Below are 126,273 nucleotides of genomic sequence, written 5' to 3'. Positions count from 1 at the left end.
TATCTTTTTTAAAATTAATTTACGGGAAGTCAGGGGCTATCTCCAACACTCAGACATCATTTACAAATGAAGCTTGTGTGTTTAGTGAGTCCGCCAGATCAGAGGCAGTGAATTGGACCCTTTTCCTGTCCTGCTAAGCATTCAAAATGTAACAGGTACTTTTCGGTGTCAGAGAGTAAAACGTTCACTATATTCTTTAGGAATGTAGTGAAGTAAAAGTTATCAAAAATATAAATAGTAAATGAAGGTACAGATACCCCAAAAAACGACTTAAGTAGTACTTTAAAGTGTTTTTACCTAAGTACTTTACACCACTGTATAAATGTGATATTTCAGTATTTTTTTTATACATTTGCAAATATTTCTAAAAACCTGCTTTTGCTTTGTCATTATGGGGTATTTTGTGTAGATTGATGAGGGGGGGGGGGGACGATTTAATCAATTTTAGAATAAGGCTGTAACGTAACAAAATGTATAAATAGTCAAGGGGTCTGAATACTTTCCGAATGCACTCTAATGAGCGTTCTAAGATCAACTAGATCTCTGCCTGTGTTATTGTGAGTGCTGTGTTATTGTGAGTGCTGTGTTATTGTGAGTGCTGTGTTATTGTGAGTGCTGTGTTATTGTGAGTGCTCTGCCGTTTTATCACAACTTAGTCCACTACCGGATGCTTTTATTTTTTGGATGCCTGTCTTCGATGTTTAGCAGATTTAAAGTAGATTTAAAACCAAATACTTTTAGACTTTTACTCAAGTAGTATTTTACTGGGTGACTTTCACTTTTACCTGAGTAATTTTTTGTTAAGGTACTGTATCTTTACTTTTATGACAATTGGGTACTTTTTCCACCACTGTTTAAATGTGTATGTTCCAAAGGCGCACATCAGTAGCTTGTATGTGTGGAGACTTGGAGATGCTAAACGTGTTCATGTTAGTTAACATCAATTACCGTGAGACCTGCAGTCTTTCAAATGACAATAACCAGCTAACAAAATTTCATGACCCGCCACAGCCTTAGCCCTAACACATCTGGACAAGAGGAACACCTATGTGAGGATGCTGTTCATTGACTACAGTTCAGCACTATTGTTCCCTCCAAGCTCGACGCCAAGCTTAGAACCCTGGGTCTGGACACCACCCTCTGGAACTGGATCCTGGACTTCCTGACTGGCCAGGAGTAATTTAATTTGAGCCCGAGAAACTGTCCCTACGGGCAAGGAAAGTAAAATATGTTTACATTCCTTGCCTACAAGTGGTCCACGTGTTTCCAAAATACAATGCTTTTCCATGGTCGTTTTAACAGTTCCATTCAGTTCCCACTGTTGTGTCCCCTTCTAATGTGTCAATGTCTGCAGCTTCCCTGTGTGCGTGTGCATGTGTGTTTGTGAGCCCGCGCCCACAGGATGTCCCGGCCGTGGTATGACACCCCAATTTCAACCAGGATGTAGAGCGCCCTGCAGGTGTACTGTCATGATGGTGGTTTTCTGTGAAAGAGCAGATGTAGCAACACATGCATTCCATACCTGACCCAAGCTGTCACACATTCCAGATGGAAGAAATGGTATTTAACTCCAGAGAAAAAAGAATAGGGAGCTGCAGCACCCTCAGCACCCCTACTGTGTGTGTGTGTGTGTGTGTGTGTGTGTGTGTGTGTGTGTGTGTGTGTGTGTGTGTGTGTGTGTGTGTGTGTGTGTGTGTGTGTGTGTGTGTGTGTGTGTGTGTGTGTGTGTGTGTGTTTCATGTAACAAATGACCCACTGTAACTTAACTGTAGAGAAACAATGAAGCCACATAGATCATCAAACTAATTGCTCCACAATCCCTGCTAGGTCTAACAGGCCCAAACACATCCTACTGGGCACACACATCAATTCAACATCTATTCCACGTTAGTTCGACATATTTTCATTGAAATGACGTGGAAACAACATTGATTCAACCAGTGTGCCCAGCGGGATACTTTTTGCTTCATAAATAACATCCAAGACACTAGATTTGTACTTAGCAGAGTCATTTCCTTGGCTGACATTCAAAGCCACACTCTCCACCATGACTGAATTCCCTGGAAGTTTTCAACCGGGAATGGAATCAAGTCCGTGTTCAAGCAGTGTGTTGAACTAGGTCACAGAGGAAACAAGCTATCAGTCCTGCAAACTGTCACCCACTTTAACAACATTTTCAGGCACTAAATTCTAGTAGTCTGCTTGGAAGTATAGACCGCTTCATACTTTTAGTAAGACCACTCAACTATTATACCTGATATGGAGTGTGTTCTTGTGTGTGTGTGTGTGTGTGTGTGTGCCTGCTGCATGCGTGTGCCTGTTTTGTATGTCCTAAAAAGGAAGATATGCTCAGCAGTGTTTCCTGTTGTGTACTCAAAGAACACTAACCGTTTAACCACAGCCTTCTTAAATCCGTAGAAAGACCACGCATGTGCTTGAGTGGAAAGCATTGAGATTACTGCATCTTGAAATGACTGCATATTACGGGAAGCAATTAGGGTGCCTGTATAGCCTATTTAAAACAAGATGTTTTAGAATTTGATTCGAATTATTTGCTTTGCTTTATCAGTAATGAATGTGGGGGCGGCAGGTAGCCTAGTGGTTAGAGCGTTGCGCCACTATCCGAAAGTACCCGACCAAAAGTATGTGGACACCTGCTCGTCGAACATCTCATTCCAAAATCATGGTCATTAACATGGAGTTGGACCCCCCTTTGCTGCTATAACAGTCTCCACTCGTCTGGGAAGGCTATGCATTGGGGCATGTAGCGTTTTCCTGGCATCTGCTAAACCCAGATTCCCAGACTGCCAGATGGTGAAGCGTGATTCATCATTCCAGAGAATTCATTTCCACTACTTCAGAGTCCAATTGTGGCGAGCTTTACACCACTCCAGCTGATGCTTGGCATTGCGCATGGTTAGCTGGAAACCCATTTTATGAAGCTCCCGACAAACAGTTATTGTGCTGACGTTGCTTCCAGAGACAGTTTGGAACTCAGTAGTGAATGTTGCAACCGAGGAGAGATGATTTTTATGCGTTTCAGCACTCGGCAGTCCCATTCTGTGAGCTTGTGTGTCCTACCACTTCGCTTCTGAGCCATTGTTGCTCCTAAACGTTTCCATTTCACAATAACAGCACTTACAGTTGACTTGGGCACCTCTAGCAGGGTAGAACTTTGACTAGCTGACTTGTTGGAAAGGTGGCATCCTATGACGGTGCCACGTTAAAAGTCACTGACCTCTTCAGTAAGGCCATTCTAGGGCCAATGTTTGTCTATGGAGATTGCATAGCCGTGTGCTCGATTTTATACAACGGGTGTGGCTGAAATAGCTGAATCCACTAATTTGAAGGGGTGTCCACATATTTTTGTATATATAGTATATGTATATATACTGAACAAAAATATAAACGCAACATACAACAATTTCAACGATTTTACTAAGTTACGGTTCATATAAGGAAATCAGTCAATTGAAATATATTCATTAGGCCCTAATCTATGGATTTCACAGCACTGGGCAGGGGCGCAGCCATGGGTGGGCCTCGGAGGGCATAGGCCTACCCACTTGGGAGCTAGGCCCACCCACTGGGGAGGCAGGACCAGAATGAGTTTTTCCCCACAGAAGGGCTTTATTACAGACAGAAATACTTCTGAGTTTCATCAGCTGTCCGGGTGGGTGGTCTCAGGCGATCCTGCAGGTGAAGAAGACGAATATGGAGGTCCTGGGCTGGCGAGGTTACACGTGGTCTGCTGTTGTGAGGCTGGTTGGACGTACTACCAAATTCTATAAAACAACGTTGGAGGCGGCTTATGGTAGAGAAATGAACATCAAATTATCTGGCAACAGCTCTGGTGGACATTCCTGCAGTCAGCATTCCAATTGCACGCTCCCTCAAAACTTGAGACATTTGTGGCGTTGTGTTGTGTGACAAAACTTCACATTTTAGTGGCCTTTTATTGTCCCCAGCACAAGATGCACCTGTGTAATGATCATGCTGTTTAATAAGCTTCATGATATGCCACCTGTCAGGTGGATGGATTATCTTGGCAAAGGAGAAATGCTCACTAAGAGGGATATAATCAAATTTGTGCACAAAATTTTAGAGAAATAAACTTTTTGTATACGGAAAATATCTGTGATCTTTTATTTCAGTTCATGAAACATGGGACCAACACGTTGCATTTATATTTTTGTTCAGTATATTTCCACATTGAAGCCATGCAATTTGTTAATTCATCAAAACCCAGGCCTTTCGCGCTAGCATCTGAGCGGATAGTGGTTGTGAAAATAGCTCAAATATTTGACACCCCCCCCCCCCCCCCCCCCGAACCTATAGAGCTACCAGCAGTGCTTAGATTTACCATTGAGTTAGATCTGTTAAAATAGAGCCCTATGGTTTCATTTGTGAAATATATACAGAATATGGTTTTATGAACTAAATATTTAATATATTCACAGATTATAGTTTTATTTGTGAGTTATGTTGAATATACGCATGGATTGTGGTACACAGAATAAAGAAACTAACTTCTGCTATGTTGCAGAATAAAGCAAGGTGGTACAGATCTGTGTGAGCGAGCGAGCGCTTGTGTGAGAGAAGCCCCATTTATACCTGGTTCTAACATGTCCTTTGTCTTGATCTTGTCCACATTCATATCGTGTCCACATTTTTAGATGGGTGTGTAGACAATTAAGACTCCTTGTGATCTGATTGTGATCAAATCTTAAAAGTACAAACGGACATCAGGACAATATCCGCACGAAGGATGCATGTTAGAACTAGGTATAAATGGGGCGGGAGTGAACGTGTGTTTGTGTCTGTCCCTCTGAAACCTTATTCTCTCTCCCCTCTGTTGAAAGTTTTTTCTTCTTCTAATTATGCTGTCTTCCAACAGACTCTAGATCTGTTATAAATATAGCAAATCTTTATTTTACATAAGCTTGTTTATTAAAAAATGTATTTTCTTTGACAAAGTAACAATTTTGACCAAACACAAAAGAATGACAGAAGCATTTTTTTTAACGGCCAACGATTGATTCACCCTTCGCATTTAATTTTCAAAATCTCTGCATTGCTCAGAAATGACAAACAATCCAAGGGGGAAAAAAAGGTACGTTTGAATGGGTGTTTCGATTGGTTGAACACCATCAGTTAGATATATTGGCTGTGACCAGTGGGTTGTAATGCCCATCCCATGCATATGATACACACAAAAGAGAACAATGACAAGTTCTACTCTTGTTATGAGACATTAGCTGCAGACATTTGAATACTCTGTGCGTCACTGTTTGATATAAGCTAAATCGGTAAGGTAAGAGGCATTCCTTAACTTTTGCAGAAAAAAAAACATTCCTTATGTTTGACCATGGATGGGTATAGTTCTAAAGTGTAATACTTGGTTAATGACGAGACCCCAGAATGCAGTACACAGAACTACACCTTGAACAGAGGACTAATGTTTTGAGTGGAACAAGTAGTTATTGTACGTAGAGGAGCTGAACTAGTACCAATACTGAAAGAACAGAGACATTTAAATTCCGTCATACTGCTCTGACACATTAATAAACTGTAGGTGTTTTTCCTGTAGATAAATATAATATTACTTGGTTAGGTATAATCTGCTCCTTCCCATGGAAAACATTTATTTCAGTCCAAAAAATAGCTAATACACAGATAGTGGCAGCATGGTTATAGTAAGCAACATTAACCCCTATCCATAAAGTTTGGTTAGACAACTAATGCTCAAATAGTTTGTTACCAAATAGCGGGGTGCTCTTTTATGACAAACTAAACAAAACCCCTTTCTCTTCGGTTATGAACCTTTAACACCAAAACAACACAACATCGGCAAAAACAGAGGATTATTGCACAACAAATAGATTGAAATAAATAATTTTCTTTTTTCCCCCCACCGCCCTCAATGTATTCATAATTTCATTGGCTAATACATTCGTAGAGAGACCGCCTCCAATTTGTTTCATCCAATGGGAATCCTGTGGTGACAAGGGCGGTAGAGGTACACCCACCAACTTCATCTCCGTACGGACAGTGTCACCAGACCAGGGACACAAGTGTCACCACACATCTTTGCCTGACTGGGATGCAGCAACGGGCCGCAGGTTGGGGGGTTTGATCTTGAACACAAAGATGTGCAGGTGGGAGGCGATCTGGTTGCAGACGCTGACGCAGTAGCGCACCAGGTCAAAGATGGACAGGAACTAGAGAGAAACAAGACAGAGGATGGATGTCAAATAGTCAATTTAAGGCTCCCTATATACAAAACTGGTTGTGTTTTTTATTATATGGTCAATCATCTTTTGAATAAATTCCCCTTGAAAAGGTATTTCGTATTTTATTAGGATCCCATTAGCTGCTGCCAAGGCAGGCGCTACTCCTCCTGGGGTCCAAACAACAACAAAAACTTTTTTTTTTAAACGAAATGTCACAAATCTAAGCTAGGCATCTACATTGTACTGCAAAATAAGTAAAAAGGGTGAATCCTAACTTTCATTTAGGTTTCAATTGGCCTGGTACATGCACATGGATGAACCGATTGAGGTGTAGACTTACTAGTGCCACCCAGAGGACCAAGTACTCGTCTATGATGCTATTAAAATACTGGTCCAAGAAGAGCAGCCCTGGCCCCAGGTAAGCCAAGTCATGGAGAGACATCTCACTTTTGGTCATATGAGCCACCTGTAAAAAAAAAAAGATATATATATATATATATAAATACAATGGGGCAGTGTTAAGTTAAATAAGGAAAAACAATAGAGTCCAAAAACATTGGACTCGAGTTGGGATTCAATGCAAGGCGCGTTATAGCGCAGCACACTAACAGACTTTTAAAAAAAAAAGTAATTTACTCAAGCCGACAGCTGTATACCAAAACAAGCCAGGCTGCCAATTTGCTGAATAAGGAATCCCAGATTTTAGCTTTAACCCTAAGTTAACACAACTAAAACAGGGCACATTAGGCCAATGTTCCAACATCCACACCAACATACTATTTAGAATGAAGCAAAAGATTGGACATGTATTCCAAGTGGTATACTAGTGTGGATTTGGAAAGTAACCTGGCTCTTTCGGTGTTTAATGTTTCAGGCCATCTGCTTCCTCACCACTAGCTTGTTGGTGATCTTGGCCGACACAAACCCAAAGGCCAGGACGTAGAGACAGGGGTGCTTCTCAAACAGCTGGGACGCAGACTTCTTGTAGATCATAATAGCCAGAGTGATAACTGACCCTATGTGGAAGAACGGTGACAGGACACTCGTTCCCTGAGGAAGACGACGGGACATGGATGTCACAATCACTGTACCTAGCTGAAAATTCCACCATTCTTGTCCTTCTCTAAAGTGATCAATAAACTGCAAGGTAAAGTTCTGCAGAGCAGTCAGTGGCTTGGCTGAAACAAATGGAAAAAGTCTAGGCATGATAGGCATCCACTGTCACCATTTTATGGAGGCAAAGAAATGAAGAATGGTATTTAAAGAGCGAATGCCACTAGAAAGCAACATCTTGTTTTGAAAATGCCCTATGGGGCATCGATATGAGTCAGACAAATGTATTCTAGTGTCAAAAATGACTACAAAAGTGTAAATAGAATCATTTTGATCAAAGTCAGTCATCCAAATTTTGTTGAATTGAGTATTTATTAGGATTCCCAAATACTCTTCCTGGGCTCCAAACAGGAAACAAAACAATTAAAATACATCATATAATATACACAGACTGTACAAAACATTAGGAACACCTGCTCTTTCCATGACAGACTGACCAGCTGAATCCAGTTGAAAGCTATGATCCCTTATTGATGTCACCAGTTAAATTCCCACCAATATCCTGTTATTATTTGAGATATTGAAGTATTCTGTGTTTGAGTTGACAAACAAACATCATATCCCATTTACAACAACCGAAAAGGCTTGTATCCCGGTTATAAGAAACACAGGTAAGATGCCTGGGATATGCTGATCTAAAATGGGATACTGTGGCATGTTCACATCTTATGCTGTTTACTGTTGTTTTTGCGGTCTACGCAGGCAGTTTCTCATATCATGGGTGTTGTGTTTTGATCCGAAAACATGGATACCATGTGTTTGATAACATTCCACTTATTCTGCTCCAGCCATGACAATGAGCCAGTCCTCCCCAATTAAGGTACCACCAACCTCCTGTAACTGTCACCCATATCATATTACTACCTGTTGAAATAACCAATACAATGAGCAGCAGGACTGTAAACCTTCCTTCCTAGACTGTAACTAAGTCACCTTTTATCAGCCATACAATTCAACTGGATCCTCGTCAGCAAGGATGGATCACGTCTTACTTACCGCTATGGTGGATCCGTTCTTTCCTACACCTCCCGTGAATATGACCCGGAAGTAGTTGGTGCAGGAAAAGATGGCTCCTGCCACAGTGAGGATGGCTGGAATTATCTTAATCTGGATGTTCACCCCAGGGATCTGTGTGTGTTAGGGAGATTAGTAAGAGCCCTGTTCCAATACTTTCGAAATGCATCCTTCCTACCATCCTTTAAGTAAAGACAGATCAGAATTTGTTGGATTGGTGAAAGTAATAGGGCGGTAACCTGGCTTTCACCTATCCAATCACTTATTAGATTTGTGCTTACCTCCAGGAAAGAAGGAAAGGATGCATTTCTGAAGTATTCACACAATCATGAACCAGGACGTGAGTCTGAACACTTCAACCAACATGCCAGATCAAATGCATCAAACTACAATGCATGTAAATATTAGCATTAGTGTCATTTTTTCAATTCGAAGCAGTAGAAACAGGCCATAATTTGCTGAATCAAATGGGTTAAATGCATTACCAAGAACTGCCAAAAAGCTGATCCTCCGATGGCAGCCAGCAAATACATGATTATAATGAAGAACTGCACTTCAGTCACATCAATGCTGAACGGGCAGAGAGACAGAGGAATCATGAGCAACCATTAGTGATTTCACATAGCACTCATGAAAAACAACATGCACATAGCACCCCCTAGCAGGTCCTGCACAAACTGTACCCAATCCTCTTGGTTGTGAATGTGTGTGTGTGGAGTGTGGAGACCATTTCCCTTGAAAGGCTGAGAGGAACCTGATCTGTTAAAGTATTTTTTGTTTTTTTCTGTCTGACAACCTACTTAGCGCTTACTTACTCTGCTTACATCATATCAAATCATATTGTTAAATAAAATCAACCATACTCCAAGGACATTCATCCCTTGTCCTTGTGGTCGTTCCCGAAAGCCAATCGGATTAGCCGATGTTGATGTGAAGTTCCATCAAAATCTAAATCAGCTGCTAATGTCCTGGTGTCAACGTCAACACGGCTGCTGGTACAGAATGTACTAGGTGAACAAGCTGTCGTGACAGACCTATCATTGTTAAAAACGATCAGAATAAACATGTTTAGTTTGAGGCCGAAATATAGCCATTGATCTTAAAGCTTTGCACCAATGGTTGTGGTGGGCCCAAAATGTGTCGTAAATTATAACTGGCCCAAACATTTATGTGAATTCCATCATCTCTCCGCTTCCTAAAATGATTCCAGTGGTCAACAGAGATGAACGTAATCTAGGATAGCTCACATCTAATCAAATACCAAATTACAGTATCAAAGCGATGTGAGAACGAATGAAACAGGGTCTATAAGAAAGTTGTCCTATTGCATAGGGATTGTTGGTGTTGGCGATGGGGGCAGTCTGTGCAGGAAGTGGGGCCTGATTGCCTAATGGACACAAAGGTTATCTTCAACAGGGAAGTCACGCGGATTATGCTCTGGTTTTACCGTTAAGTTCCAGAACCCGGGCCCAAACGTGGCTGTGCACGTCTAACATAGCTACACGATCAGATACTCTGACATCAAATCTGCCCACCAGGGAAAAGACAAGGTAGCTCTGTGACATAGCTAGATAGACACTGGGCTTAAAACCTGGCTATGAAATAAACATCTCCCATCTACATGTAGGCCTATGACAAAACAGCATGTGGTTACTAAATGTTCCCATGGTTGCATACATACTAGACAAATACTAAAGAGTGCAATTACATAGCCATTTTATTCAAACATTTCAGGACCCGTGTTCATAAAGCGTCTCAGAGTACTGATATAGGATCAGTTTAGCCTTTTTGTTCAGAAAGAATAAGAAGGGGGACCTGATCCTAGATCAACACTGCGTCCCCCACTCACTCACATGCCAAAGCGCAGGGTGCCTGATACGTAGGTCTGCCAGTGGGCACAGTAGAACATGAACATGCCGGCAAAGCAGCAGAAGAACATCCAGTCGGGGTTAGTGCCAAGCTGGACGGCGATGCAGGTACCCAGGACCACAAACACTGAGGGAGGGGCAGAGAAGGAAGTCCGAGAGAGAAAATGAGTGAGTGAGAGAAAGATTCAAAAGAGGCAGGTATCCTCCAGCCTGAGTGTCTGTTTGTGCTATCATGCCAACTCCTTCTCACTCATTGTAATGGCACAAGTTTGGCTTGACAATGACAGCAATCAATGGGGTTGGCAAGTGCACAAATATATCTGGGACCAGGCTAGGTATCATCCTTACTGTGCTTAATTGCGTGTGGAAAGGAACATGGGTAAGAAAAATGTATTTTACTGTGGGTCAAGTACCAGTGACATCAATGGATGCAGAGAGGGAAAGAGAGAGAGTGACAGAGAGAGAAACAAGTTCAATTACACAAGAAAAAAATTATATAATACTACTGAACAAAAATATATAAAGTGTTGGTCCCATGTTTCATGAGCTGGAATAAAATATCCCAGAAATTTTGCAGATGCACAAAAAGCCTATTCTCTACAATTTTGTACACACATTTGTTTACATCCCTGTTTGTGAGCATTTCTTCTTTGCCAAGATAAATCATACACCTGATAGGTGTGTCATATCAAGAAGCTGATTAAACAGCATGATCATTACACAGGTGCACCTTATGCTGGGGACAATAAAAGGCCACTGAAATGTGCAGTTGTGTCACACAATGCCACAGATGTCAGTCAAGTTGAGGGAGTGTGCAATTGGCATGCTGACTGCAGGAATGTCCACCAGAGCTTTAATGTTAATTTAATGTTAATTTCTCTACCATAAGCTGCCTCCAACATCGTTTTAGAGAATTTCGTAGTACGTCCAACTGGCCTCACAGCAGTTTGCTGACGTCAATGTTGTGAACAGAGTGCCCCATGGTGGTAGTGGGGTTATGGTATGGGCAAACATAAGATATGGACAATGAACACAATTGCATTTTATCATTGGCAATTTGAATGCACAGAGATACCGTGACGAGATCCTGAGGCCAATTGTGAGGCTAATTTTTTTAAAGGTATCTGTGACCAACAGATGCATATCTGTATTCCCAGTCATGTGAAATCCATAGATTAGGGCCTAATTAATTTAATTTCAACTGACTGATTTCCTTATATGAACTGTAACTCAGTAAAATCATTGAAATTGCTGCATGTTGCATTTATATTTTTGTTCAGTATAATAATAAATGGGACTTATATAGCCCTTTTCAAGGACCCAAAAGTCACTTTACAATTGTAGAAATTAAACAAACAAAAAACAGTAGTCAAAACATCAGACTAAACAAAGAGAGGGGTGGGCTCAAGGAAGGGAACGAGTGTGATGTAACAGTGTATGGGGAGGGTAGGGTTGGGGTTTGTATACAAACCCAGATAGGGTAAGATACAAACATGTTTTAGGGTAATGGATAGGGTGAGGGTTTGGGTTAGGTGGTGCTCAATATGCTTTGCTTGTATGTGGTGGGGCTTTAGGAGGGACTGAAAAATGGCGATGGACTCGCCGAAGCTCTGGAGCTTCGACCTGAGGACGACAAGGTGAGTGCACGTGTGGGTTGCAGGGGAGAAGGTCTGAAAGGTGTTGGATTCTGGGTAAACTTTTAAAATTGAGATATTAAAGATATGACAGATCAGACGCCTTGTATATAAAGGAGTGAGATCTGTAGAAAGACAGAGTGGCTGTGGAATGTGCTGGGAGAGAGGGAGAGTGTCACGGGAGTGCGATAGGTGATACGAGAGGACATCTGTGGATTAGGCGAAGGAGGGGTTGAGATCAGGAGGTCAGGTCAGATCCCCTGAAGGGAGAAATAATGGTTTATTATCCTGTTACCCTCTTCCTGTCGAACCATACGATGTAAGGATTGGAGAGAAGGAGGGGTGTCTAAAGTGGAGTATATATACTGTACACACTTGTGATGGTGAGAACACATTTTGCCTGAATTACAGCTGTAACGACCCTTCGGGAAGAATTCAACTTGTTTAAGCTTCTCTAGTGTCCATGAGTTATTTACTCTGAAAAATGAGAACCTAACAGAGGTAGGGGGAGTAAGGTGGTGAAGGGCTTTGTAGGTTAGAAGGAGTATCTTGTAATCAATGCGTTGGAAGACAGGGAGACCGTGGAGTTCACGGATTACAAGGCTGATGTGCTGCACAGGACCCACAGTGTGGGTGAGAAGTCGGGCTGCAGAGTTTTGAACTATTTGCAGCTCATGGAGGGAGTTGATGCCGGAGAGTAGTGAGTTGCAATAGTTAAGACTGGAAGAGATGAATGCATGTATGAGGGTTTCAGCGGAGAGGACGGGAGAGATAGGACCTTAATTTGGCAATGTTGCGGAGGTGGAAGAATTTGGATTTGACAGTCTGTTTTATGTGGTGCTCAAAGGAGAGGGTGGATTCCAGAGTGATGCAGAGTTTGTTGGAAAGACAGTGGTGTCGTCAATGGTGAGGGTGCCAGCTTTGGTAAGGGTGGGTTTGGTGCCTATGAAAAGGAGTTCCGTTTTATCACTGAGCTTGAGGGAGTTTTGTTGTATCCATGATTTTATTGCAGAGAGGCAAGAATCAATAATATGGGTCAGAGGTGGGTTGAGGGATTTTGTGCCGAGGTAGATCTGTGTGTCATCAGCATAGCAGTGGAAGTCAAGGTTGCAGTGATGGAGGATCTGACCAAAGGGGAGGATGTAAATTATGAAGAGTAAGGGACCCAGCACAGAGCCCTGGGGGACACCCTGAGTAACCACAGCTGAGTCTGAGGTGTGGCCACTGACGGGAGATCTAGCATGTAAGTGGGACAGCAATAGTAAGTAGTTCAGATAGTTCAGACAGGAATGATTAATTAGCTTTAAGAAGACGGTACACAAGGATAGTGGTCATGGAGAAGGATGATTTGTACCCCAATTAGTATACTGGTCAATTGTTTGGTCGTTAGGATGTTGGTCGACCGAGATTGTTTTAGTCGAGCAGGAACAAATTACACACACACGGTCAAAAGTTTTAGAACACCTACTCATTCAAGAGTTTCTTTATTTTTACTAATTTCTACATTGCAGAATAATAGTGAAGACATCAAAACTATGAAATAACACATGGAATCATGTAGTAACCAAAAAGGTGTTAAACAAATCAAAATATATTTTATATTTGATATTCTTCAAATAGCCACCCTTTGCCTTGATTACAGCTTTGCACACTCTTGGCATTCTCTCAACCAGCTTCATGAGGTAGTCACCTGGAATGCATTTCAATTAACGGTCTGCCTTCTGAAAGTTCATTTGTATCATTTCTTTCCTTCTTAATGTGTTTGAGCCAATCAGTTGTGTTGTGACAAGGTAGAGGAGTATACAGAAGATAGCCCTGTTTGGTAAAAGACCAAGTCCATATTATGGCGAGAACATCTCAAATAAGCAATGAGAAATGACAGTCCATCATTACTTTAAGACATGAAGGTCAGTCAATACAGAACATTTCAAGGACTTTGACAGTTTCTTCAAGTGCAGTCGCAAAAACCATTAAGCGCTATGATGAAACTGGCTCTCATGAAGACTGCCACAGGAATGGAAGACCCAGAGCTACATCTGCTGCAGAGGATAAGTTCATTAGTTACCAGCCTCAGAAATTGCAGCCCAAATAAATGCTAACAGACACATGCAGCCCAAATAAAAGTAACAGACACATCTCAACATCAACTGTTCAGAGGAGACTGCGTGAATCAGGCCTTCATGGTCGAATTGCTGCAAAGAAAAGGGTACTAAAGGACACCAATAAGAAGAAGATACTTGCTTGGGCCTAGAAACATAAGCAATAGACATTAGACCGGTGGAAATGTGTCCTTTGGTTTGGAGTCCAAATTGGAGATTTTTGGTTCCAACCGCCGTGTCTTTGTGAGACGCGGTGTGGATGATCTCCGCATGTTTATTTCCCACCGTAAAGCATGGAGGAGGAGGTGTTATGGGGTGGGTGTGCTTTGCTGGTGACACGGTCTGTGATTTATTTAAAATTCAAGGCACACTTAACCAGCATGGCTACCATAACATTCTGCAGCGATAGGCCATCCCATCTGGTTTGGGCTTTGTCACACTATCATTTGTTTTTCAAAAGGACAATGACCCAACACACCATCAGGCTGTGTAAGGGCTATTTTACCAAGAAGGAGAGTGATGGAGTGCTGCATCAGATGACCTGGCCTCCACAATCCCCCGATCTCAACCAAATTGAGATGGCTGCTTTTGCGGTCTGGCTTTTGCGGTCTGATCCCAAACCAACAAGTGCTCAGCATATGTGGGAACTCCTTCAATAATGTTGGAAAAGCATTCCAGGTGAAGCTGGTTGAGAGAATACCAAGAGCGTGCAAAGCTGTCAAGGCAAAGGGTGGCTATTTGAAGAATCTCAAATATAAAATATATTTTGATTTGTTTAACACGTTTTTGGTTACTACATGATTCCATATGCGTCATTTCATAGTTTTGATGTCTTCACTATTATTCAACAATGTAGAAAATAGTAAAAATAAAGAAAAACCCTTGAATAAGTAGGTGTTCTAAAACTTTTGACCGGTAGTATGTAATGTAATATATAACACCTACTTATTCAAGGGTTTTTCTTTATTTTTTATATTTTCCACACACACACTACCAGTAAAAAGTTTGGACACAAGCTGTATAAACACAAAGTCACTTCCTTAACAACAGCTCTGCATTGCTCCGCGAAGCGCAAGAAGTATGAATGTCCTGACTTCTGCTGAGGCCATATCACCGTAAATGTTGCATGGACAACGCAGACGTCGGATTGACCATTCACCCAGATGCACAATGCTCTTCTCTCCAGAATGCGCTCTCTCCCACCAATTTGTGCACATTCATTGTTTCATAACTTCATTTTGTGAATTGTTTGCGTTTGATTGTTAGTGTATATCAATTCCACATGACATTTCACCAGTAGTACATGTACCGTTAATTCCTAATCTACAATGTTTTACTTTGGTTACGGTCATTTCTTTTAATGCATTCAATATTATTCCAGTCTTCTTGTTCTCATTGTCGGAGTGGACACATTGTTTGCAGAGTGCACAACCTATGCTACACTTTGAGAAAAAAAGTTGTGGTTAATTTAATTCCATTTACGAGTTCTGTCAAATTTAGCCATTGTCTTTGGTTTTGAGCGCTCCTGTCAATGTTGAGTAAGGACGTTATAAAATGTGCCCATTTGGGGATCTGATAGTATTTCTGATTGGCTTAACGCACCACCACTAATGACCCGTGGAGCATCTCAAAGTAATGTTGCTTTCTTCAAGAAAACAAAGTCTGTTTTTACATCCATTGAGAACTCCAATAGTTCCTCAATGTATTTGAAAAATCTTTCCAGCTCTCTCCTATTCAATAACCACGCAGCGTGAAAGGGAAAAATGTCATGCTCCGATACAGTGGATACGTCATAAAATAGGCTTCTTATCAGTGCTTGACTTGGACTGAAATGGGTTCTGGTACTCATTTTGAGTGCTGGTACGGTTTATATTTAGGTGCAGGAGCTCCACAATACTTTTGAGCTAATATTCTATAAGAGGAACGGGAGCTCAAGCAGGAGAACATTTGAGGTGCCGGTAGTCAGCTCCGGTGAGCTCCTGTTCAAGTCAAGCACTGCTTCTTATCCCTTGCGCAAATAGCCTACAGCTGTGTCTGTCCTGAGCTCACTGGTGCAGGAAACGGAGGGCACAGATTATTTTATACAATGTTGCAAGTTCGCTAGCACAAGCTTTGGGCCAGATCCAAGTTGACACAATGTTTCAAATTCAATGTAGACAGGCCATGTGTAGCCAAAGTGATTTATAGGATTTTTTATTTTATTTTTTAAATCTGGATATTTTCTACCTGCAAGCTGCATTGTTTTTATTTGTTGGCTTAATGTAGACTATTTTTACATAGTTGGCAATAAGTTACTTTTTACGTTTGTATAATTTTCCTTTAGATTTGGATATAATTTGTATTAACCACAACAATGACTTTGAGATATGAAGACATTATTATAAATTAAATGAAACTGTTGTTTCATGAAAATGTGCATATGAAAACTATAAAAGGGCATGCAGATTGGTAGAAATGGTAAGATAAATGGTCATTCCACATGAGAAAGGTTGCCGACTCCTCGTGTAGCCTATTAACAGCAACTTCAGGAAAGTAATGGCAGAATCTGTGAAAGCCAGCAGGAGGAGAATAGTTGGGTTAGGTTCAAGTTTTTTTCTTCTGGTTATCTAGATCTCTGGTGCCCTCGAGACATCAAACCGTAAGCTTAAAGCATCAAACAAGCTCATTGCACATAGTTGATTTTATTAAATCACATTAAATCTATATGGAAAAATAGACATTTAAAAATTGAGCAATCGATTGGTCAAAAGACCAGGCGACTTTCGGTCGAACAATATTTTTTTCCGGGGACAGCCCTAATGCAAATTATTCTGTTTATGAACGTACAGTTGAAGTCGGAAGTTTACATACACCTTAGCCAAATACATTTCAACTCAGTTTTTCACAATTGCTGACATTTAATCCTAGTAAAAATGCCCTGTCTTAGGTCAGTTAGGATCACCACTTTATTTTAAGAATGTGAAATGTCAGAATAATAGTAGAGAGAATTATTTATTTCAGCTTTTATTTATTTCGTCACGTTCCCAGTGGGTCAGAAGTTTACATACACTCAATTAGTATTTGGTAGCATTGCCTTTAAATTGTTTAACTTGGGTAAAACGTTTCCGGTAGCCTTAAACAAGCTTCCCACAATAAGTTGGGTGAATTTTGGCTCATTCCTCCTGACAAAGCTGGTGTAACTGAGTCAGGTTTGTAGGCCTCCTTGCTCGCACACACTTTTTTAGTTCTGCCCACAAATTTTTTATGGATTGAGGTCAGGGTTTTGCGATGGCCACTCCAATAGCTTGACTTTGTTGTCCTTAAGCCATTTTGCCACAACTTTGGAAGTATGCTTGGGGTCATTGTCCACTTGGAAGACCCATTTGCGACCAAGCTTTAACTTCCTGACTGATGTCTTGAGATGTTGCTTCAATATATCCACATAATTTTCCTCCCTCATGATGCCATCTATTTTGTGAAGTCCACCAGTCCCTCCCGCAACAAAAGCACCCCCACAACATGATGCTGCCACCCCTGTGCTTCACGGTTGGGAACGTCTTCTTCGGCTTGCAAGCCTCTTCCTTTTTCCTCCAAACATAACGATGGTCATTATGGCCAAACAGTTCTATTTTTGTTTCATTAGACCAGAGGAAATTTCTTCACAAAGTACGATCTTGGTCCCCATGTGCAGTTGCAAACCGTAGTCTGGCTTTTTTATGGCGGTTCCTTGCTGAGCGGCTTTTCAGGTTATGTCGATATAGGACTCGTTTTACTGTGGATATAGATACTTTTGTACCTGTTTCCTCCAGCATCTTCACAAGGTCCTTTGCTGTTGTTCTGGGATTGATTGCACTTTTCGCACGAAAGTACGTTCATCTCTAGGAGACAGAATGCATCTCCTTCCTGAGCGGTATGACGGCTGCATGGTCCCATGGTGTTTATACTTGCGTTGTTTTTTGTACAGTTTGTATTGTTTGTACAGATGAACGTGGTACCTTCGGGCCTTTGGAAATTGCTCCCAAGGATGAACCAGACTTGTGGAGGTCAACAATTTGTTTTTCTGAGGTCTTGGCTGATTTCTTTTGATTTTCCCATAATGTCAAGCAAAGAGGCACTGAGTTTGAAGGTAGGCCCTGAAATTCATCCACAGGTACACCTCCAATTGCCTCAAATGATGTCAATTAGCCTATCAGAAGCTTCTAAAGCCATAACATCATTTTCTGGAATTTTCCAAGCTGTTTAAAGGCACAGTCAACTTAGTGTATGTAAACTTCTGACCCACTGGAATTGTGATCGATTTCACTTATAATTCACTGTGTCTGTAAACAATTGTTGGAAAAATTACTTGTGTCATGATGCACAAAGTAGATGTCCTAACCGACTTGCCAAAACTGTAGTTTGTTAACAAGAAATTTGTGGAGTGGTTGAAAAACGAGTTTTAATGACTCCAACCTAAGTGTATGTAAACTTCCGACTTCAACTGTAAGTGTTTGTTGTTTATGTCTGCAAGTGTGTTATGTCTACATCTCCGCCTTAGAGCGCGTGTTTGTAGGAGTCTGAGTGCATTTTGTACTGTCCTTTGTAGTCTGAGTGTGTTGTGTATGTTTGTTTGAGACTGTATACACACACACCTGTCGAGAGGGAGTCACAACCATGGTCAAAGAGCTCTCCCAGCGGGGTGCTGTTATTGGTGCGCCGTGCCTGCTTCCCATCGATGGCGTCCAGTGATTGGTAGATGAAGAGGCCCACTGCACAAGACAGGTATGCCCACAGAGGTGCCTGAAAGGGAAAGGGCACAAACATTCAACATCATAAATGAGGCAGCTCTCAGTGGCATCAAAAACTGTCACAATAATATTATTAGTCTAGTACTCATCGACATTCACAGAAAAGCACGGGTTCGGCCTTCATGAACGTCATTTCCATGTTTGAGTAATACGGTTACATTTGGCATTTAGCAGATGCTCTTATCCAGAGTGACTTACATTCAATGCACTCAACTAAGGTAGGGAAGACAACCACATTTATTACAAGTAAAACACTTTCATTTAAAAAAAGGGAGCTATCAGCAAAATCAGTGCTAGTAAGAAAAGACAAGTATGTGGGGTTGCTATGGGTTCAACCAAGGTGCTCTTTGATGTCACTTAGTTGGCCTGTTTTCTTTAAAAAAGAGCACGGTTGGGTTGTTGGTGCTGGGTTATTGAGATACTGTATTACCCAGCGGGTCAGATCAAAAGACTGGAGGCGTAGTTTAGTAGCCACGTGGCTTTCAGATAGTTATTTTTAACCACTCACGAGAGTAAATGTCATTCCTGTTCTGTTGTATAGTTATCACAAGTTAAGTTTGAACAATTTCATTTTTGTTCCTTCAAATGAGGCTTAGAGTAGAGTATGAGTTCTCAAAACGCCTATGCAAAGCCCATTGTTGGGATAGATAACACCATATTATACTACATAATAAAGCATCTTAATATTCTAGAAGAATGTGTCAATTGCAAAACTTGCAGTATGTGGGTAATTCCACGGTAACATAATGACGCTGAAACTCTGATTTTTCACTTTAAAAGTATACCAAACAAAAAACATTGATTGCTAAGTTAAAACAAACCATACAATCTATGCACAAAGACAACTTTTAAGAATTTCCCATGTCAATTTGACAAAAACACATTTCAAACCAAAGAATGTAAAGATGTAAAGTTTGGTAACAGAATGATGTTAAAATCTCCCTCCGTTTATGTCACCATGTTTTCCAAAATCTTAAATATCTACTCTGAATTATTATTCAAATTGTCTGCAGAAAGAATGAGGTGTCAGCTATGATATGACACCTTGAGTTTGAAAACTACAGCAAGTGAAGTGGATTAACCTCTGGCAACAGAGTCATGGTAACAGAATGTCATCATGGTCCCTGATCTGTACTTTACAGAAATGCATAATTATGAATGCAATTCTCTTCATGGTGATGTATAATGAACAATAGATGCATTTTATATGGCGCTTTTCATACAGAATCTCAAAGTTGCTTTAAAACAAAAAAAATTAGGGAGCTGCTCTCTCCGTCCACTCAGACTGACCATCAGATGCAGGCCATCGGTCCAGTAAAAAAAAAAGAAGGAATTATTATGCTCACTCAGCTGTGCCTCACAATACAACAATTTACACTACATGACCAAAAGTATGTGAACACTTGCTCGTCGAGCATCTCATTCCAAAATCATGCGGGATCAACTCTATAGTAATGCCCCTTTGCTGCCATAACAGCCTCCATTCCTCTCGCAAGGCTTTCCACAAGATGTTGGAACATTGCTGCGGGGACATCAGCCACAAGAGCATTAGTGAGGTCGGGCACTGATGTTGGGCGATTAGGCCTGACTCGCAGTCGGCGTTCCAATTAATCCCAAAGGTATTCGATGGGGTTGAGGTCAGGGCTCTATGCAGGCCAGTCATGTTCTTCCACAGTGATCTCGACAAACCATTTCTTTATGGACCTCGCTTTGTGCATGGGGTCATTGTCATACTGAAACAGGAAAGAGCTTTCCCCAAACTGTTGCCACAAAGTAAGAAGCACAGAATCGTCTAGAATATCATTGTATGCTGTAGCGTTACAATTTCCCTTCACTGGAACTAAGGGGCCTAGCTCGAACCATGAAAAACATCCCCACACCATTATTCCTCCTCCACCAAACTTTACTGTTGGCACTAAGCATTGGGGTACGTAAAGTTCCCCTGGCATCCGCCAAACCCAGATTTGTCTGTCGGACTGCCAGATGGTGAAGCGTGATTCATCACTCCAGAGATAGCGTTTCAGAATTCACCGATTAGTTTTCCATGTGGACCAATTTAAGGCAAAGAAACCGTAAATGACTTGGTAATAGGAAATAAAAATCTATTTAGGATTGACAAATGTAGATATTTTCAAATATACGTAATATTGATTTGAAATCTTTTGGACATCAAAGCAATCTTTAGGGAATCCTATTTGAGTCAGAAAAGGATATTCATACGATAGGTAAGCTATACATACAGTTGAAGTCAGAAGTTTACATACACCTTAGCCAAATACATTTAAACTCAGTTTCACAATTCCTGACATTTAATCCTAGTAAAAATTCCCTGTCTTAGGTCAGTTAGGATCACCACTTTATTTTAAGAATGTGAAATGTCAGAATAATAGTAGAGAGAATGATTTATTTATTTCATCACATTCCCATTGGGTCAGAAGTTTACATAGCATTTACATAGCATTGGCATTAAATTGTTTAACTTGGGTCAAATATTTTGGGTAGCCTTCCACAAGCTTTCCACAATAAGTTGGGTGAATTTTGGCCCATTCCTCTTGACAGAGCTGGGGTAACTGAGTCAGGTTTGTAGGCCTCCTTGCTCGCACACGCTTTTTCAGTCTGCCCACACATTTTCTATAGGATTGAGGTCAGGGCTTTGTGATGGCCACGCCAATACCTTGACTTTGTTGTCCTTAAGCCATTATGCCACAACATGCTTGGGGTCATTGTCCATCTGGAAGACCCATTTGCGACCAACCTTTAACTTCCTGACTGATGTCTTGAGATGTTGCTTCAATATATCCACATAATTTTCCGTCATCATGATGCCATCTATTTTGTGAAGTGCACCAGTCCCTCCTGCAGCAAAGCACCCCCACAACATGTTGCTGCCAACCCCCGTGCTTCACGGTTGGGATGGTGTTTCTTTGGCTTGCAAGCCTCCCCCTTTTTCCTCCAAACATAACGATGGTCATTATGGCCAAACAGTTCTATTTTTGTTTCATCAACTTTGTCCCCATGTGCAGTTGCAAACCGTAGTCTGGCGTTTTGATGGCGGTTTTGGAGCGGTGCCTTCTTCCTTGCTGAGCGGCCTTTCAGGTTATGTTGATAAAGGACTTGTTTTACTGTGGATATAGATAATTTTGTACCCGTTTCCTCCAGCATCTTCACAAGGTCCTTTGCTGTTGTTCTGGGATTGATTTGCACTTGTCGCACCAAAGTACGTTCATCTCTAGGAGACAGAACGTGTCTCCTTCCTGAGCGCGGTATGACGCCTGCGTGGTCCCATGGTGTTTATACTTGCGTACAATTGTTTGTACAGATGAATGTGGTACCTTCAGGCGTTTAGAAATTGTTCCCAAGGATGAACCAGACTTGTGGAGGTCTTGGCTGATTTCTTTTGATTTTCCCATGATGTCAAGCAAAAAGGCACTGAGTTTGAAGGTGGGCCTTGAAATACATCCACAGGTACACCTCCAATTGACTCAGATGATGTCAATTAGCCTATCAGAAGCTTCTAAAGCCATGACATCATTTTCTGGAATTTTCCATGCTGTTTAAAGACAGTCAACTTAGTGTATGTAAACTTCTGACCCACTGGAATTGTGAGACAGTGAATTATGAGTGAAATAATCTGTCTGTAAAAATTACATGCCAAAACTATAGCTTGTTAACAGCACCTCTTCAACTCCAAGAGGCTGAAGAAATTTGTCTTGTCACCTAAAATACACAAACTTTTAGAGACTGAAAAACAGCTTCTATCTCAAAGCCATCAGACTGTTAAACAGACATCACTAACTCAGAGAGGCTGCTGTCAACATACTCAAATCTCTGGCCACTTTAATAAATTGACTTATTAAAAGGTATCACTAGTCACCTTAAATAACGCCACTTTATTAATGTTTACATATCCTACATTACTCATCTCTTATGTATATACTGTTCTATACCATCTATTGCATCTTGCCTATGCCGCACGGCCATCGCTCATCCATATATTTATATGTACATATTCTTATTCATACCTTACATTTGTGTGCATAAGGAAGTTGTTGTGAATTTGTTAGATTACTTGTTAGATGTTACTGCATTGTCGGAACTAGAAGCACAAGCATTTCGCTACACTCGCAATAAAATGTAATCTGCTAACCATGTGTATGTGACCAATTAAAGGAAAGGAAATTTCCTAAAGGAAATGTGGTACGCTTGCTTGCTTGTGAAATATCGATTGATAAGATGGGATAGTCTGAACATGTGAAAGTTGGTTTGGCAAACTCGAGCTTGAACAGTTCAAGAGTTACTGTTGGTGATTTATGCAAAAATGTATGCCAATTTAAAAAATATATATATTTCATAAAGGTTTTAGAGTATTTTAAGTTAGGCTCGGCTGAACGTTTTAAAGTTGATCTTGTAGCTTAATTGACCAAGGAGCAGGACCATTTATACTGAACAAAGATATTTTAAAAACACAACATGCAACAATTTCAACAATTTCAAAGACATCCGACAATTGATATAAATGAGGCCCTAATCTACGGATTTAACATGATTGGGCAGGGATGCAGCCATGGGTGGGCTTGTGGGGGCATAGACCCACCCACTTTGGAGCCAGACCACCCACAGGGGAGCCAGGCCCAGCCAATCAGAATGAGTTTTTCCACACAAAAGAGCTTTATTACAGAAATACTCCTCAGTTTCATCAGCTGTCTGGGTGGCTGGTCTCAGGTGATCCCGCAGGTGAAAAAGCCGGATGTGGAGGTCCTGGGCTTGTGTGGTTACACATGGTCTGTGGTTGTGAAGCCGGTTGGACGTACTGCCAAATTCTCTAAAATGCCGTTGGAAGCGGCTTATGGTACAGACATTTACATTACATTTTCTGGTAACAGCTCTGGTGGACATTACTTCAGTCAGAATGCCAATTGCACACTCCCTCAAAACTTGAGACATCTTTGGCATTGTGTTGTGTGACAAAACTGCACATTTTAGAGTGGCCTTTTATTGTCCTCAGCACAAGGTGCACCTGTGTAATGATCATTCTGTTTAATCAGCTTCATGATATGCCACACTTGTCAGGTGGATGGATTATCTTGGCAAAGGAGAAATTATCACTAACAGGAATGTATACAAATTTGTACTCAAAATTTGAGAGAAATAAGCTTTTTGTGTATGGAACATTTCTGGGATCTTTTATTTCAGCTCATGAAACATGGGACCAACACTTTAGATGTTGAGTTTATAGTTTTGTTTAGTATAGCATTGCAACGACTGTATTCCTATTCTTCTCATTCAAACCCATGTTAGACCTGACTGCAGTTCGGCATCGTAACCGACTTCAGTGGGCAAATATTCACCTTCCATTGCCACTGGCACATTGGAGAAGTGTTCTCTTCACGGATGATTCCCGGTTTCAACTGTACCGGGCAGATGGCGTGTATGGCATCGTGCAGGCGAGCGGTTTGCTGATGTCAACTTTGTGAACAAAGTGCCCTGTGGTGGTGGGGTTATGGTATGGGCAGGCATAAGATACGGACAACAAACACAATTGCATTTTAACGATGGCAATTTGAATGCATAGAGATTTCATGACCAGATCCTGAGGCCCATTGTTGTGCCATTCATCTGCCGCCATCACCTCATGTTTCAGCATGATAATGCACAGCCCCATGACGCATATTCCTGGAAATTGAAAATGTCCCAGTTCTTCCATGGCCTGCATGCTCAGACATGTCACCCATCGACGTGTACAACAGTGTGTTCCAGTTTCCGCCAATATCCAGCAACTTCGCACAGCCATTGAAGAGGAGTGGAACAGAATTCCACAGGCCACAATCAACAGCCTGATAAACTCTATGCTAAGGAGATGTCGTGCTGCATGAGGCAAATGGTGGTCACACCAGATACTGACTGGTTTTCAGATCCACACCCCTACCTATATATTTTTTTGGGTATCTGTATTCCCAGTCATGTTAAATCCATAGATTAGGGCCTAATGAATTTATTTAAAAATTGACTGACTTCCTTATATGAACTTTGAAAATGTTCCATTTATGTTTTGTTCGGTATAGCTAGTGACAAATTTTACGAGCTAGTGTCCAATCCTTGCCTCGTTTCCTAAAATTATTCTGAAATCGCATTGGAGTAGAGGATCTAAGGTCCCTCCCTTTGACCTCCTCCTCTAATGAGCTTTGAGAGAAATTGAGGAAACTAGGATGGAGTAAGGGAGGATTTGACAGCTAGTAACATTTTCAGACACAGCCAAGGGAGTGACATTTAAGTTACGGTTTGTGACATTCTGGTGTTTTACCGCAACAGTGTTCATCAAAGACTGTTACTGTAAACTGGTTTAGAATATGGTTATCACATACAGACCATGTGGATAGTATTAGGCTATGTAGCATACTTATCTAGAAAAAAGTGCAGTAAACATTGGAAAAACAATCATATCTAGACTTTGGCTCCAAATGGGTAGGCTATATCTGACAATCAATACTTTTCGATCAAGAAATTCTGAAGGCCCTCGTCTTTTCTCAATGTCCTGTCAGTAATGTACATTAGTCGTACAGATGTGACAACAAACATTGACCTACTATTCCATGGTTATTACTTAGTAGCAATAACTGTTCAATAATTAATATGTGGGTGCTCAGTGGGAGGGAGGGTCACGTGATAGACAGTGTGTGAAAGGGCCCCAACGTTAAATTCTTCCCCGTGGCCTAGAATTCCCAGCGGTGCCCCTGCACCTACCTGTTCAGTGGCAGTGGGGCAGTAGTACACCAAAACCAATGTGGTGAGGATGTTTGTGGCCAAGCCCACGATAGTGATGAGGTTGGGGGCTATCCATGCCGGCACACGCGCCACTAGCCACTCCCAGTAGTGCTGCATGAAGGGCTCCAGAAGGGAATGGCCTGCACTGCTATACCTGTGCTCCTCCAACTTCTTCAGCTGGTGGCGCGACAGCGGCGGAGCCGGCAGCTGGATCAGCTTACTCAGGACACAGGAGTTCCCTCCACCACTGCATGTTGTGGTTGGGCCTGCAGTGGTGGTTGGCCTGTAGGATGGGTCCATTCTCTGGTCCTGAGGGATCCATGTCGTTGTCCCCCCTGCCCCCTGGGCTTCCTTCGCCGCCCGGGTCCGTGGAGCTCTTTGACCAGCGTTGTTACTCATGGAGGAAGCCGAAACCACACTTCACGTGGCGCCCACTATGCCTACGACTGCCTCCACCCTGGTACTATTCAGGGAATCCACAGTGGGGTAACAACCGTTTTCCTGGGCTTGGCCCTTATGAGGAGAGAGTTATTTTTTACTTGACAGTATGTTTTGGTGAGCACAATTTGACTATGGAAACATGCTGGGCACAAGCTGCAGAGGGAGGGCTGGTAAAAAATAAACTCCTAAACCATACATGCATATCACAAGTTACCTGATAGATTGTGCTGATATTACAAACAGCAGTCAGTGAGACAGAGTAAATAAATGCAAGGCTTGCATTATAGCTAAAGCATTGAATTAGCATTGAAGGGTATATACTTAGAGCAGACATTTTTAAGTCTTCCTATAGTGAATAGTAACCAAATCATGTCTACAAAAAAAGCCATTCAAAAGCAATGTTAAATAGCTAGGAAGTTCATGTCATGTTGCCCTATGCAATCATAGTAGTTAGCAACAAAATCAACTGGTCAGCTAGCTAGCTAGCTTGCTGGCTATCAATATATGTAGCTAACTAAACATAATAGATTGTCAACACTATACAATCATGATCATGAAAAGCTGAGACATGTTGACAAGCAGTCGTCCTTCGGAAATCTCTTACCTTTATGCTTGATTCTATGCGGAAACGATGGCCTCTATCGTGGTCTGCCTGAGAGCTAGTGTGCTAATATAACTATGCGGCAACCTCGGACTCTTTTGTCAGTTTATATGTAACTAACAAGTGTATGGACTAGCCGCAGGAGTCTAATTCCCGCACAAATGAGTCTAGTTCCCAACGAGCTATGAGCTGTTTTTGTGGTTATAGCGGAGAGGTATTTAAGAAAAGCAGAGCGATATTTGACAGGGAATAGGGATATCCCACTTCCGTCGCACAATAGGCCTTTCCCTTGAAAACGTTTCACTAAGGGGAGTGGGGGGAATCTTAGCTACGGGTGCATCAAAAGCCTTATCCGGTCAAAATAAATATATATAAAATAATATATATATCAACGTCAATAACCAGGCTTACAATCGAAATTTTTATGCGAGTAAAGTACATGTCGAATGTTTTATGCGAGTAAAGTACGTCAGATAAAAAATGTCATGCCATATTGGAATAGATCATGCTAAACGAGGTTGGAATGTTCTTATATAAATTCAACAGAAGAGAATAATTTGTTAAAATCACCCTGGATGCATTAGAAATGCATTGGAGCATACTTATTTCACTGTACAGCCTTATGGATTGTGGATCAATGGCATGGGATGTCAGTGACACACAGAGAACATCAGTATCGTAGCTCTTATTTTTATTTAACTAGGCAAGTCAGTTAAGTTAAATTCTTATTCAGGGTAACTGCCTTGTTCAGGGGCTTGAACGACAGATTTAACCTTGTCAGCTCGGGGATTCGATCTTGCAACTTTACAGTTACAAATCCAACGCTCGTGAATGTTTTGGAGCCAGCTAACTCTTGAGGGCTTTGGGAAAAAATATCTTGGGTTCTGAGTAGGCTGATACCCCATTTCATTGTTCCCCAATCGTTATGTAAGGCTGTACAGTGCAATATGACTGTCAATATGCACAATAGGCTGACTGGGGAGATGATATCCCACAGTCAAAGTCCCACAATAAGAGCTACGACGCAAATATTTCCGTAAACTCTTCACAGTTCTCTGTGTGCCACCAAGTAGACTCATACCCCATTTCATTGCTTCACATTCCAACCTTGTTTAACATTATCTAGTCTAAATATGGCATGATTCCACCGATTGTAACCTTCTGCATCACTTTCAAATAGGTACTTTTATTTTGAAGGCAAACCGCAAATTCCACCATTGTGTCTAATCCTTATTGTGGCTACCTTCACAACACATAACCCGGTCCGATCGAGCGTCACTAACCAGATTAAGCTAGCTGGCTGCTTATAACGTTAGCATTGGGAAACAGGGTTATGTAGCTGGCTAGCTATTTATTTTCATGAACTGAAGTTCAATTTCAATAGGCGAACAACAAGTGGCTACTTAGCTAATACTTACTCACAAGGATTCCTAAATCATTGCTAAGAATAATGAAAATGACTGCAGTTTCTACTGGTCATTGTTTTCAGTTTGGTTGTATTGGTGCTAGCTAGCTAGATACCAAGCTAAAGCTAGCTTCCCCATAAATTTCGTTCAAACAAATAATGCTTTATTACCAACGCGGTATTGTAAACACATCGTTGTGACCGGTGTTTGCTCATTTGCAGACGTTTTTGTACAGCTTTGACAGTGCTATTGATAGTAGTGGTGGCGCTTGGCTTGCACATGCAATTTCAGAACACACAACATTCTGTAATATAACTGTTATTTGACGTGTCAAATTAAAAGCTTATTTAATGCGTCGAATAGTGTTATTTGACGTGTATATTTTTTGACATGCAAACACCCAAACGGCGTTCCATAGGATGGGATTTTTATGTGTTGATAAAATTAATAATCCGACAGATGTCGGTTGAAAAGCTTTTATGCGCTAATATGGATATAATAACCATCTTTTTAAAAATGTATTAAGAACAATTATAATACAATATACAAACATAACTTACAAATAAAATCTAAACACAGAAACTTTATACACTGGGGTATACACATTAAACAAAAATGCACAAGGCTTCACTTTAAGCAGCATTTTCAAATAAAATTAAAGTTCAACTTTAAAAAGTAAGAATTTCGGCTTTACTTTGGCCCACTTGCGTTTATGTATATAATATTTACCATATATGATGAGATTCATGATATACATAATGTTCTGATTAAAGTCCTTATCATGAAACAAAAGTAAAACATCTTTACCATCAAGACTAACCCTAGCACCAGTTGATCAAAAAAATGTAATGTTGTACATCCATCCAAAAGATGTGAGTACAAATACATTTAAAAAAGTCTTATAGTTTCATTTTCAATTTGACAAAACACAAACTTTTCATCGATATCAATTTTAAATCTTGTCAGTACCTGGATCTGGATCTGGATCATTACTGGATGTACTGAACAGTACTGGATCATTTTAAAACACTTCACAAACTGTTACAATACCTTCTACTTGAGTTCCGTACCGCTTTCCAATTAATATGTTAAAATTCAGAATTCCAGTATACTTTTGCAGGCGGAAAAGAAGGCTTGGTACTCACCGTCCTTAATGTAATTAATAGTGCACGTTTTATCCTTGATGCATACACCATCTAATAGAACACTGAAATTGAATTCCACATTCCTCTCAATAGCATAATTTCCCTGTAAAAGTCTTATAAGGCTGTAGGTATTGCATCAAAAAACTGGAATTCCATATCTATTCAAAAACTCAACTGAACATTTGTCCATTTTTGTTAAATAATTGTGCCACTAACAAAATAACTTTCTCAAACCATCTATGGAAAAATAATTCCAAATCAAACATCTATGAGGGGAGAAGCTATGTTTATATACAATTATATACCTTGTTTTATCCCTCTACTTATTTGAAATCTGGGGGTAGTTTCATTAGGTAATTTAATTGAGCCATTTCATTCCATTATACAATGTCTGAATATCTTGTTTAGAGTAATGACGAAAGCCAAAGAAATCCACTGTTTCAAAAATAAAATTAAGGTCTATTGTATCGAATGCTTTATAAAAATAGACAAATAAAATAAATCTGTCTTCATTTATAATGTCACTATAATCTATTAAATCTAAAACCAAACAAATATTATTACAAATGTGCCTCCCTCTCATGAATCCCAATTGATAATCATCAATAATTGTTTCAAGACACATCTTTAATCTTTCTGCAAAGATAACAATTTGTCTTCATTATTAATTCAAGTTAGAATAACCATCATATCGAAGTAAAGTTGGAGTCACACGATGACATGTTGTATGGTCCTCACACTACGACTCATCCGGAAAGCATGCAGTTTATTAGGCTACAGATGACACAAGACCTGGCCGTCCTACAATCTAAACTAGATGCCCTCAATCTCACACAAATTATCAATGAACCTACCAGGTACAACCCCAAATCCGAAAACACGGGCATCCTCATAGATATCATCCTAACCAACCTGCCCTCTAAATACACCTCTGCTGTCTTCAACCAGGATCTCAGCGATCACTGCCTCATTGCCTGCGTCCGTAATGGGTCTGCGGTCAAACGACCACCCCTCATCACTGTCAAACACTCCCTAAAACACTTCAGCGAGCAGGCCTTTCTAATCGACCTGGCACGGGTATCCTGGAAGGATATTGACATCATTCCGTCAGTAGAGGATGCCTGGTTATTCTTTAAAAGTGCTTTCCTCACAATCTTAAATAAGCATGCTGTCACGGCTGTCGTAAGAACGGGACCAAGGCGCAGCGGATGTTGAGTTCCACATATTTAATTCAAAGAGAAACTTAAACAAAATATATCAATAAACGAACAACTAAATGTGACTACGTGGTGCACATGCACAAACACAAAACAATATCCCACAAAACACAGGTGGGAAAAATAGCTACTTAAATATGATCCCCAATTAGAGACAACGATTACCAGCTGCCTCTAATTGGGAGTCATACAAAACACCAACATAGAAGTTATAAACTAAAATACCCCCTAGTCACGCCCCAGACCCCGGATTCTCTCTGATTGCTCATTTAACATGTTGATAGAAATTAGGTAGAACTGATTTAAGTTTCCCTGCATTAAAGTCTCCGGCCACTAGGAGCGCCGCCTCTGGGTGAGCGGTTTCCTGTTTGCTAATTTCTTTATACAGCTGACTGAGTGCGGTCTTAGTGCAAGCCTCTGTCTGCGGTGGTAAATAAACAGCCACGAAAAGTATAGGTGTGAACTCTCTTGGCAAATAGTGTGGTCTGCAGTTTATCATTAGATACTCTACTTCAGGCGAGCAAAATATAGAGACTTCCCTAGATTTTGTGCACCAGCTGTTGTTTACAAATATGCACAGACCGCCCCCCTTCTTCTTACCGGAGTGTGCTGTTCTATCTAGCCGGTGCAGCGTATATCCTGCTAGCTGAATATCCATGTCGTCATTCAGCCACGATTCTGTGAAACATAAGATGTTACAGTTTTTGATGTTCCGTTGGTAGGATATTCGTGATCGTACCTTGTCTAATTTATTGTTCAATGATTGCACGTTGGCGAGTAGTATTGACGGTAACGGCAGCTTTCCCACTCGCCTTATGCCCCTCCTTAAAGAGGCACCCCGCTCCATGTCCTCTGTACCTGTGTCTCTTCCTCTTGCCAATAACTGGGATGTAATCGCACAATTGGTTGGGCGCCCGTAAAACTGCTGCCATTTCTTCCGGCGCCAAGGTGATGAGCTTGATGCTCCTTTCCAATAAATATTGGAATCTTATTCTGGTGACATGATCATCGATGCTTGGCTGCTGTTTGACAAATATAAATAATCTCTTTTGTCCATAATAATCTCTTCATGTAGGCTGTTTGAGGGCTCTAGCCAGCACTTTGTGCACACTGTTGGCTAGAGCGCACGTGCCAATACTAGAGTGGGCAACATCTTTTGTGAGAAAACCATGAGTAGAGTTGAAAATGCAATGGAAACTCATTCAACTTGTATTTTTAATTTGGTACATGGGAATTTAATGCAAAATGTATTTTTCTGTGCAGTAAGTTATTACACACAGCCTTTTCTCTGCCACAAGTCAATTTGATGGATTCACATCTCTGGTGGGAAAATGCGCACATTGTTTTTATGCGGATTTTAGAATATTGGTTTGAAAATCTGTTGCCAATTGGATGGAAACCTAGCTAGTCTTTCTTCTCAACCAGGGATGGGCAACTTTGATTGGGTGGGGGCCACAAAAAATCTGAAATCATCATGAGGGCCCGCAGTTGCCCTGGTTTTTATACTGAACAAAAGTATAAACTAAACATGTAAAGTGTTGGTCCCATGTTTCATGATCTGAAATAAAAGATTCACGAAATTTTCCATACACAAAAAAATTCTTATTTCTCTCAAATGTTATGCACAAATTGGTTTACATGGCTGTTAGTGAACATTTCCCCTTAGTCAAGATAATCGATCCACCTGACAGGTGTGGCATATCAAGAAGCTGATTAAACAGCATGATCATTACACAGGTGCACCTTGTGCTGGGGACAATAAAAGGCCACTCTAAAATGTACAGTTTTCTAACACAGCACAATACCACACATTTCAAGTTTTGAGGGCGCATGCAATTGGCATGCTGGCTGCAGGAATATCCATCAGAGCTGTTGCCTGAATATTGAATGTTCATTGCTCTACCATAAGCCACTTCCAACGGCGTTTTAGAGGATTTGGTAGTATGTCTAACCGGCCTCACAACTACAGACCACGTCTAACCACTCCAGCCCAGGTCCTACACATCCGGCTTCTTCACCTGCGGGAACGTCTGAAAACAGTGCAAATCCACAGCTGATGAAGCTGTGGATTTGCACAACCAAAGAATTTCTGCACAAACTATCAGAAACCGTCTCAGGGAAGCTCATCTATGTGCTCATTGTCCTCACCAGGGTCTTGACCTGACTGCAGTTTGGCGTTGTAACCGACTTCAGTGGGCAAATGCTCACCTTCAATGGCAATTATCATGCTAGAGAAGTGTGCTCTTCACGGAGGAATCCCGAAGTGGCCGGTTTCAGCTGTATGGCAGACAGCGTGTATGGTGCCGTGCAGGCGAGCAGTTGGCTGATGTCAACGTTGTGAACAGAGTGCCCCATGGTGGTGGGGTTATGGTATGGGCAGGCATGAGCTACGGACAACGAACACAAGTTAATTTAATCGATGGCAATTTAAATGCACAGAGATACCGTGATGAGATCCTGAGGCCCATTGTAGTGCCATTCATCTGCCGCCATCACCTCATGTTTCAGCATGGTATTGCATGACCCCATGTCACAAGGATCTGTACACAATTCCTGGAAGCTGAAAAATGTCCCAGTTCTTCCATGGCCTGCATACTCACCAGACATGTCACCCATTGAGCATGTTTGGGATGCTCTGGATCTACGTATAGGACAGCGTCTTCCAGTTTCTGCCAATATTCAGCAACTCAGCACAGCCATTAATTAAAGAAGAGTTGGACAACATTCCATAGGCCACAATCAACAGCCTGATCAACTCTGTTGCGCTGCATGAGGCAAATGGTGGTCAGACCAGATACTGACTGGTTTTCTGGTCCAGTTTTCTGTATTCCCAGTCATGTGAAATCCATAGATAAGGGCCTAATTAATTTTTTTCTATCGACTGTTTTCCTTACATGAACTGTAACTGTAAAATCTTTGAAATTGTTGCATGTTGATATCTGATTTAGACTGACTAACAAAATCAATGGGGGTTCCCCGACCGGTAAATCGACCATGATTACTAAGTTTAGATAGTTAGAGTAATTTAGCAAACTAAAAATGTTAGCTGAGATAGGGGTAATTGAGTGACTATCAGTAGCTAGGTTTCCATCCAATTTGCGACAGATTTTCATGCAAATATTCTAAAATCTGCATAAAACAATATGTACATTTTCCCACCAGAGATACTGTATGTTTCAATCAAACTGAGATATTGTGGATGAAAGTCTGTGTGTGATGACGTAGTGCACGTAAAATAACTTTACGGTTAAATTCCTATGTACAGAATGAAAAATACACGTGAATGGGTTTCCATTGCATTTTAAATGCTGGATTTAGGGCTGGATTTAGGACCACGTGGACACCACAGAGCAGACTGACAGGCTGTGTGTAGGCAAAGCTTCTGGAAGGCTGGCTGGACCAGCACAGGAGAGTTGAGCATAGTTCAGTGTGTATGTTGTGTTCTTTCACCAAGTTGTAAAAGCAAGTAGAGCAGAAACTGGCTACTCTTTAGCTGACAAGGTAACTGCTGTTTAACTTAACAAGAAAAACGAAAGTAGTGTTTATTTGCAGTTCTGAGCTAGTATTGTAACTGACTTGTAACGTTAGCTAATGTTTCATTCCTCTTGACTGAGGTGAATGAATTAGCTACGCTAGCTAGTAGCTACCATAGCCAGGTCAGCTCTAGCCTCTAGCTATCTGTTAGATAGTAATAATATCCACCTCATATCGCTATCTAATAGCAGTTGTTTGTATGGAAATGTCTTGTAGCCTTTGTTTTGTCCTGTTTCATCAGAAGTAAATGAATTTGGCTAGCTTTTGCCAGTTGATGTACCATTAGAGAGAGAGCTGGCCAAAAGTTGGCTAACATTAGCTATTGTTTTTGCTTCAATCACACTAGACCTGAATCAAACGATGAAACCATCAGCCAAATGATTGAAGATTGATTTTCTGATGTTTTTTCAATGCAATGTGTGTTTGTATTAGTCAGTATGGCAATGTAATGTTATTGATCTGTCAGTTTCCCTAGCTAATTCCCACATTTTCACACTGACACAGTAATAAACAGCTCTAACTTCACAGGCTTCACTCTTATGGTGCACAGTAGAGGTCTGCCTTTTCTTCATTCCGCTCCCACCCCCATCCACAGCTTTTCATACCACTCTGGGCCCACACCCACTGGCTTTCTGTCTGACTCCCACCCTCTACCACAGGAACTGGTCCCAAACCCAACCACAGTCCCACGATGTTATTTTAGGCCATTCATGGTCACAGCAATTTTGTGCACTACAGGCTTAATCAAACGTGCAAAAATAACTTAAGAAATAGTTTAAATACCCAGAGATTGTCATATGGCCCTTGTGTTCGGCTATCTGTATTACTGGGCTATATCAGCCAATATGCTCGATGCAGTTTGAAGAGAGCAGAGTAGGAGAGACTTGCACTTTCTCTTTAGCTATTTTTATAGCCTACCTTTTAGGAGAGGAAATATTTTCAGACTGAGAAATATGGGTGATCAATATTTAGGCCTATTTCTAGGCAATGTAGTAAACTATTTAGGAAGTACATTTCCTTGGAAAGATAACTGCCCCATGCTTCTCCACTCATGTATAGGCTGTAGCCTACTCTATTTAATTGAGACCACACGCGTACCTGATGCACACCTGATCTCACAGGTATGGCTACTGAACTTGAAGCAGCAAAGAATGATGACAGCGACACTTGCTATGCTTTGCATAGGTCTATAAGATATAGCCTACCTTTTAGGTGGACGATTTGCATCGTCCTATAGGATATAGCCTACATTTTAGGAGGACGATTTGCAGGCAGAGAAAAATAAATGGGTAATCCATACTAAATGAAAATGAAAAGGCGCAACGCTCGCTCATACTGACCACACCGCCCGTGTTGCACAAGCGAACAAAATAAAATTACACATACATTTTATTCAATCATTTCATCAAAACTGCTCGCGAGCGTCTGTGTAGCCAGTTGCTAAAGTAGAACTTGGCTCTATTTTTTACGATTGACGCGCTGCAAGTCCCGCCTTTCCCATCTCCTCATTGGTTTTTAGCAGAATATACACCAGTGGGTGATTTAAAAGCTCAACTGAGGCCCACACCAGTCCTGTTGGTGATGGTAATGCACCTTAAGTTGGTTTCCATCCACCATATAAAGTCCACAGAAGAAGAAGAAGATGGAGACTGAAGGAGAAGAGATCACTAGAAACTAACTAGGTTTCCTCTTTAATCTGTGGATTAATTGTCGGAGTAGAGAACGCACAATTTTGTGTAACTCAAAATGGGTCAAACTTCTACAAAGATCCAGGAAAAAAAGGACCTTGTGCATTTCAGGTAAAATAACAACCCAATGTTTATATCCCAGGAAAAATTTGCTAGCAACAGCAAGCTAGCTAGCTAAATGTCCATGAATGTTTGTGTTTCGACCTGTCCCCAAATTAATATAGTTGGTTCAGAGTTAGTTTTGATATTTGAACCTGCGTGTCCTGATAGCATCTGGTGTTGATGGACAAAATCAACATGCGAGCGATGGCGCACGCAGACGCACACGTGTGCCTAGTCTAGTCAGCATGTAACCTATGTGCGCGTTGTGCCTTTTCCTTTTCAATGATGATTATATTTTTGATTGCACTTCGACTAGCGTTGGTTGACCGCGCTCTACTTTTTCCCATTAGGCTGTGTAACGGGTGTCGTCATCGGATAAGGAATAATCGGACCAAAGCGCAGCGTGGTAAGTGTTCATGCTTTTTATTACAACTGAACACTATAACAAAATAACAAAGAGAATGAACGAAACCGAAACAGTTCTGTCAGGTGCAGAAACACAAAACAGAAAACAACTACCCACAAAGCATCGGTGGGGAAAAGATACCTAAGTATGGTTCCCAATCAGAGACAACGATAGACAGCTGTCCCTGATTGAAAACCATACCCGGCCAAAACAAAGAAATGCAAATCATAGAAAAAGGAACATAGAATGCCCACCCAAATCACACCCTGACCAAACCAAATAGAGACATAAAAAGCTCTCTACGGTCAGGGCGTGACAGGCTGTTTATTTGCAGACACTGTAGTAAACTAGTCTATTCATATGTACAGTAAGTTAATTTCATATTTAAGTAGCTACAGGACAGCAGTTTAAAGCGAGTCAGGGATCTGGGAATAACGGTCATTTCAATTATTGAACAATTGATTCCATTCTAGGTTAATATAATGTATAAATGTACACCAAGGTCATTCTTTGTCATGCATCATCTTAGGAGGATCAGATGGTGACAGTGGTCTCAGCAGGGTCAAGCATCCAGGAAAGACCAGTCTGTGACAGAGTTGAGGTGAATTGTTGCAGATACAACACTTCATTCTCTCTGTGCAGCAAACACTGGACAAGCCAGATGCTATTTTAAGGCAGTCTGACAAACGTCGAAAGTTTATTTCCAAACTGTATCAAGGGTTGATAGTCTTTTCCCGATAACACAAAACATGTAAAAAAAAATGTGAGGAAGACCTGGGAGAAGCTATTGATGATGATGATGAATGGATACAGATATGTTTGCCCAGTCATGTTCATATCATCTCAGACATAAATTACTGCAGTTTAAGTCCATCCATAGAACATACTATTTGCCATGGAAATTGAAATACATGCGCTCAGAAATGTAAGTCCTCTGCTGGAGTTGTAAAAAACGCAAAAGGGGACATATTTTATGGTCTTGTGAAGTCTGCCTGAATTCTGGAAAAGAGTATGCTCTTTTATCTTGGCATGTCTACAGATTCTCCCTTCTCCCTGTTTTCGTTTGCTTGGAAATATTGATACTGGAGACTGTTATCTTAAGAAACTTTGTAACCAAGCATTTATAGTGGCTAAGAAATGCTTTGCCGTTATTTGGAAAGTTGGTTATACTCCCACAATGTCAAGGTATGTATCATTAGATTAGATTTATTACAAGATTAAGAGTATACTGGGCTACTTTCATAAGGTCTGGATTCCTTATATGGAATACAGTAGGAATAAAGGAGTCTGTATTGAAAATATGCACACGTCACGGAAGACACCTATTTAGGCAATCCCTAGCTGCTGGGCTGGCCCTGGGAGGTCTGCTGTCCTGTGGGTTGTAACTCTGGCCTTGGCCTAACACACCCTAAACCAATAAACGAATGTTTCACTAAGATCCTAAAGCTAAGTGGGGTGTGTTGGGGTGGGGTGCTGCAGGGCAGTGGACCCCTAGGGGCAGGATGGGGCAACCCAGCTATATTGTGGGAAAGTAAAAAGAGCAATAAGAGCGTGTCATCAGTCCGGTGAAACCTGTGCCGGCTCCACGCACCAGGCCTCCAGTGCGCCTTCCCAGCCTGGTACGTCCTGTGCCGGCTCCCCGCACTCGCCCTGAAGAGTGTGCCATCAGTCCGGTGAAACCTGTGCCGGCTCCACGCACCAGGCCTCCAGTGCGCCTTCCCAGCCTGGTACGTCCTGTGCCGGCTCCCCGCACTCGCCCTGAAGAGTGTGTCATCAGTCCGGTGAAACCTGTGCCGGCTCCACGCACCAGGCCTCCAGTGCGCCTTCCCAGCCTGGTACGTCCTGTGCCGGCTCCCCGCACTCGCCCTGAAGAGTGTGTCATCAGTCCGGTGAAACCTGTGCCGGCTCCACGCACCAGGCTTCCAGTGCGCCTTCCCAGCCCGGTACGTCCTGTGCCGGATCCCCGCACTCGCCCTGAAGAGTGTGTCACCAGCCCTGAGTCTTCAGCGATGGTTCACAGTCCAGAGCCTCCAGTGACGGTACACGGCCCGGAGCTTCCTGTGCCGGTGCCATGGCCGGAGCCTTCCTCTGCACCGGTGCCCAGTCCAGGCACGGCGTCCAGTCCCGCTCCATGACCAGAGCCTTCCACTGTGCCGGTGCCCAGTCCAGGCACGGCGTCCAGTCCCACTCCATGGACGGAGCCTTCCTCTGCGCCGGTGCCCAGTCCGGGCACGGCGTTCAGCCCGGCTCCATGGCCAGATCCGCGGTCTGAGCGGGTGCTACGTCCCGCACCGGAGCCACCACCAATGCTAGTTGCCCACCCGAACCCTCCCCATCTAGTTTCAGGTTTTGCGGTCAGAGTCTGCACCTTTGGGGGGGGTACTGTCACGCCCTGACCATAGAGAGCCCTCGGGGTTCTCTATGGTGTTTTAGGTCAAGGCGTGACTAGGGGAGTTTCTAGGTATCATATTTCTATGTTGGTGTGTGTGTAAGGTTCCCAATTAGAGGCAGCTGATAATCATTACCTCTATTTGGGGATCATACTTAGTGTGTCCTTTTTCCCACCTGCGATGTAGGATATTGTTTTGTGTCAGTGCCTATGTGCGCTACGTGTTTCACGTTCGTTATATCTTTGTTGTTTTTGGAAGTTTCACTATTATTAAAATGTCGAACTCTACTCACTTTGGTCCAATTATTCATACGACGGTCGTGACAATGTCTTAGTAAAGACAATCAAAAGTCTTTGTATTCTTTTCAAGAGTTGTTCCTTTGTTAGGCTATTGGTTAAAGGTACAACACAATGTTCATTATTTAATTACCTTTGATCTAGTTCAGTCTTATTGATCACTTAAACATATTTAATAATGATATTTTACCTAGCTTAATGACTGTGGGCATTTTTTCTTACTTTTAGTTCTAATTAGAGACGGCATATTGAATTGTGTAAAAATGCAGGAAATTAGCTTTAGATGCCCCAAAAACTTTCAGATCCCCCACCAAGTTATGTCCCCCCCAACCGAAGTGGCGCCCCTGCAAAAATGAAATGTTAATTAGCCGCTTATGTGTCTATCAAACCTCCACATTTCTCCATGCAAACTCTCATCGACAAGTAGCAAGTAACCTAGCAAGTAGATATTATAGCTGTTTTAGTTTCTTGTGTAAATAATTGATATTGTTTATTACTCGTGTGTATTGTTGTTTAGCATTTTTCAAATTACTCAAGTTTTTTACTCTTTTTAGCTAACTAGCTTAGCTTAGGGCTCTCCGTCGATCAGACCACTATTCTGATAAGCAAACGTGCATTTTTACCATTTTCTGACCTCTGTAAGTGAGAGCTATTTCAATGGAGCTGTGTAATAAGGTAAGCCCTGTTTGGTAGCTGCTAACAAGCTATTTTGATTAGGTCAAAGATCTATGGTTAGATAGGTGCTTATGAAAATTATCTAGATAACCACCGACTATAGTTACGTGTACAACGCACATTAACTTCCTTAACCAGTAAAAAGAAAACTAGCATAATAACTTCCTAGTCATAGACTGTTCTCTCTTCTACTGCACGGCAAGCGGTACCGGAGCGCCAAGTCTAGGTCCAAAATGGCGCCGGAAGAAATGGCAGCAGTTTTACGGGCGCCCAACCAATTGTGCTATAATGTGTTTGTTTTTTTTGCGTTATTTGTAACTTATTTTGTACATAATGTTTCTGCCACCGTGTCTTATGGCAAAAAAGAGCTTCTGGATATCAGGACAGCGATCACTCACCTTGGATTAGACAAAGATTTTTCTTCATCAAGCAGGATGCACAGGACATACTGCTAACACCGACAAGGCCAACATCCCCGGTATTGGCAAGAGAAAGAGATGCAGGTACAGAGGAAACAGAGCGGGGTGCCTCGTAAGGATCCACAGAAGGCGAGTGGGAAAGCTGCCGTTACCGTCAATATTACTCGCCAACGTGCAATCACTGGACAACAAATTAGACGAGGTACGATCACAAATATCCTACCAACGGAACATCAAAAACTGTAACATCTATTGTTTCACTGAATCGTGGCTGAATGATGACATGGATATTCAGCTAACAGGATATACGCTGCACCGGCTAGATAGAACAGCACACTCCGGTAAGAAGAAGGGGGACGGTCTGTGCATATTTGTAAACAACAGCTGGTGCACGAAATCTAAGGAAGTCTCTATATTTTGCTCGCCTGAAGTAGAGTATCTTATGCTGAACTGCAGACCACACTATTTGCCTAGAGAGTTCACACCTATACTTTTCATGGCTGTTTATTTACCACCACAGACAGAAGCTGGCACTAAGACCGCACTCAGTCAACTGTATAAGGAAATAAGCAAACAGGAAACCGTTCACCCAGAGGCGGCGCTCCTAGTGGCCGGAGACTTTAATGCAGGGAAACTTAAATCAGTTTTACCTGATCTCTATGTTAAATGTGCAACCAGAGGGAAACAATTCTAGATCACCTGTACTCCAAATACAGATATGCATACAAAGCCCTCCATCGCCCTCCATTTGGTAAATCTGACTAAAATTCTATCCAACTGATTCCAGCTTACTATTTTGCTATCACAGACTGGAACAGGTTCCAGGATTCTTCCGATTGCATTGAGGAGTACACCACATCAGTCACTGGCTTTATCAATAAGTGCTTCGAGGACGTCGTCTCGCACTGAGCTAAAGAGTAGAGCTGCCGCTTTCAAGGTGCGGGACTCTAACCCGGAAGCTTATAATAAATCCTGCTATGCCCTCCGACGAACCATAAACAGGCAAAGCACCAATACAGGGCTAAAATTGAATCATACTACACCGGCTCCGACGCAAGTCTTATGCGGCAGGGCTTGCCACATGGCAGGGCTTGCTATTACAGACTACAAAGGGAAGCACAGCCGCGAGCTGCCCAGTGACACGAGCCTACCAGATGAGCTAAATCACTTCTATGCTCGCTTCGAGGCAAGCAACACTGAGGCATGCATGAGAGCATCAGCTGTTCCAGACGACTGTGTGATCATGCTCTCCATAGCCGACGTGAGTAAGACCTTTAAACAGGTCAACATTCACAAGGCCGCTGGGCCAGACGGATTACCAGGACGTGTGCTCCTGGCATGTGCTGACCAACTGGCAGGTGTCTTCAGTGACCTTTACAACATTTTCAACATCTAATATGCTCTGAACACCTGTGTGTAATCATAACATTACAAAAATCAGAAACTTTTTGTTTAAAAATGATGCAGAAAAGCTAATTCATGCTTTTATCACTTAGTCTAATCTCAATTTCAATGCTTTGCTCCCTGGCTTTCCGGATAAAGCACTAAATAAACCTGCTAGACTCTTGACTAGACCCCCAAAATGTTATCATATTACTCCAGTGCTAGCCTCTCTACACTGGCTTCATGTTAAGGCTAGGGCTGATTTCAAGATTTTACTTCTAACCTACAAAGTATTACATGGACTTGCTACCTGTCTCTCAGATTTGGTCCTGCCGTACATACCTACACGTACGCTATGGTCGCGAGGTAGGCCTCCTTATTGTTCCTAGAATTTCTAAGCAAACAGTTGGAGGCAAGGCTTTCTTCTATAGAGATACATTTTTATGGAATGGTCTGCCAATCCATGTGAGAGATGCAGACTCGGTCTCGACCTTTAAGTCTTTACTGAAGACTCATCTCTTTACTAGGTCCTATGGACTGAGTGTAGTCTGGCCCAGAGGTGCAAAAGTGAACGACAAGACAATGGCGCGACGAACCACCCTTGCTGTCTCTGGCCGGCTCCCCTCTCTCCACTGGGATTCTCTGCCTCTGATCATATTACAGGGTCTGAGTCACTGGCTTACTAGTGCTCTTCCATGCCATCCCTAGGAGGGGTGCATCGCTTGAGTCATTGACGTGATCTTCCTGTCCGGTTTCTGCCCCCTCAGGCTTATGCGATGGAGATCTTTGTGGGCTATACTCAGCCTTGTCTCAGAGTAGTAAGTTGGTGGTCTATTGATATCCCTCTAGTGGTGTGGGGGCTGTGCTTTGGCAGGTGGGTGGGGTTATATCCTGCCTGGTTGGCCCTGTCCGGGGGTATCGTCGGAAGGGGCCACAGTGTCCCCCGACCCTCTCTGTCTCAGCTTCCTATGCTGCAGTAGTCTATGTGCCCAGGGGGCTGAGGTCAGTCTGTTATATCTGGTGTATTTCTCCTGTCTTATCTGGTGTCCTGTGTGAATTTAAGTATACTCCCTCTAATTCTCTCTCTCTTCCTTCCCTCCCAGAGGACCTGAGCGCTAGGACCATGCCTCAGGACTACCTGGCATGATGACTCCTGGCTGTCCCCAGTTCACCTGGTCATGCTGCTGCTCCAGTTTCAACGGTTCTGCCTGCGGCTATGGAACCCTGACCTGTTTACCGGATGCGATAGCAGGTGCGGGACAAGGTGTCTAGACCTCTCAATGCTCGGCTATGAAAAGCCAACTGACATTTACTCCTGATGTACTGACCTGTTGCACACTCTGCAACCACTGTGATTATTATTTGACCATGTTGGTCATCTATGAACATTTGAACATCTTGAAGAACAATCTGGAATCAATGGCCATGTACTCTTATAATCTCCACCCGGCACAGCCAGAAGAGGACTGGCCACCCCTCAGAGCCTTGTAACTCTCACTTTTTTCCTAGGTTCCTACCTTTTCTAGGAAGTTTTTCCTAGCCACCGTGCTTCTACATCTGTATTGCTTGCTGTTAAGGGTTTTAGGCTGGGATTCTGTATAAGCACTTTGTGACATCTACTGATGTAAAAAAGAGCTTTATAAATACATTTGATTTGATTTTGATTTGAGTTTATGGATCTGTGCAAAGGTCTAAATGTGATAAGTGATATTTTTTATTCGAACGATTATTTCTTGCTGATATGAAAGATGGGGCATATCAGCATATGTTTCTAAAACAGTTTCTAAACGTTCAAACCCAGCTTCAGAATTGCAGTTCACACGCAGCCAACCATCTGCTAACCGCTGAAAACCCTAGGAGCCTCAAACTCAACTCTGGACATCAAAGCCAGTTCCACTGCATGTTTTCATTGTTCCCTTCAAATCAGGAATTGATTTAGACCTGGGACACCAGGTGTGTGCAGTTAATTATCAGGTAGAAGAGAAAACCAGAAGGCTCCGGACCTCGTAGTGTAAGAGTTGAGTACCCATGTCCTAGGATAATGTGCTTTCAAAACAACTGGGAACTAGGAACTCTCAGATATCTGACTTTAGTGCTTGGGAACTCGGGAAAACTAGCTCAGACTGGGAAAAATCTTTTGAATGGTCATCCAACTCAGAATCCCATGTCGAAACTCAAGCTCCGAATTGCCGACCTGAAGATCAGTGACGTCACGATTTGACTTTTTACGAGTTCCCAGTTGTCTTGAAAGCAACATCAGAAGGGTTTTGAAGCACTAGTACAGGCTATGAACCTCAGCTAGCATAGTCGGTTGTACTGATTTTAAACACCATTTGTGTTCATAATTTAAAAAAGCTTTAATGACTATTTACCTGTGAATAAATTAATGAAATGGAGAATGAATTAAACTATTTACCGATTTAATAAGCAGACCTTCATACAAACTTGCTATTCACAACCGAACAAACAAACTGCTGCATAGCACGCCCACAAGCGAGCCACTCAAATCCCTAGACTCGTTTTAGTCAGAGTGAGGGTTTTGGATCAATGCTACTTCAAAAATCTGTTTAACATTTTAAAGAAAATCTGGAATGTGTTGGAGGAAAGAAGCATGTTTAAAGACTCAAAAAGATATCGAAGTGGAACGTTTCCTGTATGGATTTTCGTAGCCGGGCACCAATCAAGTGGGTTATTTCTGGGGTGGCGCAAGAAATAAAGACAGGATATTACTGAAGACATCGATGGAGTGGTTGGTGCACGTTGACTGACCTGTATAGTGGATGGAGGAAAGAAATTCACTTCATCCATGTTACTGTTCTTTGATGAAGAGTCTCTCCCTTCTCATATAAAGTTAAGATTCATGAGATACCCTGTAAGAGCTTTAGTGCACAAGCCCCTTCAGTGTCATACAGTAAATGTAGAAAATTTTGTCATGTGTCAAGTGTGTGCAGAAGGGAAGAGTGTCGTATGCCAGATGAAGTGAAATCTTGCAACTGTGGAGGTAAACATGCGCCTGAATTCCTTCACCTGTTAGGGTGAAGGAGAATGAGTTGGCAAGGGTAAGGAGTGTCCAGCTTATCTCTTATCTGGAGTCGGTGAGAAGATGGGATGGAACAAGTGGCGGGGAAGAAACAATGGTAGTAGAGCCACCACGGGATAGTGAAATACTACATGTTAAAAAGGTGGACTTTGTATTATTTTTGCAATGCCATAAACTGTACAGCACAAGCAGAGAAGAAGTCTAAGAAAATTGGAATCATTATGAATGCCGCTAAACGTTTTTTGGGTCTTCGTGATTTCACAGCCGAGGACGTGCAATAATTCTTGTCTGTGAATGTACCGCCATCACAGGCCCCTGAGCCTGTGTAGGGATGTATTTTGTATTATAAACTGGGCGGTTAGAGCCCTAAATGCTGATTGGCTGACAGCCGTGATATATCAGACCGTATACCACGGGTATGACAAAACATGTATTTTTAAAGCTCTAATTACGTTGATAACCAGTTTATAATAGCAATAAGGAACCTCAGGGGTTTATGGTATATGGCCAATAAAACACGGCTAAGGGCTGTGTCCAGGCACTCCGCAATGCATCGTGCATAAAGAACAGCCATTAGCCGTGGTATATTAGCCATATTCCACACCCCCTCGCGCCATATTGCTTAAGTGGACATTGATTGCAGAAGCGCGATGGGTTTTCTTAGTTGACGTGTTTTATTTTGTATGATGACGTTTTCCCCATTTCCCGCAATGTTTTTTTAGTTTCTTATTCAATACCCCGTCCAGCTGGTGGCGGTAATGCACCATTAACGTTGGATGCAAACCGCAGTTAAACCCCATCGAAGAAGAGCCACACACAGCGGAGCAGAGAGAGGTCGTTTCAGCGGAGGTAGTTATAACAAAATACCAAGTTGCCGAGAAATCGAAATGCTTATTTATTTTATTTTTTAAAGACTATTACATGTACCTACCTAGTTTAGTGAAATAAAATGTTATGGTTAACATGTTCCCTCTTATTTTGTAGTTGTCTCATGGGATCGTGCCAGCCAAGCATCGTTGGTTGGTTGGCTGGCTAGCTACAGTAACGTTAGCTAGCTAACTTTTCACGTTTAGCACAGCATGAGCTAGCTAAGCTAACTCGACTAAACCAAGTTGGCTGGCTAACTACTTTGTTGAAGCTATGTGGCTACATGTGGTTAGATTTTTTTTGAAACGCTTAAAACGTTTATTTGGTTCATAATTTAGTATATTTGAAAGTTAACATCATATCTAGCTAAGGTACTGAAGAGAGCTGATTGTGTTTTCCGAAATAACATAACGTTAGTCCCATTATCTTACCTGACAGTAAACAACTAGGCTAGCTAAGGTTTAGTTAAGCTAGCTAACAAGCTCTCTTGACTTTACCACAAGTAACACAGGCTACACAGCTAACGTTAGCTAGTTCGATACAAACGTGTGCAAAGATATTGGCTATTTTATGTGATGGTGGACTGGATGGACTCTTGATAAATTAGCTAACTAGTTTGACACGCTTGTGTAAACACGTTTTAAATTAGGTTGGCTAACGTTAGCTACTTGGCATTTTACTTTATAGTCATCTTTGATTTAGCTATCTAACGTTAAAGTGAAGGGGTTGGAACCGAAATAATTTTCCAATCGTTTTGTTCTGACCAGAACTACGTTCCGTTCCACTGTTCCGACCAGCAAAATAAAGTTCTTAACCGGTTCGATCCCCCGAAAGTACCCGTGTATGTTGTTATTTGTTTAACCTGTGAAATTAACCGTTTTTAGCTCATTAAAGTACTAAAGCAATCAGTGCGAATATAGCAGGCAAGCTAGTTGTTTATATGCCTGATGGACAAACAAGTGTACCCTATGGCGCAAGATGCGACTGAATTTTTGTGGGTCGGGAGATGTCTAGAGAGGGTTAAGGAAGCATCTTGTTATGACATGATTATTATGACATGATTATCTGAATAATGTCCACAGAATTATACATAGGAGGAGCGACTTCTATGAAGGAACATGGAATGTCTTTTGACCTAGCTAACAAGCGTGTGTGCAAAGCGGCACCAGAAATTACCCTCCTGTTGTGTTCGTTTCATGTTAATTAATTCTGTGTTCCCATTGTAAAATGACCGCCCCATTATAGCTGACTATAAATCCATAATAATACATATATTATCACCTAATGTTGTGTTAGATCTTTTTATCAACTTAAGTTCTTGTGAACGTTACACGTTTTTAACTTCTATTTGCTATTTATGGCCTGTAGGCCTCATTGACCTGAACTCATACAACTAGTTTTTGAGTACAAAAATGCATAATGTATTGATTATTTGGACTATAACAAATACTCAGATAACGTATTGTGCTATTTATCATAGACTACTTTGTGTCAAAGTTTAACAAGGTCTCTCCTCACCAGTGTCATGATCAAAGATATGATCAAGAGCCTCACATACAGTATATCATTTGGTCATTGTGCTGCCACAGAATGAATTGTGAGTAAGGCCTCAAAAAAGCTTTATATACCAGGAGAAAAGTTCTATATATTATTGAAACAATGTTGCGATTGTTTGTGAGAATGACAACAGGTGTGGTTCCCGTGGGGGAAAGATTCTATTGGGGAAAGGTTCCCGTGGGGGTTGCCATGGAAGCCAAGAAGGGGAGTGAGGTGTGTGTGTGCTCAAAGACACATGCATGTGGGGGTCTGGGAGAGGAAGTGTGTCCATCTGATGAATTGGCATGTGCCTGAACTCAATTTTATACACTAACTGTAGTCTCACCCATTCTTTTCTAATGACCGGTCACTTTTGACCGGGAACACCCCAGGTGTACAAAGTTAAATAAAAACCCAAAATGTAATGAAAATCATCAAAATGTATTTTGTGTGTTCAGATGCCCTGTGTGGACAAAGTCATGGAACCTTACGACAATCAGATTAAATTAACTACATTTTTCAGAGAGAACTTGTAAATCGGTCCAATTTGACCGGAACACAGCAGGAGGGTTAAAAAAACAGTTTTGTAGTTAATAAATACAATGTGAAACGTGATAACTAGGCCTACAGTATCCTTGCTGTGCGGTAGCAGAGAGAACAGTCCATGACTAGGGTGGCTGGAGTTTGACAATTTTTAGGGCCTTCCTCTGACACGCTTCCTCTGGATGGCAGGATGCTTGGCCCCAGTGATGTACTGGACCGTACGCCCTACCCTCTGTAGTGCCTTGCGGTCGGAGGCCGAGCAGTTGCCATACCAGGCAGTGATGCAACCAGTCAGGATGCTCTCTGGTGCAGCTGTAGAACCTTTTGAGGATCTGAGGACCCATGCCAAATCTTTTCAGTTTCCTGAGGAGGAATAGGCTTTGTCGTGCCCTCTTCATGACTGTCTTAGTGTGTATGGACCATGATCGTTTGTTGGGGGATGTGCACACCAAGGAACTTGAAGCTCTAAACAAATGCTTTGCTGTTTTTCTGGCTGCAATTCTTGACATGACTAAGTTAGCCGTAGTTGGGTAGCTAGCAAGCAAGGGATAAGAACGTTGCCAGCCAGTATGGCAATGGAACATTTAGAACGAACGACTGGGAATAGATACAGAACAAAAAGACTGAACGACTGGGTCGCGTCTCTGGCAACAATTGATAGTACGATCAGCCGGGCTGGGTAGCAGCCCTAGATGTGTCGGGACTACATCTTGTGGAAGGATGAAATAGTATGAATAAATTAATCCAAATAACGTTTATGTAAATCATTATTTGGTTATGTTGGTAACCCGAGGTGCATAAAAGTGATAATGCCCTCAAAGCCGGTGAAGATATATTGTTTCTGAGTGACAGTGAGGGCTTTGAATAGGCGTTTTTATGTAGGACTAGAAAAAAATTCCTGGAATGTAATATAAAGTTATTAACAGGTTCCCATGCTTTTACAATAACGGTTCTGCTCCGGAACAGTATGAATCACAACTGTTTAGGCTAGCTAAATCAATGACAGCTGTGAAGTAACGTTAGCAGGGGTTGGAACCGGTTCAGGGTACAAAACCGGAAAATAACGACATTGGTTTTCGTTTATGTTCTTTGAACCGTTCCAACCCCTGCTCACATTACTTCACACCTGTCATTAGAGCTAGCTTGATCAAACAGTTGTTACTAGCTATTTACATGCAGCAAGAGAATGCCTTCTATCCAGGACAGTCAACCTAAACCAGAAACTTAAATGTTTGCCCAAATGCTTGCGATATTGAGTCGTTTCCTCTTACTGTCCAAAGGGATTGCAGCAGTCTGTTTACCCTTGGTCTCAACGCTGTATGCAATGTCAGGAAGTAACATTAGCCACCATAGCATGGTGGTGGAAAATTGTATTTTCATAAAGTATGCACATTTTCCCAGTTTTTAAATCACGTTAAATTTAATCGACCCGCTTTTGCAGTCTGAATGGAGAATGTTTTATGTACGAACCGGTCCACCGGGGATACGAATGTATAGCCGGCTGCATTCATTCCGTTTGGACGGTATCTTCCGACCTTTGGGCTACTGTAATATGCTAACTCTCGGCTAAACCAGTTAGTTAGCTAGCTACTAGCCCTTCTAAAGTACCCAACTAGCTAACACTACTGCAATCTTTGTGAATCATTGAAGCTTTGTACCACCACACTAAAGCTAAATCCAAAATTAAACCATATTTTCACGTGAATGACAACCACTTGAGCCAACCTATAACTCGAGAATCCACAGGAATGATTGACAGTTGCCTTCTTTGCTATCTGCTATGACTGTATGCCTGGCCTTGGGTGCTCGAGAGCTAGCCTAGCTAGCTACATGACAGATATTTGGACCTACCTACTTTGACCCCATCAACCAGTTAGGTAGCAAACAAGGCAACTGTCAATCATTCCTGCAGCTTCTCAAGTTCTAGGTTTTGCTGAAGTGGACGACTTGTCATGCATGTCAAAACATAATATATGCCATTTAGCAGACTCTTTTAACCAAAGTGACTTAGTTATTTTACTTATGGTTGTTCCCAGGAATGGAACCCACTACCCGGGTGTTACAAGTACCATGCCCCACCAACTGAGCTACAAAGGACTACAAAAGAAACATGGGTTTTAATGTTTAAAATTTTCTTTGAGGTCCTCGTTTGCAAACCCCCTACTGAGTTCCAAACTGCCTCTAGAAGCAACGTCAGCACAATAACTGTTTGTCGAGGGCTTCATGAAATGGGTTTCCATTGCCAAGCTGCCGCACACAAGCCTAAGATCACCATGCGCAATGCCAAGCGTCGGCTGGAGTGGTGTAAAGCTCACTGCCATTGGACTCTGGAGCAGTGGAAACACGTTCTCTGGAGTGATGAATCACGCTTCACCATCTGGCAGTCTGACGGACATCTGGATTTGGCGGATGCTAGGAGAATGCTACCTGCCCGAATGCATAGTGCCAAATGTAAAGTTTGGTGGCGTAGGAATAATGGTCTTTGGCTGTTTTTCATGGTTCGGGCTAGGCCCCTTCGTTCCAGTGAAGGGAAATCGTAACGCTACAGCATACAATGACGTTCTAGACGATTCTGTGCTTCCAGCTTTGTGGCAACAGTTTGGGGAAGGCCCTTTCCTGTTTCAGAATGACAATTCCCCCGTACACAAAGCAAGGTCCATACTAAAATGGTTTGTTGAGATTGGTGTGGAAGAACTTGACTGGCCTGCACAGAGCCTCAACCTCATGGAACACCTTTGGGATGAATTGGAACGCCGACTACGAGCCAGGCCTAATCGCCCAACATCAGTGCCTGGAAGCAAATCCCCGCAGCAATGTTCCAACATGTAGTGGAAGGCCTTCCCAGAAGAGTGGAGGCTGTTATAGCAGCAAAGGGGCGACCAGCTCCATATTAATGCCCATCATTTTGGAATGAGATGTTCGACGAGCAGGTATCCATGTACTTTTGGTCATGTAGTGTTAGCTAGCAACTTCAGAAAACCACTTTTTACTTATGCAAAAAATATGTGAAGTCGTTTTTTTGGGCTCCCAAGTGGTGCAGCCGTCTAAGGCACTGCTTCTCAGTGCTCACTACAGACCCTGGATCGACTCCAGGCTGTGTCACAACCGGCCATGAATGGGAGTCCAATAGGGCAGCGTCCAATTATCCCAGCGTCGTGAGGGTTTGCTTGGGGTAGGCCGTCATTGTAAATTAGAATTTGTTCTTAACTGACTTGCCTAGTTAAATAAAAGGTATAAAAATAAATTGTGAGTAGGCGTGCTTGAAGTGTAAGCATGTCTTGGACTTTAGAGGTGATGTATGTTTCTGCACAGTTTACACTCCATGATGATGCACACACTACCCCTCTCTGGTTCAGAGTAATGCTCCCATCAGCATTGGGTTCACAAAGTTGATTTCCACACCATTTTTAAAATGTATTTATTTCACCTTTATTTAACCAGGTAGGCAAGTTGAGAACAAGTTCTCATTTATAACTGCAGCCTGGCCAAGATAAAGCAAAGCAGTTCGACACATATAACAACACAGAGTTACACATGGAGTAAAACAACCATACAGTTAATATTACAGTAGAAAAATAAGTCTATACAATGTGAGCAAATGAGGTGAGATAAGGGAGGTAAAGGCAATAAATAGGCCATGGTGGTGAAGTAAATACAATATAGAAATTAAAACACTGGAATGGTACATTTGACAGTAGATGAGTGTGCAAATTAGAAATACTGGGGTGCAAAGGAGCAAAATAAATAAATACAGTAGGGGAAGCAGGGTCTTGTAGATGACCAGGAGCCAGTGGGTTTGGCGACAAGTATGAAGCTAGGGCCAGCCAACGAGAGCGTACAGGTCGCAGTGGTGGGTAGTATATGGGGCTTTGGTGACAAAACGGATGGCACTGCGATAGACTGCATCCAATTTGTTGAGTAGGGTGTTGGAGGCTATTTTGTAAATGACATCGCCGAAGTCGAGGATCGGTAAGATGGTCAGTTTTACGAGGGTATGTTTGGCAGCATGGGTGAAGGATGCTTTGTTGCTAAATAGGAAGCCAATTCTAGATTTAACTTTGGATTGGAGATGCTTTATGTGAGTCTGGAAGGAGAGTTTACAGTCGAACCAGACACCTAGGTATTTGTAGTTGTCCACATATTCTAAGTCAGAACTGTCCAGAGTGGTGATGCTGGACGGGCGGGCGGGCAGGTGCAGGCAGCGATCGGTTGAAGAGCATGCACTTAGTATTATTGACCAGCCTCTACATGGCACTGCAAACACGGCGGCTTCCGTGACTCATTGGGCACCAGTCTTTCCTTTTAACGAACTCCTTATTCATTGCCCAACTGAATGTCCGGCGGATAATTGAATTGCCCTGACCTAGCATCGGCAATACGGCGGACTCTTTCCACTTGCCTCCCTCCTCCTGCCACCTCAAGGGTCCCTGTTGCTCAGCCATGCAAAATGTGCTGAGGCTGACTGGACATTGAGTTACTGTATGGCGGACTGGACATTGAGTTACTGTATGGCGACTGAAAGAGGACAATTGTCTTTAACCCCTCTTCTCTTGGCCCCTTATTTTAGAAAAGGTTGTAGTGAAAGATAAAAGAAGAGTCTGTGAAAGTGTTTGCAAGGGTATAGGCCTATGTGAAAACAGCACAATTACAAGGCGGGTGAAAAGTAGAATACATCTGCATTTGGTTTGGACTTGAATTTAATTATGATAGCGTAGGCCTATAGTTCTTTCAAGAGGATATACAGGTTGCTTAATTGCACCCCCCCCCCCCCCCCTCAATGCATCTCTCAGGTAACCATGGCAATGACGGGCCAGAGTTCCTGCTCCTCGATGAGTAATCACACCAAGGAACGTGTGACCATGGCCAAGGTGACCCTGGAGAACTTCTACAGCAACCTCATCGCTCAACATGAGGAGAGAGAGATGAGGTAGGCCTCCTACTACACCCGCACACATCCGTCTGGGCTCAGCCAACGGGCAGAGCCTTCCACTGACACATTGTTTACAAATCCTCTGTTCTCTATTGCTACATTCTTCTTATGTGTTATGTCATTCAAGGTGGGTGTTGCAAACTTTGGTATTTGTGCCTTACAAGTATTCATCCCCCTTGGCATTTTTTCCTATTTTGTTGCATTACAACCTGTAATTTAAATAGATTTTTATTTGGATTTCATGTAATGCACATGCACACAATAGTCCAAATTGATGAAGTGAAATGATTTTTTTTTTTACTTGTTTCAAAAAAATTAAAAACGGAAAAGTGGTGCGTGCATATGTATTCACCCCCTTTGCTATGAAGCCCCTAAATAACATCTGGTGCAACCAATTACCTTCAGAAGTTAAATAAAGTCCACCTGTGTGCAATATAAGTGTCACATGATCTCAGTGTATATATACACCTGTTCTGAATGGCCCCAGAGTCTGCAAGACCACTAAGCAAGGGGCACCACCAAGCAAGCGGCTCCATGAAGACAAAGGAGCTCTCCAAACCGGTCAGGAACAAATTTGTGGAGAAGTACATATCAGGGTTGGGTTCTAAAAAGATATCAGAATTTTAAAATCAGGGACTGGGAAACTGGTCAGAATTGAAGGAATGATGGATGGCGCTAAATACAGGGAAGTTCTTGAGGGAAACCTGTTTCAGTCTTCAAGAGATTTGAGACTGGGACTGAGGTTCACCTTCCAGCAGGACAATGACCCTAAGCATAGTGCTAAAGCAATACTTGAGTGGTTTAAGGGGAAATATTTAAATGTCTTGGAATGGCCTAGTCAAAGCAAAGACCTCAATCCAATTGAAAATCTGTGGTATGACTTAAAGATTGCTGTACACCAGCAGAACCCATCCAACTTGTAGGAGCTGGAGCAGTTTTGCCTTGAAGAATGGGCAAAAATCCCAGTGTCTAGATGTGCCAAGCTTATAGAGACATACCCTAAGAGACTTTCAGCTGTAATTGCTGCAAAATGTGGCTCTACAAAGTATTGACTTTGGGGGGTGAATAGTTATGCACACTCAAGTTTTCAGTTTTTTGTCTTATTTCTTGTTTGTTTCACAAGAAAAAATATTTTGCATCTTCAAAGTGGTAGGCATGTTGTGTATATCAAATGATACAATCCCCCCAAAAATCCATTTAAATTCCAGGTTGTAAGGCAACAAAATAGGAGAAATGCCAAGGAGGGTGAATACGATTAGGCTAAGAAATGGTGGACACTGCATATATACTGCAGAGGACTTTAACACATTCTAACTAGCTTTTCCCTCCCCAGGTTTTCTATATTGGGCCAATAACATCAACCTGTCTGTCTTGCTTAATAGGCCTGTATGCTTTTAATAAGGATCCAACCCTTTTCCCCCTATTTTTGCCAAAAGTGACATACCCAAATCTAACTGCCTGTAGCTCAGGACCTGAAGCAAGGATATGCATATTCTTGATACCATTTGAAAGGAAAAACTTTGAAGTTTGTGGAAATGTTAAATTAACATAGGAGAATATAACACATTAGATCTGGTAAAAGATAATACAAAGAGAAAAACATTTTTTTTTATCTAATAAGAGAAAGTCCGTAATGTATTATTCCTGCCCAGGTGCAATTTATTTTTTTCCATATAAATATGTCATCCATCAGTCGAACAACAAGATGTCTATCTGTTCAACCACGGGTCACATTATGACGGTAAAGAAATAACCTTTTCAATAAAAAATGTAATCTATTTTAGAATTCAAGACCCAACCGTGCTGGTTTGAAGAGGAAACTGGTAAATGGTGAATATGACACACAAAATTCCACCTGTCCAACCCGTACTACCACTTCCCTGTTAAAAACACTGGAGAACAAAGGCAACACGGTGGTCTAATATGGAAGTCCCTGTGTCGCATTCATTATTCCACAATGTAATAAAGCGTAGCGATACTGAAAACAAAAACAAGCATTCCTATTGGAGTAAAGATAGTCCCTCACTGTTTCAAATCAAACTTTATCAAACTTTACCGTGAAGCATGGTGGTGGCATCATGCTGTGGGGATGTTTTGCAACGACAGGGACTGGGAGACTAGTCAGGGTCGAGGGAAAGATGAACGGAGCAATATTTTCTACCTGCAGGCTGCAATGTTATTTAATGGCTTTATGTAGGCAATTTTTACAGAGTTGGCAATAGAAGTTACCTCTTTTTTTTTTTTTTTAGGTTTTATTTTAATTTCGATTTGGATTAACCACATGAGAATGATTTTGAGATTCAAAGGTGTTATGATAAACAAAATGGATCTGTTCCACAAAAATGTGAATATGAAAACCCTAACTGGCACACAGATCGGTAGAAATTGTAAATTAAATTGTCATTTCACATGAGAAAGTTTGACTCCTCGTGTAGCCTATTCCCGGCAACTTCAGGAGAGAAATGGCAGAATCTGCGAAAGCCAGCAGGAGGAACGTGATCATTTTTTTTTTTTTTTTGTATTTCTTCTGGTTGTATTCATCTCTGGCTCTCTCGTGTCATTTGCATCTTATTTCATCCAACGGTGCGCTTAAAGCATCAGACAAGCTCAATGCATATAGTTAATTTTATTAAAACAGGTGTGTCTATATTAGGAAAATCACGTTTTAAAAACGTTGAACAATCAATTGGTCGAAAGAAGAGATTAATTTTGGTCGACATATCTTTTTTATATCGAGGACAGCCATAATTCAAAACATTTTTCCATTTCTGTTCCAGGCAGCAGAAGTTGGAAAAGGTGATGGATCAAGAGGGCTTGGCTGATGAGGAGGTGACGTTGAAGACTGACACAGACACAACCTTTTTGACACGTGCAGTTGTGCGCACTAACCATTGCCTCCTCTACCTGTGCAGAAGCGTATCCGGCGCTCCCAGCACGCCAGGAAAGAGACCGAGTTCCTGCGTCTCAAACGAACCCGCCTGGGGCTGGAGGACTTCGAGTCCCTCAAGGTGATTGGCCGAGGAGCTTTCGGAGAGGTAGGAATCACCCCTTTTCTTAAACACCTCTCTTACGTAGTAGCCTTGCAGACTTTCAGCTTATTATTCAATAAATTATTGACACGTTTTGGTCCCAAGGTGCGTCTGGTGCAGAAGAAGGACACAGGCCACGTGTACGCTATGAAGATCCTCCGCAAGGCCGACATGCTGGAGAAGGAGCAGGTGAGGAGGAGGAGGAAAGGGTAGGGGCGTATGTTGATGGCCAATACATAATGGCCAGTCATGTTCATTCTCACAAATCCAAAGCAGGTCTTGGATACAAAAGTAGTACCTGCCATGCAATCTATAAATGTAAACTCAGGAAAAAAAAGAAATGTCCTCTCACTGTCAATTGCGTTTATTTTCAGCAGACGTAACGTGTTAATATTTCTATGAACATAACAAGATTCAACAACTGAGACATGAACTGAACAAGTTCCACAGAAATGGAATAATGTGTCCCTGAACAAAGGGGGGGGGGGGTCGAAATCAAAAGTAACAGTCAGTATCTGGTGTGGCCACCAGCTGCATTAAGTACTGCAGTGCATCTCCTCCTCATGGACTGCACCAGATTTGCCCGTTCTTGCTGTGAGATGTTGCCCCACTCTTCCACCAAGGCACCTGCAAGTTCCCGGACATTTCTGGGGGGAATGGCCCTAGCCCTCACCCTCCGATCCAACAGGTCCCAGACGTGCTCAATGGGATTGAGATCCGGGCTCTTCGCTGGCATTGCAGAACACTGACATTCCTGTCTTGCAGGAAATCACGCACAGAACAAGCAGTATGGCTGGTGGCATTGTCATGCTGGAGGGTCATGTCAGGAGGAGCCTGCAGGAAGGGTACCACATGAGGGAGGAGGATGTCTTCCCTGTAACGCACAGCGTTGAGATTGCCTGCAAGGACAAGCTCAGTCCAATGATGCTGTGATACACCGCCCCAGACCATGACGGACCCTCCACCTCCAAATCGATCCCGCTCCAGAGTACAGGCCTCAGTGTAACGCTCATTCCTTCGACGATAAACGCAAATCTGACCATCACCCCTGGTGAGCCAAAATTGCGACTCCTCAGTTAAGAGCACCTTTTTTGCCAGTCCTGTCTGGTCCAGTGATGGTGGGTTTGTGCCCGTAGGCGACATTGTTGCCGGTGATGTCTGGTGAGGACCTGCCTTACAACAGGCCTGCAAGCCCTCAGTTCAGCCTCTCTCAGCCTATTGCGGACAGTCTGAGCACTGTTGGAGGGATTGTGCTTTCCTGATGTAACTCGGGCAGTTGTTGCCATCCTGTACCTGTCCCACAGGTGTGATGTTCAGATGTACCGTTCCTGTGCAGGTGTTGTTACACGTGGTCTGCCACTGTGAGGACGATCAGCTGTCTGTTCTGTCTCACTGTAGCGCTGTCTTAGGCGTCTCACAGTACGGACATTGCAATTTATTGCCAAGGCCACATCTGCAGTCCTCATGCCTCCTTGCAGCATGCCTAAGGCACGTTCACGCAGATGAGCAAGGACCCTGGGCATCTTTCTTTTGGTGTTTTTCAGAGTCAGTAGAAATGCCTCTTTAGTGTCCTACGTTTTCAAAACTGTGACCTGAATTGCCTACTGTCTGTAAGCTGTTAGTGTCTTAACAACCGTTCCACAGGTGCATATCCGTTAATTGTTTATGGTTCTTTGAAAAAGCATGGGAAACAGTGTTTAAACCCTTTACAAAGAAGACCTGTGAAGTTATTTAGATTTTTACGAATTATCTTTGAAAGACAGGGTCCTGAAAAAGGGACGTTTCTTTTTTTTGCTGATTTTATGTATCATGCCATTTGTGTGTATTTCTAGGTGGGCCACATCCGTGCTGAGAGGGACATCCTGGTAGAGGCTGACAGTCTGTGGGTGGTTAAGATGTTCTACAGCTTCCAGGACAAGATGAACCTCTACCTCATCATGGAGTTCCTGCCTGGCGGTATAACCCCCCTCACTCTAAACTGAACCCCAAACAGTCTCCTACACTACAGGCACAGTCATTGTCCAGTTGGAAGCTAGATCAGCACTTCTACTCTGTCTACATACACCTGCAAGAGTAGCTGATCTAGCTTCCAACTGGACAATGACTGTGCATTGTCCAGTTGGAAGCTAGATCAGCTACTCTTGCAGGTGTATGTAGACAGAGTAGAAGTGCTGATCTAGGATTGGGTCCCTCCTGTAAATAATATCATGTTCATTATAGGTCTAAAAGGCTAAATTGATCCTAGATCAGTACTTCTACTCTGAGACGCTTGATACAGCCGTCGGAACGTTGCAGAAAAACATAGAAATGTGCTGCATATTGATTGTTTATTCTTAATGTTCTATCTGTCGTTCTGTCTCGCTGAATATGCCTCAAAGTCCAGTGGGACTGTACATGTTGTAACCCGACACTGCCCCCTACAGGTGACATGATGACCCTGCTGATGAAGAAGGATACTCTGACAGAGGAGGCCACTCAGTTCTACATCGCTGAGACAGTGCTAGCCATCGACTCCATCCACCAGTTGGGCTTCATTCACAGAGACATCAAACCTGACAACCTGCTACTAGACTCCAGGGTGAGTTTGAGCACGTACTCAAGAGACACAAACATGAGCTCAGACTGGTGGTTTGGATATGTTATTCGTTTGAATTTACAAGGCACCAAAATGAAGAAAACGGGCTAAACTTTTCCAATACGGTGTGCACTAATGAATATAGGCCTGTACTGAATGTGTTTTTGCTTGATTGTTTCAGGGCCATGTGAAGCTGTCTGACTTTGGTCTTTGCACAGGTCTGAAGAGGGCGCATCGTACCGAGTTCTACAAGAACCTGAACCACAGCCTCCCCAGTGACTTCAGTAAGCAAAGTCAGGCATCCCAATCAATCCATTACTTTACATACTAACACCCTGTATTGATGTTAAAGCCACAATTTGGACTTTTTCTCCGACCATGTAGTCCTTGAGATTTGGAAGCGTATTTTGGAGCTACATATTGTTTGCAAAGAGCCAAATGACAACCAAAACATCAACAATGGAGTCATATTTGGGTTATGGTGGAGGTAAAACTGAAATACAAAGCTCATATGGCATTTATACACTATTAATTAGAAATACCATTGAACAGTTGGAAATGTCCCAGATATTGTGCCTTTTTAATGTTTCTCTACTAACCAGGTAATGATTTGAAATGTGCTTGTACAAAAATGAAAATGAGTAACTTAAAATGGTTTGTTTTCAGGTTTGCTTCATGTTTTGAGTTGTTGCATGTACCAATCTTCAAATTCCTTAATGGGGATTATTATTTAAATGTAGAATCTATCTGCGTTAGTGCTTCTGCTAAGTGACTAAAATGTAAATCAGCAGATCCTAAAATGGCTATTTGTTTCATAACGAAGAGTCTGAAAGGGTTTCAGATGCTTAACCTGCAAGGTTATGGGGTTCAACAAGTATTACATACTTGTGTCATTTTATACAACTGTTTATTTTTCTTTACAGCATTCAATAACATGAACTCAAAGAGGAAAGCAGAGACATGGAAGAGGAACCGGAGACAGCTGGTGAGAAAATGAAGCTAGATGGGAGGGCAACATACAGTGTATTCTACAAGTAGACATGGGCCGTGTTCGAGAGCATCCATTTTGAACGGACTAATCCACATATAAAATGTAGTTATTTAGGATGCAGGGTGGTTTTGTAGATCTGTCAGTCTGCAGTCACCGACTGGAATGCAGTCGATCTCAAACACGACCACATTTGTATTGGTGTAGTCTTGTAGTCACATTGCATGATCTTTCTCTCGCGCCCCCCCCCAGGCCTTCTCTACTGTGGGCACCCCTGACTACATCGCCCCTGAAGTCTTCATGCAGAACGGATACAACAAGCTCTGTGATTGGTGGAGCCTTGGAGTCATCATGTATGAGATGCTGATAGGTGAGATCCTGTCAACAGCTTCTGCTTGGGGCCTCTGAAAAAGCATTGATTGGCTTTCAATCATCTTGAATGAATGTCACAGAATGGTGCCATTACTACGTATTTGCCCATGCCTGGCTGGTTGATCCCATGTGTGTTGTTTTCCAGGCTATCCCCCGTTCTGCTCAGAGACCCCTCAGGAGACCTACAGGAAGGTGATGAACTGGCAAGAAACACTGACTTTTCCCCCTGAAGTGCCCATTTCGGAGAAAGCTAAGGACCTCATCCTCAGGTTCTGCTGTGAGGAGGAGCACAGGATCGGAGCCACTGGGGTGGAGGACATTAAGGGCAACGCCTTCTTCGAGGGGGTGGACTACGACCACATCAGGTACGAGGGCTTAAAAGAATAGTTACATTTTCTGACGTTTAAAAAAAAAAGAAGATATTTTCCACTTTATTGCTGGTTATTTGTCAATATCCCAAATCTCCTGGCTAGCATTTTTTTGAGGATGTAGCTGATTGTATCAGTTAATGGTGCATTCAGAAATGGGAACAGTGACATTGTAAAAACAGGGTTCCGTTTTTATTACAGAGAGCGACCCGCTGCCATTCCCATTGAGATAAAAAGCATCGACGACACGTCCAACTTTGACGAGTTCCCAGACTCTGATATCCTCCAACCGACAGGTACGTTTCTCATTGTCGCCAACATTAGTGGCTGCCACTAGTCATAATTCAACAGGGTAGTGTTCATTAGGGCACACAACGAAAAACAAAGACGTTTCGATTTACACCAGTTAGTCATTCCCAGGTTAAGTCTGTTTTCTTCAATGTGGTGCCTATTAAACATGGCCCTGGTCAACTAATGCCACCTTGAAACAGGATTCTCACATTTTGGATCCTTTGTTTTCCTCTATTGCCCTGTGTGAAATAATCCCTGTCTTTTTCCGCCACAGCTGCCCCTGTGGTGTCCAATCATTCTGAGGCAGACCTCAAGAACAAGGACTGGGTCTTCATCAACTACACCTACAAGCGCTTTGAAGGCCTCACAGCCCGAGGGGCTATCCCCTCCTACATGAAGACGGGGAAGAGATGAATCCTTCCTTTGTTTCCTCACTCACTCTACCTGCCCCTCAGACTGGAACTCAAAAGGAATTCCCCATGGATCCCAACGTCCACTGCTCTCCCAAACTCAATTTTGGAGGTAGAAACTAACTTACCCTATACAAGCTGGTTGAAGGGGTCCATCATAATTGAGACTATCCCATGTGTCTGATCCTGCTGAAGGGACCTTTCTCATTCCTTTGCAGGGGACTTGTAGGGCTCTGTTTACTGTGTAGAGAAGTGTGACCTTCTCCAACTCGAGTTTGTCTATCTAAAAAAGCCTTAGCGTTGTGCTGGAAGGTATGGACAGTGATTGTTTTCTATGTGAAAACTCATATGCCATTCCACCCCAGGATTAAAGTCCCCATAACTAAAGTGTAGGATCCATCAATGAGCAGTCTTGGAGGTGTTGATATGACCTTAGTTTGAGGACCATCTGTCGTAGATCTCCACTAGCGTCGGTCCAACTCGGCCAAGACTGTTTCTCTATCCTTCAGTATCCCAAGGGACTGAACCAAGATACCAGCATAACCGGTCACCTCAGGGGCCAGAGCCCATTTTCACATCAGAAGAACACACTTGATTGGCTATACCAGCCTTCTTCACTTCCTCCTCCACAAACCGGCATTGAAGTCTTAAAGTTTAGCTGGGCGACCACCAGCATGGGACTAGGATCCAATATGCCTTCTGTCAAAGGGCTAGCTTTTCTCTCTTCGGTTTTTCTTTTTCCCACACACAATAGATTTCTCCCATCTTTTTAGAAATGAGTTCTGCTGTCAAAAACATTAGAAATCGTGTCATTTGACGAACTAATGATGCTTTTCAGGGAATATATGTCAATGTTTTTCATGTGTTTTTAGAGAGCTCTCTACTGAAGAGTCTTGGATGATGATGCTTCGGACCGGTTGCCTTTTGCAATAACCAAAAACATTGAGAGCTGAGTGTAATTGTTGTCACTATTCAGTCTAACTTTTGAGAGTTTCAATGGAATTACTTCTCCATTTAATTGTCACTTCACTACTACCAATGGTGGAGCTGTTACATGGACTTTGGCAAGTGTTTATAGCAATAGAATCGCCTCTCTTGAATATGATTCCATTTGAAATGGAACTACACCTTCCACAAGCCTACCTTTTTAGGTTCTTAGTTTGACAATCATCCACTGTTAATATTAGCACCTTCATGCTGTCCTTTAACTCATTTGATTTACCAATGCTCTGTCGGACTTATAACATTTGTGGATATGCATGTCCTTTAGCTAGAGAGCAAAATCAAATACAAAAATATGTTGCATGTACTGATTGAATACTAAAATTTGGTGCATGTACCAACCATTATTTTTGGTACTTTTCCATGGACCTTTGGGGTAGGGGAGCTATAAGTAAGGCCAAGATATTGATACTCTTCTCTTTCCTTCTCTTTTTTTTGTCCTGACCACTGGTCTGTAAGGGCTTGGTAGGTGAGGTGGCAGAGCAAGTTTGTTCAGCGGATATGTAACAGAATAGAAAGGGAGCAGCTTTTAGAGTTTTGAGACACACTCCGGCGGCGTGTGCTCTGTGAGCCTAGGTTAGGGTCATTAACGCACCCTTTCCACTTCCTGTCGTGTCTATAGTTCCGTCTCTTCCTGTTGCTCGGCTATTTCGTAGCAAGAATACTTTAAACATTACATTTGCCTGACGTTTCGTGTCAAGGATATGCCACCTGGTATGTCCTTACTTTTCAAGAGGCTAAGAGGTGTGAGTGAGAAACTCGACCTTAACTCTGTAAACAGGGCTATATGTGACTCACTGTTCTTAACACAATCCCAAATGCTGTCATTTGAATCGAATGTAATCCCAAGGTGTAGTTGAAGATGAATTTAATGCCATGTTAATTCCAAAATGCTGTAATTTGAATGGAATGTAGCCTTTGTCACACGGTGAAGATGTCTGGTATTTTGTTAAATATCTGTACGGTGTTCTGGGTAGTTTAGACTACTTGCTGAGATTTAATATCCAGACATTTTGTTTTTACGACTGAGCGACAGAACTGATTTTGAGACTGGTCTCACCTTTTACTGATGCTTGATGCCCTAATGATCCAGTTGTAATGCTGGGTTTAAAAAGTATTGGGCGGACGAGTTGGCAAAGTGCGAATGGGCATTTTGGAATGATTGTATTTTAAATGTATGCTGCTTGGTGTGTGAGATTTGCATGTCTTTAGAGGAATGGGTGATATACTCAGTAAAATAGTATGTGGGAATATGTTGTGTTAACACTGATAAGGTGGGTGCTCTTTTGTAGATGTCATCCAACTGTGTGTGTGTGCTGTTATTTCCCCCCAGGCACACAAGGTGTGGGAAACAGGCTGTACAAACCTTTTTATAGGGAACATTCAATCAAAAGTAGGGGGAGTTGTATTTAATCCACTGTGGTGTCAGGTTTTTATTGTATATTTTCTGCCATTTCACATTGAATAGCTGCACTTAATATCTGTGGTGTTTCCGTTTTGTACGGCAAAATAATGGGCCGCTCTGAAATCTGTCTTTGTTTTGATGGGCGAGGGAAATGTCATTTCACTGATTGAATGGACACGCTAGCCATGTGCAGGAGTTACGTTTTCTTCTGGATATTGTTTTATCTGACAAACTGAGGTGGAATAATGTAAATGGTGAACAAAGGTCTTAATTAAATATTCGTTATTTATTACCTTTGGATTCCAAACATCCCTTGCTACTCAAGACTGATTTAAGACCCCTTCGTCAAGAGCAACAATGTTTTCATCCAAACGGGAGAGGTTGTCAATTTTTTTACATTTGACCAAAGCGAACCATACACAACAAACCGGGCTAGGAGTAACGTTAGCAGGACCGACCAGTTTCTCAAGCCCCATCATGTAATGTCACCCAGTCATTGCTCCGTCATCTCTCAATAGTGCAAAGAAGTTCTTACAGGGCTGTTGTCATGCATGCAACCGTTTAAACAGCGTAAACTAGTCTTTGTGTAATAGATGGCACATAGCACCTGTGAAAACTAACATGGTTTTCAGAGAATTGTTCAGTGTTCCTCAAAGGTGCTACTAGGCAGTATCTCTGGTTAGACTTGGAAGCTAGTAGCCTACTACCATAGAGGCTTAGAAACTGCATGGTCGAGATGTGCATTTAACCATGTATTCTTTGAGTATGTTAATTCACTGTTAAGGCAGAAAGTTGCTAAGTCGCGTGGGTATTGGTTCTCTAGTTAGTTCAAAAGGCACATTTATTTTGCCAGTCAATGGCAGACCGCTTGTTTCACTTCTGGTAGAAATACTCACCTGCACTATTATGGTGGTAGACTTTTAACAGCATTAAATAGAACACCTAGGACTATGTTGAACCAGTGTCTTGTCTTTTTCATTCCTTGTCTGTGTAGAATAGGTCAGCTAGGTATTATAAGGCAAGAAATGTGATGCAAAAGTTATCACAACTGTGAGGGTAACGGGTTGGGATGCTCAAAACATATCCTACTGCGGAAGATGTTTTGATATCAGCCTCACCCTCAAACAGTTCTTCTCTTTAAAAATGTAATGCTACTTATCCTTTTATCTATAAAATGTTTAGCACAACTAGCTACATTAATAAAAAATAAAAAAAAACTAGATACAGTGCCTTGCAAAAGTATTCATCCCCCTTGGTGTTTTTCCTATTTTGTTGCATTACAACCTGTGATTTAAATTGATTTTTATTTGGATTTCATGTACTGGACATGCACAGAATAGTCCAAATTGGTGAAGTGAAATTAAAAATAAACTTTTTTTTTTTTTTTTATGGAAAAGTGGTGTGTGCGTATGAATTCACCCCCTTTGCTAGGAAGCCCCTAAATAAGATCTGGTGCAACCAATTACCTTCAGAAGTCACATAATTAGTTAAATAAAGTCCACATTCTGTCATATGATCTCAGTATACATACACCTGTTCTGAAAGGCCCCAGAGACTGCAACACAACTAAGCAAGGGGCACCATGAGGACCAAGGAGCTCTCCAAACAGGTCCGCTACAAATTTGTGGAGAAGTACAGATCAGGGTTGGGTTATACAAAAATATCTGAAACGTAGAAAATCCCACAGAGCCCCATTAAATCCATTATTAAAAAATGGAAAGAATATGGCACCACAACAAACCTGCCAAGAGACCAAAGATAAACCTGAAGGAGCTGCAAAGCTCCACAGCAGAGATTGGAGTATCTGTCCATAGAACCACTTTAAGCCGTATACTCCACAGAGCTGGGCTTTACGGAAGAGTGGCCAGAAAAAAGCCATTGCTTAAAGAAAAAAATAAGCAAACATGTTTAGTGTGGGATGACTCCCCAAACATATGGAAGAAGGTACTCTGGTCAGATGAAAATAAAATTGAGCTTGTTGGCCATCTAAGAAAAATGCTATTTCTGGTGCAAACCCAACACCTCTCATCACCCCAAGAACAGCATCCCCACAGTGAAGCATGGTGGTGCTGTGGGGATGTTTTTCATCGGAAGGGACTGGGAAACTGGTCAGAATTGAAGGAATGATGGATGGTGCTAAATACAGGGAAATTCTTGAGGGAAACCTGTTTCAGTCTTTCAGAGATTTGAGACTGGGACAGAGGTTCATTTTCCAGCAGGACAATGACCCTAAGCATAGTGCTAAAGCAATACTTGAGTGGTTTAAGGGGAAATATTTAAATGTCTTGGAATGGCCTAGTCAAAGCAAAGACCTCAATCCAATTGAAAATCTGTGGTTTGACTTAAAGATTGCTGTACACCAGCAGAACCCATCCAACTTGTAGGAGCTGGAGCAGTTTTGCCTTGAAGAATGGGCAAAAATCCCAGTGGCTAGATGTGCCAAGCTTATAGAGACATACCCCAAGAGACTTGCAGCTGTAATTGCTGCAAAATGTGGCTCTACAAAGTATTGACTTTGGGGGGTGAATAGTTATGCACGCTCAAGTTTTCTGTTTCTTTGTCTTATTTCTTGTTTGTTTCACAATAAAAAATATTTTGCATCTTCAAAGTGGTAGGCATGTTGTGTAAATCAAATGATACAACCCCCCAAAAAATCAATTTAAATTCCAGGTTGCATGGCAACAAAATAGGAAAAATGCCTACTCATTCTCGGTTTTTCTTTTCTTTTTTCTATTTTCTACATTGTATAATAATAGTGAAGATGTCAAAGCTAGGAAATAACACATATGGAATCATGTAGTAACCAAAAAGCGTCAATGTATTTGAGATTTTTCAAAGTAGCCACCCTTTGCGTTGATGACAGCTTTGCACACTTAGCATTCTCTCAACTTGCTTCATGAGGTAGTCATCCGGACTTGTCCTAGTGCTGCTGCGCTATTTGTTGCTACTTGGCTATCTGCCAAACCTTTCGTTTACCAACGTCTTTGTTTTTTCCTTGCTCTACTTTTTTTCATTCAACTTCTCCCCAGACGCTTTTTCTGGACATGGTTCTACAGGACCTCCACCAACCGAGGCTAAGTAGTAACATTAGGCCTTCTAATTGCAGTCGCTGTACTCATAATATACAGGAGAACTATGGCCTTATGGTGAGGATAGCCGTGTTGCAAGCACAGCTTCAGATGTAAGCGTTAGGGAAGGGCAATTTAAGTGTAAGAAAGGATGAAACGGCGTCTGCCACCAATAAGCACAGCTAGTAGTATAAATCCCCCCGCACAGTCCCCGCAGCCGGACTATTTTCTCAAGGCTTTTGGAAAGAAATGCTGTCTGCATACTCAACCGGTGTCGCTCCTTCATCTGACAAACTTTCAACCGGTTCTCCGCATTAAGCAACGAGTCAGAGGCTGAGCCTTCTCAGGTCTCTCCTCCACCCTCTACGGGGTCTGAGCTGCCGAAGCCTCCCACTATTAGCTCTGACAAATTGAAAACCCTAGCCATTGGCAACTCCTTTACCCTCAATATTAGACTTAAAAATAATCATCCATCGATCATACACTGTTTAGCAGGGGGCAAAGTCTAATCTGAAGATTGTGCTGGCTAAGGCTAAAACTGGCAATTGTAGAGAGTATAGGGATATTGTCATCCATGATGGCACCAACGATGTTAGGATGAAACAGTCAGAGGTCACCAAACGTAACATAGCTTCAGCGTGTAAATCAACTAGAAAGATGTGTTGGCATCGAGTAATTGTCTCTGGCCCCCTCCCAGTTAGGGGGAGTGATGAGCTCTACAGCAGTCTCACAACTCAATCGTTGGTTGAAAACCGTTTTCTGCCCCTCCTAATTGGGCCGCTTTCTGGGACTCACCCACAAAATAGGACCAAGCCTGGCCTGCTGAGGAGTGATGGACTACATCCTAGCTGGAAGGGTGCCCTCATCTTAGCTACGAACATAGGTAGGGCTCTAACTCCTCTAGCTCCACAATGAGAGAGGGTACAGGCCAGCTTAGTGGAGTCTGCCACTAGCACAGTCAGTGTAGTCAGCTCAGCAATCCCCATTGAGACCGTGTCTACCTTGATCTAGGTTGAGCAAACCAAAACATGATGTTGTTCGCCTTAGCAATCTCACTGGAATAAAGACCTCCATTCCTGTCATTATTGAAAGAGATTGTGGTATCTCACATCTCAAAATAGGGTTACTTAACTTCTCTAGGGTAGGGGGCAGCATTTGGAATTTTGGATGAAATGCATGCCCAAATTAAACTGCCTGCTTTTCAGGCCCAGAAGATATGATATGCATATAACTGGTAGATTTGGATAGAAAACACTCTAAAGTTTCCAAAAGTGTTAAAATAGTGTCTGTGAGTATAACAGAACTGATTTGGCAGGCGAAAACCTGAGAAAAATCCATTCAGGAAGTAGTTTTATTTTTTGGTTTTGTAGTTTTCTATTCAATGCCATTACAGTATCCATTGACTGAGGACTCAAATTGCAGTTTTTATGCCTTCCACTAGATGTCAACAGTCTTTATAAATTGTTTCAGGCTTGTATTCTGAAAAATGAGGAAGTAAGAGCAGTCTGAATGAGTGGACCCTAAAGTGTCACAGAGCTTTTTCATGCGCGAGACCGAGAGAGTGCGTTTCTTGTTTACCTTTTAAATTGACGACGTTATTGTCCGGTTGAAATATTATCGATTATTTAGGCTAAAAACAACCTTAGGATTGAATATAAACATCATTTGACATGTTTCTATGAACTTTACGGACACAATTAGGATTTTTTTGTCTTCCTGTTTTGACTGCGTTTGAGCCTGTGGATTACTGAAGAAAACACGCAAACAAAACAGAGGTTTTTGGAGATAAAGACACTTTATCGAACAAAAGGAACATTTATTGAGTAAATTAATGTCTGCTGAGTGCAACCATATTAAGATCATCAATGGTAAGGGATTTATTTTATCTCTATTTCTGACTTGTGTAACTGTTCTACTTGGCTGGTTACTGTTTGTAATGATTTGTCTAGTGGGCTATGTTCTCAAATAATCGTAAGGTATGCTTTCGCCGTAAAGCATTTTTAAAAATCTGACACCGTGGTTGGATTCACAAGAAGTTAATCTTTAAACCTATGTTTTGTTTTCTGAATTTTTATAATGCTTCTCACGGTCCCTAATCTTTGTCGGCTGGGTATTGATACAGTATGTGTGTAGGATACCTACTGTTCGTGTGTATGTATGTGCGTATGATATCTACTGTTTGTGTGTGAATGTAAGTGCGTAAGGAGCCAGTATAAAATGAATGGTTTTGTACAACGGACTAGCGCGCTCGTGAATAAACATTTTGACTATCATAGCTGGGCCTCCGTCTGTTTCATTCAACCAGTATCTTACTAATTCTGGGTTGCAGACAGTAGTATAATTGAATTGGGTTATGAACATTGAGAACATAATTCTCATAACAATTACCGATCCTTGACTTCGGCGGTGTCATTTACAAAATAGCATCCAACACTCTACTCAGCAAATTGGATGCAGTCTATCACAGTGCCATCCGTTTTGTCACCAAAGCCCCATATACTCCCCACCACTGCGACCTGTACAGTATGCTCTCGTTGGTTGGTCCTCGCTACATATTCGTCACCAAATCCACTGGCTCCAGATCATCTATAAGTCTTTGCTAGGTAAAACTCTACCTTATCTCAGCTCACTGGTCACGCGCTCCAACAGGTATATTTCACTGGTCATCCCCAAAGCCAACACCTCCGTTGGCCGCCTTTCCTTCCAGTTCTCTGCTGCCAATGACTGGAACGAATTGCAAAAATCACTGAAGTTGGAGATCTATATCTCCCTCACTAACTTTAAGCTTCAGCTGTCAGAGCAGCTTACCGATCGCTGCAGCTGTACACAGCCCATATGTAAATAGCCCATCCAACTACTTACCTCATCCCCATATTTGTTTTTGTTTTTCTGCTCTTTTGCACAACAGTACTTGCATATCCTCATCTGCACATTCTATCACTCCAATGTTAATTGCTAAATTGTAATTACTTCGCCACTATGGCCTATTTATTGCCTTACCTCCTTACTTAATTTGCACACACTGTATACAGATTTTTCTATTGTGTTATTGACTGTACGTTTGTTTATCCCATGTGTAACTCTGTGTTGTTTTTGTCGCACTGCTTTGCTTTATCTTGGCCAGCCCGCAGTTGTAAATGAGAACTTGTTTTCAACTGGCCTACCTGGTTAAATAAAGTTGAACTAAAAATAAAAAAAATAAATCTCATGGGGACACTACGTCACCGCAAAATCTATGGGTAGAGTTCTAAAATTCAAGCCTCTTGGGTGCTGCCATAGATTTACATTAGAAGTGCCCATATAAGAAGGCTCAAAGTCATTGGCTGAGGATAAAATGTCAATTTTGCTATTTTAAATGTAACCTTTATTTAACTAATTGTGCACCACCTTATGGGACTCCCAATCACGGCCGGATGGAATTGAACCAGCGACTGTAGTGAGGCCTCTTGCATTGAGATGTAGTGTCTTAGACCGCTGCGCCACTCGGGAGCCCTCATGTTATATCTACAGTAGCTTTGATTGGGCTGATCATGTCAAGATCATACCTTCAAAATCTTAGCTAGCAAGCTAGCCGTCATCGTGAATCAAGTCGACAATCTACTGGCAAATCCTTTTCAATTCTTGTCAAATGAAGAGAAATAATGAGGAGATATATGATAGATAAAACGTATTGGTGCTCATTGGCCATTGGACAAACATTACACAAGTTAGGGATCTCAATTTCAACAATGAGTGTTTTGGAAGGAATCAGTGGCTAACTGCAAGCATTGTAAAGCAATCACTAGCCTGCTATTCAGTGGAGTGGATGTGTGGTCCAAGTCTGTGTTTTAAGGGTCTCTTTTTTTCCAAGCTTAAAAGGATAAACATTCAACATTGGCCATGCTGTCAATCCAACATGACTTCTGCCGCTTTCAAAACAACTGGAACTTGGAAATCTCAGACTTCAGTGAGTTCATGACAACTGGGAACTCGTGAAAAAAACTAGCCTGACTGGGAAAATACGTTTTGAACTGTCATCCAACTCGGAATTCCAAGTCGGGAACTAGGGCCTCTTTCTAGAGCTCTGACCTGAAGATCGCTAATCTCATGATTCAACCTTGTTTTTTTCCTGAGTTCCCAGTTGTCTTGAAAGCACCATAAAACCAGAGAATGACAGAATTTGTTGACAAAATTTGCCCACGAAAGACTGCCCACCATCCTGTTCAAGTAAGCACAGCACAACAAGGTGATTCCAAAAATGTATTGTATGCTGCTGCATAAAGGATGTAATATGCCAGGGAGATAGTATGTGTATTAAGCTGTTAGTAGCCCATGTGCCTTACCCTAATAATTTGGTATATTTTCCCCTCATAATTTCACCTACTGTCCTGACTTGATGGTGCACATGTAGCCTATAACCTGTTTTAGAGAAATATCGTCATTAAATATTGTAAGAGCTTTCATTATCTGCTTATTATTGTTATCTGCTTTATTTATCCTACGGTTCTGACTTGGTTTACAGGGTGAATACTGTAACAACGGTCCATGTTCTGAATTCTGTCGCTGTACATTTCAGAAGTCCTAAACAAATAGTTATATTGACTACATCCGTCCTAGCTCGCTCATTAATGTCTAAGAGGGGTTAAATGCAGAAGACACATTTCAGTTGAATGCTTTCAGTTGTACAACTGACTAGGTATCCCCTTTTCCCTTTCCTAATCAAAATGACAGATTGCGTCTTATCCGCTCGTTGTCCCTTATGCCATAGTTTTTACACCTCAATTGTCAGTAGAAACCACATTTGTTTAAGCAAGTCAGCCGTATCAGCTATGTTTTTTTTAACGGCAGTAAATGAGGCTGAATGAACTGTTTTGCTGCCAGACGAGGCTCCGCTGAAAGCCAGCTGTAACATTGGTAAGGTGTTGGGACAGCTTTATGTCCTGTAGGCCTTAACAGTTTGTGGGCACCGTTTGTCACCGTTATAGTCCAATTAATGTATTGTTTAGTGTTGTGTTGACTTTGCTGGCATGCAACAACATCAACATTATTTTAGTTTGCTCCACCAAAATGTACATGCTAAAATCTCCACTGATGGAGATTTGGATTTGGTTGGATACTTAATTCTCCGTACTCTCCAATGATAATGATGGTGATTCTGATCTAACCATAAATTGTGCCCCTAACCTGAGAGGACGGAAGTTCAATATGTAGCTAGATGTAGTAGGCTAATGTTAGGCTAAACTAAAAGCGTGAACTGTATGACAGAGTCATGAGAGGAAGATGGCTTTGGCATTTTTAGTAGGATAAGTAGGATGAGTCAACATGTTTTGTCTACTTGCACACACGGACACACACAAATCGGTACCATGGACAGCTACATAATATTTAGCTTTAGTTGATTGGACTAAATAGTTTTTGGTATCTTAGTTGTCACTGTATTAGACTAAGCAGAGGTGATTAGATGATGTTGAAATGGTGCTGGAATAGTGGAGGCAGCTCCTGTTTTCTTTGCAACTTGCGGTAACTCTCCGTGGATCTAAATCCATAGTTGTTTAGTAGTCCGAAAATGTCAGACTACTTCATTTGCTTGACCATGCTGTAGGTCATGTACTGTAACTGTTTGTTACATGCAATATGCTTTGTAGACTTCACTGGACAGATGTTGATCTCAGGTTTTATGATGAAACAAAGGTGCGGTTGAATTTATTCTGCCACTGTGTCTTCTTATTGTCTTCGTCTTAGGCCTATATAAAACTGGCAAGGCATATGAACTAACAGGTTATAAAGCAAATAACGCAATTATCACAACAAATTGGTTGTAGTTGGGCTTTTTGTTCTGGCCTGGCTTCCTCTGTGATTTTACCTACGTGCCGCTACAGATTGAGCCGAACCTAAAGAGTGTGGTGTGTTTCGTATAGGACTCACTGGTGGTGGTACTCCTTCCTGACCAGTCTCTTCATGGCAGTCTACCTGTTTGTCTATGACATGCACCACTACTTCTCCAATACTCCTACCTGACCAGTCTCTTCATGGCAGTCTACCTGTTTGTCTATGACATGCACCACTACTTCTCCAAGCTGCAGCTCATCAGTGCGGCCACTGCCATGCTCTACTTCACCGCAAGGCTAGACTCTGTAACAAGTTTTTGCAGAGGAGCTCAAACATATGGGGTATATCCTGATTTTCACGTGAACAAACACAGTGCTGGAGCTTTTGGCCGACTTCGGCAGAGTCATTGGCTGTTTCCAGCCACCCCTCTCCATAGGAATTGTATCCGGGTTTACTAAATGGAAATTGGTGTTGCTGTAATAGCGAGCCAAGCCAGTTTAAAATATTGATGCCAGGGATATTTTTGGTGTCTGTGTGCTCCTGAAGGGCACACATTAGTTTTATGAGAAGGGCTCTTTCATTAGTTTTGTTTTTATTAATTTATTCCTGGTACCCTCCTACCTGAGCGGCATGAGGCCTATACTCAAAGGAATATTCAATGTCTGCTTTTTATTTTATTTTACCAAGTGGGCCAATAGGTGCCCTTCTTTGCGAAGCATTGGACAACCTCCCTGGTTTTTGTGGTTGAATCTGTGTTTGAAATTCACTTCTCGCCAGAGGGACCTTACAGATAATTGGTGTGTGGGGTACAGAGATCATGTTAAACACTATTATTGCAAACGGAGTGAGACCTTGCAACTTATTATGTGAATTGTTAATCACATTTTTACTCCTGAACTGTTTTAGTCTTGCCATAACAAAGGGGTTGAATACTTTCATTTTTATTCATTTGTAAAAATGTGGAAAAACCCAATTCCACTTTGACATTATGGGGTATTGTGTGTAGGCCAGTGACACAAACTCTCAATTTAATCAATTTTAAATTCAGGTTGTAACAAAACAAAATGTGGAAAAAGTCAAGGAGTGTGAATACTTTCTGAAGGCACTGTATATATACGTTCCGAAATAAATAGTAACAAAAATACCTAATAAGTATTCAGACCCTTTGCTATAGACTTGAAGTTGAGCTCAGGTTCATCCTGTTTCCATTGGTCATCCTTGAGGTGTTTCTACAACTTGATTGAAGTCTACCTTTGGTTAATTCAGTTGATTGGACATGATTTGGAAAGTCACACACCTGGTCCTACAGTTGACAGTGCATGTAAGAGCAAAAACCAAGCCATGAGTTTGAAGGAATTGTCCGTAGAGCTCCGAGACAGGATTGTGCCGAGGCACAGATCTGGGGAAGGGTACCCAAAAATGTCTGCATCAATTGAAGATCCCCAAGAAGACAATAGCCTCCATCATTCTTAAATGGAAAAAGTTTGGAACTGTTGGGGTTCGTTCCGTTTTCCTTGTCAATTATTGGCTCATTGGTGAAATTAGCATTCAGACAATGTCTTTAATTAAATCATTCAAAAACATTTATTAATGCAATTGCAGATAGAATTTGACAACAGGGACATAGCACGCATGTTTCCGAGTAAGTTCTGCAAAATAGGAAAAGTCTCAAGTTATTTTATTAAGCCCGAAGTCCAGCCCTAGTGATGTCACTGCATACGTCATTACCTTTTACTCATCAGACCAAGCCCATGCATACACAGCTATACAAACTTGCAAGAGAGATACAATAGTTCCAGTGTTTTCTAAGGGCTAAGCAGTAAATGTCCACTCCTCCAAGTTGATTCATAGTGGAATGTCTGACTAGTCTCATCTCTTATACTCCCCTGCAGAGTTCTGTCTCAGTCACACATTTCTCATACCGTTTCTTTATAAGAGGCAGAGAGACTAAAAAAACTGTGGAACAATATTAAACCTATATAATGAATATATATATGGTTAATCTGTAGTCTAGGACCTATAAATGTAAGGAGGGAGGGGTCTTATAACCCCTCCCCTTCTATTAATACAACATAAGCATATTCAATTATTATAATACGTCAAACATTTGGTACAGCCCCTATCATGGCCCCTAGGTGAACCCCTGACAGAACCACCAGGACTCTTCCTACAGCTGGCCACCAGGCCAAACTGAGCAATTCGGGGAGAAGGGTATTGGTCAGAGAGGTGACCAAGAACCTGATGGTCACTCTGACAGAGCTCCAGAGTTCCTCTGAGGAGATGGGATGACCTTCCAGAAGGACAACCATCTCTGCAGCACTCCACCAATCAGGCCTTTATGATAGAGTTGCCAGACGGAAGCCACTTCTCAGTAAAAGGCACATGACAGCCTGATTAGAGTTTGCCAAAAGGCATCTAAAGACTCTCAGAGCATGAGAAACACGATTCTTTGGTCTGATGAAACCAAGATTGAACTCTTTGGCCTGATTGCCAAGCGTCACTTCTGGAGGAAACCTGGCACCATCCCTACGGTTAAGCATGGTGGTGGAAGCATTATGCTTTGGGGATATTTTTCAGCGGCAGGGGCTGGGAGATAAGTCAGGATCGAGGGAAAGGTGCAAAGTACAGAGAGATTCTTGATGAAAACGTTCTTCAGAGCGCTCACGACCTCAGACTGGCGTGAAGGTTCAACTTCCAACAGGAGAACGACCCTAAGCACACAGCCAAGAAAACGCAAGATTGGCTTCGGGACAAGTCTCTGAATGTCCTTGACTGGCCCATGCAGACCCTGCACTTGAATCCGATCGAACATCTCTACAAAGACCTGGAAATAGCTGTGCAGCGACACTCCATCTAACCTGACAGAACTTGAAAGGATCTGTGGAGAAGAATGGGAGAAACTCCCCAAATACAGGTCTGACAAGCTTGTAGCGTCATACCAAAGAAGACTCGAGGCTGTAATCGCTGCCAAAGGTGCTTCAACAAAGTACTGAGTAAAGGGTCTGAATACTTATGTAAATGTCATATTTCAGTTATTTTAAATTTTTAATACCTTTCCCAAAATAAAAATACAATAAAAACAGTTTATGCTTTTGTCATTATGGGGTATTGTTTGTAGATTGATAAAATAAAAATGTTCATCAATTTTATAATAAGGCTGTAACATAACAAAATGTGGATAAAGTCAAGGTGTCTTCATACTGCCCGAATGCACAGTATATATACTGTATATACAGTGTATTCAGACAATATAGATACTTTTTCTTCCCGCTGTATAAATATATATGTGAACCCTTTAGAATTACCTGGATTTCTGCATAAATTGGTCATGAAATTGGATCTGATTTTCATCTAGTTCACATCAATAGACAAACACAGTCTGCCTAAACTAATAACACACAAACAATTATAATTGTTCATGTCTTTCCTGAACACACCGTGTAAACGTTCACAGTGCAGGTTGGAAAAAGTATGTGAACCCTTGGATTTAATAACTGGTTGACCCTCTTTTGGCAGCAATAACATCAACCAAACATGTTCTGTTGTTGCAGATCAGACCTGAACAACAGTCAGGAGGAATTTTGGACCATTCCTCTTTACAAAACTGTGTCAGTTCCACAATATTCTTGTGATGTCTGGTGTGAGCCACTCTCTTGAGGTCATGCCACAGCATCTCAATCGGGTTGAGGTCAGGACTCTGAGTGGGCCACTCCAGAAGACGTATTTTCTTCTGTTCAAGCCATTCTATTGTTGATTTACTTCTGTCTTTTGGGTTGTTGTCCTGTTGCATCACCTAAATTCTGTTGAGCTTCAATTGGCTGACAGATAGCCTTACATTCTCCTGCAAAATATCTTGATATACTTTGCAATTCATTTTTCCGTTGATAATAGCAAGCTATCCAGGCCCTGAGGCAACAAAGCAGCCCCAAACCATGATGCTCCCTCCACCATACTTTACAGTTGGGGTGAGGTTTTGATGTTGGTGTGCTGTGCCTTTTTTTCTCCACACATAGTGTTGTGTGTTCCTTCCGAACAACACAACATTAGTTTCATCTGTCCACAGAATATTTTGCCAGTAGCACTGTGGAACATCCACGTGCTCTTTTGCGAACTTCAGACGTGCAGCAATGTTTTTGTTGTGCTTCTTCCGTGGTGTCCTCCCATGAACACCATTCTTGTTTAGTGTTTTACGTATTGTAGACTCAAAGGGATAGTTCACCCAAATTACAAAATGACATATTGGTTTTCTTACCATCTATGCAGTCTATGGACAAGGTATGACAGCAAGCTATGCTTTTGTTTACCTGGCCACTGTTTCAAATGCTAATTATTTTGCGGCACATTTGTGGCACAAAACCGAAGCATTGATTGGTGACATACCTTGTCCATAGCCTGCTTACACGGTAAGGAAACCAATATGTAATTTCGTAGTTCAGATGAACTATCCCTTTAAGTAGGCCTATACAATTTTTGTCACATGGCACGAGAATTGATATATATATACTGTTTTAACAAGCTACGTAGTTTTATTGATAGGCGTGACAGAGTAGGATTTCATGCTTGTATTATGTTGCATGCATCTTACACTGGAAATCGAATACAATTATACGTTACATCTTTACAGACAATGAATCCAAGGAGAGTGCGCAGGAGAGAAGCACAGATAGGCAGAAGAAAACGTCAAGAGTTGCAAGATAAGTTGGAAAAGTACAAAAGACTACACCACAAATACAAAAATGTTGTCACTGTTTGCAGGCTAAAGATCAAGACCTTGACAGTCCAAGAACGAAGACGAGAAGCACTCTACAAGGCTGCCCGGCCTCTTCATCAATTAGAACAACTCTAAACTTCCACTATGCTCTCTTGGGGGATCTAAGAGCAAAGTACAAAGCAGAGAAAGCAGACAAAGCCAAACAGGGGTTTGTAAATATACTGACAGGAAAGCTGATAAAGAAATTCAAAAAGTTGTGTGAGCTGAGCATTGGTTTTTCATACAAAGCCTGGAAGCCACGAAACAGAGCTCGACAAACGAGCTAGGCCGAAATAAACATTGTTCAGGAAAATAAACAAAATTGAGCACTTTAGATGTTTGTAATTGTTTTTGTATTATGTATTCTGCTTAAAATCTCCCTAAATTGAGCACATATTACCTCTTGGTCTGCCACGGGATAGACATAACGGATGCAATGTCTTTCAACCAGGAGTTGAGGGACTGGCAGTCAAATACAGTTGCATTATGTCAGCGAAGAAAAGGTGGAAAGAAAGGCACAGAAGATGTCTGAGGTATCTCTGGTTACCATAAAAGGAACCATGGGAATGCACCAGGTTGTAAATATCACATCTGGCATCCTAAAATATAGAGACAGAAGTTGTCTCTGCCATGCAGCGGAAGGCGTGTGGGATTGCCCATGTTATGGACTCCAAGAAGTCACCCTCCCGACAATGCTGGCTAATGGCTGTGATCTCTCACCTCCACATCAACCAGATTTCGTCAATCTAGATACCTCAGCTCCACTTCGTCCAGATGTCATCGAGTCTCACCACAGTGGACAGTGGTGTATTGTGAACTACGACCAACATCCCAGGCATTATACTGGAGGTTGAAGAACATAATACCAACAAGTTCTACTGGCCAAGCCCAAGAGATGATATCTGGTATGGAGAGAACCAGATTGTTTGTCTGATGCCAGAGCAGCTGCCAGTGAACAAAAGATCAGTTCAAATTTGTCACAGTATCTGGAAGTACTTGGAGGAGCACCTGACTGTGAAAGTGGCAGATGTGCACTGGCTACAAGTGAAGAAGCTGTCAGTAGCTAGAAAGCAATGGAGATTGGCTCAGAGATGATAAGTGATGAGCGCAACACAATAGCATGGCAAAGACAAACATACCTGAAGTAAAAGTGAAGAACAATACAGGAAACATTCCATGAACATGTTTTACTGCATACAAAATGTTCGTATCAGTGTGGTTAGGAAAACAGTTTTAGTTTATGTTCAATGTTAGTGTTTCTAATGTTCTAGTGGACATGTTTAATATGTTTGCATGACAATGTTGTGTTATGAAAGACACATTTTAGTCAATAGGCTTCATCTTTTGGTCTTAATCTTTGACCAATAACCCTCATTTTATTGTTCATATTAAATTAAATCTGAAATTATTTGTAATAAAAAATATTACTAATAAATTGTTAAAATGTATTTGAAGTAATCTTATGTTTGTCATTGGTTTCACATTGTGTCACTGGTGTTACATTGTGTCACTGGTGTTACATTGTGTCACTGGTGTTACATTGCGTCACTGGTATTACTTTATGGCATGTTGGTGTTCTGGCATCAGAGTTGCCCAATTTAATTGAATATGGTTTTTGTATCTACCTAACTGTTGCTACATTCATTAGTAAACATTTTAAGGATATGATCATTCAATTTTGATGACTCACCCTCAATTATTTCTAATGTTACAAAAACAAAAAACAATAGTATAAATGGAAACATGTCAGACAATAGAACATTACACATGCATGTTTAAAGTAAGTTATTACTAATTCAAACAATTTCTTAGTATTATCATTAACCTTTTCTGTCTTTGATTATATATGTAAATTAAAGCCTGAAATTACATTCTAGAAAGCCTGAATTGTCATCTAAAATATAGGTAACACCAGTGACAATATGGCAGCACAAGCATTTGTTTATGTAATGTGGTAAAAAATATATATATGTTAACCTGTCAATTATGTTGATTTATAATGTTAAGTGGTTAACTATTATCTGACTAAGTTTTGATTTAAAAAAAAGTAATTACAATTTCTCAAAGTTGGCTGTTCAAAAAGCCACCATTTTCATAGAATGACCCACATAGGTATTTTTATTTTTATTTCAAATATTTTTTTAATAATATTTTTATTTTTTAATATATATATTTTTATTAACAACAAATCAATAGAGAAAGTACATGAGGGAACACAAGTATATATAGATTATATACAATGGACAATCGAGACCCACATATGTCTTCACATTTTCCAATTCACAATTACGTCATCGAAGTTTACATGGCATATGAATATGGGTTCATCTTCGGCAGTAGAGCTAGGCTCTTGTACTGAGCTGTAGTGTACTGTCAAAAGAAAATGAAGCAAACACTCCCATCTGCTGGATAGAAAGGAGCATGCAGCTCATTCCTCTTCCACAGGGAGGTAAAGTAGCCCCGCCTCTTTTGTTTTGATCCTCGACGGAATCACGTGACATGTTCTTGTTTTGCGCATCCCATTCCCTGCACAGCCTGTGGAACTGTCGACTGGACAATTGCTCTCAATATCGCCGTGAAAATGGTGACACCTGAGAACTTGTCTGGCGATACAGGTGGGCGAAGGGAGCCCCTCAGATTTGACCAGGATGCGTCCGCGACGGCCGTGGATATGGACACGGCAATCGTGCTTCTCGGAGCCGGGGTGACAGCGATCACACACCCGCTTCTGTATGTCAAACTGCTAATTCAGGTAGCTAGCTAGTTACTTAGTTACTCGATTTAGCCAAATCTACATTGGTTTGAGTTATTCATTATTTTGCCAGAAAGCACGAGGGCTATCACTTTGAAGTCCCTCTTTCAGGATTATGATTGGGGTGTTTGAGTTTGCTTGCCGGCTAGCTAGGGAGTTTGCTGTCAAGACCTAACGTTAGCTTATTTATAAATGTTTTGGTATTTCACCCCCCTTTCTACCGTATTTCCATCATGCTAGTTTGCTAACTAAATAACTAACGTCAGAGATGGCATCGTCTCTAGTCCTGGCTTTGCCCACCCCCAGTCAAACCTCAAGTGTTGAGCATAGCCAATATTATCTCTCATAAGTATGTGTGTCTGGGGAGGACAGATAAAGCGAAATTGATATTATTTGCATTCAATCTTAGCTACATTTGGTCAAATTCTCTGCATGCCAGCCTGCCCTTTTTCACTACCTAACTGTCCAAGAATCCACCTCTGCCATCTGCAAGTACCAAGATCCTACCACTACAACTAGGGCCTAGCCAGCTACAACAGCTATGAAAAATATATCAAAATGATTCCCCTTCAGTATGCCAGCTTGCTTCCAGTGAGTTGTGTGTACTTTCAGATTGGACATGAGCCCCTCACCCCAACTGTTGGAGCCACCATGTTTGGGAGGAAAGTGTTCTACCTACCTGGATTCTTCTCCTATGGTGTGTGAGTCTTGCCCATGGGTTAACATCCTTTGTCACCCTGTATATGGGGAATAAGAGTTGATAGGACTGTGATGTCTATCTGTCCACAGCACAGCACATCGTAAGGGTCGACGGAAAGATGGGACTCTTCCGAGGTCTATCCCCTCGTATAATGTCCAGTGCCATCTCCACCATGGTCCGGAGTAAAGTCAAAGAGGTAAGGGGATCCTAGACCCAGAGGAGTGGTACTTCATAATCACTCATAACTGCAACTGCTCTCAATAGGTTTTTGAAACTCGCCACTCTGGCCACAAAAGCGTATAATCCAACCAATCATCGGAGCTTGCCAATGTGTAGTCAGTGTCCTTATCAAATGAGAGAGACACATGTAATTGAATAATGCGTTTGTGACAATATGTGGGAAGAACCCTGTATATCAAGTTACAGTCGTATGAAAAAGTTTGGGCACCCCTGACTATTTCCATGATTTCCATTTATAAATAATTGGGTGTTTGGATCAGCAATTTCATTTTGATCTATCAAATAACTGATGGACACAGTAATATTTCAGTAGTGAAATGAGGTTTATTGGATTAACAGAAAATGTGCAATATGCATCAAAACAAAATTAGACGGGTGCATAAATTTGGCCACCCCAATAGAAAAATCACATCAATATTTAGTAGAGCCTCCTTTTGCTAAAATAACAGCCTCTAGACGCTTCCCATAGCCTCTAATGAGTGTCTGGATTCTGGATGGTATTTTGGACCATTCCTCCTTACAAAACATCTCCAGTTCAGTTAGGTTTGATGGTTGCCGAGCATGGACAGCCCGCTTCAAATCATCCCACAGATTCTCAATGATATTCAGGTCTGGGGACTGGGATGGCCATTCCAGAACATTGTACTTGTTCCTCTGCATAAATGCCCGGGTAGATTTTGAGCAGTGTTTTGGGTCGTTGTCTTGTTGAAATATCCAGCGCCGGCGTAACTTCAACTTTGTGACTGATTCTTCAACATTATTCCCAAGAATCTGCTGATATTGAGTGGAATCCATGCGACCCTCAACTTTAACAAGATTCCCAGTACCGGCACTGGCCACAGCCCCACAGCATGATGGAACCCCCACCAAATGTTACTGTGGGTAGCAAGTGTTTTTCTTGGAACACTGTGTTCTTTTGCCGCCATGCATAACGTCCCTTGTTATGACCAAATAACTCAATCTTTGTTTCATCAGTCCACAGCACCTTATTCCAAAATGAAGCTGGCTTGTCCAAATGTGCGTTTGCATACCTCAAGCGACTCTGTTTGTGGCCTGTGCAGAAAAGGCTTCTTCTGCATCACTCTCCCAAACAGCTTCTCCTTGTGCAAAGTGCGCTGAATTGTTGAACGATGCACAGTGACACCATCTGCAGCAAGATGATGTTGTAGGTCTTTGGAGGTGGTCTGTGGGCTGTTTTTGACCGTTCTCACCATCCTTCGCCTTTGCCTCTCCGATATTTTACTTGGCCTGCCACTTCTGGCCTTAACAAGAACTATGCCTGTGGTCTTCCATTTCCTCACTATGTTCCTCACAGTGGACACTGACAGCTTAAATCTCTGCGATAGCTTTTTGTAGCCTTCCTCTAAACCATAATGTTGAACAATCTTTGTTTTCAGGTCATTTGAGAGTTGTTTTGAGGCCCCCATGTTGCCACTCTTTAGAGGAGAGTCAAAGAGAACAACAACTTGCATTTGGCCACCTTAAATACCTTTTCTCATGATTGGATGCACTTGTCTATGAAGTTCAAGGCTTAATGAGCTCACCAACCCAATTGTGTGTTCCAATTAATCAGTGCTAAGTAGTTACAGGTATTCAAATCAACAGAATGACAAGGGTGCCCACATTTTTGCATAGCCTATTTTTCACATCTGATTTAATTTCATACAACTTAATATTGCTACACTAAAAATCTTTGTCTGGACAATACCCCAGTACTCAGCTTTTATTAGAAAATGAATGGCATGCCACTGTGATCATTTTCTGTGACGACAGAGTAAATTATTATGCAGCCTCAGAGGGGTGCCCAAACTTTCTCATACGACTGTATTTAAGCCCGTCTTTTCCCCCTCCAGGCCATTCCAGCAGAGCAGGCGGAGCATGTATCGAACAGAGACGACTTGAAGACCTCCCTCAGGAAAGTGATGAAAGAGGTGAGAGGTCAAAGTGTGATAGGGAGCATAATATGAAAGTATAAAATGTCAAGTGTGTCCATGTGAAGCCAGTTGAGTTTATTAGGTTGGAGTGAATTCGCTCCTTATCACTCCATTTTCTAGACATTCTGGTCTGGAAGTATTAAGATTACGATATCCATATAATGTGTGTGTGTGTATGTATGTACGCACGCACGCACGCACAAAACTTATCTTTCCATGACATGGGCTATCCAGGTGAAAGCCATGATCCCTCATTGATGCCACTTGTTAAATCCACTTCAATCAGTGTAGATGAAGGGGAGGAGACAAGTTAAAGAAGGATTTTTAAGCCTTGAGACAATTGAGACGTGTGTGCCATTCATAGGGTGAATGGTCAAGACAAAAGATTTAAGTGCCTTTGAACGGGGTATGGTAGTAGGTGCCAGGCTCAACAGGGTTGAGTGTGTCAAGAACTGCAATGCTGTTGGTTTTTCACGCTCAACAGTTTCCTGTGTGTATCAAGAATGGTCCAACACTCAAAGGACATCCAGCCAACTTGACACTACTGTGGGAAGCATTGGAGTCAACATGGGCCTGCCTCCCTGTGAAACATTTTCGACACCTTGTAGAGTTCATGCCCAGACGAATTGAGGCTGGTCCGAAGGGCAAAAGGGGAGGGGTGCAACTCAATATTAGGAAGGTGTTCCTAATGTTTGGTTTACTCAGTGTATTATTTAAATAAACACGTCAATACAGTAACTTTTGAATGAAAGCATGGACTTCTAATATATGTATAATACCTGTAATAAGTTATTAATAAATCCTCTTATGTTGTGGTTAATGATATATAACATTGTTGTGCAGTTCTATATTTGCTGGTCTTATTTTTAGTGTTCGCAATAGATTCCAGTGTTGCCTACTTGGTGATTTCTGAACGGGTTAGATGTAGCAGTTTTGCATAGCTATGCCCACTGATACTTGGCACAGTTTGATTTCCTCTTTCTCTCACTCAAGACCTCACATGAGATGGTCATCCAGTGCCTGTCCAGAATAGCCACTCATCCCTTCCATGGTAAATCCTGGCGATTGTCTGTCTGTTTATTTTCTTTATTGGCTTGGAGTTTATAGCTTTGTTTTGTAATCCAGACTAGCTAGGTTTCCATCCAATATGCAACAGATTTTCATGCAAATATTCAAAAATCCACATAGGAAAAAAGATGAGAATTTTGAGAGTTTCCATCAAACTGACATGTTGTGGATAAAAATCTGTGCTTGATGACTTAGTGCACATAAAAAGCACTTTTGAGCTTAAGTTTCCAACTACCGAATAAAAAATCAGAAGTTCAACGTGTTTATATCGCATTTTCAACTCTACTGATGGCTTTGTCACAGAAACTGTTGCGATAAATAGCAATCTTGCCCAATCTGTTTTTGGCATATGCTCTCTAGTCTAGACAGTGGTCGCTGAGAAATTTGACAGGGTAGGTTATCTGATGAGAAATGGATAAGAGAAAGATTATTTTTATTTGATAATGGAAGCCCAGCAACGATCATCATGTCACCAGCTTTCAAATAATACCCTCGATATTTATTGGAAATTTGAATCTCATCACTGTGCACTTTATTTATTTTATTTTTTATTTTATTTAAAATACATTTTACCCCTTTTTTTCTCCCCAATCTCGTGGTATCCAATTGTTAGTAATTACTATCTTGTCTCATCGCTACAACTCCCGTACGGGCTCGGGGCTCGGGAGAGACGAAGGTCGAAATCCATGCGTCCTCCGAAACACAACCCAACCAAGCCGCACTGCTTCTTAACACAGCGCGCCTCCAACCCGGAAGCCAGCCGCACCAATGTGTAGGAGGAAACACCGTGCACCTGGCTACCTTGGTTAGCGCGCACTGCGCCCGGCCCGCCACAGGAGTCGCTGGTGCGCGATGAGACAAGGATATCCCTACCGGCCAAACCCTCCCTAACCCGGACGACGCTAGGCCAATTGTGCGTCGCCCCACGGACCTCCCGGTCGCGGCCGGCTGCGACAGAGCCTGGGCGCGAACCCAGAGCGATGCAGTGCCCTAGACCACTGCGCCACCCGGGAGGCCCTCACTGGCCCTCACTGTGCACTTTTAACTACAATATGAGGAAGTTCATCATAGTTTATTTAATCGGCCTATAAACTCTTCATGCTTTTCCCACATGGTGGTGGGCTATAGGCTACAACGTAACATATCATCACATGAGTCCAAGTTTACTTCAACATTATGGTTATTATATATTTGTAAATATAATTTTTTTAACAAGGCAAAACATACACATACAAACGACAACATACAGACGCTCACAATCATCCACAACATCACCCCTGCCACGACACACCTGCTCAGATCTCCAGCGCCCGCATCCCTCTCCTCCACATCGCATGAAACAGTACCATTTTGTTTCTCTCCGTCTCCACGCACTTTCAACATTCCGATAATAAAGCATTTGACCTTTCCATTGTGTTAACGATGGAGGATTGGTTGATTTCCAGTTAAGTATATGTTTTTTTTCAATATGATTGATGAGAAAAGTATCATCCAACCCATCAGGTATCTCACTGCACCCTCATATGTCTTGTCTTGAAATATGCAGACAGGCGGATTAAAAGTACATTTACATTGTAACACTTCTGACAGCCAACTTTCCGACTCCGCCCATAACTATGGACTTTTTAACATTGGCACAAGATTATTCAATTTCTTTAGATCTGCTTTCATATTGTTGAGTAATGAATGGGATAAAGTTATCTTTGTATGTTTGTTGTAACTTAAGCACCCGAAGTATTTGATATTTTGTATGGTCCACTTAAAGGATTGCTGTAGATCATGAGTTATTATTGTTCTTATTGCCATTATAATAAAACAATTCCACGTAAATGTTATATCCTGAGCATTGAGTTGCCAATATTGTTCAGGTGTATCAGGAGATCATCTGCAAATAAGATTAGTTTATATTCATATTTACCAATACTGATACCTGTTATGTTGTGTCCTGTCTAATTATTTCTGCAAGCTGTTCAATTGCCAGTGCAAACAGGAGGGGAGAGAGAGGACATGTCTTGTGCCCCTTTCTAAAACAATTTCATCAGATAATGTATTATTTGTGTATATTTTTGCTTTCGGACATTTGTATACTATTTTATTACATTAATTATTTCAGCTGAAAAGTTGAAATAATAAATGTAAAAATTCAGAGTCCTTGACTTTTTCCATGTTACGTTACAGCCTTATTCTAAAATGGATTCAATTGTTTCATTTCCTCGTCAATCTACACACAATACCCCATAATGACAAAGCAAAAAACAGGTTTTTAGATTTTTTTTGCAATTTATACAAAATAAAATGGAAATATCACATTTACATAAGTTTTCAGACCCTTTACTCAGTACAGTACTGTTGAAGCACCTTTGGCAGCGATTATAGACTCAAGTCTTCTTGGGTATGACGCTACAAGCTTGGCACACCTGCACACCTGTAATAGCCATACACCTGTTTCTCCCATTCTTCTTTGCAGATCCTTTCAAGCTCTGTCAGGTTGGATGGGGAGCGTCAATGCATGGCTATTTTCAGGTCTCTCCAGAGATGTTCAAGTCCGGGCTTTGGCTGGGCCACTCAAGGACATTGAGACTTGTCCTGAAGCCACTCTTGCGTTGTCTTGGCTGTGTGCTTAGGATCGTTGGTGCCAGGTTTCCTCCAGACGTGACGAAAGGCATTCAGGCCAAAGAGTTCAATCTTGGTTTCATCAGACCAGATAATCTTGTTTCTCATGGTCTGAGAGTCCTTTAGGTGCCTTTTGGAAAACTCCAAGCGGAATGTCATGTGCCTTTCACTGAGGAGTGGCTTCCGTCTGGCCATTCTACCATAAAGGCCTGGTTGGTGGAGTGCTGCTGAGATGGTTGTCTTTCTGGAAGATTCTCCGATCTCCACAGAGGAACTCTGGAGCTCTGTCAGAGTGACCATCAAAACCGATGGTCACCTCCCTGACCAAGGCCGTTCTCCCCCGATTGCTCAGTTTGGCCGGACGACCAACTCTAGGAAGAGTCTTGGTGGTTCCATTTGAGAATGATGGAGGCCACTGTTCTTGGGGACCTTCAATGCTACAGAAATGTTTTGGTACCCTTGTGGCGGCAGGTAGCCTAGTGGTTAGAGCGTTGGACTAGTAACCGAAAGGTTGCAAGATCGAATCCCCGAGCTGACAAGGTAAAAAATATGTTGTTCTGCCTTCATTGAAAATAAGAATTTGTTCTTATCTGACTTGCCTAGTTAAATAAAGGTAAAATAAAAAACCCTTCCCCAGATCTGTGCCTCGACACATTGTTGTACCCCTACGGACAATTCCTTCCACCTCATGGCTTGGTTTCTGCTCTGACATGCACTGTCAACTGTGGGACCTTATATAGAAAGGTGTTTGCCTTTCCAAATCATGTCCAATCAATTGAATTTACCACAGGTGGACTCCAATCAAATAATATACACATCTCAAGCATGATCAATGGAAACAGGATTCACTTGAGCTCAATTTTGAGTCTCATAGCAAAGGGTCTGAATAATTATGTAAATAAGGTATTTCTGTTTTTTATTTTAATTAACTAGCAAAAAAAATCTAAACCTGTTTTTGTCAATATGGGATATTGTGTGTAGATTGAGGGAATAAAAAAAAATCCATAATAGAATAAGGCTGTATCGTAACAAAATGTGGAAAAAGTCAAAGGGTCTGAGTACTTTCTGAATGCACTGTATGTATCTACTAAGACTTTTGCCATTCTATTGGTTATGAGCTTTCTTAATTTTTTTCTCACAATTTATTACATTTATGGTTTTGTAATCAGCAGGGGATTATCCAGATTTTCCTGGTTTTAATATATACTGAACAGAAATATAAACGCAACATGTAAAGTGTTGGTCCCATTTTATTTCGGCTCTTTTTTTATTTCAGACAAGATCCCGGAAATGTTCCATATGCACAAAAGTTTATTTCTCTCACATTTTGTGCACAAATTACATCCCTGTTAGTGAGTAGGGGAGGTGCTGAGTTGTATTTCTGTCTTTAATAAAGCCCTTTTGTGGGGAAAAAGTAATTCCGATTGGCTGGCCCTGGCTCCCCAGTGGGTGGGCCTATGCCCTCCCAGCCCCACCCATGGCTCCGCCGCTGCCCAGTTTTTTGAAATCCATAAATTTGGGCCTAATTTCAATTGACTTTCATTCTATGAATTGAAACTCAGTAAAATCTTTGAAATTGTTGCATGTTGTGTTTCATATTTTTGCTCAGTGTAACTGAAATAACAGTGTCACTGAACTAGGAAGCTCTGAATTGAGTGGCATGTGTGCTATCTTCTGTGTAAATAGAGGAGCTACTCTGTCCCAAAATGTTAAATAGAAGTCTATGGGAAAGCCATCCCCCCCTGGTACTTTTCTCCGCCCTAATGTTTTAACAGTGTGTCATTTTATTTTTGGGGGTGATCTCTGTTTTTAGTGATTTATTTATTTTTTTAAATATATTTTGGTCTGCTGATAATTGTTTCAGGTTGTTTAGTCTAAAGGCTGTAGGATCAGTACAACTTTAGTTTAATTGGGATTTGTATAGATTTTCATAGTAGCTTTTAAAAATGGTATTCATTGCATTGTTGTTTCTAATTAATGCATTTGTATCTTTTTAAAATTATCACTGGTTTGGTGGGTTTCCATTTTGTGAGGGCTGTGAGATGTTTACCAGGTTTATATGCCATTAAGTAGTATGCTTATTTGAGTTTTAACCTGTAGTTGTTCTCTCTCTTCAAAAGTAAAATATAATATTCCTGCTTAAGTTCAGAAATGGTATTTTCTTCTTTACCTTTTTTATTTATTTTTCTTACATTTTAATTTCTTACTCAGATTTAACTTTTGCTGAGTATAAGATTATCATTCCCCTAATCTACGCCTTAAAAGCATCCCAAATTATATCGGGGGGGGGGGGGCTTTTCTCTGTCCTCTGTCAGTGGTCACCGAACTTTTCAAGATCACTTTCTGAGTCAAAATGTAAGCCAAGATCTACCGCTCAGATTGTTTAAAAACATGACTTTAGCAAAAAAATGTATGATTATATTATTGATCAATTGACTATGACTTTTCAAAAGACCCATATCTGGCCCTGTGCCCTCTCTGAATCGTGGCATTGAACGCTTTAGCAGTATTCTTTCTCCCCACAACTGGCTACGTGATTATTTCAGTTCAATGGGTGTAACTTTTGTTGACAATTTCAATACCTTTTGGAAACAAAACAAGTTTTATAAGGAGGATGGGATCCACCCAAATCATCTTTTCACAGCATTATAAGGCTAATGCGTTGAGGCTAATGCGTTGAGAGACTAACTTATCAATGACCCAAGCCCAGCTCAACTAATCCCTACCATTGTGACGCAGAGTTGTCATAATGCTTCAACAAATGAACATTACACCAGGGGCCTTGGTAGACACAATGTAAGTAACCTAATGTATGTACCTCTAACTGCCCTGAATGCCTCTGCTGATCCTACAGCTATCTTATATAGTAATCATCTGCCTATGAACCAGATGTATACTGTTAGCACTGAGGCGGTGTGCCCTAGGAGGAAGTCCACTATATGCAGCTCACCCTGCACTATTGCCACTCCTTATTTGCCATATTTTCATTTGAAGGATAAAAGAAAGTGTGTGCCCCAAGTCATTCCGCTACCTAAGAATAGTAAGGCTCCCTTTTTTACTGTATCAAACAGCCGAACAATCAGCCTGTTACCAACCCTTAGTAAACTTTTGGAAAAAAATGTTTGACCAGATACAATGCTATTTTACAGTAAACAAATTGACAACAAACTTTCAGCATGTTTATAGGGAAGGACATTCAACAAGCACAGCACTTGCACAAGTGACTGATGATTGGCAGAGAGAAATTGATGATACAAAGATTGTAGGGGTGTTTTGTTTGACTTCAGTGCGGCTTTTGACTTTATCAATCATAGTCTGCTGCTGGAAAAACGTATGTGTTATGGCTTTACACCGACTGCTATATTGTGGATAAAGAGTTACCGGTCTAACAGAACACAGAGGGTTTTCATTAATGGAAGCCTCCAACATAATCCAGGTAGAATCAGGAATTCCCCAGGGCAGCTGTCTAGGCTCCTTTTTTCAATCTTTACTAATGAAATGCCACTGGCTTTGAGAAAAGCCTGTATGTGTCTGTATGCGGATGACTCAACACTATACACATCAGCTACTACAGCGACTGAAATGACTGCAACGCTTAACAAAGAGCTGCAGTTAGTTACAGAGTGGGTGGCAAGGAATAAGTTAGTCCTAAATATTTCTAAAACTAAAAACATTGTATTTGGGACAAATTCACTAAACCTCAACTAAATATTTTAATAAATATTGTGGAAATTGAGCAAGTTGAGGTGACTAAACTGCTTGGAGTAACCCTGGATTGTAAACTGTCTTGGTCAAAACATATTGATACAACAGTAGCTAAGATGGGGAGAAGTCTGTCCGTAATAAAGCGCTGCTCTACCTTCTTAATAGTACTATCAACAAGGCAGGTCCTACAGGCCCTAGTTTTGTCACACCTGGACTGCTGATCAGGTGCCACAAAAAGGAACTTAGGAAAATTGCAATTAGCTCTGAACAGGGCAGCACAGCTGGCATTGGATGTGCACAGAGAGCTACTATTAAGAATATGCATGTCAATCTCTCCTGGCTCAAAGTGGAGAAGAAATGTACTTCATTACTACTTGTATTTATGAGAGGTTGAATGCACCGAGCTGTCTGTTTGAACTGCTGGCGCACATTTCGGACACCCATGCATACCCCACAAGACATGCCACAAGAGGTTTCTTCACAGTCCTCAAGTCCAGAACAGACTTTGGGAGGCGCACAGTACTACATAGAGCCATGACTACATGGAACTCTATTCCACATCAAGTAACAGATGCAAGCAGTAAAATTAGATTTAAAAAAACAAACAGATAAAAATAAACCTTATGGAACAGCGGGGACTGTGAGGCAACACAAACATAGGCACAGTCACATGCATACACATACATGATAACAAACGCAGTATACACACACATGGATTTTGTACTTTAGATATGTGGTGGGGTAGGAGCCTGAGGGCACACAGTGTGTTGTGAATGTATTGTACTGTTTTTCAAATGTTATTAGCTGCCTTCATTTTGCTGGACCCCAGGAAGAGTACATGCTGCCTTGGCAGCAGATAATGGGGATCAATCATAAATACAAATACAAATCACACATCGTTGTTATTTGCATAGTTAGCCTCAGGCTAATGTTGCAATTCTTTAGCCATTCCTGAACTTGCTACCAAAAACAAGCTACATATGCACCAAAACAAATGATCTAATGATTGTCTCTTTGCAGCAAAATATGCCGAACTGGGATGGTTGTATCCCCCATATACAGTATATAACATTCTATTGGTTGCAATGTATAATAATTTAAATAAAGTTTTGAATCCGGTGTCATTTTGTGTATCAGTTCATAAACCATGTGCATAGAATCGGTACATCGAATCTCTTCCCAACTATTTTGCAATCTATATGGCACAGCTGTCATTTTTCTGGTCCTTAAATGAAACTGGTATACTTTTTTATTCATCACAATTTTCTTTAACCAATTTAGGTCGTTAATGAGGATCGGACCCTTTTTTTCAGTCTCCGCCTAAAATGACATACCCAAATCTAACTGCCTGTAGCTCAGGACCTGAAGCAAAGATATGCATATTCTTGATACCATTTGAAAGGAAACACTGAAGTTTGTGGAAATGTGAAATTAACCCAGTTCCTACATTTGAATATACAAATTAATTTTATCAAACAAAACTATGCTACATTTTTATCTCTGGGACCCTCAGGATGACAAATTAGAGCAAGATTACTGAATGTAACTACATTATTTACCTCCAGAGCTGAATGTATCGTTTTATTGTTGTGCACTTTCCTCAAACAATAGCATGGTATTTTTTCACTGTAATAGCTACTGTAAATTGGACAGCACAGTTAGATTAACAATTTAAGCTTTCTGCACATATAAGACGTGTCTATGTCCTTACAACGACATTCTAGTCACGTTAGTGCACGTTAGCAACAACCGTCCCGGTGTAGAGACACCGATCCTGTAGAGGTTTGCAGGGCCGACAGACAAGGTCTTAACTTTTTGCCTCTTCCATTTTTGCGGCAATGCTGCAATTAGTTGGCAGTGGTGTAAAGTACTTAAGTAAAAATACTTTAAAGTACTACCGAAGTATTTTTGGGGGGGTATCTGTACTTTACTTTACTATTTATATTTTTACAAATTTGTATTTTTACTTCACTACATTCCTAAAGATAATAATGTATTTTTTACTCCATTCATTTTCCCTGAAACTCAAAAGTACTCGTTACGTTTTGAATGGCTAGCATGACAGGAAAATGGTCCAGTTCACGCACTTATCAAGAGAACATCCCTGCTCGTCCCTATTGCCTCTGATCTGGCAGACTCACTAAACACAAATGCTTTGTTTGTGTTTAGTCCCTGTGCCCAAGGAAGCGAAGGTAACCTGCCTAAATGATTACCACCCTGTAGCACTCGCGTCGGTAACCATGACGTGCTTTGAAAGGCTGGTCATGGCTCACATCAACAGCATCCTCCTGGATACCCTAGACCCACTTCAATTTGCTTACCGCCCCAACAGATCCACAGATGACGCATTCTCAATCGCGCTTCACACTTCCCTTTCCCACCTGGACACAAGGAACACCAATGTGAGAATGCTGTTCATTGACTACAGCTCAGCGTTCAACACCATAGTGCCCACGAAGCTAATCACTAAGCTAAGGACCCTGGGACTAAACACCTCCCTCTGCAACTGGATCCTGGACTTCCTGATGGGCTGCCCCCAGGTGGTAAGGGTAGGCAACAACACATCTGGCACGCTGATCCTCAACACTGGGGCCCTTCAGGGGTGTGTACTTAGTCCCCTCCTGTACTCCCTGCTCACCCACCACTGCATGGCCAAACACGACTCCAACACCATCATTAAGTTTGCTGACGACACAACAGTGGTATGCCTGATCGCCGACAACTTTGAGACAGCCTATAGGGAGGAGGTCAGAGAACTGGCAGTGTGGTGCCAGGACAACAACCTCTCCCTCAACGTGATCAAGACAAAGGAGCTGATTGCGGACTACAGGAAAAGGAGGACCGACCACGCCCCCATTCTCATCGACGGGGCTGTAGTGGAGCGGGTCGAGAGCTTCAAGTTCCTTGATGTCCACATTACCAACAAACTATCATGGTCCAAACACACCAAGACAGTTGTGAAGAGGGCACAACAACACCTTTTCCCCCTCAGGAGACTGAAAAGATTTGGCTAAGGGTCCCCAGATCCTCAAAAAGTTATACTGCTGCCCTATTGAGAGCATCCTGACTGGTTGCATTACTGCCTGGTATGGCAACTACTCGGCCTCCGACTGCAAGGCACTACAGAGGGCAGTGTGTACGGCCCAGGGGCCAAGCTTCCTGCCATCCAGGACATCTATACCAGGCGGTGTCAGAGGAAAGCCCTAAAAATTGTCACAGACTCCAGCCACCCGAGTCATAGACTGTTTTCTCTGCTACCGCACGGCAAGTGGTACCGGAGCGCCAAGTCTAGGTCCAAGAGACTTCTAAACAGCTTCTACCCCCAAACCATAAGACTCCTGAACATCTAATCAAATCGCTACCCAGACTATTTGCATTGCCACCCCCCCCCCCCCCCCCTTTTACACCGCTGCTACTCTCTGTTGTCATCATCTATGCATAGTCACTTTAATAAATATCTACATGTACATATTACCTCAACTAACCGGTGCCCCCAGCACATTGACTCTGTACCGGTAACCCCTGTATATAGTCTCGCTATTGGTATTTTACTGCAGCTCTTTAATGACTTGTTACTTTTATTTCTTGTTCTTATCCGTATTTTTTTTTGAAACTGCATTGTTGGTTCGGGGCTCGTAAGTAAAGCATTTCACTGTGAGGTTGTTATGCTGTTCTATTCGGTGCATGTGACTAATCCAGTTTGATTTGATTGGTTCGCTGTTGTACATACAGTACGTGATCACTCACTCTCTCCCTGTTGCTTGGGGGTATGTTGATTTGTTGATTTTCGAGGCTTCATTTAAACTTTGTTGTCTGGTTTCTACATATAACCACATTTTTGTCAGTACAAAACAGAGCTCCTCACTCCCCATCTGTCCTGTCGGTTCATGCGTGCTCCTCCTTTTATGGTTATTATATCAGTAGTTGCGCATAACAGCGTTTCCACTGCAATTGTCACATAATTAATTAGGATATTTTGCTGACAAATTTGCCGTTTCCATCAGGCCTGCCTTGAGTTTTTTTCTAATTCCTCCGCATGAGTTGGTTGGATGGAAACCTGGTTAGTGTAGCTTTCTAGTAGCAGTTATCTTAAGATTTGCTGGTCTCATTCATTTGTTAGCTCTCAGATTTGGTTTCTTTTGTGATGTCCTGCAGATAACACTGTTTGGTCCCCTGATGTTGTGGTCCTGTTTTCCAGTGATCTCAGTGCGATGCATGGCTCAGTTTGTGGGGAGAGAAGACAAGTACAGGTAAGGTGTAACACGTGCAGCATACCTCAGATACTGAATGCAAATGAACAAAGGGAGTTGTTGACTTGACTCGGTTACCTTACAGTTTCTCAGTGTGTCATGGTAGTTCACCTAACACTTGGCATGCATGTCATAATCGAGAAGAAAGTGTCCATTTCATTACTGCAACTTCATGACTCCATTGACAGTGACATGGTACAATACAGAATGTTTATGCAAAAGAAATCTTAGCGGTCTACATTAGTTGAAGTAATGGAATGGATAGCTTAGTTTAATTAGAGGCACTCAGAGGTTCTGAACGTGTAGTTGTAAAAGATGAACACTTGGGTGATTCGTGTTTCATTTGAAGTTTTCATCTTGGGTTTCCTCTGGGATTGACTTTGACAGGGGGCTGTTCGGCTGCATCACGAGAATCTTCAACGATGAGGGCGTTGGGGGATTCTTTGTGTAAGTAATGCTTTTTTTATTCCACTTTGTTAAACATATTTATATTCTTACCAGTCAGACTTTGTAAGTAGGAGAAGTGAGACATTCTTTGTCATTAAGTGTAATTCTTACTGACGTCATCACCCTAATGGTAGTGTGAATCTCCTAGTTTGGTGTAGCACAGTGGTCGCCAACCTTTTTCAGAGTCAAGATCACTTTCTGAGTCAGAATGCAAGCTGAGATCTACCGCTCTGATTATTTATTAACGTGACTTAAAAAATGTAAGCCTATGCAACATTAACCAATTAAAAACAGTACTGTAGCAATGAGGTTTGTGCAGTAAGCTATAGGGCCAATACATTAACACCGCATACTGGCTTTGCTTGAATTTACCTGCCAATGCGTTGTTGTTCGGGATATTTAAAAAATATATATATTTCAAAATTTGAGTTAGGCTATATGATCACACCGGTAATAGATCCATTGTTGTATTACTTGTGAGGCACAGCTGAGTGAGCATACATTTAAGTAATTTGCTTTTTATTTTACTGGGCTGATGGTGCCTCCATCTGATGGTCAGTCTCAGCGGAGGGAGAGAGCAGCAGACTGAGGGTCGGCCTCTCAACATCCCTCCACTCTCCCTTTCCTCCACTGACCCAAAAGGGGCACCGTCTTCCAGCTGATGGTGAAACTCGAGCCGCACTGCATTATTTCTGCCTCGTGCACAAATTCATGTTGTTACTCCTATGAACAGAGAAATGAAATTTATGATATTAAAAAAGACCCAAGCTGCTAATAATAACAACAACGCAAGCCTATAGCTACACTTTCCTACGCATACATTACTGCTGCAGTGCTTGTTGTAGCGCAGAGTGGAAATAGGAACATGCATTTTATGGCTTATAAAAGTGTTGAATACAAAGTTGACAGTGCTGAGTAAGAACTTAGACATGAACTCACTCATAAAAACAGCAGCTCTTTGCTGTATTCGTTGACAGTCTCTCTCCAGTCATGGATTTAAACGTTTTGAATTCTCACAGTATCAATTTTGCCGTAGCTTTCTTTTTTGCCTGCTACGTTACTGCAGACTCGGTCATCTGAGCAATCTGATTGGCCAGGGGCGCCCACACAATTTTGGGGGGGAATGGTGACATTTAAGCGATCGGTTTTCTATCACTCATTTCCGCGTCACGTTAATGATATCATGTCACCGTGTAGGATTGTGGGTCAATTAACCTTGTCGGAGTGGGCGCCCTGATTCTAGTTTGTGAGCTAGGCAGGCTACTGCGAGGGAATCTATCAAATAGCGCACCTCCAACTTTCTACAGTACTAATGCAATTAGTCAGACAAGCTAGAACCGCCACTGTCTAGACATACCACTGCCACACCTTCGTTTAGTGGGTGAATAGTAGCATGCTTTTCTCATGCTTAAATTCAAGGTCAGAGAATGCATAGAGAGAGTGCATAAAAAGGGAATTACGTTACATTTACGCGCACTTTACTTTGGTCGGAATTGTGGCCTAGATATCTGCTGCAGAGAGACGAGAAAGCATGAGAAAAATTGTTTTGATCAGTTACGGAACTAAAAGTGCTGAAAACATGCTGGCTCACTAATTAAAAATAAGATGTAGAACAAGCTATAGGATGACAAATACCAGAGTTTTGCCGCAGGTGCAGTCGACTAGCGCTAGCTAATGCCAAAAATACTACACTGAACAAAAATATAAATGCACCATATAAAAAAATCCCTGAAATATTACATATGCACAGCTTATTTTTCTCACGTTGTGTGCACACACATGTATTTACATCCCTGTTAGTGAGCATTTCTCCTTTGTCAATATAATCCAGCCACCTGACAGGTGTGGCATATCAAGAAGCAGATTAAACAGCATGATCATTACACAGGTGCACCCTGTTCTGGTGACAATAAAAGGCCACTTTAAAATGTGTCGTTTTGTCACGAAACACAATGCCACAGATGTCTCAAGGGAGCGTGCAATTGGCATGCAGACTGAAGGAATGTCCACCAGAGCTGTTGCCAGAGAATTGCATGTTCATTTCTCTACCATAAGCCACCTCCAACATTGTTTTAGAGAATTTGTAATAAAGCCCTTTTGTGGGGAAAATCTTATTCTGATTGGCTGGGCTTGGCTCCCCAGTTGGTGGGCCTATGCCCTCCCAGGCCCACCCATGGCTGCACCCCTGCCCAGTCATGTTAAATCCATCCATCCATCCAAGGCCTAATTAATTTATTTCAATTGACTGATTTCCTTATATGGACTGTAACTCAGTAACATCTTTGAAATTGTTGCATGTTATGTTTATATTTTTGTTCAGTATGTGCCTTCAGAAAGTATTCATACCCCTTGACTTATTCCAAATGTTGTTGTTACATACTGAATTCAATCATTTTTTTTTATCTCACCTGTCTACACACAATGCCCAATAATGAAAACATGTTTTTAGAAACGTTTTCACATTTATTGAAAATGAAATACAGAAATATTATATTTACATAAGTATTCAAACCCCTGAATCAATACATGTTAGAACCAACTTTTGGCATTGATTACAGCTGTGAGTCTTTCTGGATAAGTGTCTGGAGCTTTGCACACCTGGATTGTACAATATTTGCAAATTGTTTTATTTTTCGAGCTCTGTCAAGTTGGTTGTTGATCATTGCTAGACAGCCATTTTCACACCTTGCCATAGATTTTCAAGACGATTTTAGTCAAAGCTGTATCTAGGCCACTCAGTAACATCCTGCTGAAAGGGGAATTTGTCTCCCAGTTTCTGTTGGAAAGCAGACTGAACCAGGTTTTCCTCTAGGATTTTACCTATGCTTATGTCTATTCCTTTTGTTTTTATCCCCCCAAAAAACTCCCTAGTCCTTGCCAGTGACAAGCATACCCATAACATGATGCAACCACCACGCTTGAAAATATGAAGAGTGGTACTCAGTGATGTGTTGTGTTTTTACCCAAACATAACGCTTTGTATTCAGGACATAAAGGTAATTTCTTTGCCAATTGTTTTGCAGTTTTACTTTAGTGCCTAATTGCAAACAGGTTTTATGTTTTGGAAAATTTCTCTGTACAGGCTTCCTTCTTTTCACTCTTTCATTTAGGTTAGTATTGTGGAGTAATTACAATGTTGTCTCCTATTACAGCCATTACACTCTGTAACTGTTTTAAAGTCACCATTGGCCTCATGGTGAAATCCCTGAGCGGTTTCCTTCCTCTCCGGCAACTAAGTTAGGAAGGCCGGCTGTATCTTTCTAGTGACTGGGTGTGTTGATACACCACCCAAAGTGTAATTAATAACTTCACCATGCTCAAAGGGATATTTATTCAATATCTGCTTTTTTATTTTTACACATCTACCAAAAGTTGCCCTTTACGAGGCATTGGAAAACCTCCCTGGTCTTTGTGGTTGAATCTGTGTTTGAAATTCACTGCTCCACTGAGTGACCTTACAGATAATTCTATATGTGGGGTACAGAGATGAGGTAATCATACAAAAATCTTGTTAAACGCTATTATTGCACACAGAGTGAGTCCTTGCAACTTATTATGTGAATTGTTAAGGAAATTTGTACTCCTGAACTTATTTAGGCTTGCCATAACAAAGGGGTTGAATACTTATTGACTCAAGATGTTTCAGACTTTAATTTTTTATTACTTTAAAACAATTCTAAAAACATAATTCCATCAGGGTACAGACATCCCAAGTATTCCGGATAGCACTGACCACCAAACAGCAATCTCTTCCTGGTACACACTTGCATTAAAGGGTGACTACACCCATAATCAACATTTTCAACAACAAAAAATCCCCAGACCTCAGAAATAGTCTCCTGATGTGATTGGTCTCCTGATGTGAGTAAGTCAATTGTCAATTGTTGTCGACTTAGAACTTCAAATGTTTTGTTTTTTAGCAAAAACCTGGAAACACTGAAATCTGGATAAACGGAATTTGTGAAAAAATAAACGGAATCAGACAAAAAATAAAACAGATTTTATAGGGCCCTAGGTAAGAATCAATATTCCTGGTTCAAAACCATTGACATTGTTTTGATCTGTACTGTATTTATATCCTTTCCCCTTATTGGACGCTTTATGTTTGCAGGGGGGTTGTGCCCCATGTCCTGGGGGAGGTCATCTTTCTGTGGTGTTGTAACCTCCTGGCCCACTTCATCAACACCTACGCCGTGGACGACAATGTAAGCACGGTACATACACCTCTAAGCACTGATCTAAGATCAGCGGTCACTATAATAACCTAAGTGAGACAACACATCTCTGTTGAAGTTGTAGATACTTTACGAAGCCATTTCTATTTTTTTATTTCACCTTTATTTAACTAGACAAGTTCTTATTTACAATGACGGCCTACCCCGGCCAAACCCGGACGACGCTGGGCCAATTGTGCTCCACCCTATGGGATTCCCAATCATGGCCGGTTGTGATACAGGCTAGAATCGAACCAGGGTCTGTAGTGACGCTTCTAGCACTGAGATGCAGTGCCTTAGACCGCTGCACCACTTGGGAGCCCCATAGGGGCAGGAAGAATACAATAATCTACTTGTTTTGTTACCAACTCTTGAATAACAGGAAAATAAACCTGGAAACAAATTGTAGTTCATCCTTGGTTCAGCACTGGACATGAGTTTCATAGATAAAGTCAGAAAAAAGTCAGCAATGTATTCTTTGTACTTTTTCTTTAATGATACCCATTACATAGGAATAGTACAAAAAATATATAAATATACATTAGGATCCCCATTAGGCGGATCCCCAGTGGCGACAACTAGTTTTACTCGGGTCCGACACATAACAAAAAAAAACATTACAGACAAAAGACTGTAAAATCGACATACATTTTGTGTGCATCTATCAGTTACACATACATGTCTGTACATACACAAAACAACTAGGTCACATGGTGGGAAATGCTTGTGCCGTGAGGTGTTGCTTTATTTGTTTTGTTGAACCCAGGTTTGCTGTTCACTTGCTTTATTTGTTTTGTTGAACCCAGGTTTGCTGTTCACTTGCTTTATTTGTTTTGTTGAACCCAGGTTTGCTGTTCACTTGCGCTATATGAGATGGGAGTTCCATGCACTCATTTCTTATAAAAACAGGAAGTGATGCAGTCTTTCTCAACTCTTAGCCAAGAGAGACTGGCATGCATAGTATTAATATTAGCCCTGTAGCTCTTTTCTGGGCCAGCTGCAGTTTTACTAGGTCTTTCTTTGCAGCACTTGACCATGTGAATGGACAATAATCAAGATAAGATAAAACTAGAGATTACAGGACTTGTTTTGTCGAGTGTGGTGTCAAAAAAGCAGAGCATCTCTTTATTAGGGACATACCTCTCCCCCATCTTTACAACCATTGAATCTACAGTGCCTTCGGGAAGTATTCAGACCCCTTGACCTTTTTCAAAATAAAAAACAGAAATATTTACATAAGTATTAAGGTGCATCCTGTTTCCATTGATCATCCTTGAGTTGTTTCTACAACTTGATTGGAGTCCACCTGTGGTAAATTGATTGGATATGGTTTGGAAAGGCACACACCTGTTTATATAAAGTCCCACAGTTGACAGTGCATGTCAGAGCAAAAACCAAGCCATGAGGTTGAAGGAATTGTCCGTAGACTTCCGAGACAGGATTGTGTCGAGGCACAGATCTGGGGAAGGGTACCAAAAAAGGTCCCCAAGAACACAGTGGCCTCCATCATTGTTAAATGGAAGAAGTTTGGAACCACCAAGCACCTTCCTAGAGCTGGCCGCACGGCCAAACTTAGCAATCGGGGGAGAAGGGCTTTGGTCAGGGAAGTGACCAACAATCCGATGGTCTCTCTGACAGAGCTCCAGAGTTCCTCTGTGGAGATGGGAGAACCTTCCAGGACAACCATCTCTGCAGCACTCCACCAATCAGGCCTTTATGGTAGTGTGGCCAGATGAAAGCCACTCCTCAGTAAAAGGAACATGACAGCCCGCTTGGAGTTCACCTAAAGGACTCGCAGACCATGAGAAACAAGATTCTCTGGTCTGATGAAACCAAGATTGAACTCTTTGGCCTGAATGCCAAGCTCACGTCTGGAGGAAACCTGGCCTAGACTTTAACCTGATAAAATATCGCTGGAGAGACCTGAAAATAGCTGTGCAGCGATGCTCCCCATCCAACCTGACAGAGCTTTAGAGGATCTGCAGTGAATAATGGAAGAAACTCCCCAAATATAGGTGTGCCAAGCTTGTAGCGTCATACAGTCTTGAGTCTTCTTGGGTAATAGCTGCCAAAGGTGCTTTAACAAAGTACTGAGTAAAGGGTCTGAATGCTTATGTAAATGTCATATTTACGTTTTAAGCTACGAACACTCTGGCAGCTTTCATGGCTGAGAAGTTATTTCCTCTTCTGGCGCACAGCTTCAGGATAGTCCTTGTTGAGGAAGATGTCGGTTCCTCTCAAGTTCTTGGCTCTTTCCAGAACAACTACCTTGTCCTTAAACCTCAGGAACTTGACCACTATCTGCCTGGGCCTGTCACCTGGGCCGGTGGTGAGTTTTCCTGTCCCGTGGGCGCACTCCACCTCAGTCTTCCTGTGGTCCATCTTCAGTTTCTCCAAGATCATTTCCCTCACTTTGTCCTCAGACTCTGCAATTCTGTCCACCACAATCTTGTTCCTCCTTGATTGTCCCTCGAGATAATCTGATTTCTCTGTCATTGTTGTCATGGATTCACATATAGAACTGATGTTCTCCCTCAGTGACTTACAGATTGCTGTCATCTTGCCGTTCTCCTGTTTAAACTTAATGAGCTGACCCTGGGGAAACTGTAAACTGTTCTTCAGGTTCTGGACCTCTCTGGTCAGGTCAACCATTTGTTTTATTAGTCGACTCCACCAGTATTTTGACACAACACTTGAATCTATTTTCTTGTTGTAACAAATGCATATAGAATGATTTTTGTTCGTTTAAAATAACCTTCACCTGTAATAACGAGACACCACTGTCGTCAACGGTACTCCCACCGGCTTCAGTCTTTGTCATGTTACCAACGTAGGCTACGCTGTTGCTCCTCGCAGTTCCAGTCAGGGCAGGTCGCAGGGAAGATGGAAACAGAAACAAACAGCATAGATCTAGACAGCCACAAGCCCGGGACAATCTGCGGTCCCAGCTAGCCCCCAAGCCCTCAAGAAAACCCAGCTAGCTTGATAGGCAGTTAGCAGCTAGGCTAGCTGCCACGCCAAGCAGCTCCTCAGACCCATGTTTGGCAGGATCCCTGGACAGATAGCAGCGGTCCCAGCAACTGATGCCAACCGCGTCATGGGATCCAAACTCAAAAGGTAGCTAGCTAGTAACCAAGCTTTTTCAATAGAACACTTTTTCAGAGACTTTCAAAACTTTCCAAAACAACAAACAGAGCTGTCCCTCGTTCCGCGTTCAACAGGAAGTGGGTTTAGCTAGAGAGCACCAGAGATGAGCTAGGTAGTCATTCAAAAATCATGTTAAACACTATTATGTTGGTTATCTACAGTGTTCCGTCATGAAAATTCTGTTTTCCAGCACATGATCTCTCAGATCGTCTATTATGTTTAAAATGAATGTGCACATATGCACAATGAATATGAGGTTGGTACTGGAGGGTGATGGTCCATGGTTCAAGGCCTCCCTTGGATCCGTCTGAGGCAGGGTCTGGTAAACCCAGTGACGATGGGGTACAAGGTAGGGGTTGATACTTGGCAGTTCAACACTGGGCTGGATGATCTGGTAAATCCAGCAATGACTGGGTAGCCAGTTTGCATCTGGTCTCTCAACACCGGTTCAATATCTAACAGATCAGGGCAGATGACCCAGAGCCAGTCATCAGAAGAGATCATGTGTTGGAAAAAAGTGGTTTTGTGCACAGAACTTGTGCACACAATTATTTTGTAAATGCTTCCCCTCTCACACTTTTCTGCAGTTCAGCCAAGCCCCAGCAGTGAGAAGCTACACCAAGTTTGTGATGGGGGTAAGTTCAGCTGCACAACCTCTACATGTCTTTGTACACATTTTTCTGAAACTGAAATGTGGTGAGGATATTTTGAATATTTTGTATCCCTAGGTTATCTCTAAAAGCCTCCTCCTTTTACTTTGTTTATCCGATGGCGTTGCAACTCCAGCACTTGTGTCCACCTTATTTCCCCATGTTTGATCTCCCTACCCCTGTCTCCAGATTGCAGTGAGTGTGTTGACGTACCCATTTATGCTGGTGGCAGACCTGATGGCAGTTAACAACTGTGGGTAAGGCTGGGATCACACGCACATTTTTTTTGTCTGTTTAAAAAAGTTCAAATGTTTTAAACTCCAGACTACCGGAGCCCCCGCACTACAAAAACGTGCATGCTTTGGAGGAGACGTGCCCCAAATGCGAGTGCACCATTGAAAACAATGGAGAAAATTATGCAGGCGCTTTTGAAAAGTGTGTCCAGTTGTATCCCATCCTAATGTTTATTTTATATATGTAACTGTATATTATTGTTTCGTAAACTGGAAATAGAATGGGCCACAATGCCCCCATTTGTCCTGATGAAGGTTGGTAAAACACCATAGCCTATAGCCAGTTTCATATGAGTCTTCCTCCTATCCACATAGGCAAGATGGAGTGGTTGAGACCACAATGCATGTTCTGTAGACAGGTGAGATCTGTTAGATCTAAACAAGAAGGGAAAGTGGTTGACAACAATGTAAAAAATTTTTTTTTTAATGTAGCTTTCATTGTCTTCTCAGAATATTCTGTTGATAGTTAAGAGGAAGGTCAAGATGCTCCTGCTCTTGTTAAAAAGATTTGTCTAAAATGTTGATTTGGGGTGTCTGCTGGTCATCAACATAAGTTGTAAAGAAGTATAGCTAAGATCAAAATGATGTTCTTGTTGACAAGATAGTCTTTTGAAAAAAATCCTTGACGACAGATATGTTGACTCTCAAACTCTCATCACACAGCGGTGATTGATTTGGTCATTCTGCTCCTGTTGCTTGATGATTCTAAATGAATTGCTGTGAAGACGAATAGCATTGACACAATGTTTTGTGTCACACGTTATACTCACCAATAGAATAGCTAGCTAACTTTTCAGTTAGCTCTACTTCTCATCCTGGCATTTTCCCTGCATCTGTCTATAGTCTTCGGAAAATATTCCTTGGGTAAGGATATATTGGCTTTTTTAAGTCAAGTATGGTGAATTTGGTCATTCTTCTCCTACAGCCTAGCGGTTAAGAGCGTTGGGCCAGTAACCGATAGGTCGCTGGTTCGAATTCTCGAGGCGATTAGGTGAAAAATCTGCCTATGCCCTTGAGCAAGGCACTTAACCCTAATTGCTCCTGTAAATCGATCTGGATAAGAGCGAAATTACTTAAATGTAAATCACTTTTGTTCTACACTGAACAAAAATTATGAACACAACACGCAACAATTTTAAACATTTTACTGAGTTACAACACACACGAGCCAACATTTTATTGTTCACAGAAGTGGTAACATGTTCATCTGCTTAACAATTAGTAACTCATTGATCGATTTTTTTTTTTTTTTTTCTGGAGATGAGAAGGTATAGAGGTTGAGTCTACAATGATTGTCACAAAGCTAACAATCTGCCTGCAGAAAACCGTAATAGAAAGGAAAGTGATGTATCAACCAAGTTTATTATTGGGAAGTGTGTTTGGAGGTGAGGAGAAGGATTATGTAAGATACTCTTTGAAGAGGTAGGGTTTCAGGTGCTTTCGGAAGATGGGCAGGGACTGCTAGCTTCAGGGGTAAGCTGGTTCCACCATTGGGGTGACAGGACAGAGAAGAGCTAGGCAAGGCTGAGCGGGACGGGCCAATACACCAGAGGTGGCAGAACGGAGTGCTCGGGTTGGGTTGTAGGGTTTGAGCATAGCCTGAAGGTAGGGATGGCCACTTCCTCTTGCTGCTCCATTGGCAAGAACCATGGTCTGTAAGCCAGTGGAGTGTGTGGAGGAGCGTGGTGACGGAAGAACTTGGGAAGGTTGAATACCAGGCAGGCTGCAGCGTTCTGGATAAGTTGCAGGGGTTTGATGGCACAAGTAGGGAGCCCAGCCAAAAGTGAGTTGCAGTAGTCCAGACTGGAGATAAGTGCCTGGATTAGGATCTGCGCCACTTCCTGTGCGAGGTAGGGTCGCATTCTACGGATGTTATAGAGCATGAACACGCAGGAGTCAAGTCAATGCTTTGATGTTTGCGGAGAACAACAGGGTGTTGTTCAGGGTCACGTCAAGGTCTGAGACGCCCAGCCCTGAGAGGGTGGAGAGGAGGATCTGATGGTTCACGGTGTCGAAGGCAGCGGATAGATCTAGGAGGATGAGGAGGGAGAGTCAGCACGGAGAGCCTCCGTGACACAGAGAAGAGCAGTCTTGCTTGAGTGACAAGTCTTGAAGCCTGACCGGTTAGGGTCAAGAAGATCATTCTGAGAGAGATAACAAGAGAGATAACAAGAGAGTTGATCAGCGACAGCACGCTCAAGAGTTTTGAAGAGAAAGAAGGGATAGAGGTCTAGGTTTTGACGTCAAATGAGTCGAGTGTTGGTTTCTTGAGGAGCGGAGCGACTCTGGCATTTTGAAGTCTGAGGGGATGCAGCCAGTGGTCAGGGATGAGTTGATGAGGGAAGTGAGGAATGGGAGAAGGTCTCCAGAGATGGTCTGAAGAGGGGATGGAGTCGAGCGGGCAGGTTGTCGGGTAGCCGGACTTCACTAGTCTCAGGATTTCATCTGGAGAGAGAGGAGAGCAAGAGGTCAAGGTGTATGGTAGTTCTGAGTGGGACCAGTGGACCCAATAGACTAAGTGAATGAGGAGCAGATGTTGTCAACCTTGTTTTCAACGTGGTTGACAAAGTCGTCCACGGGGGGTAGAGGATTAAGGAGGGAGGAGAAGGTGGGAAATAGTTTCCTGGTTTTAGTGGCAGAAGCTTGAAATGTTGTGATAGAAAGTGGTGTTAGCAGCGGATACAGAGGAAAGAAGGTAGGGAGGGAGTGAAAGGAAGTTTCGTTTTCCTCCATTTTCGCTCAGCTGCCCGCAGCCCTGTTCTGTAAGCTCGCAATAAGTCACTCAGCCAAGGAGCAGCAAGGGGAGGGCCAAGCCGGCCAGGAGGAAAGGGGACAGTGCGAGTCATAGGACGCGGAAACGGAGGAGAATACGTTGAAAGAGGCAGAATCACGAGACAGGAGGGAAAAGGATTTAGCAAAGTAGTGATCAGAGACCTGGAGGGGGGGTTGCAGTGAGATTAGTAGGCGAACAGCCCCTAGTAAAATGAGGTCAATCGTATTGCCTGCCTTGTGAGTGGGAGGGGATTGGGAAAGGGTGAGGGCAAGGAGGGGAACGATAGAGTTGGAATTATATCACGGTAAGAAGATTATGAACTTGACCTAGTTATAAGACGCAAGTTTTTCGCATCCTCTGAGAAATGTGCGTGAAAATTCAGCGGTTCATTTTTAAACCACTACTTGTTTTAGTAGTTTAGTAGCATAGCTGCTGAGCGTGTCAACACACGTGAGCCAAAAGCAGGCATGCAACATGTTCATCGGTTTTTGCATTTTGTCATTCGCTCACTCATTAAAAAAAATAGTCTTTATGAAAGGTAGAGGTTAAGACCAATGTTCTCTCTAAGCGGCGTGCGCACCTTCTCCTGGACTTCCGCGCAGAAGAAACGCCAGGCTGTAACTTTGCAAGATTGAGTCTGTGATTTTGTTGTAGGCAGAGCCAGAGCGCAAAGGAGTAGAATTCTATTGGCGGGGGTAGCCCACGAGCTGTCTTTCAATCATCCTAGAGTGATTGCGCTTTTTAGATCAGATCAGAGCCTCGCGTATGCACATTTGTTGATATTCTTTGCTAGTTCGTGAGTTATTAGCCCAGTTATAGGTAATTGTAGGTCAGCAGTGGGGAGTTACTGCTTCCTACAAGAGCACACAATATTTCGGCTTAAGCTACATTTCAAGCCGTCTTTGAAAAGCCAGTCAGGTAAAAAAAACTTTACTCTTAATTAAATGCGCAGTGTTGTATTTTGAGACTGGCTTGAATATGCAAATAAGCCAATAGGCAGACGGGTAGCCTACATTGTCTAGTTCTCGGTATGCTAATAATAATTAATTGTATTTTGTAAAGTGGTTTCTTTCATCTTACAATGCAATTTACAGCCACCTATTTGGCCCGTGGTATTACAGACCAGGTAAAAATAATAATGAAGTAATGTCAAGCAATTCATAATGTAAAAACATTTTTAAAAGTCTCATGCATTGTAGGCCTGCAGTGAACACCACATATAGGCTACATCATAGAAATCAAAAGCTATTTCCATGTGAAAATGTTATGGGATTCGCTCCATTGGTTTTGTTGGTAGGCCTACATTATGATCAAATAGCCTATTGGCTACTGTCTAAAACTGTAAGGGTACAGCCTCAGTGTTCACTGTAAACAATGATCAAGTTTCTGCTCATAAGACCTACAATTTGCTCTGTGACCCCAAAAATGAGAGGGAACATTGGTTGAGACTACAATGATTTTTTTTCTCCCCCTAACAGGAGTTTTTTCTTTTAAATGTTATTAATTCCACATGTATTTTGCTTGATTAGTATTAATATTTTATATTTTCTCTCCAGATGGTATAGTAGTTATGACATGGTGGTCATTGCCACATGAACATCTTGTTGAAAGGACACAAGTAGTAGAAGTGATTTTTTTTTTAGGGTTGCATGCGCTACGCTGCCAGTAATAACCTGTAAACGAAGGTAAGTTAGCCAAAAGTGCTTTCCTTTCTATAACTGTATTTTGCAAGGGCATGTTACCGAACAGCTTTCCTTTCTATCAGTGATTTCTGCAGGGTCTAAAGACATGGGGAAGACGCCAGGATGAGAAGCATTTAGATAAAAACACTTTTTTTACGAGGAGACCGTGTGCGCCTAAGTTGAAAAATGTAGGCTCACATAGAGCTGTTGTGACTGTACTACCACCACATAGGCAGTCATGAATCATGACAGCAGTCAAATTCCCACGTGAACATTGAGTCACAGTAATCTCCTGTTATGCACTCCGGACATGCTTTCGTAGTACCCAACTCGCTAAAGACCATCAGGTCCTAATGGCCTGCTACTCTCTAAGCTGACATCAATGCAAATGCAATCGAAAATCACATCAAACACTTATCATCAAAACAGTATCATGCTTTTAAAACTCAGCTCACACTGTGATGATACATTTGAAGAAAAGTTCAACAGCAGGTTGAAACTGAGTGTAAAGCATGGTCATTGTGGATGTGTCAAAGCCTAATACAACGAAATGGACAGCTTTCTAAGGTGATGATTATTTCAAAACTCCATATACATATTTGGAGTTTATGCATATACATAGGCTTCTCAGCCCAAGCCCAACATGTGTTTATTCTTGCGTTATACAATACATAGCCTACCACATATTACGCTTGGCATAAAAATACAAAACAAACTGATTTAAGATGTCTTTGGTACATAATTGGTCTAGCCTATACTACAAAATGTAAAAAATAGAGAGTAATCCCCTTTGAATGTGGAATGTATTATTTTGCATACTGGATGGACTGGTTACCTGATGCTATGCTTCAACATTTCTGTCCACGAGTCTGGGAGAGAACATATAGCCAGTTGGTTCATTGATTGTGCAAGGCAATTTTGAACAGCCTAGTAATTTTGTATATTTTCACAATTAATCGGGTGACAAATTACCTTTAGCTATACAGAATATCGCAACGCCGTGTGTTTCCATCACCTCCTCTCTCTCCTTTATTCCTTTCATTTGTGCGCAGAGGGGCTGTCAAAAGTTTAGTGAAATAAACTCAGCAAAAAAAGAAACGTCCTCTCACTGTCAACTGCGTTTATTTTCAGCAAACTTAACAAGTGTAAATATTTGTATGAACATAACAAGATTCAACAACTGAGACATAAACTGAACAAGTTCCACAGACATGGAATAATGTGTCCCTGAACAAAAGGGGGGTCAAAATCAAAAGTAACAGTCAGTATCTGGTGTGGACACCAGCTGCATTAAGTACTGCAGTGCATCTCCTCCTCATGGACTGCACCAGATTTGCCAGTTCTTGCTGTGAGATGTTACCCCACTCTTCCGCCAAGGCACCTGCAAGTTCCAGGGCATTTCTGGGGGGAATGGCCCTAGCCCTCACCCTCCGATCCAACAGGTCCCAGACGTGCTCAATGGGATTGAGATCCTGGCTCTTCGCTGGCCATGGCAGAACACTGACATTCCTGTCTTGCAGGAAATCACCCACAGAACGAGTAGTATGGCTGGTGGCATTGTCATGCTGGAGGGTCATGTCAGGATGAGCCTGCAGGAAGGGTACCACATGAGGGAGGAGGATGTCTTCCCTGTAATGCACAGCGTTGAGATTGCCTGCAATGATAACAAGCTCAGTCTGATGATGCTGTGACACACTGCCCCAGACCATGACGGACCCTCCACCTCCAAATCGATCCCGCTCCAGAGTACAGGCCTCTGTGTAACGTTCATTCCTTCGATGTTGAATGTGAATCCGACCATCACCCCTGGTGAGAGAAAACCGTGACTCGTCAGTGAAGAGCACCTTTTTGCATCCTGTCTGGTCCAGCGACGGTGGGTTTGTGCCCATAGGCGACGTTGTTGACGGTGATGTCTGGTGAGGACCTGCCTTACTACAGGCCTACAAGCCCTCAGTCCAGCCTCTCTCAGCCTATTGCGGACAGTCTGAGCACTGATGGAGGGATTGTGCGTTCCTGGTGTAACTCAGGCAGTTGTTGTTGCCATCCTTTACCTGTCCCGCATGTGTGATGTTCTGATGTACCGATCCTGTGCAGGTGATGTTACACGTGGTCTGCCACTGCAAGGCCGATCAGCTGTCCGTCCTGTCTCCCTGTAGCGCTGTCTTAGTCGTCTCACAGTACAGACATTGCAATTTTTTGCCCTGGCCACATCTGCAGTCCTCATGCCTCCTTGCAGCATGCCTAAGGCACGTTCATGCAGATGAGCAGGGACCCTGGGCATCTTTCTTTTGGTGTTTTTCCAAAGTCAGTAGAAAGGCCTCTTTAGTGTCCTACGTTTTCATAACTGTGACCTTAATTACCTACCGTCTGTAAGCTGTTAGTGTCTTAACGACCGTTCCACAGGTGCATGTTCATTAATTGTTTATGGTTCATTGAACAAGCATGGGAAACAGTGTTTAAACCCTTTACAATGAAGATCTGTCTTTGAAAGACAGGGTCCTGAAAAAGTGACGTTTCTTTTTTTGCTGAGTTTATGTTTTGTTGCGAAAACATGTTACTATCAATGTTCCCAAACAGATTTCACTTGGTTTCCCAAATTAAGCACTGGGTAGCTGATGGAACAGGGTTGGACAGCCCATGGCGGGAATATCACTGTTGCGCAGCAAGAGCATGCATGGAGGGAAATAAGTGTTCTTTTATTTATTTCTCAAATGCTCATGTTAAGCACATGTGCCGCTATAAAACCGAAGTAACCTACTATGCATCATTGAAAAATGGACCAGTGGGAAAGCACGCAGCCTCCATTCGCTATTGGAGTGCATACAGAAAATGTCCTTTTTTCCCCTGGCCCTGTTCCTGAACATTTGATAATGGGCCATTCTAAATCGGAGCAAATTTTACACATTAGTAAAGACCAGATTAAATTGAGTATAGTCCGATGGATAAAAATATGCTAACTTTCCTGAGGCAAGCTTTTTTGTTTGGTTGCTATTTTCTCAAATCATCAATAGCCTATGGTCACATCATGCAGCCCAAATGTTTTGGCTGAGCACACTGCTCGCGTCGCAAAATATATTTAGAAATCTATGTTATTCAATTATTGCACCCACACTGCTCGCACGCACCAACGAGCGTCTGCGTTGCCAAGGGCTAAAATAGAAGTCATTCCTATTTCTGACGCAGATCGCGCTGCAAGACCTGCCTCTCCCATCTCCTCATTGGTTTATAGAAGCAGGTACCCACGTGCCATCTCCTCATTGGTTATACCCACGTGGGTGATTGAAAGATAAACTGTTGCCGGTTGTGGTGGTAATACTATGAAAGTTTAAATTGCCATAAATGTTTAATGCTTTTCGACCTGTCCCCAAATTAATGTCATTGATTCAGAGTTTGTTTTGATATTTTAACCTGCGTGTCGTAATCGCGTTTGGTGTAGGGGGACAAAATACATTTTTACATCTGCGCATGCGCGCAGCCGGTTTGGGTTCCGTGTAAGACATTTTTTAAGACAAGGTTTGTATCATTCACAACTAAAGTTGCCAAATAATTCTAAATCTAGAGTATAGGACCTGTTCAGTGACGATTTTAGCATGTAAATCTTGGTGGGGCAAACTCCCACATTTTGGGGGGGATGCATGCCAGCAAAGCCACTACACAACACTAAACAATACATTAATTGCACTATAACAGTGACAAACGGTGCTGACAAACTGTTACTGCCTACATACAGCTGTCCCAACAGCAGAGTCCCAACAGTTACCACTGCTACACCTGGCTGTCAGCGGAGCCTTGTCTGGCAGCGAAACAGTTCATTCAGCCTAATTTACTCAGTTCATTCAGCCTAACATGGCTGCCTTGCTTAAACAAATGTGGTTTCTGCTGACAATTGAGATGTACAAACTATGGCATAAGGTGACGAGGAGCGGATAAGAGTCAATCCGTAATTTCGATTAAGACATTAATGAGCGAGTTTGGAAGGACGTAGTCAATATAACTATTTGTTTAGCACTTGAAATGTACAGCGACAGAATTCAGAACATGGGCTGTTCTTACGGTATTCGCCCTGTACACCAAGTCAGAACCGTAGGATAAATAAAGGGGGCATATAAGCAGACAATGAAAGCTTAATATTCAATGATTACATTTCTCTAAAACAGGCTGTAGATTACATGTGCACCACCAAGGCAGAATAGTAGGCGGAATTAAGAGGGGAAACGCGATCAAATTATTAAGGTGAGGCATATGGGCTACAAACAGCTTACTACACAACATACAGTACACTTAGGATTACTTTCTTAGCTACAGTATAGATATATCCCTGGCATATTACATATTTTATGCAGAAGCATACAAAACATTTTTGGACTCACCTTGTTGTGCTGTGCTCACTTGAACAGGAAGGTGGCGTGGTGGTCCTTCTTGTGGGCTCTAGAAAGAGGCCCAAATCTCGAATTCAGAGTTGGATGACAGTTCAAAAATATTTTACGGATTTTCCCAGGCGGAGCTAGTTTTATCAGAGTTCCCAGTTGTCTTGAATTTACTGAAGTCTGAGATTTCCCACATCCGAGTTTAGTTGTTATGAACGCAGCAGAAGTCATTATCGATTGACCCGCATGGCCAATATTTGCACATTTTTCTGGCCCATGGCGTTACCCCCTTTTTGGTGATATCCAATTGGTAGTTACCATCTTGTCTCATCGCTGCAATTCCCCTACGGACTTGGCAAAGGTCGAAAGCCAAGCCAAGCCGCACTGCTTTTTGACACACTGCTCGCTGAACCCGGAAGCCAGCCGCACCAATGTGTCGGAAGAAACACTGTCAAACTGACGACCAAAGTCGACCGACCGGCCCGCCACAAGGAGACGCTAGAGCACAATGAGACAAGGACATCCCGGCCGGCCAAACCCTCCCCTAACCCAGACGAGGCTGGGCGAATTGTGCGCTGTACCATGGGTCTCACTGTCACGGTTGGCTATGACAGAGCCTGGGATCGAACCCGGGTCTGCAGTGACGCCTTATATCTCATTGTTAAATTTGCGATTTCCAACTTGTTGTGTAATGTTTATGTCCAATGGCTGAGGAGAAACTATACGTTTTATCAATCATTTCTCTTCATATGACAAGAATTGAAAAGGATTTGCCAGTAGATTGCCGACTTGATGCATGAAGATGACTGCTTGTCTAGCTTGCTAGCTAAGATTTTGAAAATATGATGTTGACATGATCAGTCCAATCAAAGCTAAGGTAGATATATTGTTATTTGATGTAATTTTATCTGTGGCCAATGACCTTGAGCCTTCTTGGATGGGTACTTCTAATGTAACTCTATGGCAGCACCCAAGGGGCTTGAATTTTCGAGCCCTACCCATAGATTTTGCGGTGACGTAGTGTTCCCATGAGTGACAGAACTCTGAGCCAATCACTGCGCAACTAGAGAACATTACCAACCCCTACGCTCCGTATTTTCCGCTGGCTGCCCCACCACCACAGAAAGCACTGAGCCAGGCTGAAACACCTGCATTTTGGAGCTGCCTTACTCAATAAAGCAAAAAAATTGACCATGTTTGTATGCGGCTTTATTAACTCACTGATTTGCCCCACCTGACTTGAATGATGCATCGCCACTGGCCTGTTTCAAATGATCACTTTTTATGCTCAACATAGCGACTTCATATGCGCACTCGCACCGGAATGGGAAGAATATCCTTTCTATTTTATTCAGCTAAGTTCAATTAAATTCGTCTTACTATAAAATCATATAATTTAAAATAATGGCATGGGACTTATAAGCATATCTTGTCAGCTAAACAAACAAGCCTTCAGCCTATGGCATGGAGCATAGCCAGATAACATATAGTTGGCCAGGGTTCCCCAACTGGTGGCCCGTGGTTGTTGCTTTTTGGACCCCCAAGCTTTCTGAGCAAAAATAATAATAATAAACATATTTTTTTGGTGGGGTGGGGGTGGTAAATAAGACTATAAAAACACCATGAAATCAGATCCAAGTGATTTTAATTTAAGAAATCTGATCCTGAGTATTCTCACACATAATAGAGATACACGTGATCATATACAAATGTAAGCAAGGTTTAAAATGATTATGTTTCAGTCAAACGATATATCTGCTTGGGCTTCTTACGGTCATTTTGTAGTCTACAAATTATTTGTAATTACAGTTGAAGTCAGAAGTTTACATACATACACCTTAGCGAAATACATTTAAACTAGTAAATATTCCCTGTTTTAGTTCAGTTAGGGTCACCATTTTATTTTAAGAATGTGAAATGGCAGAATAACAGTAGAGTGATTTTATTTCAGCTTTTATTTCTTTCATTACATTCCCAGTGGGTCAGAAGTCTACATACACTCACTTAGTATTTGGTAGCATTGCCTTTAAATTGTTTAACTTGGGTCAAACGTTTTGGGTTGCCTTCCACAAGCTTCCCACAATAAGTTGGGTGAATTTTGGCCCATTCCTCCTTAGAGAGCTGCTGTAACTGAGCCATGTTTGTATGCCTCCTTGCTCGCACACGCTTTTTCAGTTCTGCCCACAAATTTTCTATATAATTGAGGTCAGGGCTTTGTGATGGCCACTCCAATACCTTGACTTTGTTGTCCTTAAGCCATTTTGCCACAACTTTGGAAGTATGCTTGGGTTCATTGTCAATTTGGATGACCCATTTGCGACCAAGCTTTAACTTCCTGACTGATGTCTTGAGATGTTGCTTCAATATATCCACATCATTTTCATGCCTCATGATGCCATCTATTTTGTGAAGTGCACCAGTCCCTCCTGCAGCAAAGCACCCACACAACATGATGCTGCCACCCCTGCGCTTCACGGTCGGGATGGTTATGTTTGGAGGAAAAAGGCGGAGGCTTGCAAGCCTCCCCCTTTTTCCTCCAAACATAACAATGGTCATTATGGCCAAACAGTTCTATTTTTGTTTCATCAGACCAGAGGACATTTCTCCAAAAAGTACGATCTTTGTCCCCATGTGCAGTTCCAAACCGTAGTCTGGCTTTTTTATGGCGGTTTTGGAGCAGTGGCTTCTTCCTTGCTGAGCGGCCTTTCAGGTTATGTCGATGTAGGACTCGTTTTACTGTGGATATATATACTTTTGTACCTGTTTCCTCCAGCATCTTCACGAGGAACTTTGCTGTTCTGGGATTGATTCACACTTTTCGCACCAAAGTACGTTCATCTCTAGGAGACAGAATGCGTCTTCTTCCTGAGCGGTATGACGGCTGCGTGGTCCCATGGCGTTTATACTTGCGTACTATTGTTTGTACAGATGAACGTGGTACCTTCAGGCGTTTGGAAATTGCTCGCAAGGATAAACCAGACTTGTGGAGGTCCACAATTTTTTTTCTGAGGTCTTGGCTGATTTCTTTTGATTTTCCCATGATGTCAAGCAAAGAGGCACTTTGTTTGAAGGTAGGCCTTGAAATACATCCACAGGTACACCTTCAGTTGACTCAAATGATGTAAATTGGCCTATCAGAAACTTCTAAAGCCATGACATCATTTTCTGGAAATTTCTGAGCTGTTTAAAGGCACAGTCAACTAAGTGTATGTAAACTTCTGACCCACTGGAATTGTGATACAGTGAATTATAAGTGAAATAATCTGTCTGTAAACAATTGTTGGAAAAATTACTTGTCATGCACAAAGTAGATGTCCTAACCGACTTGCCAAAGCTATAGTTTGTTAACAAGAAATTTGTGGAGTGGTTGAAAAACTACTTTTAATGACTCCAATCTCAGTGTATGTAAACTTCCGACTTCAACTGTATGTTCCGGCCATTCGCTCAAGAAAAAGATTGGCCTGCGGCTGAGTCTAGTTGATAATCCCTGGCACAGCCCTAGGCACACACAAGGACATTTAGGAGCACCATGAAAAATATTTGAGATATTAAATCTAGAATCTTGAATTTTTCTAGGCACAATGGTGCTCCTAAATAAAAATTGCAGGTCACACAGCAAAATATTTAGGCACAAAATGGTCGCACTGTAGAGCCCTGACTGGGAAAGTGAAGCAACCGTTAGCTAATGCTAACTAGCTAGCTGTATCTGGCAATATCAATATATCTAGCTAGCTATACTGAACAAAAATATAAACACAACATGCAACAATTTGAAAGATTTTACTGAGTTAGAGTGAAATAAGTGATGGATTTCTAATGGCTGAGTAGGGGCGCAAACATGGGTGGGCCTGGGAGGGCATTAACTACGTTGTAGAATAATAGTGATGACGACAAACTATGAAAAAACACATATGTAATCATGTCAGACCAAAGGACAGATTTCCACCGGTCCAATGTCCATTGCTGGTATCTTGTTCCAAGCAAGTCTCTTCTTATTATTGGTTTCCTTTAGTAATGGTTTCTTTGCAACAATTCGACCATGAAGTCCTGATTTCACCCGGTCTCCTCTGAACAGTTGATGTCTAATGGGCTGCAATTTCTTAGTCTGGTAACTCTCTAATGAACTTATCCTGTGCAGCAGAGGGAACTCTGGGTCTTCCTTTCCTTTGGTGGTCCTCATGAGAACCAGTTTCATCATAGCGCTTGATGGTTTTTGCAGCTGCACTTGAAGAAACTTTCAAAGTTCTTGAAATTTTCTAGATTGACTGACCAATCTGCTAAATGACAAAAAAAAAAAAAAAAAATGTTGCATGTTGCATAATTCCAATATTGTTTTGGTCACTGGTTATGAAGAATAGCATATCAGTATTGCCGGGAGATTTTATTTGTCCTCGTTAGGTCTTCACACAGAACTGTCCTTTCCATCACAAAAATGGTTGAGATCACAGAACTGCTGCCTTTGACTTTGGTGTAAAATGTAATCCAAAAATGCACATACAAACAAGTTACTTTGTATTCATAAAGTTAAGAAGGCAAGGATATTGAGACACTGATCTAACTTGAACCGATTTGAATACAGTGCCTTAAAACTATTCACACCCCTTGACTTTTTCCACATTTGTGACTGACCGTCTCGATTCAGTCTTATGTGCAAAAATTTTACATTGGATTAAAGTAGAGAGCTAGAAAATGGTAAATCATACACTACAGTTGAAGAACAATGGGAAAGCAATTCTGCTTTGAAAGTTGATAAACTTGTAACCTCACTTTTGAATGTTTTGGTACCTACTGGAGAGCTCTTCTTTGTCTACACCCATTCAGCATCGTTCACACCCTCTTAAGCTTTAGCCACACCTATCTCTTTAAGGGTTGATCCGAGCATTCTGTCCTAACAACAGTAGTCAAGCACCCAAGCTAACTGGCTAATGTTGGCTAGCTTGCTAGCTACTTCCAGACACAAATGAGAGAACAGCTCACTGACCATTTTACTCACCCTAGCAGAGCTGGTTAGGCTGTTTTTATGTTATCCAGTGTTGGTGACTGCAACTGTGCTGCTGGCAACAATTGACGCTTTTTTGCCAACGTTTACTGACACCGGCCATATTCAGATGTTGAGCGTTTGTAAATTTGTCAGTTATTCTGCTCTCTGGCACACTCAGACGAGAGTGCTCTGAAATAGGAGTAGATAGCCAGAGCGAATTTACCAGCTACATGTATCAACAGTTGTCACAGTGACATTCTATTGAAATGGTTACTTGCATAGTGGAGTCTTTTTTGTTAAGAAATGTAGCTAGCTAGGTAAACAATCAACCATAATCCCAACTCATGACGTTACTACCCTGCATGACTCTGCAGGTAGCTAAACAACCAGGTTCAATTGTAGCTAGCTAACATTAGGCTATAACTAGCAAAGCAAATAGCTCTGAGATATACAAACAATATTACTACACAGATCATACACGTAACATTAGCTAGCGAGCCAGCCACTTTAACTTGAAATGAAAATTGCTTTCTGTCAAAATTAGAAACGTGTAATATCTGAAAATGTAGCTAGCTAGATTATCTTACCCGTATACACCATGGATGGACGCTTCTCCCTGTCACGGATGCCTTCATTTCGCTGGACCCCAGGAAGAGTAGCTGCTGCTTTGGCAGACAGAAGCATGCTATATGGCAGACCAATCCGAACTCATATCTCGGCATGTCCAGCCCACTCATTATCTCAGCCAATTATGGCTAGCGGGAAGGTTGCTGACTTTTTCTGTGGCTAAACCAACTAGGCTCGTAATTTAACAATTTTATTCGTATTTATAGATGGCATACATGTTTGTTAAGACACATAAAAGCTCACATGTTCCAGAAGGCATTTCTGATTTAAAAAAAACGCATTTAGATTTTTTTTTAAGTTTACGTTCAAATGGCTCTCTTGTGAAGTAGTGATCCGCGACATACGCCTAGTTTCCTGAAACAAGTCACATTTTGTTGAGTTACTGCCTGAATTAAAATGGATTACATTGAGATTTTGTGTCTCTAATCTACACATAATATCCACGTGGATTTTCACAAATTTAAAAAAAAAAATGAAAAGCTGAAATGTCTTCGGTGAATAAGAATTCAACCCCTTTGTTATGGGCAAGCATGAATAAGTTCACGAGTAATAACTTTAACAAATCACATAATAAATTGCATAAATCACATAACTACTATTATTGCACACATAGTAATTTATTATGTGATTTTTGAATGACTACCCCATCTCTGTACCCCACACATACAATTATATGTAACAATTCCTTAAGGTGAATTTCAAGCACATATTCAACCACCAAGACCAGGGAGGTTTTCCAATGCCTCGTAAAGGGCAACTATTGTTTAATGGGATTTTTTTTTTTAAAGCAAACATTGAATATCCCTTTGAGCATGGTGAAGTTTTAATTACACTTTGGATGGTGTATCACTACAAAGATACAGGCGTCCATCCTAACTCAGTTGCCGGAGAGAAAGGAAACTGCTCAGGGATTTCACCATGAGACCAATGGTGACTTTAAAACAGTTAGAGTTTAATGGCTGTGATAGGAGAAAACTGAGAATGGACCAACGACATTGTAGTTACTCCACAATACTAATCTAAAAGAAGGAAGCCTGTACAGAATAAAAATGTACTTTATGCCCTAAATACAAAGTGTTATGTTTGGGGCAAATCCAACACATCACTGAGTACTACTCTTAATTTTTTCATGCATGGTGGTGGCTGCATCATGTTATGGGTATGCTTTTCCTTGACAAGGACTAGGGAGTTTAAGATAAAAATAAATAGAATAGAGCTAAGCACAGGCAATATCCTAGAAGAAAACCTTGTTCAGTCTGCTTTCCAACAGACACTGGGAGACAAATTCACCTTTCTGCAGGACAATAACCTAAAACACAATTAAGTGAAAATGACTGAGAAGCCGGTGTTTGTAGAATAGATTGACATGGGTGGTGTTAGAACCGAGACGAAGGCAGAAATGCCTTCTGGAACATGCTGAGAGATGAGTTCGGATTGGTCTGCCATGTAGCATGCTTCTGTCTATAACATGAGCTGGTCAGTATGTGTAGGTAATCCTTTCTAACGCAGCTTTTTTGAAAGAAATCACGTAGCAGAACGGCATAAGTTTGAAATCAGTGGAATTAGAGTATGATAGCTAAGGAGATGGAGAAAATTCTGCCGTTTGTCTGCATATTTGCAATCAGAGTCGAAAAGAGAACACACAGAAGGCTGTTTTATAAAACACCTGTCTCCGGATTACATCTTCAAACTAAGCGCAACAATGGCATCCGTGACAGAGAGGGAGAAGCGTCCGCCCATGTATACGAGTATAATAGTCTAGCTAGCTACATTTTCAGATATTACATGTTTCTAATTTTGTCAAAGTCGTTTTCATTTCAAGTTAGTGTACTGTTAGCTAGCTAACGTTATGTGTATGATCTGTGTAGTTATATTATTCTTATTTCAGAACCATTTGCATTGCTAGTTTTAGCCTAATGTTAGCTAGCTAACATTGAACCTGGTTGGCTCTGATGCCAGCTGATTCATGATTTCGACTGGCTGAGAAACGCTGCCTGCCTGTCTGTCTCGCCCCGACTCCAGACATGTTCATTACTATGGGACAGCTGTAGGTCGAATTTTGAAACAATGTTGCAAATGTCGGAGAGACAGACAGCAAGGTTTATACAAATCTCCGCTGTTGAAAACTAGTCTAAGAGAAATGTGAGATAATGTCTAGATGCTTTTTATAGTGAAGATGAAGTTTATAAATTGCTTGGCTGGTCCGATGAGACAGTGGATTGCGCAGTCAGATCGGAAATAGTAAATAGGCATTTTAACGTCATATATTTAGCCGGTGTCTATTCCACAATTTACCACCGGCTAAATCTATGACGTTAAAATGCCTATTTATCAATCAGACCCACCCGTTGTATAAGGCCAAATATACACTGGAGCTGCTTACCAAGACATTGCATGTTCCTGAGTGGCCTAGTTAACGTTTTGACTTAAGATTACTCAACATCATACATCATTTGTTATTACATTGCATATTTGAATAACTAGATTCAGTTTATAAGGTTTCCAAGCATACCCAGGTCAGTGATCTCTCACTGAAGCAAGCACATTTGATTTAAGTCAAGAGTACAACAATAGAAAGTACCAGATGGCCTTGTTACTGTCTGTTACCTGTACTTAACTGTCGTATAGCTGGTGCCATTTGAGAATAGTCATAATGGTGTATCTGTCACGACTTTCATATCAAGTCAAAGTATAGACTTGATATATCACAAAATAATAGGATACAGTTTAAATGTATTTGTTTGAGAGACAAAATAACATGAAGTGTTAGCTTGTGGGTTCAGCTTATAATGGATCTCTGTCTTGTGTGTTCACAGGTTGGTGGCTGGTCTTCCCCCTAACTCTCCCATCTTTAAGTCCTGGCTCCACTGTTGGGCTCATCTGAGCCACGAGGTACAGTCACGCTCATTCAGCTGGAGCAAATGGAACACACTCGTGTGTGTGTGTGTGTGTGTGTGTGTGTGTGTGTGTGTGTGTGTGTGTGTGTGTGTGTGTGTGTGTGTGTGTGTGTGTGTGTGTGTGTGTGTGTGTGTGTGTGTGTGTGTGTGTGTCATTGTTTTCTCTGATAGCGCATGTCTGAAACTGTCTTTTTGTTTCTCACCCATTAGGGCCATCTCTTCCGAGGATCCAGCTTCTTTTATCGCCGCGTGCCTGTGACAGGGATGGCTTTGACTGAGGAGTGATAAAATCAACCACCGCACAACCTGTGCCACTGTTCTCCTTCCTAACCGGTACCTCAGTGAGACCAATGTTCAACCGCCCCCTCACCTTAAACCCCCCAGCGGATAAAGCCAGAGCAGCATGTTATCAATGGGCTAGGTGTTTTACTGAAGTAAAGTTAATTTCAAATGAAGAGTTTTGTTAATCTTGTTTTTAATCTAAATAATAATGTAGCCACTCAAAAGTAAGAGGTCGGAGGAGTGAGACTTAATGTGAACAAATCAAAATTATATCCAATATATTTTGTCTTGGTTGAATGCTGAGGGTATAATCTCCTTTTACTATACCAGCAAAGTTGCACTATTTTTTTATTTATTTGAATCTATCACTTAATTTTGCTATATTTATAGGCCACAGTTTAATTAAGTTCTATGTAGGCTTTAAAATTGGATAGTTGATTTCCATCTATTGAAAAACTGCCAAATGTTTATTTTTCAAAGGGTCTTCCTAGTAGCATGATAAGTGGTTGCATTCGAAAGTGCTCATTTGCCTCCTATCAGAAGTGCTTTAACTAACAATTATACCTATTCACAAACACCATAAGCCCACAAAAACTGGAGTGCTCTCTAGTGATGCACCGATATGACATTTTTGTCCGATACCGATATCCAATATTTTCCTTGCCCCAAAAAAACGGCACCGATAACAGATATATACAATTTTAGCGGCCTTTTAAGCATTCTAGAACAGTTAAATAGTTAACACACACACATGGACGCAACGGACTAAGGCACTGCATCTCAGTGCAAGAGGCGTCACTACAGTCCGTGGTTCGAATCCAGGCTGTATCACATCCGGCCGTGATTGGGAGTCCCATAGGGCGGCGCACAATTGGCCCAGCGTCGCCCGGGCCATCATTGTAAATAAGAATTTGTTCTTAATTGACTTGCCTATTTAAATGAAGGTTAGACATACACACACACCACACTGACCAAAAAGTTATTTTGTTGGCATTTACATATGTCCCCATTACCAGTCAAACATAATCAAAACCTATTTCTTTCACTTACAGTTGAAGTCGGAAGTTTACATACACCTTAGCCAAATACATTTTTCACAATTCCTGACATTTAATCCTAGTAAAAATTCCCCGTCTTAGGTCAGTTAGGATCACTTTATTTTAAGAATGTGAAATGTCAGAATAATAGAGAATTATTTCTTTCAGCTTTTATTTCTTTCATTACATGCCCAGTGGGTCAGAAGTTTACATACACTCAATTCGTATTTGGTAGCATTGCCTTTAAATTGTTTAACTTGAGTCAAACGTTTCGGGTAGCCTTCCACAAGCTTCCCACAATAAATTGGGTGAATTTTGGCCCATTCCTCCTGACAGAACTGGTGTAACTGAGTCTGTTTTCTAGGCCTCCTTGCTCGCACATGTTTTTTCAATTCTGCCCACAAATTTTCTATAGGATTGAGGTCAGTGCTTTGTGATGGCCACTCTAATACCTTGACTTTGTTGCCATTTTGCCTCAACTTTGGAAGTATGCCTGGGGTCATTGTCCATTTGGAAGACCCATTTGAGACCAAGCTTTATCTTCCTGACTGTCTTGAGATGTTGCTTCAATATATCCACATAATTTTCCGTCCTCATGATGCCATCTATTTTGTGAAGTGCACCCGTCCTTCCTCTAGCAAACAGGACAACATGATGCTGCCACCCCCGTGCTTCACGGTTGGGATGGTGTTCTTCGGCTTGCAATCCTCCCCCTTTTTCCTCCAAACATAACGATGATCAAACAGTTCTATTTTTGTTTCATCAGACCAGAGGACATTTCTCCAAAAAGTACGATCTTTGTCCCCATGTGCAGTTGCAAACCGTAGTCTGGCTTTTTTATGGCGGTTTTGGAGCTGAGCGGCCTTTCAGGTTATGTCGATATAGGACTCGTTTTTACTGTGGATATAGATACTTTTGTACCTGTTTCCTCCAGCATCTTCACAAGGTCCTTTGCTGCTGTTCTGGGATTGATTTGCACTTTTCGCACCAAAATACGTTCATCTCTAGGAGACAGAATGCGTCTCCTTCCTGAGCGGTATGACGGCTGCGTGGTCCCGTGGTGTTTATACTTGCGTACTATTGTTTGTACAGATGAATGTGGTACCTTCAGGCGTTTAGAAATTGTTCCCAAGGATGAACCAGACTTGTGGAGGTCTTGGCTGATTTCTTTTGATTTTCCCATGATGTCAAGCAAAAAGGCACTGAGTTTGAAGGTGGGCCTTGAAATACATCCACAGGTACACCTCCAATTGACTCAAATGATGTCAATTGGCCTATCAGAAACTTCTAAAGCCATGACATCATTTTCTGGAATTTTCCAAGCTGTTTAAAGGCACAGTCAACTTAGTGTATGTAAACTTCTGACCCACTGGAATTGTGATACAGTGAATTATAAGTGAAATAATCTGTCTGTAAACAATTGTTGGAAAAATCATGTGTGTCATGCACAAAGTAATGTCCTAACCGACTTGCCAAAGCTATAGTTTGTTAACAAGAAATTTGTGGAGTGGTTGAAAAACAAGTTTTAATGACTCCAACCTAAGTGTATGTAAACTTCCGACTTCAACTGTACTTGCTGTGCTGTTTCGTTGTTCAGTCATTTCATTCTCAGCCAGGATATCTATGGAACGCAGTTTGGGTCTTTGCGTGTCAAATAACACTATTTTACCAATCAGGACCTGAATACAACTGCATGTCAAATAATAATTTAACTCGTTCATACATTTTTTACGTAGTTTTGACACATTGATTACACTATCACTTGTATTTCATGCCACAATGATTCATCGATACGTATGCTATGATGCTGGTAAAGCACCTACAGTGCTGGTCATAAAAAAAAGCTAGCTAGCTCATGGATACAAACAATGTAGTTCTTCCCCAAAACATAGCAAAATGACAATCTGTTTCAGTAGCTATAGTTAGCTAGCTAACTATATAGCTAGGTGTCATCTAAAATAACCCTAATTGATAAGATAGTTCTTGTTTGATTAATAGTGGTCGGACCCATCTATGTGGGATTAGCCACGATAGTGGACTTTGCGGTTTAGCCGTCAAAATACAAGTATGGCATAATTCTACTATTTGTATTAATTTGCATCACTGTCAATAACATACTTTTATTTTGAAGGCAACCCGCAAATTCCACTATTGTGCTTTATCCTTATTGTGGCTAGCTTCACAACACATAACCTGGTCCAGTCGAGCCTCACTAGCCAGATGAAACTCGCTGGCTGCTTATAACGTTAGCTTTGAGTAACAGGGTTAAGTAGCTGGCTAGCTATTTATTTTCATGAACCGAAGTTCAATTTCAATAGGCTAACAACAAGTGGCTACTTAGCTAATACTTACTCACACGGATTCCTAAATCATTGCTAAGAATAGTGAAAATGACTGCAGTTTCTACTGGTCATTGTTTTCAGGCTGGTTGTATTGGTGCTAGCTGGGTACAAAACTAAAGCTAGCTACCTCAGAAGTTGCGGTCGAACAAATAATGTTTTATTAACAACGCGGTAATGTTAACACATCGTTGGCCGGTGTTTGCTTGTTTGCAGACCTTTTTAGTACAGCTTTGACAGTGCTACTGTATCTTTTTTTGACACGCAAAGACCCAAACGGCGTTTCATAGTATGTATGTCGTGAAGCTAATAGCAGTGACGCTATTACTATGTAACTCCGGTAGGGCAACATCTGAAAAATAGCACACTTAGTAGTGTGTACCGGTGCTCGACCAGTTGGCGAATGCAGACATCACCAGTCAGAGAAAGCCATCATCACCCACGACAGAGTGGTTGATTGTCAAGGGCAATGAATTCCATTATCTTGGCTTTAATGGATTGCGCCTTTGAGTTGTCTCGCTGAAATGTTCTTACTCTTTCAAATGACTGCTCGATCCACACAGCAGACATTGTGGGCTAGGTTAGGAATGCTGTGTTGCACCTGTAGTGCAACATTTTACGTGGCGTCATTACGTCCTGTATTACGTCCTATACTTTATATAGATATGCACGGTAACTTTGACATCAGTTTTTAACATCGCCGTTAAACTAGACATCGGGCCGATACCGATGTTGGCATTTTTAGCTAATTTCGGCCAATTCCGATATGTCCACCGATATATTGTGCATCCCTAGTGCTCTCCTTTAAAACTAATTTGACCACAGGTTCTTGCAACTTTGTACAAATTGCAGCTCCAGTGAGCTCTTGCCACGAGAGAAGTAAGAAACAAGGGAGGAATTCAGAGGGCAACCAGTAGTTTTCAGTGATGTTCAAAAACGTGGCCTGCCATCCACAAAAGGTTGTCTGTGGCCATATATTAAGAACATTTGTCAATATCACACATTTTGTGTTCTAATTTGTGTGAAGTGATGGGTATGTTTGTGTTACCAGTGACAAAGAAATGCTAAATTACAGTGCCTTCAGAAAGTATTCACACCCTTTTGACTTTTTCCACATTTTGTGTTACAGCCTTAATTAAAAATGTATTATTCTGTCACTGACCTACCTATATATAATACCCCATAAAGTCAAAGTGGGGTAATGTGTTTTGAAATGTTTACTCATTAATAAAAATTTAAAAACTGAAATGTCATGAGTCAATAAGTATTCAACCCCTTTGTTATGGCAAGCCTAAATAAGTTCAGGAGAAAACATTTGCTTAACAAGTGACATAAGTTCCATGCACACACATACAGATAATTGTAAGGTACCTCAGTCAAGCATTGAATTTCAAACACAGATTCAACCACAAAGACCAGGGAGGTTTTCCAATGCCTCGCAAAGAAGGGCACCTATTGCTAGATGGGTAAAAAAAAAGTAGACATTGAATATCCCTTTGAGCATGGTGACGTTACTAATTGCACTTTGGGTGTATTGATACACCATCCAGTCACTACAAAGATAGAGGCGTCATTCCTTACTCAGTTGCCGGAGAGGAAGGAAACCTCTCAGGGATTAAAACAGAGTTTAATGGCTGTGATAGGAAAAAACTGAGATAATGTCTAGATGTTTTTTTGTAGTGGAGATGAAGTTCATAAATTGCTTGGCTGGTCTGATGAGACAGTGGATTGCACAGTCAGACCGATAATAGTAAATAGGCATTTTAACGTCATATTTAGCTAGTGTCTATTCCACAAGTTACCACCGGCTAAATCTATCTATTAAAAAGCCTATTTACCAATCAGCATTAGACCCACCTGTTGTATAAGGCCAAATATACACTGGAGCTGCTTACCAAGGCATTGATGGATCAACATTTTTAGTTACTCCACAATACTAACCTAATTGACAGAGTGAAAAAAAGGAAGCCTGTACAGAATAACAAATATTAAAAAACATGCATCCTGTTTGCAACAAGGCACTAACGTAATAGAGTTTTCTGAGTTGATCGCATCTTTGTGTCCTACCGTCTCCAATGTTGTTATCCTAGGTGACATTCACATTGATTCAAGAAAATGTTCCTCTGCTACTGACCTCCTGAACATGCTTGACTGTCTCAACCTGGTACAGCATGTCAACGTCCCCACACAATCGTGGGAATACACTAGACCTCATCACTGGAGAAGTCCCTGCCTCAGACCTGGATGTACATGAGCTAGCTGTATCTGACCATAGGTCTGTGACAAAGTCTGTGAGTACTCCTGGACTTCCAACCCTGATGAGATGTTCGACCTGTATTTACCTGCACTTTAGGCAACACAAACAGCCTTGCCCCTAAAAAAACACGTTAAGTATCCTTCCAATGGTCCTCCCCGTGGTTCACAGAGGTGCTAGAGCGTCTGTGGAGAAGTACTGGCCTAACTCTTCATGTACTGGCGTATAAAGACCACCATGCTTGCTATTTCAAGGTACTAAAAGCAGCCCGCTCCACCTTCTACTCTGCCATGATAGACAACGACCGAGGAAATCCCAGGACCTTGTTTCCACCATCAGTGGCCTTCCAACAGCAATTACCGAACAATGCGACCGATTTTAGTTCTTCAAGGCTAAAATCAACACCATCCGAAAGAAGATTGTATCCCCCAACCCGGCTCCTACTCCCCCAACCATATCTGCCCCCCTCTAAGTGACTTTGCTCTAGTCTCACCTGCTGCCGTATTAGAAATCTAAAAAATGAAAACTACCAGTCGCCCACTCGACCCTATTCCAACATCACTGTTCAAAACTTGCTCATCTGCTCTCATCCTGCTATCTGAACAAAACCCCACTACACGGAACCTACCGACGGAAACGCACGAGGTATCTACAAACAGACCTCCATCCTATGCTGCTACCGATAGCCATATACCCGGCCAGCTGTCTGGATCGCCACGACCCCAACCAACCTCTACTCACTGGACCCTTATTGATCACTCGATTAAGCATGCCTCTCCTTAATGTAAATATGCCTTGTCCATTGCTGTTCTGGTCAGTGTTTATTGGCTTATTTCACTGTAGAGAT

At 41.8% G+C, this 126,273-nt stretch overlaps 3 protein-coding genes across 7 annotated transcripts; 2 read left to right on the top strand and 1 right to left on the bottom strand.

Annotated features, from left to right (window-relative positions):
* Positions 1-4,925: 4,925 nt before the first annotated feature.
* On the bottom strand, positions 4,926-26,815 carry LOC120060945 (choline/ethanolaminephosphotransferase 1-like). 2 transcript variants are annotated; one of them, XM_039010393.1, is made up of 9 exons: positions 26,535-26,815; positions 25,469-26,002; positions 18,572-18,719; positions 10,214-10,355; positions 8,846-8,930; positions 8,343-8,474; positions 7,125-7,283; positions 6,574-6,699; positions 4,926-6,221 (listed from the first exon to the last, which is right to left on the bottom strand). In XM_039010393.1, the coding sequence occupies exons 2-9, from the start codon at positions 25,886-25,888 to the stop codon at positions 6,078-6,080; spliced, it is 1,356 nt and encodes a 451-aa protein (XP_038866321.1). In that variant the 5' UTR covers positions 25,889-26,002; positions 26,535-26,815; the 3' UTR covers positions 4,926-6,077. The 2 variants fall into 2 exon arrangements, with proteins under 2 accessions (XP_038866321.1, XP_038866322.1); XM_039010394.1 differs by lacking the exon at positions 7,125-7,283.
* An 18,206-nt stretch (positions 26,816-45,021) lies between these two features.
* On the top strand, positions 45,022-63,755 carry LOC120060944 (serine/threonine-protein kinase 38). Of its 3 annotated transcripts, none has more exons than XM_039010391.1 (13): positions 45,022-45,081; positions 51,969-52,105; positions 54,886-54,904; positions 55,021-55,143; positions 55,243-55,326; positions 56,970-57,093; positions 57,561-57,715; positions 57,894-58,005; positions 58,636-58,697; positions 58,953-59,070; positions 59,218-59,437; positions 59,642-59,736; positions 60,006-63,755. In XM_039010391.1, exons 2-13 carry the CDS (start codon positions 51,975-51,977, stop codon positions 60,143-60,145), a joined length of 1,383 nt encoding a protein of 460 aa, XP_038866319.1. In that variant the 5' UTR covers positions 45,022-45,081; positions 51,969-51,974; the 3' UTR covers positions 60,146-63,755. The 3 variants fall into 3 exon arrangements, with proteins under 3 accessions (XP_038866319.1, XP_038866318.1, XP_038866317.1); XM_039010390.1 differs by having other exon boundaries at positions 54,886-54,937; positions 57,894-57,996; XM_039010389.1 differs by having other exon boundaries at positions 54,886-54,937.
* A 14,930-nt stretch (positions 63,756-78,685) lies between these two features.
* LOC120060942 (mitochondrial carrier homolog 1-like) lies at positions 78,686-120,584 on the top strand. 2 transcript variants are annotated; one of them, XM_039010386.1, is made up of 12 exons: positions 78,686-78,926; positions 79,539-79,623; positions 79,716-79,822; positions 81,720-81,797; positions 82,794-82,851; positions 93,385-93,436; positions 93,824-93,883; positions 97,995-98,088; positions 101,832-101,879; positions 102,084-102,151; positions 119,434-119,509; positions 119,725-120,584. In XM_039010386.1, the coding sequence occupies exons 1-12, from the start codon at positions 78,756-78,758 to the stop codon at positions 119,797-119,799; spliced, it is 972 nt and encodes a 323-aa protein (XP_038866314.1). In that variant the 5' UTR covers positions 78,686-78,755; the 3' UTR covers positions 119,800-120,584. The 2 variants fall into 2 exon arrangements, with proteins under 2 accessions (XP_038866314.1, XP_038866315.1); XM_039010387.1 differs by lacking the exon at positions 82,794-82,851 and having other exon boundaries at positions 93,342-93,436.
* The last annotated feature ends 5,689 nt before the right edge of the window (positions 120,585-126,273 follow it).

This window comes from Salvelinus namaycush, chromosome 16, assembly GCF_016432855.1.
Source record: "Salvelinus namaycush isolate Seneca chromosome 16, SaNama_1.0, whole genome shotgun sequence".
Classification (NCBI taxonomy): domain Eukaryota; kingdom Metazoa; phylum Chordata; class Actinopteri; order Salmoniformes; family Salmonidae; genus Salvelinus; species Salvelinus namaycush.
Note: the sequence above shows the minus strand (reverse complement) of the source record. Positions and strands in the feature narration are given on the sequence as shown.

Coding starts and splice junctions, on each gene's coding strand:
- LOC120060945 (XM_039010393.1), bottom strand. CDS start 25,888: ATGAGTAACAACGCTGGTCAAAGAGCTCCACGGACCCGGGCGGCGAAG. Junction 10,356..18,571: donor TTGTGACTCCCTCTCGACAG/GTGTGTGTGTAT, acceptor CCCCTCCCTCAG/TGTTTGTGGTCCTGGGTACC. Junction 8,475..8,845: donor CAGCTTTTTGGCAGTTCTTG/GTAATGCATTTA, acceptor TAACACACACAG/ATCCCTGGGGTGAACATCCA.
- LOC120060942 (XM_039010386.1), top strand. CDS start 78,756: ATGGTGACACCTGAGAACTTGTCTGGCGATACAGGTGGGCGAAGGGAG. Junction 81,798..82,793: donor TCAGGAAAGTGATGAAAGAG/GTGAGAGGTCAA, acceptor CTCTCACTCAAG/ACCTCACATGAGATGGTCAT. Junction 98,089..101,831: donor CCTACGCCGTGGACGACAAT/GTAAGCACGGTA, acceptor ACTTTTCTGCAG/TTCAGCCAAGCCCCAGCAGT.
- LOC120060944 (XM_039010389.1), top strand. CDS start 51,975: ATGGCAATGACGGGCCAGAGTTCCTGCTCCTCGATGAGTAATCACACC. Junction 55,144..55,242: donor GCCGAGGAGCTTTCGGAGAG/GTAGGAATCACC, acceptor TTTGGTCCCAAG/GTGCGTCTGGTGCAGAAGAA. Junction 59,438..59,641: donor GTGGACTACGACCACATCAG/GTACGAGGGCTT, acceptor TTTTTATTACAG/AGAGCGACCCGCTGCCATTC.